General features: G+C 48.3%; 1 protein-coding gene across 4 annotated transcripts; it reads left to right on the forward strand.

Annotated features, from left to right (window-relative positions):
- Positions 1–2,663: 2,663 nt before the first annotated feature.
- On the forward strand, positions 2,664–113,699 carry ADCK1 (aarF domain containing kinase 1). 4 transcript variants are annotated; one of them, XM_081230023.1, is made up of 11 exons: positions 2,664–2,760; positions 12,708–12,853; positions 16,022–16,105; positions 45,458–45,661; positions 73,494–73,652; positions 83,943–84,101; positions 90,699–90,815; positions 104,798–104,947; positions 106,284–106,481; positions 110,371–110,564; positions 112,024–113,699. In XM_081230023.1, exons 1-11 carry the CDS (start codon positions 2,670–2,672, stop codon positions 112,193–112,195), a joined length of 1,674 nt encoding a protein of 557 aa, XP_081086149.1. In that variant the 5' UTR covers positions 2,664–2,669; the 3' UTR covers positions 112,196–113,699. The 4 variants fall into 4 exon arrangements, with proteins under 4 accessions (XP_081086149.1, XP_081086151.1, XP_081086152.1 ...); XM_081230024.1 differs by lacking the exon at positions 2,664–2,760 and adding an exon at positions 2,969–3,313; XM_081230025.1 differs by lacking the exon at positions 83,943–84,101.
- The last annotated feature ends 29,397 nt before the right edge of the window (positions 113,700–143,096 follow it).

A 143,096-nucleotide genomic window follows, 5' to 3' on the forward strand; every position in this document is an offset into this window, starting at 1 on the left:
CTGAGGTAAGTAGGACAGATGATAGTTCATATCTTTTATCAAGAAGGAAACCACCATTTTATTAAGACAAAAATGAAAGCTCTGCTGAGTGAGAAAACTTGCTTTAAGTCACACAGTTCAAACAAGATTCTGTGAATCAGTGGTGTTTAACCTTGGCTGTGCATGGAAATCCTCTGGGGAGCTCTGCAAAATCCTTCTATCTGGGTTCTGTCCCTGGAAAATGGATTTAAGAGCTCCAGGGTGTGTCCCAGGAGGATTGTTAAAGCTCTCCAGGTGATTCTGCGGGGGCTAGAACTCTACACTGCTCTCAGTCTACCCACTTTTCACTATATGAACTGCCTTCTTGACAGAGCCTTTCCACTAAACTGCCCATTAAAATCACCAAGGCAACTTTCTAAGAATTACAGAGGCCCAGACTCCAAAATCAGAATTTCTTGGGCTGGGGCTCAGGCACTAGCTTGTTTAAAAGCACCTCACTTGCCTATCTGCTTTGGAGCTTCCCACATATATTTTAAAATTTTTTCTATCTGCTGTTGTCTCCTTTCTTGTTCCTTTTGGGGTTTATGCCTTTTTTATTCCTTTCCTGTCATTTTCACGGGATTTTAGGCAGGCGTGGATTTAAATGGGTATACTAAACATACCATGTTGAACTGGAAACCTGCTAAATTAAAAAATTTTTAAACGATTAAATTTTAATTATAAACGTTATACATACATTCACTGTAAAAAATTCAAATATTACAAAAGGGTACAGTATAAACTGAAAGTACTCCAGCCCCACCTCCTCCATTCCCATTCCTCAGGGTTAGCTGCTAGCTGGCTGGTAACAATTTCATAGTTAAAGTTAACGTCCAATTAGAGTAACCATATTAAGTTTTTAAAATATACTCTCTCTCTGTGGTTTAAAATTTTCCATTTTAATTTAAATGTCTTTATGTCTTTTACTGTATTCTTCATCTTTATGCTTTTTATATGAACTTTCCTATGCCTGGTCTGCTCCCCAATACCCTTCTCCCGGGGAGCCCCTGTTCAACTTTGATTCTCAGCCTATAAGTCATGTCTGAGTTTACAAAGCATTTTGAAATCTCCTGGGCAAAATTAATGCTCCCTTCTTTATGTTCCTATACCACTTTGTTCATACCTCTATTCTAACACTAATCACACCATTTGGAAATTATTCCTTTTTAAAAAAATTAATTTAATTAATTAATTTATTTTGGGCTGCATTGGGTCTTCATTGCTGGGCATGGGCTTTCTCTAGTTGTGGAGAGCGGGGGCTACTCTTCCCTGCGGTGCTCGGGTTTCTCATTGCAGTGGCTTCTCTTGTTGTGGAGCATGGGCTCTAAGTGGATGGGCTTCAGTAGTTGTGGCACGTGGGCTCAGTAGTTGTGGCACATGGGCTTAGTTACTCCGTGGCACGTGGGATCTTCCTGGACCAGGGCTCGAACCTGTGTCCCCTGCATTGACAGGTGGATTCTTAACCGTTGCACCACCAGGGAAGCCTGGAAATTATTCCTTTTTAAAACCTTAACACTTATACATTGCAAACTCGAGGTGGTGGCAGCTGTATTATGCAACTCTATAATACTGCTAGCTCTGCACTGTAGCCCTGTACTGCAAGTGTCTTCTCCCAGTTAGTGGCTTGTCTTTTTCTTCATGCCTTTTGATGAGGAAGTTCTTAACTTTAACGTAATCCAAATTTATCAAAGTTTTCTATACCGTTTTGCTGATGTCATTTAATAAACCCTTCCCTGAGATAGCAGGAAATTTTTCTTCAAAAGTTCTGATTTTACTTTTTCCTTTTAAATTCTTTAATCTATTTGGAATTAATTTTTTGTGTTAGGGGCCCAACAGAGAACCAGTTGGTTCAGCTCATATGCCAGCTCTGTCATATATCAAGATTCCACATGTGCCTGGATTGTTTTTGGGCTCTCTAGGCTGTTTCATTTTCCCTCTCTGCCTATCCCTATACTAATATCCCATAGTCTTAATTTTTATAGCTTCATAATAAATGTTGATATATGTAAGGATAAGTCCTTGAAACATGTTACTCTTCTTCAAGAGTGTTTAGGCTATGCTTTGTTCTTTGTTTTTCCATGTAAATTTTAGCTTAGCTTGTAAACGTCCAGAGAAAATCCTGTTGGAAAATTTATTAGAATTGCATTGAATTGATAGATGAATCTTCCACCCCATCTCTGTTCCCCCACGAAGTAGCTCAAGAGATGTTTGTAGAAGGAATGAAGGTCTGATGATTGTCTCCAAAGTACATCTTATAAACAAACATTCAGTAAATAGAGGTCAATGAATGAATGGGGGACAAGATGACTAAGATCGATCAGCACTTTCTTACTATTCAGCAACTGTCAGTTAAATTCTTCTTTGCCTGTTGTAATACACAAACCCACGACTCCATCCTCCTACTGAACATAAATCTACGACCAATTTGGATAGCTTCTTGAAAATAAGTTTTCAGGAAGGCTCCTGGCCGCAGCGCAGGCAAAGAAACAGGCTCTCTGACAGGTCAAGTGTCTGTGACCCCTCTGCCTCCCTAGGTGGAGCGGTCCAGGGCGACCGCGGTTGTTCTTTGGCCCTTGTCCCCGCGGCTTAGGGAACCAAGAAGAACTACAACTCCCGGCAGGCCGCGCGGCGCCCCGGCTTCACTAAGTGCAATGCGGAGGTGGCGGCAAGCAAAGTTCCCCGCAAACTCCCGCCACCAGGCTGCTGCTGGAAGCCGGGCGCCGCGTCTCTGTTTCCCACGGGGTGAGTAGGGGCAGCTCCTCGGAGGCCCGCGCAAAGCCCGGGCTGCCAGGGCCGCGGGGCGCGGGTAAGCCAGTATGGACGCGCCCGGCGCCCGCCTCTGCTGGGGCCTCCAGCCGGGGGGAACCCTGGGCCGGTGACCTTATCATCCGGGGCCCGGCGCGCGGCCACGTGACTCGGGTGACTGGCAGTGCCCCATCACCTCTGCGGCGACTCTGCAGCCTGGCTCACCAGTGGGTGGAAGCGTGGCGCAGTCCTGCGTGTAGGTAGAGCTGGAGCTGGAGGGAGGCAGCAGGTGGCTCACCCAGACCTCCTCAGCCTAGGTGGTCTGTGGGCTCCGAGGCGCAGGCGTCCGGGGCTGGAGCGCAGGCTGGATCAGAGCAGGGGCGCGCAGATATCCTTTGCCCTCCGCAGGGCTTGCACGACCCCGGAGCGCGTCGTATCTGTAGCACTTGGTGGAGCCCTGAGCTTCCGGATCGCACAGTAAACGTGTGCTGATGACAGCGCTGTATGGAGAGCAGCCTTTAGAAGACGCCTAGCACAGCTCTCTCCCCAGGTTAAGTGGCATTTCCTTTCTACTAACTATGAAGTCATTCGATTCAACAAGTACCTACTGATCACCTCCATGATTCTTGGCACTTAGTGGCTGCTCAGGAAATATTTGCGGAGTTGAGAGTGAATTAGACTTTATCTGTGCCTTCACACGTTTTCTTTAAGCAGTAGCTCTCAAACTTTAGCGTGCATCAGAATCACCTGGAGGGCTTGTTACAACACAGAAACCTGGACCCTATCCCCCAAATTTCTGATTCAGTAGGTCTGGGGTGGGGAGCGAGCATTTGCATTTCTAACATGCTCCTAGGATATACGGATGCTGCTGGTCTGGGAACATACTTTGGAGTGTCACTGTTTTGTAGGAAAAATTCCTGTGAACTTAAAGCACCAACTCGTCACTCTTGGTCCTGGGCCTTTCTGTTCTGGCTTGCCAGTTTAACTTCGGTAGCAATAGTGTAAGCATGTACGTATTACTTTGTTCACTGTTTCTTCCCCCACATTATATACAGATTTTCATGTAGTCTACACTTGTGTCAATTTTTCTGGGTTGCATTATATTGTATCTTTGGCCATTTCTCAGCAGCCTTCAGGATGTAAACTTTGACCTCTGCTGGGAGAGTTTACATTTTTTCCCTTTCTGATATACACTTATTTTCTTGTCACACAAGGGACCTATAAGACAAGAATAGTGCTTGGTTCATGCATTTCCCCCCACCCCCCACCCAACTCACTGAATAAACCATCTCAGTTTAGCTGTCTACATCAGAGGCACTTCAGGGACCCACCTCAGGGCCCAGCAAGCCCTGTTCTCGTCCACCTTGTGCTCTCTTGGCTGGAGCAGATACACCTGTATTCAAGTTCTGGCTGCATCACTTAGTAGCTTCCCAGCCAAGTTTCTTACCTTTTCTAAAACTCAGCTTCCTGATCTGTAGAATGAGGCTCTAATAGGATGCACCCCAGGATGTAGTTGTGAGAGTTACATGAGATGTTTAAGCACTTGGCACTGTACATTTCCAGTTACGATCTCACTCACTCTTCTCCTCTTACCTGCTACTCACTCTCTGTGCTTGGTTTTCCACTGTTCTCCCTGAGTCCCCCTATCTCTGGATGAAGTAAGTGGAGAATTCTATTCCTTGCCTGGATGAGATTTATTTTTTCTGTCTACTCTGGGACTTCGACATCAGTTGGGGATTCCTTTAATCAATATTGATTGAATCACCTTCTGGGCATCAAACACTAGGAAAGAGAGTGATTACATTTGGATTACATTCCTATCTACAGGGCAGGGCAGGGCAGGCTATAAACCTGCTCAGGTCAACTAGATGGTCCCTCAGCATTGATATGAGACATGATGGTATCATCCACCTTGGTTGCTTTTTATCTACATCAATAACCAGTTTTCCCTGAAAACCAGATCACTCTCTCCAAATGTATTATTGGGTCTTTTCCAGTCTTGGGAGCAGACCAAAAGAAATACTGCTCATTTGTCTAACGGTCTCTCTAGGAAATGGGAGGAGGAGCTGCAGTCACTTTATGGGATTAATGGGATTGGCGCCCTAAATTCTTTCCTCTGTGGCCATTCTCACCTGTGCAACAAACAGGGAGCAGTGATTCTAGGCTTACTGTCCTGTAATGTGGCATGGGGGGGAGGCAGCAGACGGATGGTAGCTGAAAAGCCCTGGCCCTGTGAACAGTAAGTGCTTGCTTCCCTATTTAGTTCTGCACAGAGGGTGGAATTTCATTTGACCATCAACTTTTAATTTGTAGAACTTCCCAGACTCTCCTCTTGCCTTGTCTCAATGCTTGCTAGTATGTTTCCTGTGGTCCAGCGAGATGGATTCCATGCTCATCCTTGATTTGACAATAACACAGCTCTCCTAAATGTTTCATAGCCTGGAATTGGTGGTTTCCAGTGAGGTGCTTTGGTTGATCTGTGACATGCTGTTGATTTCCAGGGTGCCAAGCAGTGTCTTCCCTGTGCCTGGCACTGTTTGGGGGTGGTAGAGGGTCAGAAATCATAGTGACTGATGCAGTTACTTGAGAATGGGGTTAAGAATGTTGGGGATTGGAGGTCTGCGAGTCCCTGCCAGGAAGGTCATGTGCCATAAAGAGAAAGGGCTGAAGGTCTACTCTGCCATTTACCAGCTGAGCCACCTGGGGCAAATCACTCACCTTCTCTGCACCTTGGTTTCCTCATTTATACCTGGGGATGGTAGTAATATCTGTCTCACCTCACTGGGTTGTGTGTAATAACTAATGAGATAATGAGTGCAAAGGGCTGTGTAAAGGTAAGTCATTGCTAATATTATTATCTAATGGTTAGGTTTTAGGGTCCAGTGGCCCCAGGCACCTCCCCCTCCCACCCCCAACCAAAAAAAAGGATGTGCTGTTATGAGAAACAAATCAGGTGAAAGTCAAAAAAGGCAGGTAAACAGAACAGGGCAGGTGATTCATTAGCAAAAGATTTAATAATGAAAGGTGTTTTTCATCGACAGACATATTTCACGGCTGACAGGGTCTTTTAAAATTGCTACTCCAGGGAAGCAACTCATTTACATGTTAAAGACTCACTGGCACCTTATGGAAAACTCCAGCTCCAGTCTATTTAGACACAGTTTGACTCCTATATCATCTATTTTATGTTTTTCAATTTCCACCTCTTTTATTACTGAGGACATTTGCATGAAAACTGGGTCTTGGGAATTGTGTCTGCTTTGCTGCTGCTTCCCCACTCAGAGGTGGGCTTAAGGCTGGGGTGGCCTTATTGCCTAGAGGGACAGGCCTGGAGGATGGTGCAACCTGAGGAGGATGGGGTTTGGGGAGGGAAGTCTGGGAGGGATGTTGGGGGTGACTGAAGGAGGATGGCTGTCGAATTGTCAGCCCAAGTTTGTGATTCTCACCTGGGAACCTGTGTTGTTACTGACTCTGTACAGGTCTCATAGGGTATAGTTTACCCATTCATTAATTCATTCATTCAGTAAATACTTTTGGAGCACCTATTCCATGTGCTAAGCAAGGTTATGGCCAACTATAGCCTGCAAGCCAAATCTGACCACACCCATTACTTTACATACTGTCTATGGCTGTCTTTTGCTTTGCACTACAATGCCAGAGATGAGTAGTTATAACAGAGATGTTATAGCCTGCAAAGCCAAAAATATTTCTATATGGTCCTTTACAGAAAAAGTTTGCTGACCCCTATTTTAGGCAGAGAGAATAGCAAGTGCAAAAGCACTGAGGCTGGAATGTGCCTGGCGTGTTTGAGGAATAGCAAGGAGGCTGGTGCCTTTGGGGTGAAGTGAGCAAGGGGGGACAGTGGAATGCCCTGAAACCCTGGAGGGAACTGGGGAGTCAGATCATGAAGGGCCTCGCAGGTCATGCCAAGGCCTTGGCTCTTTTGAAACCACATACCTCAGATTGGGACTCGAACCCAATTGCACCTCAGATGGGATCTGAATCCAGCCAAAACTCCTACTGGGACTCGAACCCACTGTTTGTTTGTTTGTTTTTTTTTTTTGCAGTACGCGGGCCTCTCACTATTGTGGCCTCTCCCATTGCGGAGCACAGGCTCCTGACGCGCAGGCTCAGCGGCCATGGCTCACGGGCCCAGCCGATCCGCGGCATGTGGGATCCTCCCGGACCGGGGCACAAACCCGTGTCCCCAGCATTGGCAGGCGGACTCTCAACCACTGCGCCACCAGGGAAGCCTGAACCCACTGTCTTTTAATTAAAATCACTCACCTGGTGTCAGGACTTACTGAAGCTCAGGTTCTTTATGTCTCAGCGCAGAAGGAATTCAGTGAGAGGCAAAGTGATAGGCAAGAAGTAGATTCATTAATATAGGACACTTGTGAGGAATATAAGCAGGCAGGCAGGGGGGCTCTGCCCTGAGCACTAAGTGGGAAAGCAGGTTTATTTAGTGAGATACACACTCCATAGACAGATTGTGGGCTGTCTCAGAAGGCGAGAGACCCTGAAATATGGGGTGGTTAGTTTTTATGGGCTGAGCAATTTCATAGGCCAATAAGTGGGAGGATTATTCCAGTCATTTTGGGGAAGGGGTGGGGATTTTCAGGAATTAGATCATCACCCACTTTTTGGCCATTTATGATCAGTCTCTGAACTGTCATGGCGCCTTTGGGTGTATCATTTAGCTAATGTATCACAATGAGCATATAATGAAGCTCAAGGTCCACAGGAAGTCGAATCTTCTGCCATCTTGGGCCTATTTGGTTCTAACTAGTTTATGTCATATCCTCAATGGCTGTGTCATTCTTTTAAAGGTTGTGCCCTGTCCCATTCACTCCTGTCTCACTTTGAGTGAGGTGGGAGCCATTGGAGAGTTTAGAGCAGAAGAATGCAGAGTTTAACTGAAGTTTCCATGTTGAGAATAGACTGGGGAAATTTTCACTCTCTCATTCATTCATTCAGTTTTTTTTTTTTAGCAGACTTATTTACTCACTTATTATTTATTAGCGAATTCTCCCCTTTGCATTTAGTGGAAGAGGCAGATATAGGGCCAGATTATTAGCAGTAAAAGCAGTGTACAATGAGACCAGAGAGGAAGGAGCAAGGAACTCTGAGTGATTGGCTGACAAAACTTCATAGAGGGATAATGTGGGATTGAGTGTGGGGGGATATTTTGGGAGATGAAGCTGGAAAGGTGGGTTGGGATGAGAATGGGGTGGGCCTTGAATGCCTTGCTAGAGAATTTGGACTTTTTGGTAGAGAGTGGGTAGGTAAGAGTGATAAGAATGCACTTGTGGGTTAGGATGATGATGACTTGTGTGGCAGAGTGAAGGTTGGCTGGGATGTGGGGAAGTGTTTGGAATGGGGAATGGTTGAATGGTTCAGGCAAGATGGGATGGGTTTCTCCCACCTCCTTTATTAATTGTACAAGGTTGTGCTGAATTCTGGTCCCCGAGAGCTAGGAGTTCTTCTATATAAGCTCTTCAGCTTTTCAGAGAAGAAGAAATGAAGTTTAAAATAACAATAAGGAAAAGAAGTCTCATTTACTGAGCATGGTAGGCATTCTGTTAAAGCAGCATCTCATTTAATTCTCACAGTGACCCTGTGAGGTAGGTACTATCAAGAGCCTCTTTTGTAAATGGAGGCTCTAAGAGGTTGTGGTTTGCTCATGGTCACACAGCCGGTGAGCAGTAGAGCTGGGGCTCTTCCCAGCTCCAGAGGCTGAGTCCCTGACCCCTGGTTGCTCTGTACTGCCTTCTTAGTGTGGGCTTTTCTGCAGGCCCCACAAGGAAGGTCCCTGGATCACCCCTCATGGACCTTTTCGAACTGATGATCTTGAAGGAAGAAGGTATGTGAGGAGTTGAGGGCACTCAGCCTAATTTAAGGCCTGCGTCCGGGTCCAACTGGGAACCTGTGTCTTGGCAGAAACAAGGTGGAGGGGACATTGAGCGTGCTGCCCCTTTCGATAGAAAATACTACAGGCTGAGGGTGTAGAGAGCAAGATGAAAAGGTAGGGCTAGGTGGGGGACTGCCACGATGCTGGAAGTGGGGCATGCAGATGTTGATAGGGGAGTAATAAGATCCTTTACTAAGCCTGGCATTGGATGAAGACAGAATAACAACAACCACAAGGGCGGTGGTGTAGTAATAGTGTCACTGGAGGGGGGCCCCTTCTAGGGTCCGGGCGTGGGCTCTTGTCTAACTCGGAAATGAGTTGTCCAAGGAGACACACGTACTGACAAAACAAAGGGCTTTATTAAAAAGGGGCACTGCAGCGGAGAGCAGCAGGGTAAGGGAACCCGGGAGGACTGCTCTGCTACGTGGCTCGCAGTCTCAGGTTTTATGGGGGAGTGGGGTTTAGCTTTCTGGGTTGTCTCTGGCCAATCATCTTCTTTGTGCTCATATTTGGTCTGACTCAGGGTCCTTCCTGGTGGCACGTGCATCTCTCAGCCAAGATGGTTTCCAGCGTGAGGGTTTCTGGGAGGTTGGCAGGACATATTATGGGCGGGGGTCTCCTCCCTTCTTTTGGCCCCTCCCCAATTCTTCTTTGGTGGCAGCTTGTCTGTATCCTGCTCCTTATTGGGACCTCCTGCTGTGAGACAACTCATGCAAGTGGTTATTACTGTGCCTGGCCAGGGTGGGAGGTTTTGGTCCAAGGTTCCCTAACAGTAGTAATTGCTACTGTGTTCTTACTGTGTAGGTGGCACCTTGCTAAACATTTTGCATGATTTCCTCATTCCTCACCACCTCATCAAGTAGGCACTGCTATGATCATCCCCATGTTACAGACAAGGTCACGGGATTCAGAGAGAGTTAGCAGTCTGCCCCTGCTTACCCAATGTCTAAGGGATGGTGTCGGGACTCAAACTCAGGCCCACTGGATTCTGGAGTGCTTATTCTCAACCACCATGCTGTCTCTCATCTGAAAGGAACGAGGGATGGGGTAGGGAAGTTTTCATAAAACAAAGAAGATGTAAAGAAAGGGGACACTGCGAAGCAAGGTTTAATTTATTCTTTTTGTTTATAAACCCCTTTCTTGCAGAGTTAGGAACTGTTCCCAGGAGTTGGGCCAGAGCATTTGCTTTTAGCAAAAGAAATGAGTTTCTTAAATTATCCCTTTAAAAATAATTGCTTGCATGGGACTTCCTTGGTGGCACAGTGGTTAAAAATCCACCTACTGATGCAGGGGACATGGGTTCGAGCCCTGGGCTGGGAAGATCTCACATGTCGTGGAGCAGCTAAGCCCATGCACCACAACTACTGAGCCTGAGATCTAGAGCCCGCGAGCCACAACTGCTGAGCCCACATGCCACAACTACTGAAACCCGTGCGCCTAGAACCCGTGCTCTGCAACAAGAGAAGCCACTACAATGAGAAGCCCCCGCTCCCTGCAACTAGAGAAAGCCCGCATGCAGCAACGAAGATCCAATGCAGCCAAAAAAAAAAAAAAAAGCTTGCAGTCATCCTTGTGGGGTGAATGCAGTCATCTGGGGTTGCGAGTGGGTAGGATAAACTTGGAAGGGTGCCTGGTTTCACTGATGAATTTGAACATATGAAGCCTCTCTTTATTAAAAAATGAAATATTTAGAAAAGTGGTTCTCAAACTTTGCATAAAAATAACCCATTATATTTCCTATTAAAATGAAGATTCCTGAGTCCTACCCCCAGCTTTGATGATTCAGTGGGCCAAGGGGTGGACTTCAGAAATCTGCATTTTTTTATTTTTTACTTTGCTACATCATTATCATTATTATTATTTTTTTGGAGTATAGTTGATTTACAGTGTTTCAGGTGTATAGCAAAGTGATTCAGTTATACATATATATATTGTTTTTCAGATTCTTTTCCATTATAGGTTATTATAAGATATTGAATATAGTTCCCTATGCTTTACAGTAGGTCCTTGTTGTTTATCTATTTTATATATAGTAGCGTTATCTGTTAATCTCAAATTCCCAATTTATCCCTTCCCCCACTTTCCCCTTTGGTAATCATAAGCTTGCTTTCTATGTCTGTGAGTCTAGCAGAAATCTACATTTTTGAAATGGCACCCAGATTGATATTTATTTTTTTAAAGAGTCTCTCTGACCACACTTTAGAAATGCTGGCTAGGAAAAGAACACTGCAAAGGGAAAAACAATGGGATTATAAAAAGAACTGGGTCCAGAAAAGTCAAGAAAGGAGAGAAAAAGAAACAGAACAGGTAGGAATATAGAAAGCACAGAAGATGGTAAAATTAAATCCAAATACATACGTGATTATGTTAAATGCAAGCAAAATCAACTCTATGCTATTTAGAGAAACAGTATAAAGTGTAAGTTGAAAGTAAAAGAATGGAAAAATATGTCCCTGTGGATACTTTAAAAAAATCTGTGACTATATTATAAGGCATGAATCAAATTGAAAATGCAGACAAGGCTGTTTGGAGCAATTGTTTCCATACAAAGGGGAAACAGAGGCACAGAGCAGGGAGGGGATGGTCACAGACTGAATCCAGGACAGAAGCAAACAGGGTGATGACCTAAATTTTCCTGCTGCATTTGTGCCGGGTTTGCAGCTGCAGGTGGCTTGATGGTGGCACTTCTGGGTGGGACTTCTCCACTGGCAGCTGCAGCTGTGGTCAAGGACTTTAGTCTGATATAGAACTCCTAGGAATTGAAGGGGAATCTGCCCACTGGCTACCGTGGCCCCAAAGACTGTCTGTGCAGCCACCTGGCATGCTGAGCAGTACAAGTAGGGTGGGGAAAGGGAGCCGGGAGCCCACTTGGTCCCACTGAATGGGAGTGTGAGTTTGGTGAAACAGAGCAAATCAGCGGGTGGACCTTGAGCCCCTAACCAGAAAGCAGCCTGGAGGACTGTGAGTGGACAGAGTAGTAACAGCCATGGTGTTTGCCCTCAAGGAGCTTACAGTCTAGAAAGGGGGCTGTCTATTCTAATCAGAATAAATATTTTGAAAATCAGTCAGACGTGGAGGGCTTACCTGGCTGCTCTGACCAGCTGCCGTCTTGGCTGTGGTTACTTCTGACCTGGGCATAGGGGGCTAATGACGCCTGTGTGTGCTTAGTGGTACAATCATAGTTTCCGTAAGAGTCGTTAACATGCACTCGCTTCTCTTATCAAAACAGCATCCTTGGGCTTCCCTGGTGGCGCAGTGGTTGAGAGTCCGCCTGCCGATGCAGGGGACACGGGTTCGTGCCCCGGTCCGGGAAGATCCCACATGCTGCGGAGTGGCTGGGCCCGTGAGCCATGGCCGCTGAGCCTGCACGTCCAGAGCCTGTGCTCTGCAATGGGAGAGGCCACAACAGTGAGAGGCCCGCATACCGCAAAACAAAACAAAACAAAACAAAAAACCCCCTATCTTTCTGGCTTTTCTCAGGACCAGCAAGCTGAGAACTTGGCATGCTGTATGCAAGGATGCCTCTTTTGAGGGACTCTTTCAAAATGGCCTCATCACCACCTAAAGGGCACACCCAAGCAAAAAAAAAACAAAACCAGCATCCTTCATCACATATTCGTCCTCCTTCCTCTTACGCACTTTGGTTTTCTTCTCAGCACTGGATACCTGCTGCTATTCTAATATGTGTCTGTTTGCTTGTGATCTGTCGTCCCCTCTAGACTGTAAGGACTTTGTCTGTTTTCTTGGCTCTCTCCCTAGTGCCTAGAACAGTGCCTGGTCCTGTTGAAGGAAGAATGACTTTGACAGTTGACTTATGCTGGGTACTGTGCTAAGCATTTCATATACATGATCTCATTTTATCCCAACAGCTTTTGAGGTAGGTATCATCCTGTTTTACAAATGAGGAAACACAGGTGCAGTGAGATTGAGGAAATGACTGAAGATCATACAGTCTAAGCGGCAGAGCCTGGATTTGAATTTGACCACCTATGAAACTCTTAACCACTCCTCTTCCTCTGCTTTCCTTCTTCAGGGTCTGGGGACATGGCCCAGAGGGCTCTCAAGCTTGCTTCGTGGACCAGCATGGCTCTTGCCGCCTCTGGCTTCTACCTCTACAGCAGCAAGTACTTGGACCTCAACGACTTTGGCGCTGTCAGGGTGGGCAGAGCAGTTGCCACGGTAGGTTCTTCTCCTTTTGGGAGGGGCAGAGGAACTGCAGTATTACCTGCAGGTGTTCATACATGTAGCAGGTGTACCTGCCAGTCACACATATGTGGAGATTCACATGTACCCTTACCTGTGTGAAGCTCCCACTACACAGTTGCACAGGCATGGGTGTGCACCCCTGTGTACCTGTATCCCTGTTCACACAACCTCTGGCATCCTGAGGTTAAACAGAGTGGTATTGCATGGGGTCTCTGTTCTGAAACCTTTACCTTTCCAGAACCTCCTTATCTTATTTAGTGACAGACTCAGGAGGCGGTCTTCTCAGGAAACACATGGAAAGAGAGCTTTGCAGCTTTGATTAAATTCTACCAGAAAACTTGGTCTGCCTCCAGTGAGCTCGTGAATGGTTCGTGATGCAGGGCTCACGCTCTGAGTATCTATGCCTTGAAGAACTTTGCCGATCCCCTCCAAGCTCCAAACTAACAGAATCTGAATTGAATATTTGACTGTTAGAGGTTTTCTCCAGTGGTTCAGGAACATCGTTCTGGTGTGATCACATCCTCTTTAACTCTGCTGAAAGTGGCTGTTCCAGGCACCCCTACATAATTGCTCCATTGGTGGGTAGAGTGCCACATGCATCCTGCTTTCTTTCCTCCTTTGTCTGCTGCAGGATGAGCTCATGCTTCCTTCCCCTCGGTGTAGAGACGCTCTGATGCACAGTCTGTCTGGGCTGTTGTCTAATCATTTCCTTCATACTCAGTGTTGTTCCATCTTCTTCCTAGCCTGGCTCAGATGTGGTGCCTGCTCCTTAACGTAAACTGGGTCATAGACTCAAGATTAGCAAATAGATAAACAGGCCATGGCATATGTAGTGATTCCTAAGTGTTTGCTGAATGCCTTTTTTGGGCCCAGCGTTGTCTTATATGCCTTAAGGGTAGAAAGAAACTGTCCCACGCAGGTGCAGCTTTTTTTTTTAATATATATATATTTTTAAATTATTTATTTATTTATTTATTTATTTTGGCTGTGTTGGGTCTTCGTTTCTGTGCGAGGGCTTTCTCCAGTTGTGGCAAGCGGGGGCCACTCTTCATCACGGTGCGTGGGCCTCTCACTATCGTGGCCTCTTTTGTTGTGGAGCACAGGCTCCAGATGCGCAGGCTCAGTAGTTGTGGCTCATGGGGCTAGTTGCTCCACAGCATGTGGGATCTTCCCAGACCAGGGCTTGAACCCATGTCCCCTGCATTAGCAGACAGATTCCCACCCACTGCGCCACCAGGGAAGCCCCTACAGGTGCAGCTTCAAAGCTGAGGAGCTTCTGGCTGAGGAGTGTTCACATGAATAGGTCAAAAAAACAATCTAGGGCTTCCCTGGTGGCACAGTGGTTAAGAATCCACCTACCAATGCAGGGGGACATGGGTTCAAGCCCTGGTCTGGGAAGATCCCACATGCCGCGGAGCAACTAAGCCTGTGCGCCACAACTACTGAGCCTGCGCTCTAGAGCCTGCAAGCCACAACTACCAAGCCCGCGTGCCACAACTGCTGAAGCCCGTATGCCTAGAGCCCGTGCTCCACAACAAGAGAAGCCACCACGAGAAGCCTGCGCCCCGCAATGAAGAGTAGCCCCCATTCGCTGCAACTAGAGAAAGCCCGCGTGCAGCAACGAAGACCCAACGCAGCCAAAAATCAATCAATAAATTGAAAAACAAAACAATCTAAAGCCATGTATTGTGTCAAGTTGCGTGACTCGGGTGACAGCTGCTGTGGGACCTCAGACACAGGAGTGAGTCCTGTAGGCTGGGGTCGGGATGAGTGCCTTAGGGGAAGTAGGGTTGGATGGAACCTTAGGGATTTGAATAGTTGGAGAGGAGGGAGGAAGGTATAAATCAGTGCTTTATAAACTAGCCACTAGGCTGCGTATTCTTTAAAGGCCAGGGCTCTGGTCTATTTTTGGGGGGGTGACGTTTAAAAATTTTTCTTTATTGACGTATGGTTGCTGTACAATATTACGTAAGTTGCAGGTGTACAATATTGTGATTCGCGAGTTTTAAAGCTTATGCTCCATTTATAGTTCTTTTAAAATATTGGCTGTATTCCCCGTGTTGTACAATATATCCTTGTGGCTTATTTTATATATAATAGCTTGTATATACCTCTTACTCTCCTATCCCAATTCTGCCCCTTCCCGCTTCCCTCTCCCCACTGGTAATCACGAGTTTGTTCTCTATATCTGTGAGTCTGCTTCTTTTTTGTTATAGTCATTAATTTATTGTATTTTTTAGATTCCACATGTAAGTGATATCATTCAGTATTTGTCTTTCTCTGTCTGCCTTATCTCATTGACCATAATTCAGGGCTCTGGTGTTGATTAGCCTTGTGCACCACTCAGGCCAGGTCTTGCTAGTGGTTGGTATTCAGCAAGTATATGTGGAATGGAGTAAAGATTTGGGAGTATAGACAAAGGAATGGACTCCTCTCAATACCATCCTTGTAAGCCCCTTAATTTCTACGGGCCTCAGTTGCTCAGTTCTAAAAGGGAAGGTTTGGGTTCAGCAACCCTTAAGGCTCCTCTGTACCTGAAGATACCTGGGAGCCTGTAATTTCCTGATTCACCAAGCATAAGGGAACCTCTCCTGGAGTTTTTACAAAGGGACCCAGAATTAAAACTTATGCTATTAGAGCAAACATAAATATGAAATGGTGTTTATTTGTGACAAAGAAAGGTGGGATAAGTTTATCCAACAGCATTCATCCAACTAGTATTTATTGAGCATTTACCTGTGTGCCTGGCACTGTGAAAGGTGAAGGGGATACGATGATGAACAGGAAGGATATGCCCCTGAGCTTATAGAGCTTAATTTCTAGTGAAGTGGAAACCATCCATATACAAGGAAACAAATGAGCAAGGTAATTTTGGACGGTGGTTTGTTATAATAAATAATTGGGAGTTCCTGGTGGATGGGGGTAACTTTAGATTGAGGGTCTCTGCAGGGGTAGCATTTGTGCAGAGCCTTGAATGACAGGAAGACGCCAGCCAGATCGAAATCTGGGAGCCGGGCCTCTTAGAGGTTGGACTGCTTCTCTAGACATACCACCTGTGTCAGGGGGCTGCAGCTGCGGGCCTTGGACAGAGGAGTAATATTTGATGTCTGGTGCTAAGCCTTCCTCTTCCTTGGTTCACAGACAGCTGTCATCAGTTACGACTATCTTACCTCCTTGAGGAGTGTCCCCTATGGCTCAGAGGAATACTTGCAGCTTCGATCCAAGGTAAGGGACCTGTGGGACCCATCTGAGCTAGACCAGGCCTGGATAAGTCCTGAAGTGACTGCAAAGCCAGCAAGCTTCCTGAGGGCAGCTGGAGGTGGGCGGGGGCAGTGTAGGGATTGAGGCTGGGGGCTTGGGAGGAAGGCGTGGGGGTGTTTTAGTGCCCATGGGCTGGGCTGCCAAGCTACCATCAAGCTGGACCCCCCAGTACTGAGGTTATAAATCTATAAGGTGCTGCTGGGGAGGCTGGTGTGTGTGTGTGTCTGGGGAGGGCACGTATCTGGGATGACTCAGGAGGGATGAAGGCTCTGTCCCTGAGATAAGTCAGCTGGCTTCCAAACTGCCTTGTCAGGCAAAACCCAATTGAGAGAGGTTAATTGCTTTCCTGTCCTCTGAAGGCTACACCGGGTCCTATTGTAGGTCTCTGAGTGGAGCTGTCGACCACACACTCTGTTCTCATTTGGAACAGGATAGTTGATTTTGGTGCTGTGTCTACATGTCCCAGAGAGTTGGGGGATTACGCAAGAGGGCACTTGTGTGGGATGTAAGTTCAGTTTGAGGTCAAGTGTAGATAACTTTGGCTCTCCCAGAGAGAGGTTTGTGATAGATCTGTGTATCTTTACTCAGCCTGGAAGGCCCTTTGCCCCTTAGAAAATTCCTAGTCTTCCTTCAGGACTCAGCTCAAATACCTTTCCTCTGTGACACTTTCCTCCTCAGTAATCCTAGGTGTCTGGAATAATTAATTTTTAAATTTTTATTTAAACTTTTCATTATGGAAATTTCAACCATCCATAAGAGTAGAGTAGTATGAGCCCCTATGGAACTGTCATCCAGCTTCAGAAATTATCAACCTTTTGCCAGTCTTGTTTCATCTACTCTCCCCTTTATTTATTCATTCCTTCATTTACTTCTTTATTCATTTATTTATTTATTATTATTTTTTGCTGAAATATTGAAAAACAAATCTCTGGCATCATATTATTTCATTTGTAAATACTTCAGAATATATCTCTAGCAGATAAGGACCTTAAAAAAACCTTAACTACAGTACCATGATCATACCTAACAAAATTGATAATAATTCCTTAATAACGTCTAATAGCTAGTCCATATTCAAATCTTCCTTTTTGGGACTTCCCTGGTGGTGTAGTGGTTAAGAATCCACCTGCCAATGCAGGGGACATGGGTTTGATCCCTGGTCCAGGGAGATCCCACATGCTGCGGAGCAACTAAGCCCATGTGCCACAACTGCTGAGCCTGTGCTCTAGAGCCCGTGAGCCACAACTACTGAGCCTGTGCTCTAGAGCCCGTGAGCCACAACTACTGAGCCTGTGCTCTAGAGCCCGTGTGCCACAACTACTGAGCCTGTGCTCTAGAGCCTGTGAGCCACAACTACTGAGCCCGCATGCCACAACTGCTGAAGTCCGTGTGCCTAGAGATCGTGCTCCACAACAAGAGAAGCCACCGCAATGAGAAGCCCGTGCAAGGAAGAGTAGCCCCTGCTCGCCACAACTAGAGAAAGCCCGCGGGCAGCAACAAAGACCCAACACAGCCAAAAATAAATAAATAAATTTATTAATTTATTAAAAAACATCTTCCACGTTGTCCCCAAAATTTCTTTTTTAAGTTGATTCAAATCTAGATCCAAACAAGGTTCATATATTATGTTTGGCTGATGTTTCCTAAATCTTCTTAAGTCTATAATATTTCCCCTCCCTCCTTTTTTGGGAGCTATTTGCTTGTTGAAGAAACCAGATCATTTATCCTGTGGAATTTCCTACACTCAGCATTTGGCTGATTGCATCCTCACAGTGTCATTTAATGAGAAGTAAATTCAACGGTACACAATTCAAAATATATAATATTTGAACATAAAGAATGACTCTCCTATCCCTGTTTCTCAGCTACCCAATTTTTCTGCCTGGAGGTGATCATTATTTCCTGTATATCTTTCCAGAGAGATCTTCCTATTTGGATTTAACCACTCTATGTTCTTTATTCCTGTCATAGATGATAGTTGGTTATGTGTCTTTCTCTCTCTTTAGACCATAAATTCTTTTAGATCAGGGATGGGTCTTTCTTTTTTACATCTCCTATCTCTAGCAGTGATGCCTGGGACTGAGTTGAGTTAATGTCTGTCTCAATGCCAGGCTGTACCCTGCTAGCTCCCTGCCTTGGGAGAGGCCCCAGAAAGAGAGTAGGGTTTGTAGTCAGAAGACCTGAGTTTGTGCCTTGGCTTTGAGAAGGTCATTCAAACTTTTGGAGTCTGTGGACTACAGTTAGTTATACCACTTACTGAGGATTATATGGATAGTATCTGAGACAGTGTGTTGTGAATGTAAATGTAAAGCAGGTATCAAAGATAAGTCAGATGTCTACTAGAAGGTATGCTCCATGAAGAAAGAGACTTGGTCTATGTTGTATATCTTCACTTCTGCAGCACCTACTACAGTACCCAGGACACAGTAGCTCCTAAATAAAGGTTTGTTGAATGAATGAATGAATGAAATGTTAGTTTGTATTGGAAGATCTCAAAGTCCTTGTCTCTGAGACCTAATGCCCCCTGCTTTTCCCTACCCCCTTTTCTCCATCTAACCAATGCTATGGGCTTTGGAACCCACATTTTGCAGAGCGGTCCAGGCCAGGGCACAGGGGCAAGCCCTCTGCCTTGGGGAATCTGCAGAGCAGACAGGGGGATGGATGTCGTGAAGACAGTTGCCCTTCATGTGTAAGTCATCTGGAAAGCAGTGGCTCTGCAGGTCCTGGAGAAGCTTGGGGGAATGCAGTTAGGAAAGTACAGTCTGGCAGTTGACAAGAGAGCAGCAGCGTGTGGTGACTGGCACCAGATAACAGGGTGCAGGCTGGTCCCTGGGAGATGTGCCTGGGAAGGGAGAGCCAGCCGGCACTAAAGAGCACAAGTAAATACCGCAGAAGTGTTTTCTTGCATTGGAGCACTTATCTGTTCTGGTCTGTGAGACTGATAAAGAAGTGACTGAAGGGTAAAACATAATTATCTCACCTGTTAAGCCAGTGTCCCCAGGTCCCGGCGTGTGCCAGAGCCAGGAGCTTGGCAGGCAGTGACTTCGAGAAGCACTTTCAAGGTTGGTGCTCAGCTGGCTGGGATCGCAGTGACTCAGCTCTGCTTTGAGAGGGGGTGGGAGCCAGCGTGAGGGTGTGTTTTCTAGGGGCACAGTGGCACTTTGCCAGGCAGTGAGGGCGTGGGACGGGACCCAGGTGCTTTGGAGAACGAGACTCCTGGTGCCCAGGATGCTTATAAACAGAAAGGACGGGTGTGAACTTGCCTGTGCGTGAAGCAGAAAGAAGTCACTGCTGGTACAGATGTCCAGATGATGGGCTGGAGGAGGCAGGACTGAGTTGATTCTGACCAAGGAGTTGGGGTGTAGTGGACATATGTTAATTTTGCAGCACAGGAGCCATTCTTGTTTTAGGGAGCAGCATCTAAACTTTCCTTTGGGGAACCACTCCTATCTCATATACACGCCTTGAGGTTTGAGTGTAGCTCACCCCACCCTCAGGGTGGGCATGTGACTTTGGCTATCAGTGTAGTCCATTCCTCTGGCCTTAGTGATTGATTTAAGGATGATATCTAAGCCAGTGCTGGTCAGTGAACTTAAATCAGCTCCAGGACTTTTGGGGGTGTCTCCCCTGTGACACCGTCTTTTCTGCTGGATTAGCTGAGAGTATCAGATGTTGGCTTAGAGCTGCTGGCAGCCATCTTGCCACCACGAGGGGAGAGCCCATCTGTGAATGGAGCCAGTATTGTGGAGATATATATTTGAGTCCTAAGCTAGACTACCACTGGACTTTTCAGTTATTTATGCCAGGAAATTCTCTTTTTGTTTAAGATGTTTTGAGTTCAGTTTTCTGTTCCTTGCAGTCAAATGGGTTCTGATAAACTCTTGGGGAAGCATAATTAGTGTTTTGATAGGTCACAGAAGGACCAGTAACTCAAGGACAGAAAAGAAATTCAGAAATTCCAAGGCCCATGGAGGATGAGGAAATAGAATGATGGTGCTGGGTAGAATTTGAGCCATTTTGGACCCAGAGCTCCTGGTCTGTCACCAAACACCTCTACTTCCCTAACTGTAAAGTGGGTCTTTGCCGCAGCTAAGTTTGTAAGAACAGAGGTGAGAAGCTTTGCTTAATTAAATACTGTGGATTATTTAACCAGCCAGAGAGGAGATCTAGAAGCACAGTTTGCCTTGATGGCTCCTTATCGTTTTAATGAACAAGTTAATTATTTTCTATTTTTCTTATTTTTACATTTATTAATTGGAATTATTCTACAAGAAATAGAAGAAGATCCCACGTGCCGCGGAGCGGCTGGGCCCGTGAGCCATGGCCGCTGAGCCTGCGTGTCTGGAGCCTGTGCTCCGCAACAGGAGAGGCCACAGCAGTGAGAGGGCTGCGTACCGCAAAAAAAAAAAAAAAAAAAAGAAGTCAGCTTTATTACTGGTAAATGTTGGGCTGGATCACGTGTCTTGGGCCTGTGAACAAGTGGGCTTGTTGAACTTCACCCCTGAATTTGATAGACTTGCCTACCCAGGCACAGACGTGGCAGGACAAGCCTCTCAGATGGGGGCCTGCCTCTTAGGGCAGGGAGGGACTGAATACCAGTGTTCTGCACGTTTGCAGATCCCAAAAGGGAGGAGAGAGGAAGAGGTGAGCTGTTTCTTCTCCCAAACTCACCAATCTGGTTGACGATTCCTCCTCCCACAGGGAGGGAGGGAGAGGGAAGAGAGAGGTCAGGAGCCTTTCGCCTCTATTGGAGCTCCCTCCACCTGCTGGCCTGAAACTTAGTGACAGGAGGCTTACCTGCAGCACTTATCCTCGGAAGGGGAGGTAGCTTTAAATTTGCTGTAAGAACCTTTTGTGCCCATTAAATCCTGCTGACCTTTACACCTGACCTTGTATAGGGACACAGGCTGCTTCAGGCTTGAATATGGGCTGACAATTTCAGCATTACTGAAATCTGCATTTAGAGGGAGGAGTCATATGCTGTCTACCTTTAGGATTATGGCATGTGTTAAGGTATTTTGGGGGAAAATGGACTCCACTTCTGACCAGTGGGTATTGGTCAGAGGAGCAGAATGAGGAGCTCAGGGAAGGTGATGGCTATTTATAATCATTCCATTGAACTTGAGAAAGACATCTTTGGCATCAGCTAACTCAAACCTCTAATGTACAAATGTGGAACTGGAGGCCCAGAGCAGGGTGTGACTTCTTCAGGCACCCCCCAGCCCCCTGCAGGTTTTGGCAGATTGCAGACTTGGTCTTGGACATCCAGATCTTGCCCAATCTCATGTTCTTTGCACTTTGTACTTGGTTGTCTCCCTTTTTATCCACTTGCAACCTGGGGAAAAGCACCAAGTTGGATAGAAAGTAGAACCAAAGATGCCTGTGCAGCTTCTCCCCCTGGTCTGCGCCCTCTGGTGCAAGCCCTGAGGCTGTGATGCTGCCTGGGGTGGGCTTGGGAAACAGAGGAAGAGAGAGAAGGGCAATAGGGCCTTCTCCCTGGGATTCCTTTACTTATTTAACCCGTCAACCAAAGAGTTATTAATTCAACAAATATTTGGACTTTGCACTCCCCAGTGGAGGGGAGTGTAGACCCTCCAAAGGAATCAGTAGATTGCTTTGGGAGTTTCAACTCTTAAGCTGTTGAGCAACTGCTGGTTTTGAGGGTAACCGCACTCCCAGCTTAGTGAGGGTATGATAATTCAACAAGCGTTTTAAAGCTCTTCTTACTTTGCAAGGGGAACTGTAGCAGCGTCTGACTCTTAGGAATATTCTCTGAAACCTGGGACTATTCTGGCCAAAGCAGGACATGTGTTCACCATTCTTATATCCACCTGTTATTTTATTTTTTTTTGCGGTACGCGGGCCTCTCACTGTTGTGGCCTCTCCTGTTGCGGAGCACAGGCTCCGGACGCACAGGCTCAGCGGCCATGGCTCACGGGCCCAGCCACTCCGCGGCATGTGGGATCCTCCTGGACCGGGGCACGAACCCGTGTCCCCTGCATCGGCAGGCGGACTCTCAACCACTGCACCACCAGGGAAGCCCTCCACCTGTTATTTTAACTAACGTTAACTGAGCCTGCTGTGTGCCAGGTCCTGCGTCAGGCTCAGGCTCAGAGCATATAAAGGGAAATAAGACTCCATCTCTGCCCTCCAGTTGCTCACAGTCTAGGGTGGGGACCAGACGTGAAATCTCCAGTTGCAGAAGATCAATGTGTTTTCATTCTAGCTCTGGCCCCTGACAGCAGCTAACTCCTAGCCAGGAGGATCGGGGTGGGTGGGGCGTGCACGGTGGGCAGGAGCCCTTCGTGGGAGGGGCTGCTAACCCCGACTGGGGGGTGGGGGTACATGCCTAGAAGGCCTGGAGTTGCCTTTTCTAATTGTGTTGCTGTTCCTTTTGCACGTTGGGTGTCTGTCAACCTGGCGTGGACGCTTTTCAGTGAGTTTTAATGCACTCTGTCCCTCAGATCCCCTTTTGCTGCTTTTGTTTGTCATCATGGAATATTTGCCTGAGAGTATTCTGCACAGAGGAGGAGGGAAATTGAATCCTTGCTGTTTTGGTGACTGGCTTTCTCAGCGTTTGTGATAATTTCTGCAGGAGCATGAGCTGCATTTAATGTGCGCTGGTTGGGTCATCTAAGGACCAGGCCTGTGGAGTAGGGGGACCAGAGTCTGCTACTGAATCTAGCACCTCCTTTTCAGTTTTCTGCGTACCCAAATCTTTCTGAGTACTGCATTGCAAACCTACACAACTTGCTTCGGTGGCCCTGACCCTAAAGTCTTTCTGATTCAGAGGTAGTTACATAGCAGGAGGCTCTTGGGCCTTGGTGTGGGCTGGGGAAAGCCTTGGTGGGGTCCACTCCCATTAGTGGGGACCCTGGGTGAAAATGTGGGGTGCCTTGTGCTTCCGCAGGAGATTGGGCCCACTGTGCAGTGGCTTCTCTGTAGTTCCCAGGCAGACCACACAAATGCCAAGCTATCTTCCTGGTTGCTCTAGACTTCTCAGTGACCTATGGACCATGGCCAATAACAGTACCCACTTTGCCATGCCTGCATACATTTTATATTTTAAAAAACATGTGAAATATATAAGACCTAAAAAAAAGTATAAAAAAATAATTTAGTGATCACCCTTACACTCCCTGCTCAATTTCAGAAAAGATACCTTACCCATATAATTGTAGACCCCTAGGTGTTTCTTCCCTGATTCCAGCCTTCCTCCTGTGTAACCAGTTGTCATTCCCATGCACTTCTTTACACCCAACTATTTATGTATTGGTATGATATTTTTCTTTTTATTGACTCTTTTTCCTTTACTTGGTTTTGTTCTAAGCAAACATATCTGTGAAATTGCAGGTTTGATAGACTAGCTTGCTTTTTTGGGGTCTAATGCATATGCAAATAAGACGTGTTCTGGGTACCACCCAAAATTGCCTCTTGTACCACTTTTTTTTTTTTTTTCACACTGGTACCAGCTCACACTTAGAGAAACACAGGCTGCACCATTGGTAGCAGATGCTGGGCCAGACTCTGGCTTGCGCCCTCCATTGCCTCGGTCTTTCCCCTGCTGGGTTTGGCTACTCTCTTTCTAGCTTTTCTCTTCCCCTAGCTCACCCTGTTTATCTCCTGGGGCTGCTTCAGGCTTGAAGCTATGTGATGGGATGGTATTTGTTCCTGCTGCTCAGAAGTAGTGATCCCTTTCCAAAGGCCACAGCTGAAATAAAACAAAATCAGAAAAAAACACCCCCCCCCAAAACCCCAACAAAATCAGCCCCTGGGTTTCCGATGATGGGAGGCCATTGCCTGTGCTGGGCGTCTCTCATCCTGAACAGCACGATTATCACCATTAGCCAGTTCCTCATTTGCAGTGTCTGCGGCTCCCTTGCCTACATGGGCTGCCTTGACACTCAGAGCTGGCTTTCTGCTGCTGCAGATCTGCTCTCCAACTGCCCCTGCCACCTGGTTCTGTGGAGTGGCCAGAGGAAGGCAGAGGGCCCTGCTCCCCAGAGATGGTGCTGTGTTGAGGGTTTAGCCTGCACGTAATGGGGCAGGAGCTGGAGAAACCCCAACTGCAGTCTGTCTTTGCTCATCTCAGATCCCATCCCAGACTAACCATGGCTGGGCTTCTCACTGCTGGTTGCTTTTTCCACTGAAAACCTCCCTGCAGTTTCCTTTCTTGTCCTGGACTGGGTGCTTTCACCATGACCAAGGTCTTTCTACCTCTGCAGGGAAATGGAATGAAGCTGCGTGATGGGGGATTCGGAGTAGGCAAAAGCTAGGACTTCCTTACCGCTAAGGTTCTTTAGTACTGGACTGGGTTACCAAGGACAGATGTGAAATCTGTATCTGAAAGGGCAGCTTTCCAGAAACAGCAGAGACTCTGTTGTGGAGCTCACGGATGGTTTCTAACCTGTCAGATGGGGAGCCTTAAAAGTACAGATTCTTAGACTCTATGCTCTAAAATTTGTTTTCAGTGATTCTGGGGTGAGGCCTGGAGAACCCATTTTTTAAAATGGGCTCCCCAGGTGGGCTTCTTTTTTTTTTCCCCAGGTGGGCTTCTGTTGCTAAGAGCAAGTGTTTACATTGACTGAACACCACGGGACAGGCACTGTGCTGAGAGCTCTCTCCGTATCATCTCCTTTAACTTCACAGTGACCTGGAGGTAGATGCTATCATTGTCATCCCTATTTTACAGATGGACAAACTGAAGCACAAACAGATTAAGTGACTTGTCCAAGGGCGTACAGCTAGTAAGCAGGTATATTAGTTTCCTGTGATTGTTGTGACAAATGGCCACAAGTTAGGTGGCCAATGACAACAGAAGTTTATTCTCTTACAGTTCTAGAGACCAGAACAATGAAAACAAAGTGCTGACAGGCCACACTCCTTCTGGAGGTTCTAGGGAAGAATCCTTCCTTGCTGCTTCTGGTGGCTCCAGGCATTCCCTGTGGCTGCATCACTCCAATATCTGCCTCTGTCTTCTCTTTTCTTTTCTTCTGATGACACTTGTCACTGGATTTAGGGCCTATCTGGGCAATCCAGGGTGTTCCTATCTCAAGATTCTTAACTTAATTAAATCTATGAAGACCCTTTATTCCAATTAAGGTTTCATTCATAGGTTCTGGGGGTAATAAGACATGGGCGTATCTTTTGGGTGCCACCATTCAACCCACTATAGGGTCTTGGATTTAATCCCAGATAGGTGGCCCCTGAGCCTCTGCCTATAACCACTCAACTTCCTGGCTCTGTCTCCTGGACTGGATGAGCTTCTAGGCTTCCTATAGGCCAGCAGTCGAGGCATGGATTAACTTGCTGTATCAAGGAGTTGACAAACCAGTATTTTCTTCTACCTCTCTCCTATTGCCTCGACCCTCCACCATTTCTCCTGAAACCCTTTGGGCTGTTCATCTCAGACGCAGAAATTCTCGCACCTTGATGTGCTTGGGAGGTGAGGCTGTAGGGGCTATGAGGCCACACTCATACTGGCTCGGGCGAGATGCATTTTTCTTGCCTCAGTGGCCACGTCTCCAAAATGGGAATCGCTGGAATAGCAGGGGTAGATAGAAGGCCATAATACAACTAATAAAGTTGATGGAAGGAATCTGCAGCTATAAGGGTGATGGAGGCGGTTGTTAGCAACACTCATAATCTAATAGCCTATTCTGGATTTCCTGCTTCTCACCGTCTTGGCCCCAAGCAGCTATTTTCTACCAAATTAAATTCCACTCAGCTCCTTTCCTGTTCCTGAATAAAACTACCCTCAAAGCTCTTCCCTGTTACAGCAAGACTTTTTAATAGACTTTTCCTTGTAGAACCGTGAGACATATGTCCAATTAGCAGAATAACTTCACTTAAATATACAGATAAACTGTTGACAGATAATGGCAGGACATATGTGAAGCTAATTTAAGGCAGCATGGTTTGGGAGCTGGGGCACGGCCCCCTCCCACCCCAGTCTATGTCTCCAGGCCTCTCCTTCCCTCCAGTTTCTTGCCTTTGGGATGGCTCTTCATGCCCCACACTCTATAGGATGAAGAGGAATGTCTCCATGCTGTGCCCGGTCACAGCCCAGAACACCTGGGCCACTCACCATTCATACAGTCAATTGTGCAGCAAATATTTTTGAGCACTTACTATGAGCCAGGTACTATGCGAGGTGCGGGGTGTACAATGGTCTATTCTTGAGGGGATAGGAGATCATTAGCAATTGATGGCACTCACAAGAGTGTCTGGTCCAGGAGGGCAGAGACTCGATCTGTTTTTCTTGCTGCTGTATCCTTAGCACTTGGAACAGTGCTTGGCACACAACGGGCTCAGTGAATACTTTTTAGTGACTCACTGGGGTAAGTAAACAAGCTAATGTCAGCTCTTGCTGAGTTCCCTAAAAGAGATAAAACGTGGTCATGGGATAAAGAGTGTCGGAAGCTGGGCTTTGGAAAAGCCCTCTTACATGGGGTTTTTCAGTTGAAACTGAAAAGGGATGAAAGAACCAGCAAGTGAAGAGCTGGGAGAATATTGTTCGAGGAAGAGACAGGGCGGGCTGTGTAATTTACAGGGCCCAGTGCAAAATGACAATGCAGGGCTGTGGCTGCGTGGGAAGTCAGTCTCCCCTTCTTGTGGCTCTGCTGCCCCAACCCGCAGTGGGTGGGAAGCTCCCAAGGGATTGCAGCCTCTGTGCCGGGATGTGCTCAAGCCCTGGACTGGGCATGAGTGAGAAGTCCTGCTGAGTCACCTGCTGAACTTGTCGTGGTGAGGCTAGACCCCGATCCTTCCTATGCCTGTACCCAGGCCCCCAGTAGGGACGAAGGGCAATGGAAGAATGTAGACCTCTCCCACCACCATGACCTGTTTGCCGTGCTGGGTGGAGAGCAGCTGTAATTGTGGGGAGGAGGTGGGGAGGCTGGATGGAGCCAGGGTACTGGGCTTGGGTGAGGAATGGGCAGCTGAGAACCCACTGGGGAGGTGGGACTGTGTGTGCGCTGAGTCCCCCAGTGCATGCTCCATTGTCCCGTTCGGCTTCACTTCCAAAACACAAATTCAAAGGTAAAATTAAGAATTTCAAGACAGCTACTCTGTATTAGTTTCCTATTGCTGCTGTAACAAACTACTATAAACTTAGTGGCTGGACTTCCCTGGTGGTGCAGTGGTTAAGAATCCGCCTGCTAATGCAGGGGACAAGGGTTCGATCCCTGGCCTGGGAAGATCCCACATGCTGCAGAGCAACCAAGCCTGTACGCTACAACTACTGAGCTAACGCGCCACAACTACTGAAGCACGCGCGCCCTAGAGCCTGTGCTCCACAACAGGAGAAGCCACCGCAATGAGAAGCCCGTGCACCGCAACGAAGAGTAGCCCCTGCTCACCACAACTAGGGAAAGCCTGCTCACAGCAGGGAGGACCCAACGCAGCCAAAAAAAAAAACCCAACAAAACTTAGTGGCTTATAACAATATAAATTTATTCTTTTACAGCTCTGGAGGTCAGAAGTCTAAAGTGGTTCTCACTGGACTAAAATGAACATGTCAGCAGGGCTTTATTCCTTCTGGGGGCCCTAGGGGAGAATTCATTTCCTTGTCTTTTCTAGCTTTTATTGGCCACCTGCATTTCTTGGCTCAAAGCACCTTTTCTCCATCTTCAGAGCCAACAATGTCTGGCCAGGTCCTCATGCTGCTACCCCTCTGGTTCTCTTCTTGTGCCCCCCTATTCCACTTAAAAGAACCATTGTGATTACACCGGACTCACCTGGATAACCTGAGCTAATCTGTCTCAAGGTCAGCTCATCAGCAACCTCAATTTCTTCTGCAACCTTAATTCTCCTTTGCCATGTAAGGTAACATATTCACAGGTTCCAGGGATTAGGGTCATGGACATCTTTGTTAGGGGGGTATTATTCTGTGTTTCGTATTAAACCACAAGTGTGGAGCCTTTCTGAGTGCAGGGTGCAGTCTGACTGCACTGGTCACATGTCCGTGAAGCTGGCCCTGGGAAGAGGAGGCTACAAGCCTAAAAGTCCTGAGATGGGAACAAGCACAGCTTGTTCAAGGACCCGAAAGGAGGCTGGCGTGATGGACTAGGGTGGATGACAGGGCATGTGGTTCAAAATGAATCAAGAGAGGCTGGCGTGGGTCGAGCACACAGGGCCTCCTAGGCCACAGTGGAAGATTAGGAACAGCAGGTAGGGATCTGCCTTAAGTCTGAAAAAAACAAGCAAACAAACAAAAAACACCCCCCCCCCGAAAAACCCAACTCCATATAAAAAATTTCAAATATAATTAAAAAGTAGAGAGAATAATATGGTGAACCCTATACCTGGCACCTAGATCTAAAATATGTTGCCATAATTCTTTCATTTATTTATTTATATTTTTTGCTGAAGAATTTTGAGTTATAGAAATCATGACATTTCAACTGTAATTTCAACATGCATCTCTAACAACTGACATTTTAATAAGTATTGACGTCATTATCACAATGAATGAAATTAACAAGAATTCTTTAACTTCATCAAATTCCTGTGTATATTCAGTTGTCCCTCAAATACCCTGCCTGTTGATCTTCACGTTGTACCTGAGCTTTGCACCTTTTCTTCTTCTGAGGTTAGAATGAGTCTTCCTTCTCTGTACCTTTTAGGTTTTTGTTTTTTGTTCCTTCCCACTCCTGTCCCACACCCAGGCCTGTAGCCTGAACAGGGTTGACGGGGAAGGGAAGGGAAACAGGCTGGATGGATATGTTATTCTGCTTGTGGCCTAACATTTCTCTCTCTCTCTCTCTTTTTTTTTTTTTTGCTTGTAATTGCCATTCCAGAAATGCCCTCACTCTTCTAGCCACAGAGCAACTGTTGAGAACAAATTAATTATGCATCTTCTCAGTGTGTGTGATTAAGGGGCAGATGGAGGGAAGGGTTCTCTTCAGTTTTTCTGGCAACTAGGTTCCCAAATGGATGCCTTCCAGACCAAAGAATGCGTGTCCTGGGCTCCCGTGGGCATCTGGGTTTGTCTCTGTAGTGGCAGGCTTGCTCACTGGCAGGCAGAGTCAGAAGTTGTCAGTAATAATATTATTAATCCCTTAAATTTGCAGCATATTTGCTGTTTGCTGAGGGCTTGCACACTCACATCAGCTCATTTGATGGGATTTCAGGGATGCTGGAACAACTTTCTTTGCTTTATACCTCCCTAAATCATTGCTGATGCTCGTAATTCCACCATTAGAGATTAATTCTTTTGGCCCCAAACTGTTCCCTATTAAAATGCAAGGGAGCCTTGGCAGCTGCGTAGTATGTTTTATTCATAAAGCTTTCTCAGCCACTAGTGGCTGCCCTCCCCAAATGCCCCCTCCCGCAACTTTCTTTTTAGGATGGGCTTCTCTGAAACAGAACCTATGTTTGGAGTCTTTCTCATTCCAAAGAGAGAACTCTGCTCTCAGCTAGTTGCTGAAGCTGGGAAAACAGACAGAAACTCATGCCAAGGTGTCAATGACTGATAATAATTTCCTGTGTTACCATTTCTAGGGAGTATTTGTATTTTAAGTGGAAATTTCTGGGAACACAATGCTTAGTACAAAGGAACCTGTACCCCTTCATCCTATTATGTCAGTGGCTTTGGCCTTAGATCTCCCTTTTATGGGGCTCCCTTAAAGAGACAGAGGAGAGAGAGGGCCAGCACATCCAGTTCATGTAACTACGATTAAGCATTGGCTTGGAGTGTCGTCCACTGTGGGTCGGGGAGAAAGTGGAGCTGACCACGTGTAACATAATGTCCATTTTGCAGAAGGAAAATGGAAGCGTAAGGACAAAATCTAGTTGGAGTGGGGCTAGAATTAAAACTTTGCCTTCAGAACCCCAGTAACACAGTTTTAGATTTTTAGAGTCAGAAGACACCTTAGAAACAATCTAACTCTGGGAAAGCAAATGCATTTTATTTGTCAATACCAGTTGATACATAGTGGTTGAGGGGAGGGTGGAGAATGAGTGAGTCTTCACCTGGGCTCAGTGTGTTGTGGTTGATTAGTGATGTCTGATGGGTGCCATGGTAATAGAGGGGAGGCATGTATGCCACACTTGTATTCCTGATTCTCTGCAACCTCTCATTGTACACGTGGGCCAGCTGAGGTCCTGAAAGCTGGGATGATTTGTTCAGGATTATATAAGTAGGGGTGACAAATTAGGGGCAGAATTGGCCCAGAATCCAGGTCCCTTGAATCCTGGTTCAAAACCCTTTCTTTTGAAGTATCCAGGTATTCTAAGAAGCATTCCACTGTGGTTGAAGAGCATGTGGTCTTGGGGTCAGACTGCCTGGGTTCAGGTCTTAGTTAGCTGTGTGCCCTGGGCCAAGTTATTTAACTTTTCTGAGTCATTGCTTCTTTATCTGTAAAACAGGGGATAATAATTGTGCCTACCTTATAGGGTGGTTATGGAATTAAATGAGATAATATGTGTATAAAGTGTTTGGATTAGGGCCTATACATAGTAAGTACTTAATAAATGTTAGTAACTTAATTAAAATTTTTATTGCCTTGTCCTTCTAGATTATTGCTGGGTACGGACACAAAACCTCCCCATGGTCACCCCCTCTGCAGTGTCTTGCAGAGTTACCCCTCAGACACCTGCTTCTCTTCCTTCCCTATTGAATGCTCTGGGATTTTCTGTGTTTGATGTGTTCCTGGAATTTGTAATTTGGTGATGAAAAGTCCCACAGTACTAACAACCAAGTGTGAGATGGTGCTGGGCCTCTAAATGCCCACGTTTGGGGGGTCATACTTCACACTCCACAGGAGTTTGTTTTGGTTTGGGGCATCGACAAAGCCCTGGAGGCCTGGTGGGGTTCCCTGAGGACCAGCTGCCAAAGAGGCCTCGGTGGCCATTTTGCCTTGTCTCTCCTCTGAACGGAACATTGCTATAGCATCTCCCCAGACCATCCTTGCTCCCCTGAGCCAGTATGTGCTCCCATCCCCCAACCTAGTTTGCAGACTGGACATCAGTGCCAAGCTGGTGCCAGCCCCCTCCCCTCACACCCGCCTCTCCAGTGGGCTTAGAAAGCAGGGCCCAGGCAGAGCCTGGACCCATAACTGTGCTGGGGTCCTCTTCATGTCTTAGTCCAGCCACTCAGGCCCTTGTCAGTGGTCCCTTTGGGTGACCTTGAGGGGGACCCAGGGAGGCCTTGAGAGCCAGGAGGAGTCTGCGATAGTCCCAGATGTCTGGCCTGGGGTGATGGGGCTTGGGGCTGACTCCTGTAGGACCATGGTCTACCCCTGCATTATTCGACTTCGCCTCTTGGTGGCGTGCTCAGTTCCCCGTGGAAGCAGTGCCCAGTGGCTCCTCTTGGAGTGTATTGGGAAAGGGAGCTGCAGCGGTGGGGAGGGCTCCCTGGGTGCTGTGATGGGCGTGTGGCTTCCGTTAAGTGAATCATCTGTGATTCCAGCCCTGCCTGGCTGCGGGGGAAAAGCCTCTGCTCTGGATCCTCAAATAGAGGCCTTCTTAGGGTCTGCCCGTCTGTTCCTGGCAGACAAAGCGGGGAAAGGGGGCTGTGGGAAGGAGGCCATCCCCACTGAAGGACAGTCACATCATTGTCCCTAACATTTGGAGGCTCTGTTGCTTTGGGCCTTTCATCTTGGATCACAACCAAGTTTGGTGGCACCCTGGCCGTGTCTGCGGTGGCTTCCCTGCTTTTCGTTGTCTGGGCCCAGGGCAGAGCAGATGACTATAGCCCCAGAGCTGCGGCATGCTCAGGAGCCTAGTATTTTCTAACGGAGGTTCAGAAACAGGGAGGATTGAGAGGCACACGTTGGAGATGGAGCTCTGGCTCTGCTGTTAGTTCTGGGGTGGTGGGCAGTTACATCATCTGGGAGAAGGTAGACGGGGAGGAGAGGAGAACGGGCCAGGCTGGGACCAGGAAGAGGTGAGGGGAGTGAGGCCTGGGTCCAGGCTGAAGAGGATCCTGACAGGTGAGAAGGAGAAAGAGATGGTGAGGTTATGGAACTGCCTGTGCAGAGGCTGGGGGGCAGGGGATGGCGCAGGACTGGTCACTGTGGTTGGGGGATAGGGAGTGAGTGGGGAGGGTAAGCGATGAGTTCAGAGGGCACCTGGCTTGCATCGTGATGGGCCTGGTAGGAGTTTGGATTTCATACCAAGGGCAGTGGGGACTTCTGGAGGGTTATCATGGAAGGCTATTTCCCTCCTCCCACTGTGGCCAGTGTCCGGCCCCTTTGTGACCTGCCTGCCTGGGCTGTATAGTCTTGTGGTCTTATCCTGTGTCTGTAGTGAGACACATTATGCCTCCCGGGCCTCCCTCTTTTCCTTCTCCCAGTGGCTCCCTGATTGCAGTTTGTTTGTGTGACTGGTGTTTTCCAGGCCCCTGTGTGCTCATGAATTTGTCCTAATCTTGGTGTTAGCCAGCTTACTGGAATGGCTCCTGGGAGCCCAGACACAGCCAGGTGCCATGGCGGCCATGTGACCTAGTTGTGGGATATAGCTGGGGGTGGGAGTGGGGAGGGCAACACCGAGGGCCCATGGCAGGCACTGGCCACCTGGACTTTTTCCTTCTAATTCATGACGAATGTCTTAACAGTGTTTTTGGAGGAGCAGCGGAGTCTAGCAGAAAGAGATGGGTTTTGGAGTCAGAAGACAATGACTCAAACCTTGGATCTCCCACTTACTGACTGAGTAACCCTAGCAAGGCCCCTAGCTTTTCTGTTAGGGGCCTTGGAGAGAATGGTGATACCCACCCGAGGGGCTCTTACCTGGATCAGGTGAGATAATGTGTGTGAAAGGTTTAATGCACTTATAAAGAATTGTGCATTTACTGCTGAGGACCATTATTACAGAGGGCGTGATGAACAAGATTTTCTTTCCCAGCGGCTTTTATCATATGCTGGTATAGTGCATCAACAATTCAAATAGAAGCTAATGATTATGGAGAAGAGTATGTAAAAATGATAAATCAGGGACCTAATTGTACTTGCATTGTGCTGACAAGTCATTTGGCATCTTAGTTTGATCCTCATTTTAATATGAAATTATTAACAGCTTGAGTGTTAGTAAAACCTAAGATAATAGGAAACTCATACATACTGGGCATTCACAACCTTTATCATCTATTAATGAGTACTGATAAATTGAATGAAGACAGTCTTATTTCAAAGGCTCAGGATGGATGGTTATGTAAAGTGTGACTAAAATATCATAATTGATTTAAAAAAGTAAAACAATTTTTATGTCCTGGAATTAGATAGTGGTGATAGTTGCACAAGTTAGTGAATATAGTAAAAGCCACCAAATTGTATATTTTAAAATGGTGAATTTTCGGGACTTCCCTGGCGTCCAGTGGTTAAGACTCCGCGCTTCCACTGCAGGGAGCTCGGGTTCGATCCCTGGTCAGAGAACTAAGATCCTGCATGCCGTTTGGTGCAGCCAAAAAAAAAAATGGTGAACTTTATGGTGTGTGAATTATATCTCAATTAAAAAATAGAAAACTTAATTTAATTTATTAAAGCAGTAATTATAAAAAACTTAGAAGTTCAAGAAAAAGATCTATAATTTCACCAATTCAAACTTATTATGATTTTGATATGCTCTCTTCTAACCCTTTCCTATTATATCCATAGTTCTATCAATATAATTATCTGGTTTTCTGATTTACTATGTTATCTTTAGCATTTTCCATTTTGTTACAATAATCTTCATGGTCTTCACCTAAAATGGCTACTTAATACTGCACTGTGTGACTGTTCCATAATTTACTTAACCCTTTTTCTACTTTTAGGACGCATCTATCCATATGTTTTTCTTTTATAATTAGCACTGTGCTGAACCTCTCTGTACATAGGGTTTTTCCCAGGTCCTGGATTATTTACTTAGGAGGGATTTTTAAAGGGATATATATGAATCAAAACATTGCTGAGAGAAATTAAAGAAGACCTGATAAATGGAGAAATATATCATGTTCATGGGTTGGAAGATTCAATATTGTTAAGGTGTCTCTTTTCTCCAAATAAATCTATAGATTCATAACAGTCCCAATCAAAATCCCAGCAGGCTTTTTTGTAGAAATTGACAGTCCGATTCTAAAATTTATGTGAGAATGCAGAGGGTTTTAGAGTCAATTCTAGAAGATAACACTGAAAAAGAACAAAGTTGAGGACTAATACTATCTGATTTCAAGACTTACTATAAAACTGTAGTAATAAGATAGTGTGGTATTGGTGTAAAGATAGACAAACTGATCTATGAAACAGATTAGAGGGTCCAGAAATAGACCCACACATAATATGAACAATGAATTTTATACAGTGGTGAAAAGGCAATTCAGTGTAGAAAGGTTTGTGGTATATTTATGCAGTGGAATACTACTCAGTTAAAAAAAAAAGAATAAACTATTGATATATGCAACAACATGATGGGTCTCAGAAAAATTATGTTGAATGGATAAAGAGTATGGGCTATATGATTCCACTTATATAAAACTCTAGAAAATTCTAGTCTATACTGATAGAAAGCAGATCAGTGGTTTTCTGGAGATGGGAGGTATGTGGGGGGATGGGGCTGGAATTACCAAGGGACATCAAAGCTTTTGGGAGATGCTGGATATGTTTACAAGCTTGATTATGGTGATGGATTCATAGGTGTATACATATGTCAAAAAGTATCAGATTTTACATTTTAAATATGTGCAGTGTACTGTGTCAAAATGTCAATACCTCAGTGAGGCTGTTAAAACAAAAAATGATGTTAATGGATTATGATCCTTTGAAAAAATTAGAAATCCATGAGTCCATACTGATATAAATAAACAAATGAATAAATTGAAATTTTGGTAAAGAACTGGCTATTTATAAAATTTGGAAGGACTTTCCCATAACACACTTAATTATAAAAAGAAAACAAATAACAAACGAGGAAGTTAGGTGGATAACCATCTTAAGACATTATCAAAATTAACATTGTCTCTAGGGAGACAAATCAAAATTGTGCACCGCCAGGTTGTAATGAGAAGAACAGAGCCTGTTTATAAATTGTTGGATTCAATTAGCAAACACTTTTTAAAATAAAGAATTTTCGCATCTATGTTAGCTATGAATATTGGACTATAGCTTTTTTTCCCCCTTGTATTTTCTGTCTAGTTTTGATATTGGGGTTATGCTCGTCTCATAGAATGAGTTGGGAGGTATTCTGTCTTCAGTTTTCTGGAAGGGTTTATGTGGAATTGGCAATATTTCTTCCTTAAATGTTCGATAGAATTCAACTGTGACACCATCTCGGGTCAGAGTTTCTTTGTCTGATATACACCATTCCAGCTTTATTTTAATTGGTGTTGGCATGATTTATCCTTTTCCATCCTTTTACATTTAACCTATTTTTGTTTTAACATTTAAAGGGCAATTTCTTATAGGTAGCATATATTTGAGTCTTTCTTTTTTATCCAGTTTGGCAATCTCTGGCTTTTAATTTGGGTGATTAGACCATTTATATTTAAAGAGATTATTGATATGGTTAGATTTATGTCTTTCATCTTGTTATTTGTTTTCTACTTGTCCAATTTATGCTTTATTCCTTGTTTCCTCTCATGCCTTCTTTTGGATTGAATATTTTTTTCATGGTTCCATTTTGTCTCCTTTGTTGGCTTATGAGTTATAATTCTTTTTGTTATTTTAGTGATTGCATAAGTTCGTAGCATAAATCTTTAACTTGTCACAGTCTACATTCAAATGACATTATACTACTTCCTTCAGAGTATAAGAATCTTATAATCGTGTACTTTCATTTCTTTCTTTCCAGCCTTTATGCTATTGTAATACGTTTTGCTTTTTCATATGTTATAAACTCCACATTACATTGTTATTATTTTTATTTAAGCAGTCACTTATCTTTTAAAGAGATATAGAATATAAAAAAATTCTTATATGTTTTCCTGAAGTTTCTATTTCTGGTCTCTCTCTCTCTTTTTTTTTTTTTTTTTTTGCGGTACGCGGGCCTCTCACTGCTGTGGCCTCTCCCGTTGCGGAGCACAGGCTCCTGACGCGGAGGCTCAGCAGCCATGGCTCACGGGCCCAGCTGCTCCATGGCATGTGGGATCTTCCCGGACCGGGGCACGAACCCGTGTCCCCTGCATTGGCAGGCGGACTCTCAACCACTGCGCCACCAGGGAAGCCCCCTCTGGTCTCTTTTTCCTTTATGTAGATCCATGTTTCTCTCCAGTATCATTTTCCTTCTGCCTGAAAGATGTCCTTTAACATTTCTTGTAGTGTAGGGAGATGAATTCTATGAGCTTTTATATGTCTGAAAGAGCTTTTTTTTTTTTTTACCTTTAATGTTGAAAGATGTTCTTGCTGGGTACAGAATTCTGGGTTTTCTTTCAGTGCTTTCAGAGATGTTGCTCCACTAACTTCTGCTTGTATTGTTGCCAGTAGAGATCTGCTGTCATTCTTACCTTTGTTCCTTTCTCCATAATGTGTCTTTTTTCTCTGGATACTTTCAGGATTTTCTCTTTATCACTGATTTTGAACAACTTAATTATGTAGTTTTCTTCATGTTTTTATGTAGTTTTCTTCATGTTTTTTATGCTTGGGGCTTGTTGAGATTCTTAGACCTGTTAGTTTATAGATTTTGAAAATCAAATTAGAAAAAAATTCAGTTATTATTTCTTTAAATATTTTTTCTCCACCTCTCCCATTCCATCTCTTTTGGGGATTCCAACAACATGTTTACAAGGCTGCTTGAATTTGTCCCACAGATCGCTGATGCTCTTTTCATTAAAAAATTTTTTTTTCCTCTGTGTGTTTCATTTTGAATAGTTTCTATTGGTAGGTCTTGAGGTTCACTAATCCTTTCTTCTACAATGTCTAATCTGCCATTTATCCCATCCAGTGTATTTTTCATATCAAACATTACAGTGTTCACCTCTAGAAGTTTCATTTGGATCTTGCTCTCTTTTTTTATATTTCCCATGTTGCTGCTTAACTTTTTGGACATATGAAATGCAGTTATAACCACTGTCCTCCTTTACTAATATAGGTTTCAGTTTGGGGTTGGTTTGATTGATTGATTTTTTTTTCTCATTATGTCTTGTATTTTTATGTTTATTTGCATGCCTGGTAAATTTTTTATTAGGTGCCAGACATTGCAGTTTTATCTTTTTGGGTACTAGATATATTTGTATTCTTATAAATATTCTTGAGCTTTGTTCTGGGACACAGTTAAGTTACTTGGAAACGGTGATTTTTTTTTTGGAGAATAATCATTTTATTTTTACTCTGTTAAGACTGTTAACTATATTCAAAGTGTAATTCACAGAAGTTTTTGATTAAGCATAGATTTCTAGATTTTAAATTATATAATGAAGGAACAGGTATTATTTCTTTTTTTTTTTACAGCTTTATTGGAGTATAATTGCTTCACAATGGTGTATTAGTTTCTGCTTTATAACAAAGTGAATCAGTTATACATATACATCTGTTCCCATATCCCTTCCCTCTTGCGTCTCCCTCCCTCCCAGCCTCCCTATCCCACCCCTCCAGGCGGTCACAAAACACTGAGCTGATCTCCCTGTGCTATGCGGCTGCTTCCCACTAGCTATCTACCTTACGTTTGGTAGTGTATATATGTCCATGCCTCTCTCTCGCTTTGTCACAGCTTACCCTTCCCCCTCCCCATATCCTCAAGTCCATTCTCAAGTAGGTCTGTGTCTTTATTCCTGTTTTACCCCTAGGTTCTTCATGACATTTGTTTTTTTCTTAAATTCCATATATACGTGTTAGCATACATTGTCTTTCTCTTTCTGACTTACTTCACTCTGTATGACAGACTCTAGGTCTATCCACCTCATTACAAATAGCTCAATTTCATTTCTTTTTATGGCTGAGTAATATTCCATTGTATATATGTGCCACATCTTCTTTATCCATTCATCAGATGATGGACCCTTAGGTTGGGAAACTGATTTTTTTTTCAAGTCTTTCTTTTAATATTTATTAGTTGGGAATGGAACAGTGTTTAGTTTGGGATATTCCCCTTAACTGAGGCAAGCCCCTTCTGGGTATTATAACAAAAGCCTCAAGAATTATGAGATTTTCCGGTCTGGCTGGTGGAAATAGACCTTATATGAACACTGGGTACTGTTAACCCTAGTCTTTTGTGGTTGGTATTTTTCTGGCTGAGGTAGTTTTCTTGTGTGCATGTGCTGACTAGTACTTAGCTGAATATGCGAGATGGACCCTCGGCAGATCTTCAGAGTTCTTTCTTTGTACGTCTGTCCACTCTCCAGTACTCTGTCCTGCAAACTCTAGCTACTTCGGTCTTTCTGGCCTCTCAGCTCTGTCTCTTCAGTTCAGAGAATCTCCTGGTCACTGCCTGGGTTCCCCTTCCCTGCACTGTGGCCTGGAAACCCTCAATGCTGTAAATTGGGGCAACCGTAGTGTTCACCTTGTTGGCTTCCCATCTCTCAGGAACCACTCTCCTTCCTTTCCTGATGCCCAATGCCTTAGAAAACTTTTTTTTTTCTTTTTTTGGCAAATCTTGTCCAGTTTTTTGTTATTTCAGATGGGAAGGTAATTTTGGTCCCCATTTGGGAAGAGATGTTAAGGGTGACATCAATATTTATGGCTTCAACAACTCCAAGTTTAGAGTTGCAATTTCCTAAAATGTGGAAGACTGAGGGAGGGGTAGGTTTGGCGGTGGTAGAAGTGGTGGGAAAGTCACGCTGAGTTTGAGAAGCTCATTGGACATTGGGTGATGTCAGAGAAGAAGTTGGATATGTGAGTCTGGAGTCAGGGGAGAGGTCTGGGTAGGGGATACGCATTTGTGTATCATCAGTGTGTAGACGGTATTTACCACCATGATTCTGGGTGAGATTCCCCAAGGGAGTATAGCTAAAGTATTGTATTGATCATGTTTTTTATATTCTGATGTTTTGAAACTGGGGGTACTGCTGCTCTCAGGGTTAACTAGTTCCAAGAGATAGTAAACAACTCACCTGTGAGCATGCCTTTCACAGGCAAACCAACCAACCTGGAGCCCATACCTGCCAACCACCTCTGTTACTGAGCTGTTACACTCTGGGTCACGATCCACCTGCCTTATTCACCCCAGGGCCAGGTACCAAACAACTAGGAACATCCCCTATGCCCCAAAGCCAAATGAGATACTTAAAACTAGCCACTCTTAAGTCTCACCCATTCTTTTTTTTTTTCTTTTTGCGATACGCGGGCTTCTCACTGTTGTGGCCTCTCCCGTTGTGGAGCACAGGCTCAGGATGCGCAGACTCAGCGGCCATGGCTCACGGGCCTAGCCGCTCCGCGGCATGTGGGATCTTCCCAGACCGGGGCACGAACCCGTGTCCCCTGCATCAGCAGGTGGACTCTCAACCACTGCGCCACCAGGGAAGCCCCTCACCCATTCTTTTCCATGGAATCCACAATAAAAGCTTTGCCCACATTTCCCCTCATTCCCTCTCTCTCCTGGCCAACCCTGGTGCTTCCTGGTGTGGCTTTGTGTGGCATGCCAACTCTCCTACTTGTAAGGAATTGTGAGTAAAAACTTCTTTCTTCATGATAGTCATTTCCATGTCTGTGTGTCTTACCATACCTTAAAACAAATTCTAGGTACCCTTACAACAAGTATAGAAGTGCCAGCTCTGGCTAAGTGAAGTGCCTGCCTTACCTCACCTCATTTAATCTTCACAGCAGCCCTATGAGGTAGGTACTATTATTATCTTTCTTTTATAGATGAGCAGTCAGAAGTAAACAGAGGTTACATCACTTGCCCAAGGTCACCAAATTCTGAGTGGTGAAGTTGGGATATAGACTGTGGCAATCTGATGCTGGCCCTGTGCTCTTAACCAGGATCTATCTGATGGGTAGTCAGAGGAGAGACAGAGGACACTCCCAAGGAGTGGGATTAAATTTGTGGTCAACCTCCTTCAAAACTTTTATACACTGCCACTTGTTTGTTTTCCCCCAAGACATGATGAGTTAGTTTTACTTTTTTGCTTAAATGAGAGCTTAAAGCAAAGGGTGACATCCAGAAAAGCAACCTTGGAGACCATCCTGGCCTGATTTCTTGGGGATGAAGGAGTTGCAGTTCCATTTTTTTTTTTTTTTTTTTTTTGTGGTACACGGGCCTCTCACTGTTGTGGCCTCTCCCGTTGCGGAGCACAGGCTCCGGACACACAGGCTCAGTGGCCATGGCTCACGGGCCCAGCCGCTCCGCGGCATGTGGGATCCTCCCGGACCGGGGCACGAACCTGTGTCCCCTGCATCGGCAGGCGGACTCTCAACCACTGCGCCACCAGGGAAGCCCTGCAGTTCCATTTTCATGATGAAAAAAACACACGAGGATCATAGCACCCTGAAAAATTGGGGAAGAGATTCTGGATTCTGCACCAAGCTTGCCCAGTCTGCATGGGAGAATCTTGTCAGCTGGACTTTTCTATTTCCAGAAGAAGTTGAAGAAGGGATTATTTTTTTAAATTCTCCTCTATTATTGATATAATACATATTAGTTTAAAGATATTTGAAAAATACAGAAAAACCTATAAAGAAAAGTACTCTTTTAATCTCACCGCCCAGAGATAACACTGTTTACACGTCAGCGCATTTCCTTTGGGTCTTGAATCTTTGATTAGAAGAATCTGTCAAGGGGCTTGTCTGTTTTGGGGTCTGTCTGTGACCTTGTCTTTCACTGTCTCTTTCTTCCTGTGATGTGTGGGGTATGTATATGCGTCTGTCTCTGTCTCACAGTCACACCCCGAAATCCCATCGGAGACACTGCTCAGTTCTGATGGGAAGCCGCTTTGATTCGGTCTGGCTTTGGTACCTTTCTGCCAAGTTTGGGGCTCGAGATCCCTACTCTTGGGGATTTAGACACAAGTAAAGGATGGCTCTCCTTGGGCCTTTGCTCCATCCCTCCCAATCAGTAATTAATCAGTACTGAGTTGATCTTATTAGCTATTCACTGCCCGGCCTCCCAACCCCAACCCAAGCTGGCTAATGACAATGCTTTTAATTAATATGAGGCAGATTAAAACTCATTACAACAAGGTTATTGGTAATGAGATAATCATAAGGCAAGTTATTGAGCTGGGAGTGAAAACAAAGTTGGAGGAGGGGCAGAGAGACACTGCCAGCCGTTCCTGCCGTGTTTTGGCAGGAACGGAAGGGGGAGTGTGGGGACTCTGCAGTGAGGACACGCGGCAGTGACATACCCAGCTAGCTCGTGAAACCAGGTGCTGGGTAAGGGCAGGACTCGGGTCCAGTGAGCAAACGGGTGGGGAGTGTTAGGGCAGTAACATGGGTTGAGAAGCAAGAGCTGGTGTATTGAATTAGGAATAGGTAGTTTATGACCTGGTGAACGAGGAGCACAAGCCTCCTACACGGGGTTGGCTGGTAGCTCCCTCAGCCTCCAAGCTTCCACTGGGGAAGTGAAACGCAGTGGGTTGTTTCAATTGAAGGTACAGTTTAAATACACCTGCACAGAGGAAGTAGAGTCACAAGATTTATTATTACTTACAGATCCCAGAAGCAAGGGTGCTCAGTGAGCTGGGGGAAGGGCCGTCCTCCATCCCAGGTACCAGCAAGCAGGAGGTGAATGCTGAGAGAGGGAGTTTGCACTAAGCCAGTAATTTCTTGAAATTCTGAGTGGGACCTGCCTTCTGATCCCAAAGGATGGTGGAGCTGTAGGAGCTGGAGCTAGAAAGGGATGCTGGAGACCAGAGTGCCTGCTCTGTTGTTCAGCATGTGTGTCTTTTGGCTTTAAAAGAACATTTACACTTTTTGGTTAGTGGCAATGTCCCTCACCCCCATGTGACTCTGTGTGTGTGTGTGTGTGTGTGTGTGTGTGTGTGTGTGTATTTAATTAGAAGCTGGTTGAAGGTGACTTTGGGGCTTCTTTTGTTGAAATGTGGGTGCCATTTGCAGTAGATGCTGATTCAGCTTCATGGATGATTGTTTTGTGAGTGTATGACCCAAGGTTGTCATCAGTCTACATTTAGAGCTCATGCATGGCTTGCCCTGGGGTACACAGAGTCTACAGGGGACACACATGGTCTCTGTCCCCAATGGCTGATGTGCCAAGTAACCAGTGAGTCAGCAGTAGACAAGCCTTCCTGGGCTTGTGTGACCAGAGAGGGCTCTCTGCATTGCCCAGACAGTGTCCTGAAGGTGACCATCACTTTGTGCCAAGAGACACCCTACCCAGGACTGGCTCAGGCCACAGGTGAGGGGCGACAGAGCCCTGGCTCTGCTTCTTGGTAGGAGGGCTTGTTAGGGTGAGGCTAATGCTTTCTGAGGGCTGCCAGGAGCAGACATAAATGCAGATGTGAATCCAGTCTAAAGAAAATGGTGGAGCAGCTATTCAGCATCTCACACACACACACACGCGCGCACACACACACACACACACAGATGCATGTTGTTCTCTCGATCTGAAATGCCCTCCTTTTTTATTCTAATCTTTTCAGGTTCAATTTCAGGGGCTAATCCTATGTATCAGCCAGGGACTATAGTCATACCTGTAATTTAAATATAAAGACTTATTCACTAGGAAAAGGTAGTTAACTCCTAAAAGGAGTAAAAGAAGATTCTAAAGGTACAGAAGTAGTAAATGCATAAAGCACCTGCTCCCTCTAGGGCTGAGGGGGTGGTGAACAAGAATAGAGCTAAAGACTCAGCTGGGAGCCTCCCACCTGCAAGGCTGGGATGCTGGGCTGCCCTGGTGATGAGACGTGATGGTGGGCATGGTCCATGGGAACAGCCTGCCAGGTGGCAGAGAAATTTGCAGGAGGGTGCGACCTGGAGCTAGTGTGTAGGAGCCGCCTGCTAGGTGGTCAGAACACTTGCTGGAAGGTATGGGGCCTGAGTTGGTCCACAGGAGGGGCCCATCAGGTAGTGGAGAAATTTACAGAGGGTGGGCTGGTCCGTGAGGGCCACCAAAGTGGTCACCTCCAAGCCACTACCCACTGGCTGATGAGCTGAAAACAGTGCACAGGGACAATAAGGGAGCCTCCCTGTGCTGTGGCCTGCAGTGTCCCCCAGAGCCCCCTGTTGACAAAGCCTAATGGCGACCCATCTGACAAAGGAGAAATGACACAGGGTCTAGCACCAGTATCCCAGCGCACGGCAAACAAGCGTGGATTTGCGGCGGAGAGGCCCTGTGCTCCTGAGCTGCACACACCCCGCTTCTCCCCAGGAGCCAAGGCTCTCTAGTTCCAGCCCTCTTGTTTCTCCCATCTGTGAGCTCCGTGGTCCTCGGTGTGATCCTACTGCCACGTGCCATTCTCTGTGTGTGAGTGGCTCCGTCACATCTCCCCACGAGGTGGAGGGCGTGGGACTCAGTCAGCCCCCAGTGAATACACAGTGGTTGATGTCTTTCCTGGGACGGGCAGAGACAATGGGGTGTGTCCTCCCTCCGCCTTCCAGTCCTCTGCCTTGACCCTGCAGTGGCTTTGGCGTGAGGGCTGAGCATGCCTCCTTGGGGGAGTGGGCAGCTGGGTGCCAGGGCAGCCTCACCGGGAGCCTCTGGTGGGACCTGGGTTCCGGTCACCCTGTACCGTAGGACAAATGGATTGTGGCTGACTTGCTGGCTGCCTCTTATTCGGCAGGGTGGGAATTGGGGTTGATTATTTGAGCTGTAAAGAGTCATCGGTTCCTAACAGCCTGGACTCATGGAGGGTGGGGAAACGCCCAGTTCCATTTTTGACCATGTTTGCCTTCTTTCTCACTTCCTCAGGACTTGAGTGTGGCCTTGGACAGTAGTGACCTTCTACCATCTGACACCGGCCAGCTCAATTCCCAGTCCACCCCCCTGCTGCCCCCATGGGCCTTTTACTCATCTACGGAAATGCGTTCTCTCCCCACACCTGCCCCGCCTTAATTCTTAGAGTCAATTCCCTTCTCTGTGCACCCTCCTGTCAGGGAAAGAAGACTCTTCTTGGCCTAGTTTGCACCAGGTGCCCACACTGAGGCTGGAGCAGTCTGTTCAGGGGGATAGAGTCATGTGGACATAGGCTTCCCCAGTAGTGGGTTGGGGCGGGACGCAGAGGTGTCCAGCAGAGCCCTTGAGGGCCTAAGGACAGCTTGCGGGTGCCTGGAGTGTGGGGCATCCCTGTGCTATAGAAGGAGTGGATAGATGGCCCCCTGGCTGCTGGGACCAGGGTGTTCAGGGCTGCAGTGTTCTCTTCTTAATTCCTAAGGTAACGGTTTTCTGTATGGTTCACTCAGCAACTAATTATGTAGGATCTTTGAACGTTTCTTCCATCTTTGTTGCCAATGGTTATTTATCTCTTCATGTGGTTTATTGCCTCCAATACACACTTAATTGCGTCAGCATCCTTCATAGCACTTAAGAGAGTGTAAGCCCATCCTAGATAGTCACTCTCCCGGTTGACTTACGGGTGGAAGAGGGTACCAGGTTCCCACAGGGCACTGGGCTCCCTTGTCTTTTGTGTGTGCCCATGGCTTCATCCTGCTTCAGGAACTGTAGCTCCAGGAAGGAAGGACCCTCAAAATTCCAAGACCCCCAGCTGAGCTGGGGTGATGACTGGGGATGTGTAGCCTGGGGGTGGATGGAGGCCACCTCCCACTCTGGAAGGATAGGTGGGCATCAGGCTGCAAGTTAAGGCCGGCTTGTCCTGCACAGCCTGCCCTGCTGCCCACCCCGTGTGCCTGATGCTCCCTGTAAGGTTTCCTTCAGTTAACAGGAGACCCCTGCTAAAGTCTGCTGCGTTAAAGAGCTCTAGGTTTGAAGTGTTTTCTAGACCTTCCTTTGACATTTGTTAGCTATTTCTTGATAAGCAAAACATCTGAGTTTCTTATCCTTAAAGATACCAACACTTGCCTCCCTAAATTGTTGTACGGATTAAAAAAATAGTGAATATGACCATGTTTAAAAATTGTAGACCTGCAAACAAACAGTATTATTAGTGTGACTGAGGGGTGGGTGACAAATGCGTGAACTCAGTGTATCCTTGAATGAATCATAAGCAGATTAGAATTGGTGGAAAGCCTTGGACAAACGCTAGTTTCTGAGGGAGTGGGACTTGGACCAGGTAAGTTTTGAAGGAAAGGCAACCAGAAGCATCGGACCATGTCAGGAGGCTGGCTGCAGTTTGAGATTGGAATTGACTGCTCTGGGTACCAGGAGACTGAAGGTGAATGACGGGGGTGGGGGGTGGTGTGTGTGTGTGTGTGTGTGTGTGTGTGTGTATGTATGTGTGTGTACGTACACTGTGGGGGGGGCGTGAATCAGGGTTTCTGAGCAGAGGGGGCAGGAAAAGAGAAGAGCATCCAGTGGACAGTGAGCACTCACATCTCTCTGGCCCCGCCTGTCTTCCTGCAGGTGCACCTTCGCTCTGCCAGGCGCCTTTGCGAGCTCTGCTGTGCCAACCGGGGCACCTTCATCAAGGTGGGCCAGCACCTGGGGGCTCTAGACTACCTGCTGCCGGAGGAGTACACCAGCACGCTGAGGGTGCTACACAGCCAGGCCCCACAGAGCAGCATGCAGGAGGTCCGCCAGGTCATCCGAGAGGACCTGGGCAAAGAGGTACCCACCTCTGCCAGGGGGAATGGGCTTCCAAAAAGTCCCCCGCAGAGTTCTCGCTGCTTGGCCCCAGGCCCTGGGGCTCCACCGGTGGCGTGGAACTACACTTTGCAGAAACTTTCAGTGTGAAAGCAGAGAGGTTAGAAGGAGCCTGAGTGTCCCTCAGTATAAAATATTAGTTGGACCATACGAAATCGTTGATATTTAACTGTTTTTGACCTGTAACTTAATATGATTCATATGGTTGAATTTAATAATACCTATCAATTATTGAGGGTTTACTGTGCGCTCACAGCTGCGCTGTTTCCCCCATGTTATCTCACTTAGTCCTCAGGGCAAACCTATGAGGTAGGTACCATCATTAACCCCATTTTGCAGATGAGGGATGGAGACTTAGAGTGATCAGGTAGAGCATCCAGGGGGGACTGTTAGTAAGTGATTCCAGTGCACTGCTCTGTCAGTGAGCTGTCCTAATCATTCAGTGCTGTGACTTTTCCAGAACGTCTCTGGGCCACTGCTTGATTACCTCCAGTGATAGGAAGCTTATTCTCTTACCTGCTGCCTAAGGTGGTCCATTCTATTATCACTCATCTCTAATTGTTATACATGCTTCCTCCTAAGGGCTAGACCTGCCTCCTCAAACTTTCCTGAGCTTCATCCACCCCATGGAGCAAAAGAGAAAGGGGCTGAGGGCCCTTCCATACACAGCCCTGGTCACACTCCTTTGGACTCATGCCAGTGGCCTGCAGGATGTGTGGAACCCAGATTGCCACAGTGGTGTGGGTCCTTGCTAACCTGTTCTGCTCATCTTGATTCTGGGGATGGGGAGGGATTGGAGCAGCCGTCTGCAGGGTGCCGACTGGCCAATCAGGCCCAGCCTTACAAATTATGTGCTATAATTTCATGGTACCCCAGAGAACACTAATAAAAAAAAAACTTCTTTTCTCCCTTCACCTATTATTATTATTATTATTTTATTTTATTTTTTTGCGACAGGGGTCTCTGGTGGGGGGCGCCAAACCTCCCAGCCTGCCGCTCGCAACCTATTTCTGAATTGGGGTTTTGTTCTGAGGTTCGCGGGTAGAGGCGGGGGCCGCACGTCCCCCATGGCGGTCGGCGTCCAGGTCTCCCTTCACCTATTATTATATTTGAAATTCTCCTCTTAAAGAGAGAACCCTTTGGATCTAGAACTTTTCTGAGCAAAATAATCTTAAAGTCAAGCCTAGATCAGTTGATGCCTTTCCTGAGATTCTTTTATTACCTTTGGTGCCTCCCAATTTCCCCAAATAAAAGCTTGAGCAGGACTTTCAAGGTCTACCCCATCCACTTTCAAGTTGCCATGGTCTCTGTCTGCCTGGAATCTCTTTACCCCATTCTCTCCCTGTCAAGTGATTCCTTGTGTTTCTAGGCCATTCGTCCATCTGTCTACCAAATGCTGGGCACTGTGCGAGGTGCCGTGTGTCCTGGCCAAATCCCAGCTCTCCTGTGAAATCTTCTCTGACCCTCTGCACAGCTTTGCTTCTGCTTGTGCCTCTCGTAGCTTGGTTAGTTGTGTCTAGTTGGTTTCACGGTAAGTTGTAAAGTCTGGGGTTGAAGACCATGATGGTCCTTTTAATCCTATCTGCAGTTCCAGAATAGGATGTGGTATATCGTGGGCACCAGTGTTTGTTTAATGAACCAATGGCTGATAAGTGACAGTTTCCTTAGGCTACTGCGGACTCGGCGGAGAGTAGGGGCAGAGGTTCATTTAAAGACCATGTTCCATGTTCTCTGGTCTGCGTGGAGCTGACCCTGGCTGTCGGTGCCTTTCTGTAGAGCTGGTATCTTGTGCCCAGCATCCAGCCAAAGGTGAACCACTCCTCAGTGATAGCCTGGCCTGGGCTGGCCTCATTAAGTGACTCTGGGGGGCCTGGGTCACGCAGGAGGTGAGCATAGAAACCTCTGTGGATTCCCTTCCGACTGAGGAGGAACACCTCCTCCAAGGGGACGGGGGGAAGACTGAGTGAAGATTTAGGGCTGGTGTCAGGAGCAGACCACAGGCTGGGAAGAGCGGGGTTAGGATGCAGGGGCCGCAGGCAGAGGGGACGGGATTGGCATGGCACAGCCGTGTGTGCCTTTGCTTCTTGGCAAGACTGTTGGCCTCCTGCTTCCTACAGCATGAGGTGCACCCCCAAATTAAAACTAAATAAATCACTAAAACTAAATATAAAACTAAATAAATAATAACAGTGTGAAATGCATCATTGCTAGCACGTGGCAGCTCAGTGTGGGGGGTGGAGGCAAGGGAGGGAAGGCAGCAGATTAACCTCGGAGGCCGTCTCGTCTCTGGAGAGCCCGAGGGGGAGGCAAGAGCAGGGCAGTGGCTTCCTCTGAGCCACGGTGGAGCGAGATGGGAAGCTGGGGGTGTCAGCAGTCATGGTGTGCCCGCCCAGCTGGCATGTCTGGGGTTGGAGCATGCTGCCTGCATCTTCAGGGTCTCTTCTCTAGGCCCCCCGGCCAAGTCCTCCTGAGCATGGTGGCCTGTGGCTTCTGACCCGCAACTTGACTCGAGCCCTCTGAGAAAAGGAGGCTAACGTCAAGGTCATGGCTCAGAGGGGGCGTCCCTCACAGCTGGGAGGCTCAGAGACCTCTGGTTTCTTACCCGGCACTACAGGCGCACAAAGTCTTCCCTCACCCCTTCCTCCTCCTCCCTCCCGGGAAGATGGCATTTGTTCCCGGTGACACACTTTCTCAGCCTGTGGGTGGAGGGAGGGGAAAGGAGACGGGTGGGAAGCCGGGTAGGTGGGTGTGGGGCTGTGAGGGCGGGGAAAGTCACTCACTCTGTACTTCCCTCCTCCTCCTCCAGTGAAGTGTCCTGTGACACTTCTCGGGGAGCAGCCCTCCCCCCCAGGAAGATGTTTGAGCCGGCCCCACCGATCCTGGGCTCCACGCCTGCCCTGGGACCCTCCATTCCGTCCCTGGTTCCAGGAGCGTGGTGAAAGGAAGCCGAGTCTGCCGTGCATCACCATCTTCTTTCTAGGGGTGAGTCCTTGTGTGGGCTCTGAGGTTACCTGGAGCTCAAAGACTGCATAGCTGCCCCTAGATCTCAGACTGAAGAGTGAGGAGAGGTGGCCAGAGGACCTCGAGGCCGGTGCATCCCAGCTTGCACTGATTGGTTCCCTCTATGCTCTTAGGGGCCCCTCCCATCAGCAGAGGCCTTGTGGGGGTCACTGATATCCTCAGACTGATTGCTGTCCCAGGCAGATAGAGCGGGCCCTGAGCGGTATCCCCAGCATGGGGGATGAGGGTTAGGTGGCGGCTCTTCTGGATCCCATGATTTGCACTTGGTTCTGGATCAGTGCAAATCCCTGGACAGCAGCCAGTGCCGTCAGTGCAGAGGTGAGGGCAAGTGAAGGGGAACCATCCTGGCCTAGGGATTGGCCTGGGTAGGGAGTCGGGGGGACCGGGTAGCTAAGGGGATGGGACGAGACCTCAGAGCTCCTGATCTTCTGGCCAGTGCTTTGTCTCTTATTAACAGAGCTTCTGTTTGGCAGAAATCCTCCGTAAATCACTTTTCTATGTGTCCATGTATCTGTGCCTTGGAAGTTTCTACTATTATTACCACAAAGAAACTTACTTTTTTCTTTTTCTTTTGAATGTTAGGCTTAAGTCCTGAAGGACAGGTCCTGGGGATCAGTCAGAAGTCAGAACTCTAGGAGGTGGGGTCATTTCTGCTGCTCCCAAAGTGACTTGGATCTGGAGTGGGTTGGAGATGGTCTCAGCCTTGGTCTCCTGACTGCCCTTGGGGCTGTGGGTCCAGGTGCAGTGCTGATCTCGACCAGCAGATGGCGCCTGAGCTTGAGAGTCAGGGAGGGGTGTTGAAGACACGGTCCTTCCTTACAGAGGGGAGCCCCAGCAGCTGGCTGAGATTCAGATGATTGCTACTCCTGGGCATGGTCCGTGCTGTGGAGGGAGCCTGGGCTGACGCCTCTGACCCTGAATGGGGCAGACACAAGCCTAAGGTACAAGACTGTTGACCATCCTGGTCCCAAGGAGCTCTCGGCTGTGTGTTGGAGGACCTGGCAGGGTTCTTCACACTGACCACCAACCTATCCTTATGGCTTCCTCGTTTGGAGTAGGAGTCCTCTAAGGCCCCCTGCAGGCTCTAACGGCATGCAGTTCTATGGTTCAACACGCTTTCCTTCATTTTTCCGTATCTTCTTTCTCTTTGTTGTCTAAGCAGCTTGAATTTAGTGAGAGAGGCACAGAGCTGGAAGCTGTGGCTGCAGCCAAAATGGGTAAGACCTCATTCTGGCCCCTGTAGTCTGGGGTCATCAAGAGGTGCACTCACCACTGTAATACCTGGCCATGTAAGTGCCTGCGAGAGAGAGAGAGAGAGAGGCGAGGGGTGGGGAGGGAGGGAGATGGAGAGAGAGAGAGAGAGAGATTATATTTGGGTGGATAGAAGCTTTCTGAAGCAGGTGGCATCTGACCCAGGATCTCAAAGATGGGTGGGCTTGGAGGAGGTGGAGGTTGGAGGAGGGGATTACTGATTAATGAGATGTGCCAAAGATGCAAGCAGTGGAAAGCATAAAGTACAGAGAGTGCACGGTGAATAGTCTTGTTGACTAGTATATGGGGTTCAAGCTGGTGGCCAGTGGAGCTGAGGTTGCACAGTTGGGGCTGAGGTTACATTGAGAGGGGCCTTTGAATGTTCTTTTCATAATGGGAGCCTGGAGGAGAGGAGGACTTGGAGAGGGGCCTGAGCAAAGAAGGACAGAGTGGAGCCGAATTTTCTTAGTAACCTGGGAGATGAGGTCATCTCTTACAGGTGGGGAAGGTGGAGGCAGGAGGTTTGAGGTGGGCGGAGAGCTTGGGGGTAGGAGTTACAGTGGGACTTTGGAAGAGATGATAGGACCCTCAGCTGCAATGGGACAGTTATCTTTGGTCATAAACGCACACACTTATCTCTCCCCGCCTCCCCAGCACATACAGACAAGTCCAATCTCCTTACAGTATATTTCAGTGAATGATCCAGTTTTGTTTATTGTCCTGGAACATAGATGTATCAGACAATGTTCTTTCCAACCCTTAACTTCTATGAAAAACCAAAGGAAATGAAGTTAGGGGCTGGCTCAGAGCACAGAATACCTTGGTTAGGGGCAATGCTTGTGCTGGTATTGGGGTGCTGGGGGTTGGCTTCTGTGCTCTGAAAGATGTTTTATCCATCTTTCACCCCTGAGCTCCCACAGGGTGGGGATCTAGACTTCACCTTGTTTTGTAACTCCCCATAGCTCCCAGGGACAAGGGCTCAGTGTTTTGATGGGCCATCTGACCAGAGTGGCTATGAGAATGCAGAAGAGAACCACTGTGATTCAGCTGGGAAAATGCACCCGTCATTGGTTCATACAAACCTACAGGTACGGGTGGAGGACAATGTTTCAGTGTTAAGCAGAAGTTCAGAAAAAGAGATAAAGAAGCTCTGCTCCCAGGAACATCATTCATCTCTCAAGCTTGGTGGGGGTGGCAGAGAGAAGGCACTGTTGACCTGAGGACCAGCGGAGGCAAAAGCAGAAGGCGGGGAGGGGAGGCAGGAACTCCTGGCCTGTGCAAGGGGTTCCTGGTGTGGGACCACTGGGTGGGGGCCGTGCAGAGACTGGAACAGGGGCTTGGGTGGAGGCCTCGGGGCTGGGGGAGGGGACCGTAGGCTTGGAGAGTGAATGACCGGCTCTGGGCTGAGCCATATCATTTCTGCATGCCTGCACACAGGACTTCTGCTGGCACGCAGAGAACTTTGTGGGAACTAGGAAAAGGTGCCTGAGCTGGGCATCCCTTCCTCCAGGCGGTGACCACTCTACCAGGGCTGGATTTTTATTCTTCTCTTAGGCAGGATTGGCCAGAGAAACAGAGGCAGTAAGATACATGTGTGTTCTTTTATCTAATAAATAAATAGTGATTGATTGATTGATTTTAAGGAATTGGCTTATGCAGTTATGGAGGCTGGCAAGTCAGAAGTCTTCAGGGTGGGCCATTGGGCTGGGGACCCAAGAAGAGCTGATGTGCATCTGCTGGCAGAATTTTCTCTTGCTTGGGGAGGTCAGTCTTGTTCAATTCAGGCCTTCAACTGATTGGATGAGGCCCACCCATATTGAGGAGGGCAGTCTGCTTTACTCAGAGTCTACTAATTTAAATATATATCTTGTCCCAAAACACCCGTACAGAAACATCAGAATAATGCTTGACCAGATTTCTGGGCACTGTGGCCCAGCCAAGTTGACACGTAAAATTAACCCTCATAGTTCCCCACGTGGCCCTTGGCTCGGCTTGCACATTTGTACCCTGGGTCCTGCTTTCACACGGCCCTTGAGCTTCTTTTTGAGCCTTGGAGGTGGGCAGGAGCCAGACTGCCTGTTGGTTTACTGGCTTTGTGACCTTGGACATGTTACGTATCTTCTCTGTCCCTCAGTTTCCTCATCAGTAAAATAATTGGGGATAATAACAGTACCTGCCTCATAGGCTTGCTGCAGGGATTAAATGAATTAACGAATGTGGAGCATTTAGAGCAAGCCTGGCACAGAGCAGATGACCAGCAAAGGTTAGCTATTGTTTCTGTTTTGCGCTGGATGCTTCGCATGTGCGAGGAACCAAGGTTCTGGGAGACTTTAAATGGTGGAGTTGGGTCTTTAACCAGGTGTTCTGATACAGAGTATGGTCCCAGATACTATTTTGCTAGAAGAATCGGCCTTTCTCTTCCCCTTCCTGATTGGTACCCAGCATTCCATCTCGCGGCCAGCCCCTTCCCTCCCACTGTTAGAAACCTCGCACAGGCTGCCTTGGAGCCTGTCTCCTGGGCTTCTTGAGCACCACCCTCCCAGCAGACCCCCACCTTGGGGGTTGCTGGCAACTCAGCGGGCAGTTTCCTGAGGCCCATCAGCAGCACCTCCTGTGTACTGTTGGTCTGATTCTGCGGATGAGGTGGAGCCACGGGTGCCCAGGGCCATGAGTCGGCGGCTGTGCTGTGTCCAGGACCCACCGTGCCCTCCTCACTTGCAGGAAGGCAGCTGGACTCAACTTCCCTTGTCCTGGAGGAGGTGGGTATGGGATGTGCGCAGGGACGAACATGCCCTGGGTTGGACTAGGGCTAGAGAAGAGCTTAGGACAGGTAAGAGGTAAGAGGAGCCCCTCCTGCCCCCGGGGCTGGTTCCACCTGGCGGCCTGCGGCTGGCAGAATACTTTCCTCCCTGATGCCACATGCCTCTGTGCTCTCGTGTTCCTTGCTGCCTTCTTTCCAATGCCGACCCAACTTCTCCCTGTCCGTCTCTTATTTGTTCACACATATTTATGGAGCACTCCTCTGTGCCATGTACCATGCCACCCCCCGGGGGTCCCTGCCTGCCCCCGGGGGTCCCTGCCCTCTGGGGCTCCTGCCCTGTTCTCGCACACACTGGCAGGGGCCGGGCCAAGGTCAGCTCACCCTTTACCACCCCTGGGCTGCTCCACTGGCCTGCAGCTGAGGACCACCCTGAGGGCTTCAGCTGTCTGTAGAATTGCTTCTTTAGGTCTTCTTCTGGCATCTGGTTTCTTTGTCTCCCCAGACAGCACCCCCTCCTCCCCAAGGCTACTGCGTGAGCATTCTGGGAATGGAACAGAAGGAGCTGGAATGCAGGGTGGAGAGGGTGGAGGGGACGGGGGGAGCCGACCACCCTCCCTCCTGTCCTGGGCTCATCCAGCCTTCGCAGCAGCTCTCAATAAAAAATACATTTATATTAAAAACATAATGAAGAATAGAAAAACATTTTGCCCCCAGTAATACTGAACTTCAAAAGGAGATTTTTATCAATTATGAGAGAGAGATTTTGGCCATAAAATGGTAATTTAACGAGTGGGAGATGGATGGCAGGAAGCGATCCTGTCAGCCGGGACGGATGGCATGCCATTAGTCACTGGGCTAGAGACTGAGACAGCCACACTGGCCCTTCCTCCCCAGGCCTCCTGGCCCGGCTCCACCTCAGGCCCACACCCCTCCAGAGGCCTCCTCCTCTGGGGTGGGCAGGTGCCCATGCCGGTCTCTGGGGCGCCTACCGTCCGATTCTTCTGTAGCTCCTGGGTGAACCTTACCCAGCCTGGGCCATGTCCCTCTCACGCCTGTGGAATGGAGGCCCCCGGAGAGCAACTCAAGCGCTGCCCCCCGCCCCCTGCTTTCTTTCCAGCCCCCTTGGCCTCTCCACTCTTCACACAGCTGCACCCTGGCTGCACAGGGTTCTCCCATCAACCTGCATCTGTACTTCAGGCCTGTCCTCTCACGTCCCTCCTTTATTTCTCTTTATCACCCTTTGATAAAGGATGATGAACAACACCGTGCACGCGCACGCGTGCACGCGCGCGCGTGCGCGCGCGCACACACACACACACACACACAGTGAATGCCTGCCAGGTATCAGGCATTGCTTTAAAGCTTTCACATGGATCAACTCACTTCTCACTAGAACCCTCTGAGATGGATACTATTATTCCTTATTTTACAGATAGGAAACTGAGGTACAGTGTCTGGTGAAGTGGTCCCCCTGGACTCCCAGTCAGGATTAATGGCTCCTTTGCGCTTCCCCTATTGCAGTTCTTTGTCGTGTTAGGATCGGTTGCTTTTCCATCTTGAGTCCCCTATGAGGCCTCATGTGGGCTCTGTGCAGAGTAGGTGTTAGTAATGTGGTTGGGTTGACTTGTAGAACTACTTCAGATGCCCCTGTCCCCTTGAACAGGGCGGTCCTCTCACTTCAGCCTGGTCGTCTGGTCATCTCAGAGCTCGGTTTATGTTCTCAGGATGGCAGGTCTCTTCCCACCCATCTTGGGGTTTCCTCAGGGCTCTGTCCAGTGCTCGGCACACAAAAGATGCTTAATAATGGATTATAACACGCGCTGCGACAATCCATCCAGCGTAGGGCATCGTGGTGTGGGGTTGTAGGGCCTGGGGTCCTTGGGGTAGCCAACTCTGCGCCTGGCTCGGTACTGGCCCCCTTGTTCCCTGGGACGTTCCCATATGAGCCTGTGGAGGACTCTGCGAGGGTGCGTCTGGGGCTATCTAAACTACGGGCTGAGGGCCTTCCCTGGCGGTCCAGTGATTAAGACTTCGCCTTCCAATGCAGGGGGTGCAGGTTCCATCCCTAGTCAGAGAGCTAAGATCCCACATGCCTGGGGGCCAAAAAACCCAAACATAAAACAGAAGCAATATTGTAACAAGCTCAATAAAGACTTTAAGAACAGTCCACATTGGGGGCTTCCCTGGTGGCGCAGTGGTTGAGAGTTCACCTGCCGATGCAGGGGACACAGGTTTGTGCCCCAGTCCGGGAAGATCCCACATGCTGCGGAGCAGCTGGGCCCGTGAGCCATGGCCACTGAGCTTGCGCGTCCGGAGCCTGTGCTCTGCAACGGGAGAGGCCACAACAGTGAGAGGCCCGCGTACCGCAAAAAAAAAAAAAAAAAAAAAAAGGTCCACATCAAAAAGTCTTAAAAAAAATAAAATAAAAAAATAAACTACGGGCTGAGGCTCAGTCAGGGTCTGGCTTCTAGAAGGAGCAAAAGGATCATTTCTGAGGCAGCATGGCATGAAGGTTAATAAAATAGGCTCTGAATTCAGAGGGCCTTGCACAAATCCCAAATGCTACCATATTCTAATTGTATCATGAGTTCTTTCTGAGCCCCAGTTTCCTCATCTGTAAACAAGAGTGGTAATAAAACCTCTGTATTCATAGGGCTGTGATGAGGATTGAAAGCTGAACCCGTCTAAAATGCAGTGCGCAGCGCATGGTGAATCCCAGTAGCTGCTAGCTGTGGTTGTCGTGTATAAGTTGTGAGGAAGAACTGAAGCAATAAGACGGGACCCTCAGATTATATCCAGCACCTCACCTGGTACTTGGATCCTCCTGGGGTTTGACAGACACTGGATCTTCTCGTTCAGCCCTCATCTTCCAGCGGCAGCTGCTTTAGACACAAGTTATCCAAGAGCGTCACTAACTCACACGTTGTTAAGGGTTTAGAAATCATCTTGTTCAACCCCAGGTTTTCACAGGTGAGGAAACTGAGGCTCAGAGAGGAGAAGTAACGTGCCCAGGGTGGTACAGCTGCTTAGTGGTAGAAGCAGGCCTAGAACCTGGGTCTCATGACTCCTGATCCAGGGCTAGTGCTCCTGGACTGTACTGTTCAGGGCTGGAAGCTTAGCGCCCAGAAGGAGAGGCCCCGCACAGGAAATGAGGCCGGTCTTGCTCTCAACGAAACCCAGAGGGCCTCAGGTAGCTTCCACCCTACTTGGGACCTTGTAGTTTCTTGTGGACTTTCAGGAAGCTGTATTTTCCTAAGTTCATCCCTCAAAGGGATGGATTCTCTTCTTCATATCCTTCTATCCGTCCTTGTCTGTGCTTTGGGGAGATGATACCCATGCGCTTACCAGTTCACCTTTGGCCCACAGGCCATGCCTGGGGTGCTCCCCTTCTCTGGGATCTGTCCTGCAGGGTGGTGCCCAAACCCTCTGCTTAGCTGCTGTGTCTGGGCTGTTCCGTGGAGAACGAAAGGGCCTCAGCTCAGGGTGGCCCCACTCACTGACTCAGGAAGGTTGGGGTGACCACTTGCTGCTTTGCTCACTCAGAAAATACAGGTTTGTTGAGCAGCTGATAGGTTCTTACCTCTGTGCCCACGCTGTGGTGGATACAGAAAATGTCAAAGCCACGTCACTCCCTCCCGCCGTCCCCCTCCCACCCCAAAGCCAGGCAGACAAAACAATACACAGAGGGAGTAATTAGAGAACAATCAAGGCCTCACCTGTGGGGCTGATGAAGGAAAAGTTTGGGGGAAGTTCAGAAGGGGGTTCTTGGAGGAGGTGGGCCTTGAGCTGGGCCTTAGAGGATGAGTAAGATTTAAGGAGGGAAAATACGACAGCACATGAGGCCGGGCAGTGTGGTGGCGAGGGCTGACCACAGCTTGTTTTGTGCCAAGAGCAGACCAGTGGGGTTGGAATGACAGGGAACTTTGTTGGGGTGTATTAGTTTGCTGTTGTAACAAAGTACCACACATTGGGTGACTTATACAACAGAACTCTATTGTCTTGTAGTTCTGATGGCTGGAAGTCCAAGGTCCAGGTGTCGGCAGGGATGGTTCACCTGAGGGCTGTCGGGGAGAATCTGTTCTCTGCCTCTCCCCTCGCTTCTGGTGTTTGGAAGCCAATCTTTGGTGTTCCTTGGCTTGTAGAAGCATCACCCTGATCTCTGCCTTCGCTGTCACCTGGCGTTCTCCCTGTGTGTGTGTGCACGTGTGTGTGTGTGCATGCGCACGCATGTGTGTGTGTGTGTGTCTGTCTCTGTGTCTGAATTGCCCCTTTTCATAAATGCAGTCATGTTGGATTAGGGGTCCCACCCTATGCCAGCATGACCTCATCTTAACTAATTACACCTGCAAGGACACTGTTTCCAAGTAAGTTCATGTTCTAAGTACTGGGGGTTAGGACTTTAACACCTGCGTATTCAGAGGACACAAATCAAAACCCATAACAGATGGGTGCATTGGGTCTTTTGTGGTTGTGAGGATCAGAACCCCAACTTGATCTAGCTGAAGCAAAAAGGCAGATGTCTTGTCTAATGTAACCACATCTTAGGAAGGCTTGGGGTGGAGCTGAGCCTTTGGGGAGCTCTTCCCGGACTCTTCTCTGTGTCTCTCCACTTCTTCCTGCAGGTCAGCTTCATTCATGTTCCCTCCATGACCACCTGGCACCGGCAGCTCTCAGCCTCACCTCTTTCCATCTGTGGCCCAGGAGGAATTCCCCCCACTGCTCGAGTTTCATTTTATAAAATAAAGTGTCCCCCTTCTTCCCCCCAATTCATCTCTATCTGGAACCCGAGACTGAAATAAGGTTTTTGCAGATGTAATTAGGCAACTTAAGATGAGTTTACACTGGATTAGGGTGGTCCCCAATGGCTGGTGTCCTTATAAGAAGACCATGTGACAATGGAAGCAGAGATCTGAGTGATGTAACTATAAACTGAGGAACTCTGAAGATTGCTGGCAGCCAGCAGAAACTAAGAAGATGCAAGGAAGCATTCTCCCTTAGAACCTTCAGAGGGAACGCAGGCCTGCCAACACCTTGACTGCAGATGAGCTGAGCTTTTAGAACTGTGAGACAATAAATTTCTGTTGTTTTAAGCCCCCCCATTAGTGGTAATTTGGTGTGGTGGCCCTAATTAGCAAATACAGTTGTCTGTTCCATACGGACCAATCACTGTGGTCGGAGGAGGTAGGGTCTGTAAGATAATTACCCCCCTCATTTAAACCCCAAGGTTTAGAATTGGGGTCGGGTGGGAAGCAGCAACACAGGAGAAGGCATAAAGATGCGTAAGGCCAACAGAACTGGAGATGTTCATGTCAGCGGATGGTAATGTTAGTTTCTTTTTATTTGGTACTTGCTATGTAGTACACATTGGCAGGATGTTTTACAGATATTGTTTCTAACCCTTAACAATAATTCTGCAAGTGTGACAGATTTTGCCGTTCCAATTTTCTATATGAGGAAGCAGAGACCCTGAGAGGTTAAGTAACAGCCACAGTCACATAGCTAAAGGAAACAGAGCCAGGCTTCGAACTCTGTTGCCTAAGGCCTTGCCCTCCTGCATTCCAGCTGCTAGCCCTGAGGAGGGACTGGTTCCCAGAGGACATTAGAGTGGACATAAGTGTTGGGCCTTGATGTGTAGGCTTTAGGGGGTGGCCACAGGCCCCAGGAAGTAATGTTAAGTCAAATCAGCTAATAGTGTGTGTGTGTGTGCGTGCGTGCGTACGTGTGTGCAAGCTCCCGTGACTGATGGAAAAAGACATTTCAGGCAGAGTTAGCCAACACTGCAGGATGGATGGAGGGGCCCCAGGCAGGAGCTGTGGGAAGGGGCTCTTTCCATCATCCACATCTGGCAGAGGTGAACTCTCCCTACAGAGCCTTTTTTAGCTGTCTCCTGGGGCTTGGGCAGGGCCAGTTTCTTCTCTCGCCATCCCCTTGGAGCTCCGAGCAAGTGTCCCGAGCTGGGCAGTGAGTCAGGAGGCTACAAGCCAGAGGATGAATGCCACGGTCACTGCTCTTGAGGGAGCTGAAAGGGCAGCTGACCCCATGCCCTCTGGGACTGCTGGAGGGACAGCAGGGTCCTCATCTTCTCCTTGAACGAAATTGTGGCCTTTCCTCCCCTTCCCAGGGAGAAGGGGTGGGTCTCCACTTGCAGCCCTCAGGGCTGGGGTTGGTGGTGTGGGCCGGCTGGATGCACTCGCAGTGGCTTCTCTCTCCATGTGAGCCAAGCAGTTGTCTTTACCGGTGATGGCTGGTGGAGAAGCGAGGATCTGGAGGAGTCCCAGGTTCTGCCCCATCCTACAGTGCACATAATTGCCAGCCTTGGCCCAGTGCTCATGGCGTGAGAGGTGCTCATCCTAGTTGGGGGTTCCCAGAAGATGACTCCAAGAAAAGGGTTCCAGGGCTTCCTGGTGGCACAGTGGTTGAGAGTCCGCCTGCTGATGCAGGGGACGTGGGTTCGTGCCCCGGTCCGGGAAGATCCCACTCCACTGCCGTGGAGTGTCTGGGCCCGTGAGCCATGGCCGCTGAGCCTGCGCGTCCGGAGCCTGTGCTCCGCAACTGGAGAGGCCACAACAGTGAGAGGCCTGCGTACCGCAAAAAAAAAAAAGAAAAAAAAAAAAAAAGAAAAGGGTTCCAGTGCAAGTGGTTTTGTGGGAAGCTCAGGGTCTTCCAGTAGGAAGTGGGAACGTGGTCCGGGGAAGAGAAGTCAGCCGGTGGCTGTGTGCTCTTAAACCAGCTGCCCCAGTGGGTGAATGAAGGTTCATGCTGTGGGGAGACTGGGAAACGGTGCTAAACATTCACCTTAGAATCATCCCACTCAACAGCCAAGGGAGAAGGTAGGGTGTTTATACACCAGCTTTCTAACTTCCTGAGTGATGGCTGCTCCAGAGGGCTGTTAATTCCTGCAACTTTGGAGGAGGAGTCCTCAGGCACAGATGAGAATTGCAAATCAGGCCAGAGAAGGAGGAAAGATCTGAGGGAATGGGGGGACACTGGCAAACTTTGCAGGCATCATCTGTAATCCTCACAGCTGCCCTATGAGGGGAAGTACTATTATTATTCCCATTTTATAGAGGAGCAAACCAAGACCAGAGAGGTTGAGTCACATGCTTGAGGTCACACAGAGAGTACCAGGCAGAGTCAGGAGCAGAAGCCAGGGCTGACTGCAGAATCCAAGCTCCTAACCACTGCGTTCCCTTGTTCTCTGTAAGGACCCCTGTGCTTTTCACAAGGTTTCATACTTCTGGCATTTGATGGATTCTCCCAGCATTCCTGAGTGGGAGGCGGGACAGGCAGATGGGGAACCTGTCAGGTCAAGGAACTGAATGTTTCTTAAGTGTTTTTTCCTTCCCTAGCACGTGTTAGGTGTTTTCAAACACAGGGTCTCATTTAGTCCTCACAGCAGCTCAGCGAGGTAGGTATCCCTTTCCCCATTTTTTCCAGATGTAGAAACTGAGATTCAGAGACGCTAAGTAACTTACTCAGTATCACACAGCAGGACAGTGGCTCAACTGGGAACTGAACCTTAGTGTTGTCTGACTCCAGAGACCCACACCCTTCATGGAGGCGAGGGCCTGGTTCAAGGCCGCGCTGATGGGCCTGTGGGACCCAGTCTGCCTCTGAGGGCCATGCTCTTTCCTCTGACCTCACCGCAGTCTTCCCTCTTGCCTTCAGCCCTGAGCTGGCCCTGGGCCTATGTTGCCTCGAGAGCCAATCAGATGGTAGCTGAGGAGGTGCTCTAAGGAGCTTGCAGGGAGGTCATCAGTCTCTCCTCCCCATCTCACCTCTGGACACACCCTGTGTGTGTGCAGGCAGGGGCTGGTGATGGGGGAGTGGGCTGCTCCCCCATGGACTTCTCCAGGGAGGGGCCCCCCTCTCCTCCCACTGCCCCCCTCGCCGTCTACCTGATGCTGCTCCTTGGCAGCAGAGGGAGGCAAGCCCTCCATGTCCGCCTGATATATGTTCATCGTTGAAACAATAATGTTTAATCTGGAAAGGGCTAATCAATTTTTTATGCTGATTATGAATAGGCCAGCTGTGCCTGCTTCTTTATTCATGGAGCTTTAGGAACAAGCCCATGTCCCAGGCCAGGCTCCCTTGGTGATTTCTGCTGTAGGGGGCCCAGCTTCAAGGAGTGGTGCCTTGGGTGCCTGGCCTGTGCCACTTTGGAGGTGACTCCGTGTGTGTGTGTGTGTGTGTGTGACCAGAGAGGGTAAGCTGACTCCAGGTGGAGAACCGGATGTAGTGTGCATGGGTGCCTGTGTAGAGGGTGGGATGGGCTGGGGAACAATTAGGGGAGCATTGGATGGAAGGTCAGTGTCACAGGGTCATAGCAGTGGGAGGGCGATCAAGGATCAAGTACCCTGACACCTCCTTTTACAGGTGAGGAATTAAGACCCAGAAAAGGTGAAGCAACTTCCCTAAGGTCACGCTGCTGGTTGGTGGCAGGGGTGGGGTTAGACCCCCCTACTCAGAAGACAGAACACTTTCCACAGCAGTACGAGCAGGGCAGAGTCAGAGGAAGGTACTGTGTGGGCTGCTCTCCTCGAGTTATTGACATCATACAACTCTGACATCTCGGAGGAGCTTGTATTTTAGGTACAGAATGAGCTGTAGATGTAACTTAATGAGAGGTTAAGACAGGCTGAGAGAAAGTTCTCTGAAGTTTGGGCTACAGTTTTCAGGTGTTCTTGGAATCAGTGAATAGGATCTTAGGGAGGGGTGAATTAGGACACTCTCTGAAGGAGGAGAAACCGGAGTGGGACTTCAGTGCTGTCAAAGGAGAACGAGCAGAAAGGCCTGGAGAGGGCCTTGGGGCAGGTGGAGTGGCATGAGCTGACGGGCAGAGACAGGGCTGAGGATCTGAATCTGAGCCAGACCAGGGAGCCTGTACCTCTGGGCCTGGGTGGTGTGGCTGCCCCACAGGCTGGGGTCCCGTGTGTGGACCCGCCACCTCCCTTCCAGGACGTCACCAATCTTTTGCTGATTCATTTATTGGCTCAGCAGATGTTTACTGAGCTCTGCTGTGCGGGCGCCGGGGGTTCTGTGCATGAACAAGCTGCCGTCATGGTGCTTGTGATCCAGCTGTGGGGATGGCAGATGCTAAACAAGCGATCAGGAAAGTGAAAATCTAATGACACTTGTGATAAATGCCACGTGAGAGGAGGAGTGCTCTGAGTGTGGGGCTGGGTGGCCTTTCTGAGGACGTGAGGATTAAGCTGAGGCCTGAGGGTAATTAGGGGAAGGGGAGGCAGCACAGAGAACAGAATGCAGAGGCCTCAGGGTGGGGAAGACAGTGGATCTGTCTGGGGGCAGAAAAGGGGTGGTAGTGGCTGGACAGAGAGACACCCTGGAAGGTGAGGCTGGAGAGGTGCTGGGCCCGTTCGGGAGAGCCGAGGTTGGCACTGACTGGCTCCCTGCAGAGGACGGCGCAGTCCAGCCTGCAGGCTTGCAGGGGATCGGGGTGGAACTGGGTGACCAGTTACAAGGCTCCTGTGGTCGTCCAGGCAAGAGGTGATGGTGACTTGGATGAGGCGTGGACAGACGTGCTTTGGAGGCTGAATCAACAGGACTCAAGGATGAATCACATGGGGAGGGGCCAGGGAGAGGGAGGTGCCACAGTGGCCTCCTGGGGTTCTGACCACAGCACCGGAGGGGACGGTGAGGAGAGTGTGTTAGCAGGTCAGCCTGCAAGCAGTTTGGGGAAGGGTCTTTCTACAGGGCTGGGGTTTGCACAGTGGCCCCCTCTCTCCTCAGTGGTCAGAGAAGGCTGGAGAGTCCACGTGGGTCTGAGTAATTTGGGGTTCACCATTGAGAGGCTGGGATCCGGCATTGGGTTCCTGGTTTCCAGATATTAAAAAAATACCCTGATCTGACGTGAGCTCTAGGGCCGTGTGTGTGTGTGTGTGTGTGTGTGTGTGTGTGTGTGTGTGTGTGTGTGTAACGGATTTTGTAGAAGGAGAAGCTGTTACTTCAACAGCTGGAACAGCTTCTGCAAATTAACTGTGTCATCAGCATTGTGATGAGGGGTCTCTCATGGGCCCCCACTGCTCCTCCCATCTTTGGTGTGTGAGCCGATGACAGGTAGTTCTGCGTGAGGACTGAAGCTCCTTGGGAAGAGGGGAAGATGCTGTTTCAGCCAAGCAGGTTTTAGGGTTTGGCCTGGGGGCTGGGAAGGAATGACATGTAGGAGGAAGCTGGGGGAGCAGGTGAGGACAGGACTGGCTCTAGGTGTGCCACCTGGCACAGCAGAGCTGGAAGCAGTTATGTGCCCTTCCTGTTTCCACATCTCAGGGTTTGCACTTGACCTGTGTTCCCCCACTGCCAGTGCAGCCCCTGTCACATTCCCCAGCTTTCTAGCCCTGCCTCTGTCCTGGGAAATGCAGCAAAACAATAAAAACCGACTTGTACTGAGAGTGTTACACTAATGCTCTATTTCAGGGCCTGTTTTAGGTTCCTATTGCTGCTGCAACGACTTACCACAAATTTAGTGGCTTAAAACAATACACGTGCATTATCTTATTGTCCTGCGGGTCAGAAGCCCTGAAATTCAGGGGCTTGGCTGCTGCGTTCCTTCTGGAGGCTCTGTGGGAGAATCTCTTTGCCTTTGCCAGCTTCTAGAGGCTGCCTGCATTCCTTTGCTTGTGGCCCCTTCCTCCATCTTCAAAGCCATCAGCATAGCTTCTCAAAATTTTTCTCTCTCTCTTGTCCTTTCACCTCTGTTTCCGTTGTCATATCTCTGCTCTGACGCTGACCCTCCTGCCTCCCTTTTATAAGGACCCTTGTGGTTCCATTGGGCCTACCTGGGAATTCAGGATACTCTCCTCATCTCAAGAGTCTTACCTTCATCACACCTTTGGGGATCGGGATATAGACATCTTTAGGGGGCCATTTTTCTGCCCACCACAGGGCCAGATGGTAAATATGTTAGGTTTTGCAGGCCACACACTCTTGTTGCAGCTACTTAATTCTGCCATTGCAGGGTGAGAGTGGCCACAGACAATAAGTAATGAATGGGCATGCTGTGTCCCAATAAGACTTTATTCATGGTCATGGAAATGGAATTTCACATAATTTTCACGTCGCAAAATATTATTATTTTGATTTTTCTCTCTTAAAAATGTAAAAAAGTATTCTTGGCTTGTGGGCTACAGAAAAGCAGGCAGTGGCCTGGATTGGCCCATGGGCTATAGTTTCCTGGCCCCCTGCTGTAGATGCATAATATCCTTTAACCTTTAGAACTCCCCTACCAATGGGTATTATTATCACTCCCATTTGCAGAAGGTTAGTGCAGCTAAGCGGTTTGCCCAAGGCCACTTGGCTATATGTTGGCAGATGGGGTTAGCCAGGAGTGTGCGTGGTTTCCCCCAAATGTGAGCTTTATCTTCCCCGTCGATCCAGCAAGTCTGCGTTTACCTCCGTCTAAAACTCCTGGGCACTGCTGCTGTCATATGAGAAGTAAATCCGGGAAACTTCTTATTGGATGGAACACGCTCAGGTGTTATAGAAAGATCGCAAGGGCTTTGGTACGCGAACCCTCTTGTTTGGGGCTCTGAGGCATAGGAACATAGCTTGGGCTCATTTGCTGTGTGTCATTGTGCCACCTCCCAAAGGCTAAGGAAGTCTGTCCTGACAGCAAATGGTGCCGCTCTAAGCAAAGCATGCTTAGGCTTTAGTTTTTCCCTTCCTATATTTTTGGGTGTAGGAACATCTGAAGGTTGTTGGGAGAAGGCCTTTGGGGTTTTGTGAGGGTGAGCCCATCTGGTTTTAGAAGTATGAATGCGAGTCACTATGGCCAGGCTTTCTCCGCCGTGGGCATGAGCGGTGGATGAGGACCCTCCTCCTCAACCAGGGGGAGACCCGGGGACCCCAAGTGGGCCTGGATTCCAGGTTGGGAGTTGGTGGTCATCTTCTCTCTGGCTCTCTGCTGTCTCCGTAACTTATTCCCCTTATTCATGGTTCACACAGGCTGTCCCCTCTGCCTGGAAGGCTCCTCTTTCCTTTCTTCAGCTAGTTAACTAGTTAACTGGCCCCTTATCCTTCAGAGCTCAGTTCTTTGTCTCCTCCTCCAAGAAGTTCTCCCAGCCTGGGTTTGATCCTCTGAACACAGGCTCTTATGGTACCAGCTACCTCTCTCTTCATGCACTTATCAGAGCTGGCCATTTATCTTTCTTTGCGATTTCGTGATTAATTCCTGTCTCGCTATTGGACTTCATGTTCCTGTAGTAACTCCAGAGGCTGGTGACCGTACCCAATTTGGACTCACTCCCCATTGAGTCCCCACTGACCAGCACAGGGCCCTGCACATAGTAGTCACTCAATAAGCATTTGTTGGATGAATAAACGAATGACCTTTAGGGAATATATTCGACTCTGTACAATGGGGGTGATTGTATCTCCTCTACCTTAACCTCAAGAGAGGGTTGAGAATTACATAAGAGCAAGATATTATGCAAATACAAGGAATTACCCATGGTTGAGCGTTCAGTGCCTGCAGAGCAAAGATATCCTGACATCCCTTATTCCAACCAAGCTCAAGTTCAAGGAAGAAGTGGTGAGTCCTCACATGGGCAGCATGCAGTGGAGGGTGTAGAGCTCAACCTGCCCGGTTCTTGGGTCTGAGCTCCCGGCACCACCCGTCTCTGGACCCTGGGATGGGGTGTGAGCACTTGACTCCCCGGGCGCTCTGCAGCTCCACGGACAGCTCATCACCTCTGTACTCTGATCACCCAGGGGATGCCTGCCCTGGTGGGGCCCTGGCTGTGGGAGTCCTCAACTTCATACAGCACTGCCTAGGATCTCTGGTCTCTTTACCCCAGAGATCTCTGTCACAGGCAGAGACATAGACCTGTCACCCTGTGCAGCTGGACAAGTTATTAAGATGGGAAATGTTGAAAGATTAGATTTATGACAGCCAATGGTGGGTTATGAACAATAATTTATCAAATGTCAGTGCCTGCAGCCTACAATTTACAGAAGGTTTGCTTAAACTGAGAAGATCTGATTGGACTGTGCCCTCCCCCACCTCTAATGAATGACAGATCTAATGGATGGCTTCCCGGGCTGGCCGGCCACACTGGGTGTTTATCTGCTTTTTATTAATCATTCTTATCACAACATTTCCATAGAGTCCCTCTACCCACAGCTCTCGAAGTGCCCAGCCACCTTGAGGGAACTGTAGCCACTTCCAGGAGGTGTTTTAGCTCTCCTGGATCAGCTGGAAGGCCTGGAGTCCCCTCACCAGGAAGAGGATGGGGAAATCAAACCTCACATCCATTCATTCACTAGGAAATACATACTGGGCACCAGTCGTGTGCCAGGTGCCTTGGATGCAATGCGGAGCAAAAACAGAAGTCTATCATCTAGAAGGAAAGAGGGAGGTGAAGCAAATATAAATTGAGGCAAAAGTGCAGTTGTGTAATTGCTCCTGAGGAAGGCAATGAACTCTGAGAATGTACACAGGGAGGCTCCCCTGAGGAGGTGACAGTTGAGCGGTGATTTGAAGGATGGGTAGGAATTCCCTCAATGAGGAATTCCTATTCATTCCTTCTAGGCAGAGGGGATGGCACGTGCAAAGGCCCTGGGCAGTGAGGGAGTATGCTGGTGGTCAAAAGAGGCCATCTCTTCAGGGCAGATGGAGCTTGGGGAGGGCAGAGGGAGGAGAAGGGGCAGGACATGTAGGCAGGGTCAGACCCTGTGGGTCGTGCTAAGGATTTTGGCCCTGGGAAGCTGGTGAAGTAGTTGAAGCAAGAAGTGACATGATCAGCTTATGTTTGGAAAACTCACCTTAGCTGTATGGGGAAGATGGCTTGGCACACAAAGGAACATGAGTGGGCAGACCAGTTAGGAGTCTTTGGGCGAAAGAGGATGGTGGCTTTTACTCACTGACAGAACAGACCTGAGAGCCTCCTTGTCCAGTGCTCTTTTCATTAGACCACCCTGTCCTCTTCATGGAGGCATCAGATGGGGCACCCACTACTCCTGCTACAGTTATTGGGGGTCTTCTGTAGGCTCTATGCTAGACCCTTTATGTATGTTGTTTCATACAACTCTATGAGGTAGGTACCCAAATTCCCATTTTACAGATGAGGAAGCTGAGGTACAGAGGGATTATGTCACTGCCGAAGCTGATGCACCTTGGAGCCAGAATTTGAGTCGGGGCAGTTTGACCCAGAGCTTGCATTGGAATCACTATGCCTTGCTGCCTCTCAGATCCGGCTGTCCTGGCCAGCAGGTGGGCATTCCCAGGGAGCATGTCCATGGCCATCCTAGGGTGGGCTGCTCCTGGCTTCTTGCTTTTCTTTCTGTCAGCTACTTGTCACCATCCTGCAGGAGAAGAGAAGCTTGGTCTGACCTGTGATGCCCTTGGCAGAGCCAGGTAGATGAGTATCCTGTACCTGGAGGCTCTTCAGCAAATTGGTAAGAGTTTAGCATCATGCCAGCCTCCTTGCAAGAACTTAGACAGGAATGCTGTTTTGTAATTTCTGGGGAGGACCCTTGTTGAGAAGGGCCTCAAGTTCTGCTGTTGGCCCAGCTTGGCAGTAGCAATAGCTAGTGGCTCTGCAGAACCAACACTTTGATCTTCTAGAACCCCAGAAATAACACAGATTCCATGGAAAACAGGTTCTAGGTGTCCCTGAGCTATTATTGTCATTTCGATCTTTATTATAATAAATTGTTCTGAGTGGGAAGCTGGAGATGGGGCTGCGCCCACCTTGAGGCAGGGCAGCTGTTGAGTGCGGAGACGGAGAGACACCTGGATGCCTTGTCCGCTCCCCTGACCCCCCAGGGTCTACATGGCGATATTGGGGGTCCCCTCTTCTTACCTTGCCTGAAGGTCCTTTCAGGGTTAGGTTAAGCAGCACTGGGCAGGGGGCACTCTCTCCAGCAGGTGCTGCTAAAATGCAGGTGTGTTTTTCAGAGGCTGTTGCCTTTTTCTAGTAGGACATTCTGCTGGACCAAGGTCCCCTCATGGCTAGGGACTGCCTGTTCTGTGGGCCCATGTTCCTAGCATGGTGTCTGTCATTTGATGGGCCTGCAGTAAATATTCATTGGCTTAGGCTAGGAAATGGCAAATTGGTTTCATTTCATATGTTAACTTTTGTCAGCTGGTAGTGGCTGCGTGGAACACTGGGTTGAGAGAGATTTTGAGGCATCATCTGGGCCCAGCAGGAATGAAGGCTGTGATTGATTAGTGATGTCTGGCAGGGTGTGCTTGGGGTACATTAATTAGCTATCGCTGCATAACAAATTACCCCAAAACTTAGTGCCTTAAAACAACAGACATTTGATATCTTACAGTTTCTGCGGGTCAGGAATTTGGGAGTGGCTTACTGGATAGCTTTGGCTCAGTCTCTTCATGAGGTTCTAGTCAAGATGTTCGCTGGGGTCGAGTCATCTGAAGGCCTGAGTGGGGAGGGAGGAGCTGCTTCCAAGATGGCCCACTGTTGGCAGGAGGCCTCGGTCCCTTACCATGTGGACCTCTCCACAGGTTGCTTGAGTGTCCTCGTGACATGGCAGCTTGCTTCCTCCTGAGCAAGCATTCCCAGAGAGAAAGCAAGGAGGACATCCTGGTGACAGTCTTGGAAGTTGGACAGTGTCACTTCCTCCACGTGCTGTTTGTTAGGAGTGGGTCATTAAGTCCAGCCCCTACTTGAGGGGCAGGAATTGCAGCAGAATGGGGTATCAGCAAAATGGGGTGACTGTGAGATGTAGGGGTTCCTGGTGCTGAGAGGGGGGATGGATTTTCTGCCCAAGGCAGACATCAGACATCAGTGTTTTTGCAGAGTCCTAGCCAGCTAGAGCTCTATTGTCTGCCTCAGGCTGGGGTGGGTATGGTTCACTCCAGCCACTTCATTAGCATGGGGACTTGTCCTTCTCCCCATCAGGCAGCAGTGGATGGCTGCTGGCACCCAGCCAGGTGGGGGGTAGGCCGTCTCAAGACCTTGAGAGCCAGATGTTGTTTGCTGCTGGTGCCATGGTAACCTGCTCAGGTGCCCTGGGCAGTCTTCCTGGCTCCTAAGTGGGAACTGCCTGGCCTTGGCATCGAGGCCTGGATTTGCTTCTGTCTGCATCCGGAGCTGGCCAGTTCAGGGTTTGCTGGCTTTGTTGGCATTATCTTTTGGTGATGTAGTTTCTGAATCCAGAATATGTCTGACGTGAATGAGTACGGGGACAACAGGATAGAGTATTTGAAATTGGGCCATCTTGGAAAATCTGGGACATCCCCCATCTTGTGACTGATGGGCCAGTCCCCATGAGGCTGGGGCTGCCTGGGCTGCAGGCTCTGGTGGCACTGGCTAAGAGACCCCAGTGAAACTCCCCCCAGGGGTCATATTGAGGCTTCTCTAGAAGATCCTGACTTCCTGCCTCCTTATTTTGGGCTGAATGAGGACCTGGCCAGTGCTTGGCTGCTTAATGTGGCACTTTGGAAACATTGCCCGGTAACCCGGGTTTATGGGAATCCTCCTGGTTGATTTTCTGGAGGCTCTCTTACTTTGCCCAGGACTAGGGCATCATGTCACGTGGTCTCTTGATTCTTGGACCCCAGCTGAAGGCAGTCTGCTGACATTTTTTTTCTTCCTGTTTTATTGAGATATAATTGACATCCATCACTGTATTAGTTTAAGGTGTACAGCGTGATGATTTGACTTACATATATTGTGAAATGATTACTGCAGTAAATTTAGTTAGCATCCACCATGTAATATAGACGTGCTGAAGTCTTAACCTGAGCCCCTGGTCAGCTAAGCCCTTAGGAGGTGACACATTTCTTCTTGCCCTTCTGATGTTCATAAACTCCCCACCCCTTACACACACACACACACACACACACACACACACACACACACAGCTGAGAAACTTTTTCCCTGATTATTTTTCCTTTTCCAGACAGAGACATTGATATATTTGAATCATGGGCTGACAGTAATTAAAAAGCACATAACGTCATTTTAAAATGTAGTTGTTTTAGTTAATTGATTTTGCCGCCAGACCCAGAGGGAGAAAAAAAAGAACAGGGGAAAGAAAGCCATAGAAGGGGAGAGAGGTTTCTGCGCGTGACTGGAGGCAGCTGAGGGCCCTGCTTGAATCTAAGTGCTGCAAATGCTGCAGGTTGTTTCTGCTAATGGTTTTCTGCTAAAGGTCTGGGGAATGAGGCCTGCTTGGAGGGGGGTGACGTTTGTTTCAGCTGCACGAGGGGTAAAATTCTGCTTTCGGGACAGGGTCTATTTTTCCTTACTCTCTATCAGCATAAAGTACTTCCAGCGAACACTTTGAATCAAGGTTCCATTTAGAGATACTTTATTCATATTTAATTACAGCCTGTAGCCCCAATCTTTAATTACGGTTTTTTATAAGCCGGCTAGGAACATTCACTAGCAATCAATAATTACGTGTGTGTGTTGTGTGTGAGTGTGTGTAAGCACAGGAGGGTGTGGGTGTCTGACGTGCTTACTGATAAAGGGGAAGAGGATGGCTGCAGGGTCACCCCGGAGGCGGTGGGAGTGCATGGATGGGGTGGGGTGGGCGGGGTATCTGCCCCACAGGTTCCCTGGGCCGAGTGAGTAGTGCATCCTCACTTGCCATGCCTCTTTGCTTCCACTGGTCAAATTGAGGATTTGGGCAAGTCCTCACAGCTGGGCCTCGTGCAGGGTGCTGAATGGGCACCTGGGCTTTGGTGGTATCTTGGGACCCCCCACCCCCACCCCTGGTGGGAGCAGGGAACTGTGGGAGGCCCCCCTCCCCATTCCCTGGGGATATGGGGGACCAGTCTTCCTCTTACCCTGAAGATTGGGATATGCTTGCCTTGGCGCGTTCCTCCCCCCACCCCCCCACCCCCGCCCCCTGCAGCGCTCCTGGCAGCTGTTCCTGCCACACAGCCCTAGTGATGCCATGTCACTCTTCAGTTGCAGTGACTCTGCAGCGTCCCTGCAATGACTCTGATTTGAAGACTCGTTGTCCTTCTGAGAGAACGAGCAAGTGTTCCCAGGGAGCCAGGCGGAGGCTTGGGGTGGGAGTGGGGTCAGATAACCCCCAGGTCCTCTTGCCCATCCTAGCTGCCGGAGGTGAGGGTCTGAGTTCACAGCTTTTCTCCAGAAAACATTCTCCTTGGTGCTCCTTCAGGAATTACCAGAGGCTTTCCCAGGAAGTGGTGTTGATCTCATTATGTAACGGACAGGAATGTTGCTGAAGTTCCATCTCCCTTCAGTTCCTGGATCCCAGTCCCAGCAAGAGGGTGGGAAGGAAATGGAACTCTCACGTACTGGCCTCTTGGGGGTACCGGCCACCATGCCCAGGTTTCTTTCATCTATCCCTGCTGGGGCCTGAGAACACGCTGTGTCAGTCAGAGCCCCTTCAGTTGTGTGTGACAGAAAACAACTCAAACTACCTTCAGCAAAAAAAGATATTATAGGGCTTCCCTGGTGGCGCAGTGGTTGAGAGTCTGCCTGCCGATGCAGGGGACATGGGTTCGTGCCCCAGTCCGGGAAGATCCCACATGCCATGGAGCAGCTGGGCCCGTGAGCCGTGGCCGCTGAGCCTGCGCGTCCGGAGCCTGTGCTCCACAACGGGAGAGGCCACAGCAGTGAGAGGCCCGCGTACCGCAAAAAAAAAAAAAAAAAAAAAAAAAAAAGATATTATAGGGTGGGCATCCAGGCATGGCTAGACCCAGGGGCTCAGCCACTGTGACCAGGATTCACTCTCTCTTGGCTCTGCTTTCTCCTCTTTGTTGCTACTGTGGGACCCCTGGTAGCTCCAGGCTTCAAGTTCAATTTTTAGCTTCAAGTTGAGCAGAAAGAAAGAAAAGCGCTTCTACAGTTCAAGCAAAAGGAAAACAGTTGAGTCTGATTGGACCCGTTGGGTCAATCTCTGATGTAATCAGTGTGGCCTGAGGTACCCGGGGTTCTGACTGATCAGGCCAGGGTCTCACCCCACTCTGGAGTAACAGGTGGAGCCCACCTAGGTAAATCCCACTCGTGACATGTGCTTTTATGTGTGAGGCCTTTGGAATAGTAGCAGTGTGGGAGTAGGATGGTCCAGCCATTTCAAAAGGAGGAAGGAGTTGATACAATCCCTCTCCAATAGAAAGAATAGTGGATTCAGTCTTTCAACAATATTTGTTTAGTACTGACTAGTTCCAGTCCTGTTCTAACTGTAGGGAAGTCAGCAGCAAACAAAACAGAAAAAAATTGCTGCGTATTTGGAGCTGATGTTCTAACGCGCTATAGGGCTGGTGGCCCTTTCGTTCTTAGTCTAAGCCCAGGTGCAGGATAAAGCGTTCCTGTGTGGAGAGACCCAGGGTGATTCAGGGGGATGATGTGGGAAGCATCTGGTCCTTAGGGAGCCCAGAACTCACGAGGGAGGGAAAAAGGCAAGTTGGGGAAGGGGGCAATAGGAGGGTACAAATAAATACCCAATAAGGAAGAAGGGGGGTGGGAAGCCAATCTGTACCCATCTCCCGTGACAGAAAAGGGTAGGCCCCTCCCGTGTTGCCTGGACCTTTGGCCCCCGCAGGATGTTGATAAATGGCATGGAGTTAGTGAAAGCTACCAAAATGATGACAGGACTGGAGGGAGTGATTTATGAGATGAGATTAGCAAAGTGATGGTGCAGCCTAGCAGACAAAGGGATGGGGTGGTGGCCGTGGGTCGTGTGACCTCTGAAGTCCAAGGAGAGGAGAGGGGCTGAGGGGTAGGATGGAGTGGCTGCTGCCGAAGGGGGACAAAGAGAGGCAGGGGACACGGACTGAGTGGACCTCAGCACGAGAGCCTGGGCGGTGTGAGAAGGAGCGGAGGCATGTGGCATACATATACACATTTGCGTGCGTGCGTGCGTGTGTGTGTGTGTGTGTGTGTGTGTGTGAATGAATGTCTGGCCTTTCCAGAATTGTGAGGCTATACAGGGAATTCAAGAAATGGAGGGGATGAGAATTTCAGACCTGGACAATTTTGCAAAAGGCTTTTGGGGCCCTGCTTCCCATCTCGTAGAATATTCATATCTGGACCATCTATCTGACCACTCAAGTCAGACAGACTTTTCCTTCAGGAGAACTGGAATGGCATTTCTAAGAGGGAAGAGGGAAGGAAGAAGAGAAGAGAAGATGGAAGAGTAAGGGGTATGTGTTCCATTTCATAGAGAAAGTGAGGCACAGAAGGGGCAGGGATCTGCCCAAGGTACTTGGGGTGGCATCACACATGAAGACCAAAAGCAGGGCTCTGGTGTGCAGAGATCTCTGCCAGGTGGCTGGGTCAGGAGTGGACCTGGGGACCCATGTTGAGGCTCAGGCAGCAGCAAGTGGTAGCTGTTGGGTTTGGAGCCTCTAACCTGGGCTTCCTTGAGTTTTCCAGATTGACAGGGTTGGAACATCTTCCGTCTGATCCCTGGGCTTGGGCTGCCCTGGGCCCAGGTTCTGTTAACTTTTGATCATATCCATACGTGAGAGCCTCGGAGACACAATGGTGGGGAATTAAATGGATGGATGATGCAGAGTTCTGAACACTCGAGATGGCACTTTTTTGGCTTTAATTGGAGGTGCTCAGGGTACCCATGCACAGGTATGAGACCCACCCTCCACGTGTGCTTTCTGTCTCACTCCCTGCACTGGTGGCTGGTGTGAATTCCCATGGCACTAAAGGGCCCAGGCAAAACAACTGATAGAGGAGAAAATCTGTCTTGGGGGCACTGGGCAGTGCTGGCCCTGGCCCATCCTCCGGGCCCCTCTCACTGAACCGAGTCATCTTAATTGCTGTGTCCTCTCTCCACTCTTGACAGATTCATGATTTGTTCATGAGCTTTGACGACACCCCTCTGGGAGCTGCCTCCCTGGCCCAGGTCCACAAGGCGGTGCTGCATGATGGGCGGACGGTGGCCGTGAAGGTCCAGCACCCAAAGGTGCAGGCTCAGAGCTCAAAGGACATTCTTCTGATGGAGGTGAGAGCCTTCCACCTTCCCCTTCCTTCAGACTCATTCTACATTTCCCTGGGATCCAGGCAGCCCCAGTGAAACTGGTTCAAGGCCTGTAGTTTGGAGTGTGGCCCTTTGAGCAGCAGAGTGAAAGAGGAGAGCCTGAGACCACAAAGGAGGTGTCATGACAGCGCTGTGACCAGGGGACCCATGGCAGGGTTGCTTGACTTTTGATTCATTCCTGGGAACTGTCTGTGGGTGGTCTCAGAACACGGTGGGCAGCTGCTGGGGCCAAGGAGACCTCAGGGGGATATTGTAGAAGTGAGACGACCCACAGGTGATTTCCTTGGGGGTAGAAAAAGTTACTTCCTAATTTGTTAAATTATAACAAAAGGGAGCATGTGGTCAATCAAGGGATATGGAAATGACAGGCAGATCACATAGAAATATTTATGCAGATTGCACCTTTGCTTCCCTGATATTTTGTTTTGAATGAACAAAACGTGTATGCCCTAAAATGGCCCTGGGACCGCTGTAGTGGGGACTGTGCCTCTGGACTTTTCTAGCTCCATGCCTGGAGCAAGGAAAAAGGGTGAGCGACCAGTGCTTGGGCGGTAGCCAGCACCCCCAGTGGAGGTCAGCAGTCTGCCTACCCTGCCAGCTTGTCCCTCTCCTTCCTTTTCTCTTTCCCCTTCCTTGGTTCCCTTTCCTCACTTGGGACACTTAGTTTATTCTCTCAGCTCACTTTGACTAAACGTAACACGTACATAGGAATCAAGAGTGAGTGACCTGCATCTTCATCTTCAGGGGAGCTCGCCATTTAATGGAGCAGACAGGCTTGTACACAGAACAGCCCTTGACTATGAGCTCCGTCAAAGGGGTGTTTGCAAAGTGCCTTGGAGCCCTGTGCCTGGACTGTTGGGGGCATCAGGGGGCCTTCACCAAGGCACCCACGAGACAGCCAGGCAGGGGAAGGATGACCCAGCCTGTGCGAAGGCCCTGAGTCTTAGGGGAGCAGGCTGTGCTTGGAGAGCTTCAGCGGGTTCAGATGGAACGAGCTGGGCGTGGGTGCAGATGAGGCTGGGAAGGTAGGCAGGAAAGAACATGAAGGGCCTCGTATTCCAGGCTCAGGCGCAGAATGGTATACATAGTAAGTACGTATTTACTGTGGAACCGAGCAGATCTGATTTTCTTCTGTAGTCAGTGGGGAACCATTTAAGAATTTTAATCAGGGGAATGTCGTGATCAGATGTGCCTTAGAAATAAAAGTCTGTTGACAGTCTGGAGGATGTATTGGAAGGCAGAAAGACTGTAGCCAGGGAGACTAATTGAGGGGCTGCAGCCTTGGTCTGAGAGAGAAGAGATGATGTGAACCCAGGCAGTGTAATGGGGGTGGAGGAGAGGCATGGACTCACGGGGTGGAATCATCAGGACTTTGTGACCAGCTTTACATGGGATGGGGGAAAATACTGGTATGAATGAAAATGAAAACAAATTGTAAGTTTCTGGCTTAAATGATTAAATTTAGGTGCCTTTAACGATGTGTATCAGTCGGGATTCAGTTGGGGGAAAAAAGAACTTGCTCTAGGTATTTCAGAGGGAATTTAAAACAGAACATGGGGTTCACAGGGGATGGAATTGCTGAGAAGCCAAGTGGAATGGTGAGATAGTCACCAATAGCAGGAAGCCACTGCCACCCTCCAGGTGGAGGGACAAGGAGAAGAGGTGGTTCCCTGGAGCCCAGGTGCTGGGGCCACCTGAGGGGAGTGGATCACAGACCTCGGGACTGTCTCCTGGGGTTGGAGCCACAGATGCTGTTTGAGGCAGTGGGTGTTTCACCTCCTCCTCTTCCCCCCCCCCCCACCCACCCCCCATATTCCACCAAACCTAGCTGGAAGCCGGTTGGCAAGGGAGCCTGGGGAATGTAGTTTCTTATGAGATTAAGGGGGTGGGATGGATGTCAGAGCAAGTGGAGTGGGTGACGGAGCAACTATGTTCTGTAAGACATTGCCGTCAGTAGTGTTAGATCAGGATCTCTCTGTCGGTCTGCAATTCAGGCTGGAAATACAGCGTCTGGATTTATCAGCAAGGAGACTCATGGGAGCTGAATCTGGGGCAGTAGCTGAGATGACTTAGGAAAGCTATATAGAGTAAAAATAAAAGGAGGGGGCAGAGAAAGAGCTGTGGGGAGCATCATCTGGGGAGTGTGCCCAGGAGGATGAGTTCCGGAGGGGACTAAGAAGGCATGGTCAGAGGGATTAGAGGAGAACCAGGACTGAGCAGCTACATCCAATGAGAACAATGTAGAGAAGAGAGCACTTCAGTTATCTAGCACCCCAACTGATACAACCACTAGTCTGTGTGATGAACCACCTGAAAACACAGTGGCTTAAAACACCAGTCGTGTATTTTGCTCATGACTCTGCAACCTGGGCAGGGTGTGGTAGAGAGGCTCATCTCTGTTTTATGTGGTGCCAGCTGGGGTGGCTTAACTGCAACAGGAGGACCCACTCACACGGCTGGCAAGTTGGTTCTGGCTGTTGGCTGGGAGCTCAGCTGGGGGTCCTGTGGGTCAGGGCCTTAGACCCTCACCAAGGCCTCTCCAAGGCTGGTTGGGCTTCCTCACAGCATGGTGGCTGGGTTCTAAGAGGGAGTGTCCCAAGAGAATAAGGCTGAAAGCACATCACAGTCTTATGACCTAGCTGTGGCAGTCACGCAGGTTACTTCTTCCTTACTTTATTGGTAAGAGCAAGAGTCACAAAGTCCCCCTTGGTTTAAGAGGCAGGGAAATAGACTCTACCTCTTGATGGGGGAGTGGCATGGTTCCAGAAGAGCATTAGAGTGGGAGGTATTGTTGCAGCCATTTTGGAAAATATAATCTGTCAGAATTACTGCATGTTATCAAATGCAATATAAATTCGTAAAGCTCTGAAAAGAGTATTTTTGGATTTGGCGACTTAGAGTTCTTGGGAAGAGCAGGGAGAGTGGGGTGAGTGGGGTGGAAGAGAATTGAGGCCTCAGGGAGCAGAAGCGGTTAATGTAGACTACTTTTTTCATGTTTAACCATGGATGGTGGGGGAGGGTGAGCATAGTGGTTAGAGCAGAGCACAGGATTAGCGGCGGGGACCTGGGGCAGGCTGTAGCTGATGGGGAAGGGGCAGTGGAGCTGGGGACTTGGAGATTTAGGAGAGAGAAGTAACTGATAGATCTGGTTTAGGAGGAGCCTGGAGGGATTGGGCTCCAAGGACACAGGTGGAAACAGTAGGCTTTGGCAGCCCTTGTTTGAGGCTAGAGGAAGGTAGTAAGGCTGGGTACAGATGAGTGAGTGGGGCAGAGGAGGGAGGTGGGGAAAGTGGACAGCTGAGTTGTACCAGCCTGATAGCCTCTATTTTTTCTCTGAAGTAGGAGGTAAGACCATCTGCTGAGAAAGAGGGGGTAGGAGGTGGCATGGAGGCTTGAGCGGGGAAGTGAAGGTTTGGAATATTGCTGGGTGCAGTGGAAAAGGGAGCTGACCGGGACTCGGGAGCGGGGTTGCCGAGGTGCATTGGGCAGCCACCTGGAAACCTTAGTTTTCGGAAGCATCAGTCAGTACCTACAGAACAGCCATAGATGCAAGTGCACTGTGAGTCTCGGAGGATCCCTGGGTGTCCTGGGACCCAGCAGCTATGCCTGCATTAGCTGGGAACCTGTCTCTGCCTGGTGGGGCCAGCAGACCCACTGGGGCTGGGAGGACAGCTGACATCTTTTCTCTGCTCAGAGCCTCACTGCTCCCTAAGTAATGGTGGCCGTAAGGTCAATATCAATAATAGTAGTAATAAAAATTTGGCATCTTCCTGCCTGAGATAAGCATCAGATGCTTTTCTTGGAAATCACCAGCCCTGTGACTATGTGCAGAGCACAAAGTGGCTCCTTCGCAGTGGCTGGGGCTGGGATTGCGAGGCAGATCAGAGACCCGCACTCACAGCCTACAGGAGAGAAGCTGGAAATGAGGCCTGAGGTCACCACCTCCGTGGACCGTCAGCATTAGCAGCAGCACAGAGTGGTACTGCCTCGTCACTGGGCTCGGCCTCTGGTGGAAAAAAGTCCTATCTGGTCACCCTTTCTGCTTTACAACTAAGAGGTGCCAACTGGAAAGCTCATTTTGTTTTATATTTGAAATGAGTATTACTATTTTTTTCTAAGTCCAGACCTAAACGGTGCCTTGATTTTAGGAATGACACATGCTCCGGTGTGCTTGGTAGGAAAAAAATGATTTCTAGGAGGCATTAGGGCTATCGTACCCACCAGAAACTTAGAGACAGAGGGGAGGCAAAGCTACTTTTCTGCAGAGCCTTCTGGTGTTTCTTTTCATGCCAGTTCCAGGTATTGTGTGACCTCATGCTTCTCTCCCACTGCCCACTATTGTCTCTCTCTCATCTCCAACCCTGTGATTGATCACAGCCTGGTCTTGAGAGGAAGAAAACCTGATTAAAGTAGTTCATACTAAGGAGAGAGTGGCCAATAGGCTTAACCTCTGGATATTTGCAGTTTAAGAAGTGGGCTTGTAAATCCAAACACATAGCTGCTGTAAGGATAGAGGTTTGCAGAAATGAGACTTTTGAGAATAAGGAGGTGGGGGCTACTAGCTATATCAGTTAGTATGCTTTTAACTGCATGTATCAGGACATCCAACTAAAAGTGGTATAAATAATAGTAACCTATATTATCTTACATTACAAGACATCTGGAAGTAGGGTCAGCTGTTTCAAGGTTGACTAATCCATCACTTCTTTGTGGTTTTTAAGGACCCAGGTTCTTTATGTCTTCCACTCTGCCAGCTCAGCTTCCTGGCTTGTCCTTCTAAGGTAGTGCCCCTCATAGCTGCAAAACAGCTGCGGGGTTCCTGCTACTACAAGTAGATGACGTCTAGATGCCAGAGAGGGCTTGTTTCTTCCCTCATATTAAAAAGTAGCCCCTTAATAGAATTCCTTTCAGTTTTCATTGGCTAGAAGCAGGCCCACATCCCCAAGCCTGAATCAGTCTTGGCAAGAGGATTGGGACCACTTTGATTGGCTTAGATCAATCATGATTTGTCTTCTCAGGCTAAGGCCTGCCTTCCTTGAAGGACAAGAAAGATGCAGAAAATTGAGGTTCTGTTAGCCAGGAAGTTGGCACCCAATAGCATGTGCCACCCTGGTGTTTTGTGTCTCCTCCTCTTGGGGAAGGGGATGGTCTCGGTGATAGCTGTTGACCAGTGCTAGAGAAACAGAGACTGACTCTCAGTAAATGGTGATGAACTTGATGGTGTCGGTGACTTTGCACAAAAGAGAAAGGCACAGCCAAGGGTGTTTTCAGCTTTGTCATTATCACCTGATATTGTCCCTTTAATAATTGGGGCAACTCTACTTCTAGATGCACGGCCAGTGACTCTTATTGATTTGAGTGGCTGTCCAGAGCCAGACTAATTGGGCCCAGAGATTGGAACAGTGATTCAGCAGCAAGGGGAGAACTGACAAGGCAGAGTCTGTCTGCTGGCGGGCTGGCTTTGCAGCAGTTCTTGCCTGCCCACAGTAGCAGGGAGCTTAGCAGGCCGGGTCTCACTGCCACGCTCACCATTTGAGAACAGGGTAGGACTCAGTTGACCTATGAAGCAGTAGCAAGACCATCATTCCCAGGTCCCAATAGCACTGTCCTGTATCACTCCCTGTTATCTCTTAAGCTTCTGAAATTGATGATGAACACCCCCGTGCTCTATCACCCCCTAAAGCATCTAACTCACGGCCGGGCTCCCTGCCCTTCATGTACCACCTGTCCCCACGGTGCTCTGCAGCATTAGGGTCGAACTCTCTGATCTGAGCACCAGAATCCCATCCACCATTTGATGTCATCCAGCCCATACCAAGGGACTCTAAAAGTAAAGACCTGTGACAGTTGATGTGTTCGATTTTTCTTGAACAACATTTTCAATGCATGCTGTCTGTCATCTTGTTTCTTTTCTGAATGTGTTGATTGAGCAGTGGGTGGCTAGGTAGTGTTTGTGTTGGCACAGAATCCAACAGCTGATTTTATTTTTTTTAATACATTTTTAAAAGCCTCAGAGATGTAGACCATCCCATGGAAACTTCTCTTCACCCTGTAATTCTGCTTTCTAAAAAGTATGCACTTTAATAACTTATCAGAACAAAGATAAACCCCGTGAATGGTAAGCTATTTGCATCACTCTGAACTGATTTTCGATCCTTGTCCAACATCCAGTTTTACCAGTTCAGATCCGTGTAGGCATTCTATTTAGGGTCCTGTTTTTCCATAGAACATTATTTCTTTTATAATATATAATAACTTGATAGCAGTAACTCGAATTTCAGTTGCATTTTACAGTTTACAAAGCTCTTTTTACGCCTTATCTCAAGTTTCCTGTTGTATTGTCCTGTATTGTATTGCCTGAGACAGGGCTGCATAAAGAAAGAAGTGGAAAAAAACAAACAAACCCAACACGTGGGTCCAAGTCCCGCATTTGAAATTAAAAGCTACGTGACCTTGAGAAATGCTTTAACCTCTTGGATCTGATTCCCTTCTCTGTGAAATGGGCAAGAAGAAGCAGAAATGAGAGCATGTATATAAAGTGCCTCATAGCGCAGTGCCTATGCCTGGATAATGATAATTCCCTTTTTTTTTTTTGCTATTATAAACAGCAGTCACTAGTTTTCAAACTTTTATGTGACTCTCAAGTTTCCCCTTACATTTCTGTGTGGCTCATAATTTATTTTTCCTACTGTGAGCCAATAGCCCTATAGGAGAATGATTTCATTATTCTACCTTGAAGGAAGTATTAATTGTTGAATATACCTTGATTGATTAAGAAGACTCCAAATCAAGTAGAATATTCTCAGGCATCTTAAAATTGTGGTTCCCCCAAATTCAGAGGTAGTCCTTTCTCCACCAAAATCTTAGAGGCATAAAAACCTAGTGCATTTGGGTAATGCACATGTGAACATATAATTATTTCTGGGGAGAGGGCAAACCTTTTGGAATGTTCATTTATTCATTCACTCATTCATTCATGTGAATATTCAGTAAACATCTGCTGGTTATTGAGTACGTGCTAGGCACTGGTGGAAAATTGGCTGCTGGAAGAATTTTACAGAGAAGATAAATTTGGGAGAAAAATAAAAAAGTCAAACTGATAACAACACCTGTTTTATTTTCGTTGATTGCATCTGTTGTCAAAAAAGAAAAACTTGAATCTACTTAGGGCCGGCTCTTAAGAATGGAATTGAATGAAAACAGAAGGTGAAACTGAGGAGTTTTATTTTATTTTCCCAAGCCAAGAAAAGTCTAAAATGATAGCAGCCCAAACCATTTTAGACTTGGACCAGACACCTGACCCCTCTCCCCACCCACTGTGAAGTTCAAGGGGTTGATAACCCCCCTGAATTATGTACAAAATTATGGGAGTATTTACATTTTCTGGGCTTCATAGCTGGCATCAAAATTTCAAATTGGTGACTTCCTAGAAAGGGGATGGTGTCCTATAAAGCTAAGAACCCCTGACTTCCATTCAAACAGACCCTCTCATTTTTAAGTAACCAAGGAAGTGACATGCCACCCACCACAGAATGCTTTTGAGACCAGTTTTATGAGTAATGCAAATTTTTTGGGGTTATGAATATTAGTTTACTAATTAGTTACTAGCAATTAATATCAATCAATAAAATCTTTGGCTGCTTTTATGATTCATGACATTAAGTATTAATAATAATCAATAGGACTAGTCATGACTAGTCACATAATTGATTAGTAACAGAAGAGTCTTTAAAGTGCCTTTCAGTGCTGTTTGGATATTAATGATAATTAAAAATTTCACAAATAGCAGTGACCATACAAATGATGAGGAGTTATTGTGTGGCCAGAAGCCTCATCTCCTGGTATAGACTCCACTGGGCTACATGTGGGTCTCTGTGTATACCTACGTCTGGTCCAAAGTCATTACCAAGAAGGTAATCAGTACATTTTGATTGAACAAATGAGTGAGACTCATTGTGGCTCCTTCCTTGTCCCTCCTGGGTGAGAAGCTCTGGAATCTAGGCTGGAGCAAAACACCCAAGAGGGTTCTTGCTTGAACTCAGAGCCCAGAGATTGGAATTCAGGTGCCTCGGATGACAGGTGTGCCCTTGGCCTGGGCCGGGCAGGTGCTTCTGTTTCCTGTGCACCAGCTCTGCCTCCCCTCTGGTGACAGCTGAGGGCCATCTGAGGGCACGGTGACGAGACAGGATGCCCGGCTCTGACACATGCGGCCTGGGCCTCACTGTTGCCACCTCTTCCTTCTTGTTTCGTGTGATGGAAACAGAAACAAAACATAAACTAAATCGATTATCATAAGGTCACAGGTCTAGCCCCTGAAAGACTAGACAAGACTTAAAGGAAATTAGACTGCAGCCAAATGTAATTAAAAAGGGTTTGAGAGAAATGGAGTATAATAACCCTGTGTGATGATTCTTTTAGAGTGGCGTCTGGTACATTGCCTCGGACATAGGATTTAAAAACAAAGCTGTAAAATGCCTTGTAGTTAATGGCCTTACTTTAGATTTATTTCTTTGTGCTGCATGTGCCTAATACAGTGTTGGACATCATGTCATAGACCAGGGCAAACAGAAGCATGAGACAAGGCTCATAGCTGGGGCTCAGTAAGGCCTTCTGGGTAGACTGGGTGGTGTCTTGGTCAGCTCAGGCTGCCATAACAAAATACCATAGACTGGGAGGCTTAAATGGCAGACACTTATTTCTCACAGTTCTAGAGGCTGGGAAGTCTAAGATCAAGGTGCCAGCTGATTCGGTTCCTGGTTGGAGCCTCTTCCTGGCTTGTAGACAGATGGCTGCCTTCTCCCTGTGTCCTCACCTGGCAAAGAAGCGGAGAGCTCTGGTCTCTCTTTCTCTTCTTATAAGGACACTACTCTTGTCACAGGGGCCCTACTTTCATGAGCTCATCTAGACCCAATTACTTCCCAAAGGCCCCACCTCCAAACACCATCACCCTGAGGTTAGGGCTTAACATATGAATTTGGGGACTACATAAGCATTAAGTCCATAACAGATGGTACCAATAGGCCCATGGTTCTTTAGTTCTCGTTTCTTGTCCTTCTGCTCTAGCCAGGGCTAGAGGTGGGGATTCTCAGAGAACTTGAACCATAATCTATGCCAAGAATTACTGGGAGGATCTGTCAGTGCTTCTCCCCAGGCCTGACTTTGAACACCAACAGGAGGGCTTATAGAAGAACAGGAGAGGTGCCTTCTGTGTCCCTCCCTCTCCCCCCACCCCATGCTGGAACATCCTCCATGTCCCTGGCATCACCCTTGCTTACCCACTACAGTGCTATAGTCTGTGAACTTGTGAGACCATCTCAAATCCAGAGCTCCAGTGGTGGGGTAGCCTCAGAACTGAGTCCCTGCCCACGGAGGGGCTGTGGTGTGCTCTGCAGATGTCTCTGGGCTCTTGTTCTCTGCCAGTGATGTTTGTTTCACATAATTAAACTGACAACTGAAATGCCAGATAAGTCTTCTGAAACTCACTCTTTCATCATGTCCTGACTCAAGAGTCCACAGTGGGCCCAGATCTCCGAAAATCCAAGCTTTTTACCCAAGTAGTCAAATCCCTTATCTCTTACTCCTCTTGTCTTATCCAACCTTGGTTTCTTATTCCAATTTGATTTTTTTATCATGAAATATTTTAGATGTATTCAATACAAAAAGCATAGAAAATAATATAAATGCCCAGGTACCAACCACTCAGCCTAAGAAATAAACAAATGTAGCTGCTGCCCCCTCCCAGCCTTTTATAAACAGGACCATGAAGCACAAATCTGGGAGAAGCAAAGGCAGCAATTCAGCAACGTGCTTAAGAACAAGGGTTTTGGGGCCGGGTAGACCCAAGGGGAATTCTGGCTCTGCTTCCTTGCTGGGCAAATTCAGGAAAATCACATAACCTCTCAGAGCCTCAACTTTCTTAATCTGTAAAATGCAGATGATAAGGGTGTGTACCTCCCAGAAACACTGTGAAGAATAAATGGAGGAATAAGGCAGGTAATAGTGCTTACCCAGTGCTGGGCAAGTGGGGAACGCTCAGTAAATGGTGGTGGCCGTTTCTGTTCGCGGCTGTTGGGCTTTCATAATCTTGGATTTGGACTACAGAGATGGGCCCCAGGGGAACTGTTTCTCCACCCACCCTTACTCCAGGGGCGGCCTGGGTACTTGTCAACTCCCAGGCCCAGGCAGGAGGACAGAGAATGTACCTCCCTTGGTGGGGGCTGTGGACAGACTGATGGGGTGCTTGATGGGTTTTAGGTGCTCGTCCTGGCTGTGAAGCAGCTATTTCCAGAGTTTGAGTTCATGTGGTTGGTGGATGAAGCCAAGAAGAACCTGCCTTTGGAGCTGGATTTCCTCAACGAGGGGAGGAACGCCGAGAAAGTGGCCCAAATGCTCAAGCACTTTGACTTCTTAAAGGTAGGAGGTCAGGGCCATGGGGCCCTGGTGGTTGGGCGGAAGAGGGCAGGGGAAAACTGGTCCCAGCCCTGAGCATCCCCCCTTGCAAGACATGAGCGGGGACATCTCCTTCCTGAGTCTTCCTTCTGAGGGTGACTGATTTGTCCCTGGTGATGCACATTAAAGCCCTTGAAGGCAAAGTTATTGATACAAATTAGCAAAGGGGATTGTTGACTTTTTGAACAAATATTTTTTTTATTGAATGACCTACAGTTGCAAGACCTTGAGCACTCCTGAAGGCCTGTAAGCCATGGTTTCCACCTTCATGAATCATGGGATGATGACATTGATGATGGTGACGGTGATAGCTAACGCTAGTATACTCTGGCACTGTTCCTAAAACTTTACTTATATTACATCAGCTCATTGAATACGCAGGTCTGTATCACACAACACATGTGTCCTAGAAATCTCCACAGTATGCAAAATCGCACAAGAGAAACCACAAGGTGTATGGGCAAAATAGGGTTAGGCTTACCACATTCAAAAATGTCACCAGTGACCCAGAAAATAAAAGCGGATAGGAACCTAATGAAATGGTAGCATAGTTTTACACATGGTAAGTGGCTAAGAAATACATAAGACCACAGTACACACACCACTTTACTTGACACGGGCTTGCGGAAGTGGGCATCAGAAGAGTGGCTGCTTAGGAGTTACTGTAAAGAGGTGGAGGGAGGGTCATCTGAAATTGGACAGCTGTTGTGACACCAGTTATGGGTGAGTGTAACCCATAACATACGTGGTGATGTTTGAGGTGTGTCTGCTTTGTGTATTCCTGTGCGGATCAGCTGGATGCAGTTTTCTGCATTTCCAAGTATTTCTCGCAGATGATACTGCACATAAGTGAATGTAAAATTTGTGTTATGATCAAATTGTCCCCTAATTTATCATTCACATTGGAACAGATTTGTGTTTTCAAGTATTTACTAGAACTGCTGGTGTGATAGGAGACACTTACTGTGGGAAACAACATCAAATGACACAAAGTCCCAGCTCAGTGAGAGGTCCTGCTCTAAGGATTCAGAAGAAGGTGCTCCTGTGGGGAGCAGGGCAGGGAAGGCTCTAATGAGGAGTTGGCCTTGGAGCTGGTCTTTGAGGACGGTCCTGATGTTCCCCACAGGGCCCGTGGAGGTCGGAGTGAGAGAGATGCATGCCCACACCACTGCTCTTCCAACACATTTTGTCCATGGTGGGGCTTGGATTCATTTTCCGGGGGGACCGCTTCGTCACAGCAGTGCAGGGGTTGGGTCCCTCTGGCAGTCTACATGGAGAGATTGACTTTCAACTCTTGGAAGAGATCAACCCTTTGCTTTTCACTGGGGAGGCCTGGAGAATGTGGGAGGGGGAGGCACAGGGCTCCAGGTACTAGTTCTGGAGCAAACAGTCCAGTGGGGCTCTTCCTGGGGAGGGTGTCTCAGCATGTGGACTGGAGGGTCTCTTGCTCTGGACTAAAGTATCCACGTGGCTTCTGAAGACATCCTGAGAAACAGAGACCGGGTTTGTACTGTACTTCTGCTATCCGGATTGATTAATAGAGATGGGGAGACTGAGGGTGCATCTACCCTAGCTGCCTGAGAGTCCTAAAGCTTGGTTCACGGGAGGAAGACCTACAACTGTGATGAGCAGTGTGGCGTCTTGATACGCTGATTTGGTGGAAGGTGTGGCCACTGGCAAAATCCAGCTTTTTGAGTGAGTTGGGGGTCAGGTCTGTCAAGATGCCCCCAGTGTGCTTGACTGGATTTTCCTTAAACAGCCCTACAAGGCAAATGCCATTATTTGTACAGACCCTCTTGCTTGGGCAAATCCAGATGATGTGGTAACATTGCCCCAGCCTTGAGCTTCAAACCACCAATTCAATGAAAACTTGGCTTTCTAATGCAAGTAATAATATTAACTAATTGAAATAATGCTGTGGGGTCTGAATTATGCTTCCACTTACATATTCCTTTTCTTTCATTCCATTATTCCACATTTATTGAGCATTTCCTGGGCCTGTTGCTGTGCTAGGATCTGGAAGGTACCTAGATGAGTAAGAGATGGTTGGCTCCTGCCTGGGAAGACTTCCCATCTAGTGGGGGACAAACACACAGCATGTTGTTATAGTACAGGTTGGTTAGCACTATGCCAGAGACTGATCTATGTTTCTGTGGATGCCCAAGAGGAAGTACTTAATTCCACCCAGATAAGGTGCTCAGAGGGGGCTTCCAAGACGTGTTGATTATACAAAGTGATAGGCAATGTTTACTGAATGTTTCTTCTGTGGCACTGAACACTATGCTGATACTAGGACACTGAATCCTTCCAACAACCATCATCCCATTTTACAGATGGTAGTCTTAGAGGAGAGGAGTTAGGGTACAAACAGGACTTTCTGACTTCAACTCTGAGGCTCGTCTAAGGACACTTTGTTGCCTCTTAGCCGGCAGGGGTGGGCCTCCGTGCCCAACAGAACCGTCTCCTCCACTGTTCCCATGGAAACAGCAAAATCGTCCCCTGGCTAGGGCCAACTAGCATCTGTCAGACCAAGACATGTAATAATAATAATAATAATAACACAAATTTTTGAAACGAGGCTGCCAAATGGGTAAATAATTAGTGTAATGATTTGACCTGCTGCTTCTAAAACCCGCACACCATTCCTAAGACAATGGTAGAATTAAGGCTCCTGAGTAATTAATTTTCTCTAAACACATAACAAGTGGGAAGCAAATTTTGCGTTGCGAACCCCGTTCAGCTCTTAAAACAGGAGATAGATTGCTTTTGCACACTGGCACCCCATCACAACATCTGTGCATAATTAAGCCTCAGCCAAGAGTTTACCTCTCAGTGTGTGAGGCCTCTTCCAGTGGGGTTTAATAACCTCAGCCCTATGCTATAAATCTCCGAGCCTCAGACAAGCACTGAATGCAAATGTGGTGTCGGGGAGACGGGGAGAAGGTGATGGGGCAGCCAGGCCGAACGGTCAGACCAGGGCATTTGTAGATCTGGCATTGGAGTGTGTGTATGCTGTGGGGAGGGGACAGGACAAGCAGTGAGGTTTGTGACTGACCTTGGGGACAACTGGGACAAGATAGAGGGAGAAGCCTTATAACCACAGGGTTTCGGACTGGAAGGGATGAGAGTGTGTCTCTATGTGGAGGTGGGGCTTGGTGGGGGGCTATCTCTGGAGCAGGGGCCACTGCAGGGTTTTTTAGTGCTAGGTAAGGGGCCTGGGACACTCCAGAAACTGGGGGCAAACCCTGAGGGGATGAGCATGCTTTTGGTGAAACACCATAACTTCCTAAGACTCTCAAAGATGAAGAAGCACTGATGTGTCATAATTAGTGTTTGTTAATATTTTTTACATGCCTATGCTGTGTTAGACACTTTTAAAGTGCTTTATGTATATTTACTCTTTAATCGTTATACAGCCCCACAAGGGAAATGCCATTATGAGCTCCATGTCAGCAGCAGGGAAGCTGAGGCCCAGAGAGATGAAGCCACTTGCCCAAGGTTACACAGTTTCCTGGTAAGGGACAGAGGCAGCCTGGCTCCAAGCCTGCATGTTAAACCTTGAGCTCTTCTCCCTCTGTAATAACTTATGGGCAGATCTGAGTTATGCTGAACTGTCTGTTGCATTCGCTCTCAGCCCTGGTTGTGTTTCAGAACCAGTGAAATTCTACGTGGCTGTCATATGGCGGCTGCCGTGTTGAGCACCGGGACCTCACACATGCATAGTAGGAAGTAAGGAGCGTTGCTTTCCTTGTAACTGTCGTCACCCTTTTACAGTGAGGGAACTGGCACTCAGAGAGGTTATAAAACTTACCCAAGTCACACAGCTTGGAGGTAGCAGAGCAGGGGCTCCAGCCTGACAGTCTGACTTCAGGTCTCTGCTGTGCTCCACTGGGCTCGGCTAATGGGACGACTGTGACCCTGGATGACGGGGGGGCTGGCCCGGACAAGCCAGGTGTGCTGACCAAGCAAAGAGGAAGCACAGGGTCAAGGCCAGTTAATGAGGCTGAGGCCAGGGTTTGGGGCTGGAACTTTCCATCCTCTGTGCCCTCCTTCCAGGGGTCAGGATTGGCTCTGGTATGGGGCAGGCAGAGCCTACAGGAGCGGGGCCTCTGCTCTGTGGTGAGAAGTTTAGACGCCAGACCCAGAGGTCCTGATGACCTGTGTGGGGTGAGCAGGCACCCTGGCCAGGAGCCTCTCGGGGTTTATTTTTGTTTGGGCAGGGGACAGGGTGGTTCTTATTGCCTCTTTAAAAATTTTCTCTTTCATTTTCCATTCCTTGATGGAAGAAGCTGAGGAAGGGATGGTGGTGAAACATCGCTGTTGGGGTGAAATAAATTTCACCTTACAGCCCCAGAGCCTCCTGCTCACATGATGATTTAGGGACGAGTCACTTGACCTTGTGTCACCTGTCAAGCCAAGTTTCTCCTAATTGAGCAGGAGGCACATTTGCATTTTGCAGTCATTTCCATGTTACATCCATCGAGGGGCAACTGCAGCCCTCCCTGAGCTCCCAGGACAAACCCTTCTGCCTCCCATTTTTTTTGTTGTCTCTGCTGTTTCAGAGCTAAGCAGCTGAGGCAGGCGCATATTCCATTGGGAGACTGGGGGGAAAGGTGGAAGAGGGGAACCCAGTACACCGGTGACCCTGACTAACAAGCCCAGGGAGTCTCCAGCTTTTGGGTTTTCTCTCTGGTCTGTGGCTCTTTCTTGGCTGTTTTCCCTGTTGCCCCAGGCAGGCACGGAGGGGAGGGGTCTGACCTCCAGTTTCCAGAGCCCCAGGCACCCACGGCCAAGCTTGGGTCCCAGACAAACAGGGGAAGGACTTAACCCCCAAATATGTCCCTTTCATTTGGAAGCCACCACCAACAGCAGCAAACTTGCACTCATATTTTTAAAGAGATTTTTTGAAAAATGCCAAGCGAGACTGAATTTTAAGTTCAAAGTAACATAGGGTCACAGATTTCTCTAATGGCCTAGATTTTCAAATGGCAAAAACTGCAGGAAAGGAGCAAACCAAAATGACTCCTTGATTTCAGTAGGAGCTTTTGTTCCAGGGAGCCCAGGGTGTTCACTTGTATGTATGGCACCTTTTGTCCCCAGAGCTCCTTATTGAGATGGAGCAGGAACAATCTCCTTTCTAATGAGGGAAACTGAGGCATGGAGGAGTTAAGTGTCTGGACTCAGACACAACAGTTGTTAGCAGAACCAGGAACAAGAAAGGTTTCTTGGCTTGAGGGCTGCTATCTTACTGCTAGGTGAGCTTTGAGGGTTGGGATGAGGGAAGTCCTTATTCCCCAAAACACTTGAATTAGGTGCCCTTGCTTCTTCATTCGTAAGTGGAATAAACCCATTAAGTTGTTGGGGAATCATGGCATGCTGAAGTCCTGGTCATTCCTCCCTCCTGGCCATGGTGGGACTCATAGGTGTCACTCACTCACAGGGCAGCCCAGCAGTCCTTGGTGCAGCCCAATCTCTTGGCTACTCCTGGGGAAATTTGTTCTCTTTTTGGCTTTGGGTGCCCTTAGAGTCAGAGGGGGTTGGAGAGCATATCAATTAGGAATGCATTTGTCTGCAGGTAACTGACAGCTCCATTCAGAGTGTCTTAAACAAAAAGGGTGTATTTTCCTCACATAGTAAGAAGGCTTGTAGCAGTTGCCTGTTGATATTGTCTCAGTGGTTTGACAGTATCAGAGCTGGCCTCTCTGATTTTCTTAGACTTTTCCTCATGGTTATAAGATAGCTGCTGCAGCTCCAGGTATCACATTCACTCTCAAGGTGGGAAGAGAAGGGTAAGAAGAGTTGCAATATTTACAAACATCCCTTTTTATTAAGAAAATAAAAACCTTCCTACACCCCCTAACAGACCTCCACTTATGTCTCATAAGCCAGAACTGTGTCACATGGCCATAATTATTGCAGGGCAGACAGGGAAAGAATTTAGTTTCCCCTGTCTCAAGGGAAGAGGAGGATTGGGACTAGGTGTTGGGTTAGGCTTCAGCCCTGCCTGCCAGAGGAGGCTTTAGGAAATGGGCATGAGAAAACTCATGACTTCGTGACTGAAAAATTCATCACTCAGCAAAAATTCATTCAATCATTCATACATATAATAACACCCATTGCACAGGTGAAGAAACTGAGGCAGAGGGTTTATATTCACATGAGGAGCCTGAAACAAGCCTGGTGTGAGAGAGAAATTGCTTCTAACACCAACTCTGGCTCAGATATTAGAGGTTCCATGCATTTTCCCCTAAGTCCCCGTTTTGGTGTGGGCTCTTCATTGTGTCTGGAAGGCACTGAGGAGGGTGGGAAGCCCTTCTCTGGTCCCCAAGCAGGAGGGGTCACTAAAGGAGGCCTTGCGCCTCGCTGGTGGAGGCGGAACAGCCTACCCTTCTCTCTTGGCCTGCCTCCCGCTTTCCCCACCGATCCCTGCTGCGGGGGGGCCTTCCCTTCCGTTCCTGGGAGGAGCGTGTGCTGATGTCTGGCTCACGTGCCTGTCTGCAGCCCCCTTGCCCACAGCTTCCAGACTCCTGCCTCCTTCTGACCTGCCCTTTCCTATTCCAGGTCCCCCAAATCTACTGGGAGCTGTCCACCAAGCGGGTCCTTTTGATGGAGTTTGTGGACGGCGGGCAGGTCAACGACAGAGACTACATGGAGAGGAACAAGATTGACGTCAATGAGGTAAGGTCAAGGGCGCTTGGCTGCTGGCGCGGGACGGGGCTTGGGCGGGGCTGCCTAGCAAGGGCAGGTGTGTCTGGGTGAGGTCTCACGGCCTTGAAGTGGGGCCTGTTGTCTGAAGAATTATAACATCTCTGAGCACAAAGCAGCCTTCCAGGTCCTCTATGGCAGCTCTCTGCCCATCTCCTAGAGCTGGGGTTGGCAGCAGGCAACGGGGTGGGGCACGTGCTGAGCCCCACCTGCTGCAGGGCAGCAGCTCCTGCCCGGACAGGGGATTACCATGTCTTCTTGTGCCATCTGAGCCCTGCAGTGCAGAGAAACTGAAGAACAATGGTGCAAGTCCATGGGACTTAATCCTCTGCCCTTTGGGCCCTGGACGCACCTCCTCCCTCTTCCTGCCCTCCCCAATCTCCAGGTATCAGGCCAAAAGGGCGCAGCAGTAGCCAGCTAGTGACCTGGAGTGAAAAAAAGAGGGGCTTCTGTCTCTCGCCTGCCACCTGTTTGGCCTCAGGGAAAGCTGACAGGTGGGCTGGAGCCTGTACCCCATTTTCTTCTTCTTGGTCACCATGGGGTCCCACAGGTAGGGATGAGGTTGTCCTTTTTCCAGCAGCATTCATCATTTTTTAGTCCCTACTCTGTGCTAGGGTTCAGAGTGGAACTAGACACAATTCCCTTTGTCAGGGAGTTCCCAGCCTAGCTTTGGAGTCAGACACACAACTCTATCCTTATAGCCATCTCTTAGGCAACGCAACGAGGGGTGAGCCAGTCCCCAGGGAGCCACAAGGAAGAAGTGCTCACCTCTGCCCCAGGCCGGCTTCCCCAGCAGGATGAGCGGGAATATGCCCGGGATGTGTGTGTGTGTGTGTGTGTGTGTGTGTGTGTGTGTCGGGGTGGAGGTGTTGGGGGTGCAGAGCTGGTACTGCAAGGAAGGGTAAAGGAGTGGTGAATTTTTTTTTTTTATACATTTATTTAATTTATTTATTTGGCTGCGTTGGGTCTTCGTTTCTGTGCGAGGGCTTTCTCTAGTTGCGGCGAGCGGGGGCCACTCTTCATCGCACTGCGCGGGCCTCTCACTGTCGCGGCCTCTCCTGTTGCGGAGCACAGGCTCCAGACGCGCAGGCTCAGTAGTTGTGGCTCACGGGCCCAGTCGCTGTGCGGCATGTGGGATCTTCCCAGACCAGGGCTCGAACCCGTGTCCCCTGCATTGGCAGGCAGATTCTCAACCACTGCGCCACCAGGGAAGCCCAGTGGTGAGGTTTTGCAGGGCTGCAGGCAGATGGCGAAGGCCTTAGGCATGATCCTGAGGTACTGGGGAGTCATTGAAGGGTGAGTAGTGCAGTGATATGACCCCTCTGGCTGGTGGGAGGAGGGAAGGAAAGGGACCAGACCCAGCAGAAGTGAACGCTCTTGGCTACTCCCTCTCGGGCAGCACACGAAGATGAGCCTGTGGTCCCAGTGGTGGCCCAGAGGAAAAGGCCGTACTTTGGCTCAGCAGATGAGCCAGTGGGAACGGCAGGAGAGCGTGCAGATTGTAAGCCCAGGCCTCGGGTGCCTGTGTGGCCTCTGCAATGAGGACGATGATAGCCTCACTTCTAAAAACATTGGGAGGACCTCAAGAGTTAGTGCACAGCAGTGCCTAGAACAGTGCCTGGTGCATGCTGAGCGCTCCAAAATGGCAGCAAGACTGTTGTTTTCACTCTTTTCTTTGGGCTCCGGCCTTTCCTTCCTCCTCCTTTATCGCCTTTTACCGTGAATGTTTGCTGAATGCCTGACTCCCTGTGCCAGGCCCTTTTCTCCATCATAAACTCAGGAGGGAGGTCTTATTGTCTCCATTTTGCAGATGAGGAATCAGAGATTCAGAGAAGGAAGGTAACTTGCCCGAGGTCACACAGCTAACAGAGCTAGGATTGAAACCCAACTCTCTCTGACTCCAGTACTCCTCTTAGTTCATTAAAGGAGGGCCTGCATCAGAGGGTATGGAGCTGCTGCCAGGAGCATGTTTAGCCACAGCTGGCCTTGGATCCTGGGGACAGCTGTTGCCCCCTGACTTAGGGAACAGTGCTCCCAGAACCCTTCAGGGGCCTCTGGATGGGTGGGGAGGCTGGATGGGCCTCTCTACTCCCTACCCTGCTTCACCCAGGGCACCTCTGCCATCGCCTGAGTTGCCTTTTGGGCTTTTTTGGAAGAGATCTGCTGCTCGGGGGCTGGGGGCAGGGGGAGGATGAGAAAACTACTGTTCCAATTCAGGGGAAGCTCAGAGAGTTAGCAAATGTCTTTCCCGAGGTCACCTGGTAGTAGCACAACGTGGGCTTCAGACTCTGCTTCCCTCACCGTTGGCTAGAGGGTGTCTGGGCAGAGCTTCCTGCAGAGGAGGGAGTGGTAAGACCAGCTTGCCCATCTCTTCCTCTGTTGGTGGGGGTGGGGGTATGTCCCCGCATCTAGCCAGGGATCCTTTGTCCTTTGTCCACCAGGACTCTTGAGTACAAAGTCTCTGGTGCCAGTGAGGAGGAGAAGGGAGGGGAGGGGGGTCACCTCTTGTTTCTCCTGAGCAGTCTTAAAGGGGAGCAGGGTCTCTCTGCCTGCTGATCAGGAAAGACTCCAGGGGCCTCAGGTTACTGGCGTTTCGTTACTGCCAGCAGCACCCCTAAATTCATTCATCTCTTTTGATCCAGTGAACCCAGGGCCGTAATGGCGTTTCATCAGGCAGCTTTGATTTTCAAAGACAAATGCAGACAAAGTTGTGCTCTGGGGTAGTTGCTTGCTCTTGGCTGAGTGAGGAACCTGGGAGGAGGTTGGAGGTGGCTGGTGGGAGCTGGGGCTGGGTGATGCCCTCTGAGGGTCTGGGCCCGTCTGCTCCTGCTTGCAGCCCTCTTGAATCAGCTTTGCAGATAAGGCCAGTGTTCTGTGCAGAGCAGACCCTTGGTAGACGTCCTATGAATTAGCGAACAGATTAAGCCAGTCTCGTGCCCTGGATTGGCCTCTATGAGGCAGGGCTGAGGTAGAGGGTTGGTTTTTGTTTCCGTGGACATAGAGTCGGGCAGGCTGATATCAGAGTAGTTTGGGGAAAACAATAGCAAAAATTAGTATAAGCAGCTTAGATGTACCAAGCATGGGACAAATATAATCTCTACTCCTTACACATGTCCTCCAAGGATATATTGTTAACCCCATTTATAGATGAGAAAGGTGAAGCTCGGAGAGGTTCAACCATTTGCCCAACATCACACCGCTAGCAGGGCCAGAGTCAGGTCTGCATGACTGCAAAGTCCTTGCACCTCCACCTTCTCTGTCTCCCTCCCGGGGATATGCCTGGGGCTGCAGTGGATCCCAGGGCCACCTGGGTGACAGCCACGCCAGTAACTCCTCGAAGAAGGAGTTGGAATACGGACAGAAGTTTTGCCCAGCTCCCAGGGCACCATCTACATGCAGCCCTTCACTCTCTAGCTTACATCACGTTCATATTACAAACGTTCCATTTTCTGGAGATGTTGTGAGGGCTAGATGTGTCCTCCTAGCACAGCTCCTGGCGTGTGGCTAGAACTCGGAACTGGTAGCTAGTTGATGGTTGTTGCTGTTTTCATTATTATTATCATCACTGGGCCCTGCCCTTTCCTCCATTACCTCCTTTGACCATTAACGTTTACTGACTGCCTGACTCTGGGTGCCAGGCCCGATCTGCATTATAGACTTAGGAGGGAGGTCTTTTTTTTTTTTTTTTTTTGCAGTACGTGGGCCTTTCACTGTTGCGGCCTCTCCCGTTGCGGAGCACAGGCTCCGGACGCGCAGGCTTAGCAGCCATGGCTCACGGGCCCAGCCGCTCCACAGCACGTGGGATCTTCCCGGGCTGGGGCACGAACCCGTGTCCCCTGCATCGGCAGGTGGACTCCCAAGCACTGCGCCACCAGAGAAGCCCAGGAGGGAGGTCTTGTCTCCATTTTGCAGATGAAGGATCAGAGACTCAGAGAGGGAAGGTAACTTACTTGAGGTCCCAGATCTTCATGGTACACCTCAGTGAGTTTTCATATGGATATACTGTGTACTCACCAGCCAGATAAAGGGACAAACCATTTCTAGCCCCCTGGCAGGCCCCCTCCTGCCCCCTCCCAGTTGATACCCTCACCCCCACCAGAGCTCCCGCTATTCTGACTTCTGTTGCCATAGATCACCTTCTCCCTTACTGAATTTCATGTCAATGGCATCATACCATATAGTAATTTAGGCCTGGCATCTTTGTCCTCAATTGGCTGTGGGTCTTCTCTGGAAGCTCTGTTCTCTTCCATTGGTCTGTTGGTCTGTCCTTGCAATAATAACCAAACTGTCTTAATTCCTTATTTCCTTAATCCCCTGCCCCTGGCTTCTAGGGTTTGCATGACCTGGGAGCCTCCTTGGTAGTATTCTGAGATGATGTCTTTAAATACTTCCACAGGAACCTCAGGCTGGGTAGTGGGCACTGGGACACGTGCTCTACTGTGCCGTTGCTGACCATTGGTGATGTTGGAAGACTAGGGACAGGCCCTACTGTGCAGAAATTAACCTATTATGGTTCTTACCAACCAACCTAAAAACCACAGGCCTCATGGAAGACTAGTGGGGTGTGTGTGTGTGTGTGTGTGTGTGTGTAGCATGAAAGACTCCACGTGACTGAAAGTTTCTTAAAAAATTCTGAGGTTCTAAAACCTGTCTAGGACTGTGGGACTGAGTGGGCCTGTCCCTGGAGTGATTCTCCCTCCTGAGGACAGCCTGGCTGTGAGTGTTGCTTGGGGAGGGAAATACAGGGGACAGATAGGAGTGACAAGAGGCAAAGATCTCACCCCAAATCCTGGAGGAAAGGATAGTTAGTGGCATCTTGTCTGCTACAAGCTGTTGACTCAGCTGGAAGATGGGGCTCAGGAGGAAGTGGCTCTAGAAGGATTTGTCCTCGACGGTGGGGAGGGCTCTAGACCCCTCCAAACACTTGTTAGTCATGCCCACGCCACTTTGAAGAGGTCTCCTCACCCTGCAGGGTCCCAGCCCAGTTGGGCTAGTATGTGAGGACCTGAAGACCAGTCCAAGTGGCCAGTTCCCCATAGACTCAGGTAGGGAAACACCAGTTTAGGAGACAAGAGACCTGGGTTCAAGCTCCACCTCTGCCAGTGGCCCGCTGTGTGACCTTGGACACATCACTCCCCTCCTCTGGGCCTCAATTTTCTTACTGAAGGCGTTGGGTTAGCAGGACTCTAAGGGTCTGTTCTGCTTGGATACTTTACAGAACAGCGACTCTTGGCTTGCTTGGAGATAAGACTTGAGTGCAGATTCCTGGGCCCCACCCCAAACTTACTTATCAGAATCTGGGGAGGGGAAGGGTTGCAAGATCTGCATTTTAACAAACTCTCCAGGTGGTTCAGGTACTCACTGGAGTTCAGGAACCACCTGCCACAAGACCAGGGGGTCCCTGGCTGCCTCAGGTGAGCCCACAAGCCTCACCTCCACTGTTTTGCACGTCCAGGCCCTGCCTAGGTGTGTTGTCTGGCCAGGGAGCATGGAGCCTGGGGAGCCAGCAGCCTGCAGGGGCCCTCGTTTGTCTGTGCTCTGAGCCCAGAAGCAGCATATTATTGAGGGCCTGACCTGGTGATCATATTTGCCAGTTACTTTAAGAGCTGGTGACAGTGACTGTCATTGATTTCATTAAGAATAAAGGTCGTGCAGGAGCACGCTTTCCTGGGCTGAATGGAGCCTCCTTAAGCCACAGGACAACTATTGATTGCAGGACCTTTATCGAAGGTTAATTGGATTTCAGTGAGTGTGTGTTTAAGACCCCACATGGGCTGAGGCCCAATTGAATTTGTGTGAAATTAGCTGGGAGAGAGGTGACAAAGTCAGGAGCTGGGGTTGGGTGAGACAGGGACTGGAGGCCTGGTGGGCAACATCCGCAGTCTGTGAAGGACAGGTTGGGTGCAGGGATGGCGGGCTTGCAAGAGACGCCAGCCTGTCCATCCCGGGGGCCCGGGAGCCTGCTGGGGGAAGAAGGCCAGGCGCTCCGCAGTGGTCATGATGTCGACTTTGACCGGGTTCTCTGTCCCCATGTTGGCCCTCTGGTCTGTGCTGTGGCTTGTAGAGCCTGTCTTTTGACCACTCCAGAGAGTAAGTCTTGTCTTCCATAAGGATCTGAAGGGGATCTGGAGGTTTAGCTCTTACTTTGGACTCCCAACCCATGTATCAGAGGTGCCAGGGCCCGAGTTGCTGGCCTCTCTAGGCTCCGAGACAGCCGACTTCAAGGGCCCCCACTGTCAGCTTAGGGTGCCCTGTCGTCTAGCCTGCTGAGCCATTTTTCAGCAGCTGTCTGCTCCCCTCTGGCAAACACAGCCTGGCTAATCTCTTGGTGTGCTGTTTTTGGCCATTCTACTCTCTGTTGCAGTGGGGTCTCGGCCTTATTTGTTGCTTTTAGAGTCATTTTAGCGGGGCGGGTGAGGGAATGCAGTCAGTGCCTGGGTTCCATCTGCTGTGTGCAGCCAGCCGCCCTTGCCATGTTTCTTCTTTCCAGTCGTTTTTCTATTCCGTGTCACTGGAGAAGCAGTGAAAGCATCTCAAACGCGTCTTTCAGCAGATGTTTCTTGAGCACCTACTAGGTGCAGGCCCCTCACGTCAGTGCCATAGGAGCAGTGTGGACAGAGCCTGGGACACGTGGGCCGGTCAGGCGTCACCGAGGCTGCGTGCATGATGGGAGGGGCAGAGGGTTCAGAGTTGGGCCACCTGGGGTTGTGTGTAGCTCTGCCATTTATTGGCCAGGTACCCTTGGGCAAGTTACTTAAACTCCGAGTCTGAGTTTCCTCATCTGTACAGTTGGAGTGATAACAATACTTCCTTCACAGGGTCGTTGTGTGGCTTTGCAGGCTGTGAAGTTCTGTTAAAAAAAAAAAAGTCATTTATAGTTCATGAGGTTATTAGTCACAGAGGCATGTCTTGCTCCACAGAATCTCCAAGAATCTTCTTGCTCCTCTCCTGTCCACCTACCTCTGTTGTCCATGAGTATGTAGACTCAGGGGTGATCAGTGGTCACTGACTGAGCAAATGGGGACCCCCTTTCCTATCTTTAAAAGCCATGCTGCCCAAGTGTTTCCTCTTGTCTCCCGACACCAGCTCGGATTGTGTAGGACATTTGCTTTGTGCTCAGCATCATCCACCATTTGGCAGGTCACTCTGGTTCAGTGGTGGAAGGTGCTCAGAAGACTAGGGAAGAGAAGCCAGAGAGGCACAAAGACCCTCGGTTACTGAAATCACTGGAATGAAAACACCTCCTCCCATCGTCCACCCTCCGTAACTTCTCACACCAAATCTTGAGAAGCTTGGGGATGTTGGAGGGGTCCAGGTGCACAGATGGCTTCCTGGAGACTTATTTCCCCAACAGCAGGTGTGTCAGGAGTGGGGAACAGCGTCACTTTGGAGTTGGCCTTCCTGGCTTCTGTTGCTGGCTCTGCTGCTTGTGAGCTGTGCCGCCTGGGTGGAGCTCATCACCCTTAGGAAGGCCCAGGTTCCTGCTGTAAAGTGGATACAAGAGAGTATCAGGGGGCTTCCCTGGTGGTGCAGTGGTTGAGAGTCCGCCTGCCGATGCAGGGGATACGGGTTCGTGCCCCGGTCCGGGAAGTTCCCACGTGCCGCGGAGCGGCTGGGCCCGTGAGCCATGGCCGCTGAGCCTGCGAGTCCGGAGCCTGTGCTCCGCAACGGGAGAGGCCACAACAGTGAGAGGCCCACGTACCGCAAAAAAAACCAAAAAACAAACAAACAAACAAAAAAAGAGAGTATCAGGGACTTCCCTGGACGTCCAGCGGTTAAGATTCCACGCTTGCACTGCAGGGGGCACGGGTTTGATCCCTGGTTGGGAAACTGAGATCCCGCATGCTGTGTGGTGTGGCACCCCCCTCCCCCAAAAAAGTATTGGATTGTTTGATGATTGAAACATGAAGCAGCTGGTGCAGTGCCCACAGTCCATGCTCTCAACACAGGCTATTTTGCTGGAATTCTAACCCCCAACCCCCCTCTGTGGTGCTGGCAGTAAAATATTAGCCAGAAGAAGGGGGAAATGTAGGGAAGAAACCCTTTGCTCATTTTCTTTATCCTGACCCAGGTAAGGTGGACGGATGTGGAGGTATTTCTTTGGAGCGAGTTGCTGCCCGAGGCAGGGATGTCAGAGGTCATCATGTGTGTCTTCCAGTAGTCGTGGCCCTTTGAGCCTCACTGGCCAGGAGACCTGTGGTTACCCCAGGCCCTGGCTCTCAGGTGCTGTCCCGGTTCAAGCCGAATCTAGAGAAGCTTTCACCAAGCTCCTAGAGGCTCCGAGATTAGAGAAACTCCCCCAGGTTCCTGTAATAACCCGGCTCCTCGTCTTCCTTCTTCATTACCGCTCCCAACACCACATGTGGCTGAAGAAGTTCCCCCTGCCTTCACACTCAGACACTCATCTCACTGTTTGCTGGTCCAAGATTGACCCGCTCCATGAATGGGCAGCAGCGAGGGACCTGACGCTTATACATCCCAGGGGTGGTTCTTGGGGGTGGAGTGGGCTGGAGAGTAAAACGCTCTAGGCAGTGGTCTGGTCTGGTCTTTGGGGCTATGGTTCTGCCTCTAGAAGCCTGGGCGGACACCAGGGGAGGGGCAAAGAGAGCTTGAATTATTAACCTCCCTATACTCAATATTGGGCTACTTGTGTGATTATTAATATCCTGCAACACCATCCTCCTGCTTCTTTCAGAGATCTTGACCTTGCTTCCTTGACACCCCCCAAGAACATAAATAGACTTTCCCTTGGGGGTGGGAATAAATTCATCCATGCAATTATAGAATAATTTAAGTACTTTCAGCCAATTCAAGTTTTGAGAAACATCCAAAAATAACTCTTTGATTTAAATATTATTTACTAAATTAATTCATTACTCAGACTTTTTATAGATTCCTGGGTTTTCCCCTGCCTACTGTTAGAACATAAAGGCATTGCGTAATTACGGAAATCACTTATGTGAGCGGCACATTCTTTTTACATGGAACAATTAAAGACTTGTCACTGTTTTTTTTTTTTTTTTTTTCTGAAAAGAGCTGTAGTGTGGCTTTAGTTAACAGTGTATTTTTGGTTAGACAAACAGCTCTGGATTTCCCACTGCGACTCTTTTCTCCAAATGGAATGCTTTCTTGGTTGCCGTGGGGACCTGCAGAGGTTTGGTGCAGTTCCTGCCACCAGGAAGGAGCTTCCCAGTGAGTGGAGAGGCAGGAGGGGCTGGTGATTGAGACCTTGCTCCCTGGAGCCAGGCCACCTGGGTTTGGATCCCGGTTTCACTAACTGCTGGCCAGGTGACCAAGCTTCCTCCTCTTTTTGTATCTCGCTTCCCTCACCTATCTACCGCAGAGGTGGCTGTGAGTCCACGTAACGTACCTGGAATGGTTCATGGCACAGAGCGTTAGCTGCTACCATTCTAAAAAGGTGGGATTCCTTTCTTTATGCAGATGCTGCCGTTAACAGGGCAAGGGGCAGCCTTAGAGGAACTGAACCGACATTTCTCCAAAGAAGGTATACAGATGGCCAAGGGGCAGATGAAAAGGTGCTCAACATCACTCATTGTCAGGGAAATACAAATAAAAACCACAATGAGAGATCACCTCACACCTGTTAGAATGGCTGTCATCAAGAGGACAAGAGATAACAGTGTTGGTGAGGGTGTGGAGAAAAGGGAGCCCTTGTGCACTGTTGGTGCGAATGTAAATTGATACAGCCATTATGGAGAACAGTATGGAGGTTCCTTAAAACACTGAAAATAGACCTACCATATGATCCGGCATTTCCACTTCTGGGTATACATCCGAAGGAAATGAAATCAATATTAAAAGGATACCTGAACTCCCATATTCATTGCAGCCTTATTTACAATTGTCTGTTCTTGAGGAGGAGACATAGCTAAGTATATGGAAGGGGTGGAGAGAGGGTTTTGTGCCCAGTGGTGGCCGTAGGTTTCTCCTGGGACTTTCGGTGCCTCTGTGAGTAGGAGGGGGCTGGCTGCCTTTCTCTGGGCAGATTGGTTCTCAGAGACTATTTACTGCAACTCTGATAGATGTTAAGAAAAATTACCTAAAATTCAGAAAAAGGCGTGTGCGGTTTGTCCTTTCAAAGTCACTCTTGGGCATTGTTCAAGCAGCCTACTTGAGGATTTTTTCATATCTAAGGGAATGTACTTTTGTTTGACTTTGCTATTGACAATTAATTAAGGGCTCAGACTGAAGTCATATGTCAACCTGTGGATCTTATCCAGTAGAGATGCAAATAATTTCTCCCTGCTAGAAAAGATAACCCGGAAGGTTATGATTTCCTTATTGCCCAGTAGGCCAGTAACCAGTTTTGTATCTAATCCTGGAATCTTAGTCTCTTATTCCTGTTTAAATACCCATAAATACCCAGTCCCTCAAAATTCTCTTTGAACCAGATCTACTTTCTTACTTGCTCCTTTACTGATGAGTTACACAATGTTGGACATGTGTTCATTCTATATTTGTGTGAAAGTCAAGTTTTTAACTTTTTGAAAATTACTCTTTGATGGTGACAGTGGATATATTTTTTTCCAGGTTTAAAGTAAGCTACCACATGACAGAAAACAGACAAGCACGTTTGTGTCGTAGAGTGTAGCAGATAAAGTGCCTTCCCACAAGCAATCACATTTTGACCTTGAATCTCGAGGTAGCTCTGTGAGGAAATAGAGTAGATGGGGCTAGGCTCACTGAACAGCTCAGGGAACTTAGACCCAGATTGAGAAGGGAGGTGACTTGTCCCCCAGGTCACCCATGCCCACAGTGGCAGTGCCAACAGGGCCCCAGAGTGAAGCCAGTGACATAGGCTGGTCCTCCCTCCTGTTTCTGCCTTCCACACCTGCCTATCCCCGTGAGATCTGGTTAAAATGAACATCAGGAACAGCCCATAAAAGGAAAGACACCCAGGTAGGGGCCGCTGGAAGGGGAGGGCTGCTCTGGTGGCTTTGCCTGTGTGTATATGGGCTGCACTTGGCAGCCTCTCCTCCTCCTATAGCAGCCGCTCACTCCTTATGAGCCAAGGCTCCCCCAGCCTGAGTCCCTGGAGCCCTAGGGGCCACCTTTCAATGTAGTAACAGGGGGCCCGCAGCGACTAGCAATATTTCAGAAAGCTTAAGGGAGGTCATACATCTCCCCATGACAGGTCTGCCCAGACTAAATGAAATGTCATTTCTCTGCTTTTGGCTGGAATTCTGTCAACTCTGTCTGGCTGCCCTGCTTATCTTGGGCTGATCAGGAGCCCTGATCGGACCTTATAGGCATCCTTGACAAATAAAAATGAATTATTACTTAATAAATGCAATTGGTTTGGCACATATGGCCTTTCAGAGCTCGTCTCCGTAGAGCTCCAAAGAGCCTAGCAGAAGGGGTTCTCAGTGGTCCCGAGGTGGGCACCTGCGGGCTCATCCAGGACCAGCTCTGGCTGGGCCCCCTCTCCCAGGAAACAGAAAATGGTGGCCCTGGGACACCCAGCATTTCAGCCTGAGTCTGGGAACTTGACACGGGGTAACGTTCTGTTCCTGATGCCCACAGACACTGAGTACTGGGCATTCCTGTCCCCCAAGAAGAATGTCAGGAGCGTGTGGTGGCAGGGCACAGGCGACAGTCGAAGTGTCAGGACTTTAGATACAGCCTCTTTAATCCTGAGGTCATCATTTCTTAAAAAGGTACAATGGGGCTTTCCTGGTGGCGGAGTGGTTGAGAGTCAGCCTGCCGATGCAGGGTACACGGGTTCGTGACCCGGTCTGGGAGGATCCCACATGCCGCGGAGCGGCTGGGCCCGTGAGCCATGGCCACTGGGCCTGCGCGTCCGGAGCCTGTGCTCCGCAACGGGAGAGGCCGCAACGGTGAGAGGCCCGCGTACCGAAAAAAAAAAAAAAAAAGTACAATGAAACCTAGTCTGCCACCCTCCCAGGAGTGCTATGAGGAATCAGGGGCACCTAGGAGAGGTTACTAGGTCCCGAGCACCATGATACTCTCATTTACCTGACAGTAGCCAGTGAGAGTGGCACTATTATTATTTCCATTTTGCTGAAGTTGAGAGTATGACTAACTTCTTTAAGGTCACAAAGTTCAGTTGAGAAGTGCAGAAGTCGGCGTGAGCCAGTATAGAATAGTGGTTACTGGAAGGCTGTGGGTCACACCTGGTTTGAATTCTGTCTCCACCTCCTTCCAGCCGGGTAGCTCTGGGTACATTAAACCTCGACGAGTCTCAGTTCCTAATCTGCAAAATGGGGATTATGATTGTACTTACTTTTAGGGCTTTTAATAAGGATGACAACTACTGCTACTAAAGTAGACTTATTCTTGATGATTTAATTGGAGGCCAATTATCATTGATTGGGATTCAGAGGAGACTAATGGGGTTAGGATAAGCATCAGAGGCCGGAACCTCAGCATCCTGGAAAAACGTGGAGAGGCAAGGGTCTCACACATGTTGAAGGCAGAGTCCTATACTCACATGTTTGGCCTGTTACAGGCAAGGGGATGAATAATAGAACCAGTCTGTGATATGTAACTTAGACCTCAATGAAGCTGTTTAACAAAATAGAGCCAGTTCCTGCCATCATATAGGAGCTTATGATAGTGGGCTAGATGGTTGTTAATCAAATAATAATACAAAGAGTGTGCTAGTGATAGAAAAGTGTGAGGGTGTATGGCAGGAGAACATCATTTAGTCTAGGAGGTCAGGGAAGGCTTCCCCAGGGAGGTGATGCTCAGTTGGGGTGGGAAGGAAGAGAGGAGTGAACCAGGTGAAGGGGAGATGAAGCAATGTTCCTGGAATATCATGTGTAAAGGCCCTGAGGTAGGAAGGCACAGAGATTACTAGAGAAGAGGAAGAGAGCAAATATGGCTGGCATGTCAGTGTGGTACAAGATGAGACCAGGGAGGGAGGCTGGGCCTGGTTGTACAGGACTTTGTAAACCAAGGAAAGGAGTCTTTATCTTAAGACCCTAATCCTATGTTCCCCATCCCACAGGCCCCAGCTCCTCTCCTCTAGCTGGGATATGTTTGTTAGTGACCATGGGGTCCAGCCGAGGCTGAGGGATGCCAAGGGCAGTGTGTGTCCTAGGGCGTCAGCTTCCTGGGTTAAGCATCTCTTTGTCCTGTGGAAACCCATCAGCAGACCATCTGTGAGTCCGGGTCTGGCTCTGTTCAGCAGCTGTTCCCAAGCTGGGAAGAGGCTTTTAGCTTTAATAAAAAGGGAGTAGAGATAAGGAGGCTGCCTCGGCAGGGAGAGCAGCAGTGACAGGATGATTTAAATGGCCTCTCCAGTGTCATTTCTTCTGTGCAGACATCATAAATCAGATTAGCATTGGGCTCTGGCAGCGAGGGGAGTAGGGAGAGGGGCCTGAAGGGAGAGGGGAGAAGGGCTTGTGATTCTGGGTACTCCTGGGACTGGCCTGGAGCTGCTGAGGCAGCCCCAGAGGGTGATGGGGGTCATCTATTCCTGGTCCTCAGCCCCCTGGCCTTGTTCTTTGGAGAAGGGGCAGGTAGAGTGATCCCTACCCCCACCCAGCTTTCCAACCCCTATTCAGCTTTGGGGGAAAAAAGGAAGAGGGACTGATAGAAGAGAAAAACCAGGGAAGATTGGAGGGGCCTGTGTGGGAGGTGGGGGTTACAGCCTTCAGAAAACCTGGAAGCAGTGGTTCTCCTACCTTGCCATCCATTAAAATCACCTTGGGCACTTAAAAATAATACTGATGCCTGGGTACCACCCCTAACATTTCTGAGTTCCAGCTGAATCTAATGTGCAGCTGAAGTTAGGAAAAGCTGGATGAGCATTCAGCTTCTATGAAGAACGATGCAGTCTCAAGCCATCCCTTCCACCGTGACTGCTCAGGCCTTCCTCTTGAGAGTGGCCAGATTGAGGGGCCAGAGGAGAAGTCTCTGAGGCATGTGGTAATGAGGTGCAACTCCCACCCACCTCCCTTCTCTTTCAGATCTCGCGCCACCTGGGCAAGATGTACAGTGAGATGATCTTTGTCAACGGCTTCGTGCACTGTGACCCTCACCCAGGCAATGTGCTGGTGCGGAAGTGCCCGGGCACAGGAAAGGTGGAGATCGTCCTGTTGGACCATGGGCTTTACCAGGTAGGAGAGCCCTTTCCCCCCAGGGTCTGGTCCTGCCTGGGCTCAGAGCCCACTGAACTCCCCTGTTGGCCACAGAAATGGGAAGCAGATAGCACGGTAGCTGAAGAGGGCCCAGCCCTACCCCTAGAGCTGTTATTTTGTGGAAGTCAAGGTCGTATGAGCTTTGTTATTTTGTGGAAGTCAAGGTCATATGAGCTTTGTTATTTTGTGGAAGTCAAGGTCATACGAGCTTTGTTATTTTGTGGAAGTCAAGGTCATATGAGGCCTCCAAGCTCTGGGAGCCTCAGCTTCCTCCTAATAGAGTGAGTGATAACACCTCCTTTAGAGGCAGCTGTGAGGGGTAGATGAGATTGTGCCTGGATATGTGAATGGACTTCCTCAGCTGCAAAAAAAAACCTTTTTCCCAGGGAAGCCCAGGCCAGCCAGACCCTGGGAGTTGAGCTGCCCTTACATGAGCTGGACTTCAGGGGGAAGGGTAACTGAGCCCCAGTGAGGAGGTCATATGTAATGGGAAAGGGCACCGGGAACTGATAGGGGTTGGATGGTCCTGACTATCCTCTGGAACTTGGGACACAGAGCCGGTTCCAGCGAGCCACGTGTTCCTGCCTGGAAGTTGACAAGTTCAGTGTCAATCCCAGGACCCAGGTCCTGGCTTGATTCCAGGAGGCAGGTGGTCCTGGGGAGGTTTCCCCGGTGGTCTCCTGCTTCTCCCCTCAGAGCCCTGATCCCACATCCCCAAATCTGGGCTTCCTTTGAAAGGCTCAGGGGTGTTGGGCATGTTAGTTTAAGGTAGACACAGCCCCCAAGTGAATGATGACCCAAACACAACAGATGTCTAATCGCCCACTCACACACCAGTCTGGGGTGTGTGGAGGGGCCTGAAAGCAGGGGCTGCCCGAGGCTGTTGCTCCCAGGTCTCCTTGGGGGTCTCGCCCTCCACCAGCAGCAGGGGTGAGGGCCCAGAGGAGCATGCATGGGAAAGTTTTCATGGACCAGGCCTGCAAGTGGAGCTTCTGCCACATTGCATTGGTCAGAGCTCAGGCAGAGGGCTACATCTAACTAGGAGGAAGGCAGGGATCTTAGACTGTAGTTGGGAAGAAGAGGGGAATATCGATTTTGGTGGGCTGTTGGTAGCCTCTGCCCCTCAGGACCAAGGCTGGCCAAATAGTGGCTTTGTACTTGGACCTTCGAGGATGGCTGACTGTGGGAGAGGAGCAGACGTCGTGCAGGAACCACGGTTTCCCTCCCCTCCCCTTTGCAGTGGTCACACCAGCCAGGGACTGGGTCTTTCATGGGGAGAGGGGGCTCAGGTCCTGCCATGCTGCCCCCGCTGTAGGTGCTCACGGAAGAGTTCCGCCTGGATTACTGCCACCTCTGGCAGTCGCTGATCTGGACCGACATGAAGAGCGTGAAGAAGTACAGCCAGCGCCTGGGAGCCGGGGACCTCTACCCCTTGTTCACCTGCATGCTGACAGCCCGGTCGTGGGACTCAGTCAACAGGGGCATTGGCCAAACTCCAGTCACCGCCACTGAGGTGGGTGCCCCCCGCCACCCCGGTCCTGCCCTGTCCCGGATGCAAGGGGCAGGGCCAGGTGTGGCCTTTAGAGCCCTGCCAACCCAGGGTCTGGGGTCCTATACTGGTGGGCTGTGGGGATGGAGTAGGGGGCAGAATTAGAGAGGTACTGGTGGAGGAGGGAGGGAGGGAGAAAGAGTGTGCCAGGATGGATGGGGGGAAAGGGGACGCTGTCCCACTGTGTCCCTCCTGGCCTCATCAACCTGGAATATAAGTAGGTCACGTTAACTGTATAATCCAGGCTCTGTGACTTTCACTACAACCTGCTCTCATAAGGTTTCAGGCTTCCACCAAGTTCTCCCCCAGGACTTCTGGGAATCCCCAGGGACTGTCTGGTAAATAAGTCTGGCACCACCCACTGTCTCCTGCTGGGTACCATCTTCCATCGTGGGGTTGCTCTAGGGCACCCTCCTGGGCAGGGGGCTTCACTCCTCATGCCGTACTCAGGGGCTGCTTGTCCCTTCATTCCTATGGAGTTTTTAGTGAAACAGCTCTTTTGGTCTTTGTTTGTAGCTCATTCCTCCATTGGATCTGGAGTCTGGGCTGAGACCGATCCTAGGAACACCTTCTCCCTGTACTTGTACTCACCTCTGCCCCTCCAGTAGGGACTTACCGGGTAGCTCAATCTTCCTGGCTCAGGGTGAGCTCCCTCCCAGGCTTCTTAATCCCTCGTGGACTTGCCTTCTGTCTTCCCAGTCTGTCAGTTTGCAGACCTTTGCAGACTTGCCCGTGTCCATGTGGGGAGGGGCTTATGCTCACCACAAGGGACAGGGTCCTGCTTGTGCAGTAGAAAGACCTGGGCTCTGGTTCCAGCGCCTGCTTCTGGTGGCATGACCTTGGATGGTTCTAGTCACCTCTCTGAGCCTCACAGTCCTCCCTTGCGAGCTGCCTTGTGGTGGGGGCTTTAGGAAAGGCTGGGTCCAGAGTCTCCAGCGATGCCACCAAACCACCAACCGCCTCTCGCCATCTCTTGGCTCTGCTTTCCTCCAAGTTGACATCATTCCCCAGCCAACTTGGTGGCAAAGATGACCACCAGTTACCCCAGGCTTACACAGCTTTCAGCTCATCATCTCAGAAGAAGAAAAACAATCTCCGTCGTTTGTTGAATAGGGATGATAGTTTCTGCTTTATTGATAATGCATGTAAAATGCCTCCTCCTAGTTTCTGAAATTTGTTCACTGAATAAACATTTGTTTTTGCTGGACCCTGGACTGGGTGCCCGTGGATCCAGTGATGAACAGACAGACAGGACTTCCATGTAATTTGCCCTTGTAGAGGAAGACAGACAGTAAACAAGTGAATAAACAGGTAAATGGAATAATTGCAGGTTAGAGGTGCTGGGGGGGGCGGGAAATAAGCAGGGTGCCGTGATGATGGGTGATGGGGGGATGCTGTAGAGGAGATCTCGCTGGGGAGTTGACATGTAAGCTGAGGCCCGAAGGACAAGTAAGGCACCAGCCACTGGAAGAGCTTGGAGAAAGCACTCCGGGCAGAGGGCACGCGATGCATTAAGGGGGCAGAGTTGGGTGGTCTGGAGTGTGTGAGGAGGATGGTGGACTGAGAAGCGTGTGGAGGGCTGAGCTGGGAGAGCATCGCACAGGGAGAATTTCAGATTCATTCTCAGGACAAAGCAGAGCCTTTGACAGGTTTTGAACAGGAGAAGCATGTGCTCAGACTCGCTATGTTAAGTATTCTCTGGAGCAGGGCAAGATGTGCAGCGGGGCAGGACTTCAGGTGGAAAGATGGTGGGGCTCAGACTACGCTACTGGAGGTGGAGAGAAGCAGATGGGGTCAAGGTGTATTCTGGACATAAGAGTGAGAGGCCTTTCTGTCGGCTTGGACGTGAGGGGAGGAAAAGGGGAGAGTCAGAGTTGCATCATAGCTTTTTGAGGTGAGTTAGGGGGTGGAGGGGGCACCACTTCCTGACATAGGAAGACTTGGGGAAGGACATGTTTGGGTGGGAGGGTCAGTAGTTCTCGTGAGCGTTCAGATAGAGGTGTCGTGGGCAGTTAAGCCTGGTGCTCAGAGATCCAGCCTCGAGACATATAAGTTTGGGAGTCCTCAGCGTATAGATGGTATTAAAGCCACAGGGACGGAGAAGATTGCGTGGCACACAGTAGGTTCTCAGTGGATGATATCTGGTTTTATTAACTAAGTTAGAGTTTTATTTTTGCAAGCGGGTAAACATCCAGCAGGTTCCAAGCTTGAAGGCTGTGCTGCTCTGAGAAAGAGCCCCTCCGGGTAGCCTGGGTGGACACAGGGGCTTCCGTTTGGGCTGAGAGGGGGTCTGGTGAGCGGGGCCTTGATCTGGCCTTAGCCCCTGCAAGCAGGGTGACCTGCAGCTGTGCGGGGAGGTGGCGGGGAGGCAGACAGCCTCTTGGTGTCTGGCTCATGTTGAGATGTTCCAGTCTGATAGCTCCTGCCTGGGGGCCATTTCAGGTTTCACAGCGGCTCAGTTGTCAGCGGTGCACGCGTGTTGCTGAAAGAGCCGAGGGTTCTGCTTCTGCTGCAGAAAGCGGCTGGGTGGGGTGAAGCGCTTGGCAGCATTGCTGGGCCCCTTGGGGTGACTTTGACGGGCCCCACGCGCCTCCCTGTACCTTATCCCTGATGACCCTCTGGGTTCTGCTGGGAGGTGGGCACAGACGGTGTTAACATGCCCAGTTTTTTGGGGAGGACATTGGGTCACACAGTCCTCTGTGAGATGACAGGCAGTGTAGTGGTGAGGGTGCGGGCTTGGGAGCTGCACGGCCTGGGTTTGACTTCTGACTCACCTCTTACTAGCTGTGGACCTTGGGGAGGTTACTTAACTTCTCAGTGCCTCAGTTTCCTCCTCTCACATGGGGTATACGCTTGCCTACCAGGGTTGCCGTGCGATTAGATGAGTTAACACATGCAAGCGTTGTCAGAGCGCCCGGCTTACTTAGTGATGCTCCATACGTGTGGGCTGTTGTCATCGTTGTCACCATCCCTGTTTCTCTGGAGACTGAGAAGGGATCAGAGCCTCACTCTATACTCAGGACTCTGGCTAGAGGCAGTTATCTGCCCAGAACCATGCAGAGCTGAGGGACGGGGGAGGCTGGGAAGCCAGACCCCAAACTTACCCACCAGGGTAGGGCAAGGACTAACCCTGAATCCTGCTCTGAGGACAGGAGGACCTCGGGCAATGGGCGGGCTGACGCTGGCTCCAGCATGGAGGACAGTGATAAGCGGTGGCCAGGTGGGCAGGTCTGGTGGGGTGCGGGGCCAGGCAGGGTATGGGGCAGGACTTTGGATTTGGGTTTGGGGTCAGCAGCTCAGACCTCTCAACTGCACCAGCCTGGGCTTGGCTGGAGAGATGAGGGACACGACTCAGAAGCACCAGCTTCCAAGGCTCCTTCCAGGCCTGGCTGAAATTGGTGGCCAGTGAAGAAGCCTTAGAAAATAACACAAGGGTGGCCCCCAGGCTGAGAGGCTGGACTCATCAAATGGTTGGTGGGGAGGTAGACTTCCTGCCCCAGTCAGTATGGGCTTGGGGGCTGGGTATGGGTGACCTGGGCTGCCGAGAGCTAGGATGGCAGAGGCAGCACAAATGCGGCCTGGCTCCTGCTGACGTGCTTCTGATCCTGTACTGCGTTCGGTGCTTGGCTAGAAGTTGGGTGAGACGGCCCATCCAGGTTTGTCCGGCTACAAAGCCCCTTGGGCTAGGCTTCCCTCTGGGGAGGATTCCCAGTGCTGCTGAGGCAGCTGTGCTAGACGCTCCCTCCCGGAGCTTCCTTGCAGCCCCTCAGGTCACAGGCTGCCCGGACAACCCGCCACCCGTGGCCCCACTTCCCATGCCAACCGTCTGTTTGTCCTCCTGTTTCTGCTTCAGGACTCAGAGATCCGCAACAATGCGGCCAACTACCTCCCCCAGATCAGCCACCTTCTCAACCTCGTGCCGCGTCAGATGCTGCTCATATTCAAGACCAACGACCTGCTGCGGGGCATCGAGGCCGCCCTGGGCACCCGCGCCAGCGCCACCTCCTTCCTCAACATGTCACGTTGCTGCATCAAGGCATTGGCTGCGTGAGTGTGGGCTCTGGCCTCTCCTCCCCTCTAGCTCCCCGACCAGCCCCAGGGGTCTGCACACCTCCAGTTTTTCCCACCAGTCCCCAGGGCCGTGCCTGAGCTCCCCAATCTCCAGCTCTCCCTGCAGGAAGTTAGGGGCAGAAAAGAGCCCCAGTGACCTGGCTGATGCCTCGGGGTTGTGTTTTAAGGTGGTCCAGAGAGCCACCTCTACTTGTTAAAATTGTGGATTCTAGGACCACACCCTCCCGGGCAAGCTTTCCAGGTGATTCTTACCCTTAGTAAAGTTTACAGTGTTTTCGGAAAGTCTCAGTCCCATTCAAGCGTCCCCTGGACTTGGGATCGGGATGCCTGCGTTCACATCCCATCTCTAGCTGGTCCTGGGACTGTGTCCCCAGCATTGGCCAGTCAGTGAGGCCAGTGTTCTTTTCCCTGCAGGTGTGGCTGTGACTCAGGAGAGTGTCACCAGCAGGCCATCTCGGAATCTCAGGTCTTTTTAGATGTCTCAGCACCCTTGAGGTGTTGATGAGGAAGGGAAGGGTGCTTCCTCAGGGGGATAGTGACAGAGGAAAGAGGGTTCTAGGCTCTCCTAGCTGACAGTAGCAAATACACAGGAAGGTCTATGCTCTGACTGAAAGTTCTCACCTGAGAGGGCAGGCCTGGACTGTGGTCAGCTCCAAGCCCATCCATTCTAGGCAGCGAGCGAATGGGTCATTCTGGTAAATGGGTGAAGGGAGTGTTGACCACATACATCATGCACCCACTATCAAATACTGAGTTAGATTACAGGAAAATAGACTGTATACAGAAAGGGCTGAACATGATTTATTCTTCCTCTGAGGTTCAGGAAACAAAGTCTCGGGAGTTCCCGGAGCAGTCCAGTGGTTAGGACTGGGTGCTTTCACTGCCGGGGCCCAGGTTCAGTCCCTTGTCAGGGAACTAAGATCCCGCAAGCCACATGGCACAGCCAAAAAAAAAAAAAAAGGAAACAAGTAAACACTAATTTTCATCATGTCCTTTTGTTGGTGCAGAAGAGATTGAGCTGGGCTGAATCCACAGTGGCCCCAGCCTCCCAGAACGACCTTGATTAGGTTTCCAAGTGATTCTTACCCTCAGAAAGTTTGGGAAAGCCTTTACATTTGGGTTTGGGGGATTCTGATTTGATAAATATTAACTATACTTTTGGAAAAGGGAAACATTGGAACGTGCTACCCACTGGGTTCACTAGACCATTGATACGCTGTGAAACAACTGCTTTTGCTGACCCCACTGACCTGGAAAATGCCTTTGGACTAGCTGAGTTCCACTGGGCCGTGGTCTGATCCGTAACCAGGAGTTGTCCACTGGGGCAGGGGGCTGGTGAGTTGGCAAAGCCACCATCTTCCATTTTTCTAATGATACTGAGTATTTCTTACCTCTTTATCTCCTGTTCTCTCCTTCCTTCCTGCCCCTCCTGCAGGCACAAGAAGAAGAGTACCCATTCATTCTTCAGAAGGACCCAGATCTCTTTCAGTGAGGCCTTCAACTTATGGCAGATCAACCTTCACGAACTCGTTCTGCGTGTGAAGGGGCTGAGGCTGGCCAGCTGGGTCTTGGCCCTGCTCTGCTGGCTGTTGCCTGCTCCACACTGAGTGGACTTACTGTTCCCTTCCCGGTGTGACCTTGTGGTGGCCAAAGGGGTCTTTTCACTCCTCACTCTTCCATCATGTCTCTACCCACTTGCCCCGTTTCTGCCAGCTGGTGGCCTGACAGCCTCATGGACAGCCCCACGGTCACTGTCCATGGCACCGTTATGCTCCACCTCTGAAATTCCTCTCCTTTGGAGCCCTTGTCTTGGGACCCCCAAGCTGTGCCGTGTGATAGCTTTCTTTCTCTCTGTATCCAGGGAGAAGGCACGGCAGCCTGCTTTCCCGCCCCCCATGTGGGCCATTGGGTTGGATGCCCCCCACTTCCGTTAACCCTTCCTGTTATCAGGATGGACCATGAATCCCACCGAGGGCACATTTAACTTGTAGGAAGTTTGATTTTGCTGGAGGGGAACGTGGTCTCTGAACTGGAGAACAGTTTCCTCTCCTTGCGCTGTCACTACCCAGAGGTGCCGACCTTAGCAAGGTGGCTTGGCACCCAAGCCAGGCTCTGTTGCAGCTGTGAGTTCACTGCTGTCGTGGTGACCCCTTTGGTGTTTTATGTACTGTGATTCAATAAAAACCCCTTCAGGGTTGCAGAGCAGAGCTGGGTCAGTGGGATTTTTATTCCAGGTTGGGAGTGAATCCACTTTGGCCACTAGGTAGGAGTGGATCTGAATGCCGTGTGCCATTGTGATCTGCTTGGCTTCTTGTCCCTGAAATCCTTCCACCCTTCCACTGTGTGGCAGCTTTCTGATTCTTGTATGTTCCTCTCACTTTCGAAGACTGAGACCTTGGTTGGAGTTGTTAGGAAGCCCAAGGTCAGGAACTCAGAGGCTCAGCTGAAACCTCTGACTTGGGTTCCCCCGGTTTCTCACCTCGTTCCCTGTGACCTGGCACCTGCCTTGTTCTACCAATTGGCTTCTGACTTAGCCCTTGGAGTCATCATTTGATACCCCCAGTCCTGGAGACTGTAGTCTAAAGTTCAGTCTCCGTGGCTGGGCTTCCACTCTGAAACCTCTTTGTCACCTGTCTGGACTCCCCTTCTACCTATTGCCTGTTGCCAGCCTGCCCTCCCCCCCACTTGATCATCTGGTCCTGTTTTGGGGACACCCGCAAACTCCTGCTCTAACTCCTGTGTTTGTGTGGTCTCCAGATCCCTAAGACCCCAGATATGGCAGGTCCTAGCTCTCACTGAGCACCCAGGCTCACAGAGAGTAATTGTGTTTAAATCTCTCTGATCTTACTTCACTGCATTCATGAGGGCAGAAAAAAACCTAAATTTAAGTCTCATTTTCTGTTCTCTTTATTCATAATACAACAAGCAGATTTTTCACTGACCAGAGATGATTCGCCATCCCTTTATTTCCTGAAAGAATTAATTGTTCTTAGTGACCAGTTGGATGCACCCAGAGACCTGAGAGAATAATTTGCAAGATCTGTTATGAGTCATGAAGATGCACGCTGCATATTACATTTTATGGTGTCTTTTATAGCCACTGAAGTAAATATAAATGTCCTTTTTGTTCAAGGTAATGGTTACTTGCTTTTCACTTTTGGTTTAATGGTTGGCTTCCTGCTGCCTTGGGATCTAAAACATCAGCATGTTGCCAGAACAGTTATCCAGAGAGAGCTGAGAGGCTGGGAGAGTTTGGGGTACAGAGCAGTTTGAAAATAGGAGGGGTCAGTGTTTACTGAGTGCCTTCCATGTGTGAGAGAACATGCTAGGTTCTTTGTAAATAAGTTCCATCATTGATTTGTCTCATCAGCTCTATGAGGGTGAGGGGTCATTAGCCTCATCTCACAGAGATGGGAACTGAGGCTCAGAAAAGTTTACTAATTTGCTTGAAGTCACACAGCTGCTGAATGAGGGTCCATGCTTTGCTTTTTATTCCACAGTGCTGGAGATATGGATTACGCCTGCTCCGTGGGCTGTCGTATGTGCCTGAATTGTGACTCTAACACCCTGACTTCAGAGAAAGTTGGGTTTTCAGTGGAAGTGGGGGAGTGGATGGGGAAAGGAGACAGAAAGTTCTGGAAGTGCAGACTGAGTCCTGCATGTTCCTCGGGCCTAAGACAGGATGGACCTGGACCACTGTGATAACGGCAGTGCAGCAGTGCAATTCTGATGCTGATCACCTAGAGCTAGTACAGACTCTGTTCCCTTAAGCACATAGTTCCCATAAGACTGCCCTCACTTCAGACACAAGTTGCAGGTTTGGGGGTCCCTAGGCCATCTACACTTTTGACCAACTGGCTACAAATTTGGGGGTTCCCACAGCCCCCTCAGATTTGATAGTTTGCTGAATGACTCACAGAACTCAGGAAAGTACTACACTTGTGACCAGGCAAATGAAGAGACACATAGGGTGAGGTCTGGGACGATCCCGAATGCAGAGCTTCTGGGTTCTTGCTGTGAAAGGAACCTCTTGGCACAGAAATGTGTTTGTTGAGCTTCAGTGTCCAGAGTTTTTTATCAGGGTTTCATTATATAAGCACAATTGATTGAATCATTGACCACATGACTGAACACAATCTCCAGCCCCGCTTCCCTCCCCGGAGAAGGTGGGGCTGCTATCAACCCCATCCTGAGTCATTTAGCATAAGCTCAGGTGTGATTCAGGGGGCACACCATGAATAACAAAGATACTCCCATCACTGAGGAAGTCCAAGGATTGAGAGGTCGTCTCCCAGGAGCAGACAAAGCAACAAAGACCAGGCAGATTCTTCACTATATAACAATCACTCTGGTGTCTCCTCGTCCTGTATACTTGGCCTGAGGTGCGTCTTTATCAACTGACCACTGGTCTATGCCTTCTGCTCTGCCAGGTGGAGCCATCTCTGGTGGATCCATCCCAAGATCTCTGTTCTGCAGTTCAGAGAGTGTGCACGTGAGTTTATACGTGGGGCCTTTGCCCTGCTCCTATGGAGCTTCCATACATTGATTTGGGTTTGGTGCTTCCAGTAAAATCCTGCGGCTTTCTTCTCCCAGCAGTTACGACGTGTCAGGAAGTCAGCACCAGCTTACTTTGAAGAGCACCTTCTCTTTTAACCCTTGGATCCTTACTCAATTTAGGTGTTGGCTTCTTTGATTTGGGCAACATGGCGATAGTTCCCCTTCCCTCTTCTCATCCACCTGAGGAGGATTCCAACTCGATGGCCCATTTGGCTTCTCAAGTATGTACCCAGCTCATAGGAAGGGCGGATGTCCTGGTTTGTAGTAAGTGCTCAATAAACACGCAAATATTTAGACTCTCAGAATGCTCCACTATTTTCAAGGGAGTTGAAACCTGTGTATTTAAAAAGAAGCTGCACACGCCAGTCTCCCTCTGCTAGGAACACTGCCTTGTTTGACTGTCAGGTTAATTTCCGCCCTGTTCTGAGCCCACTCCCGGGATCAGGGGTGGTCACTCTCAGCATGATGGGCTGCTAGGTGCCCCCGTCCTCCACCACCTCACGGCTGTAGGGACTTCTAATGACATCTCAGAAAGTGAGTGTGGCTCCAAGCAGCACAAATCCTCAGGGGCAGTGCTTTGGAGATTTGGAATTACCCTCAGTGTGAGCAAATGTGAGAAGGGTGGGATGGAGCCTTGCCAAGGGACACTTGGGGCTTCAGCAGTCTCAGGGTGTGGCCAGGCGGAGCTAGGGTCTGAGCTGGGAACTGGTGACTGGGCAATATCTGAATAGACAGGATGAACAGGGTCTCAGAGAGTTCCTGGCAGCCTGGCCTGCTGCGGGTGATGTTTGCTGGGCTGGATCGGGGGTGAGAGGCCTTGAATGCCCGGCGACCTGGTGCCGCTGCTGTTTGTAACTGGCCAAGGGGGACTGGGGAGGCTCCTAAGCCTTAAGTCCGCAAATATTTTGGTAAAAACCCATTTGTTCAGAAAGGCTCTGCTCTCACCTTCCTTCCTTCCTCCCTCCCTCCTTCCCTCCCGTGGAGTAAAGCTTAGTACAAAGCTGCTCTCTCCTTTTCTAAAGGAAGGATGAGGGACCCTCAGCAGAGTAAATATTAAACCTTGGGCTGTGATGTCCATGTTCCTACAGCCAGTGCCTCCTGGCCCGGTTTACTTCTCTGGAGGCTGCCTCAGCCCCCGTCATCGGCTAGCTCCTCTTCTAGCCAGGTCACCGTGCCCCTGGCCAGCACTGCAAGGGACAGAAAGCACTCTTTCTGCCCAGTTCTGCCTTTGGCTTAACAATAGCAAAGGGCCTCCGGTGTTTCTTCCTGTTTTTCTCTTTCCCGTGTGTAAAGGGAAGTCCAGGCTGGTGAAGTGGTGAAGTGATGGGTATCAACAGCCCCCTGACCCCTGACATTTCAGCTCCCATTTCCTCATCTCTCCTTCCTGAGCAGTGCTTTCCAAACTTCCCTGTATACATAAGTAACCTAGGCTAATGTTAAAACACAGGTTCTGCCTCAGTGGGTCTGCGTGGGGCCTGAGATTCAGCATTTCTCACCAGCTCCCAGGGGATGCTGATGCCGCTCGTCTGAGGATGATGCTTTGAGCTGCAAGGTTCTGATCAGTGGCTCTCAAGGTGTGGTCCCGGGACGGGCAGCATCAGCATAACCCAGGAGCTGGTTAGAAATGCAGATCTCAGACCCCACTCCAGATCTGCTGAAGCAGAAACTCTGGGGGTGGGACCCACCAGTCTGTTTTAATAAGCCCTCCAGGGAGTTCTGATGTACACACTCACGGTTGAAGTCTCTGGTCTATAGGCTCAACTCTACCTGCACATCGGGATCACCGGGAGAGCTCTGAATGCCCAAGATTCTGATTAACTTGGTTTGAATGAGGGCCAGGCATTTAAAACAATTTTTTAAAACTTTTTATTTTGAAATAACTTTAGATTTACAGTAGGTTGTAAAGATAGTACCCAGAGGGTACCCACATAGCGTTCACCTCGCTTTCCCTAATGTTCACACCTTACATAACCAGGGTAACCTTTATTAACAGTAAGAATGAACATTAGTACAATACCAGCAACTAAACTATTCCAGTTTCATCAATTTCCCCACGAATGTCCTCACCACGTCCCAGGATCCAGTCTAGGGCGTACTTTACATTCATTTGTCACGTCTCCTTAGTCCCTGCTCTAGGACAGCTCCTCAGACGTCCCTTGTTTTTCATGACCTTGACGCTTTGGAAGGGCACTGGTCGGGTATTTGTAGATTGTCTTTCAAGTTTGGTTTGTCTGATGTTTTCTTGTGATGAGAATGGGATTACGGGTTTGAGGAAGAATACCACAAAGGAGGAACACCCCCTCATCATGCCACACCCCGGGAAACATCATATGGACAGGGGGGATGTACTGATTTTGTTCTTTCAAGCTCCCCAGCCAGGGTTGGGACCCAGGGTTAGGCTCATGCACCTTCCAGGTATCTTCTGGAGAAGGAAGGAATGCAGCTTATGAACTTCTCCACAGGTAGGCGTTAGGCAGAGCCTCTTTGAGATTAAGGGAGGCCTGGCTATTTCCAAATTAAAAGGCTCCCAGGAAACTAAAAAATGCAGCTGTACCAACACAAGGTAATACAAATGGCTGTGTAATTTTAATGTTTACATTTGCCACATGTTAACTCTTTAAGCAAACACACAAATGTAGTGACAGATGGATGTAACATCAGAAGCGTGAGCACCAAACCCCTCCCACCAAAAGATAGGCCTGGCACTAGCAATTTTGTTTTCCAGGTGTATTTGCAGTCCTAGACATGGAAATCACTCGTGGGAGGTTGGCAGGGAGCCCTCTGGTCAGTCACCCCTGAGTGGTGGGCCTGGTGTCCTCTGCATCAGCCTGGCCTGGCAGCCACCGCCCAGTGCCCAGAGGGGAAGTCAGAGTCTCAGCTGGGCTGGTGGCCGACTGTTTCTAGCCCACGACTGACTGCCCAAGCCATGAATGACAGAAGTGCTGGGTGATCCTTCCCCTAGGTGAGTAATAGCAGAGAGGGAAGGCTGGAGGATGGAGTGCCAGCAGCAGGACTTTTTCCTCCCTCCAAGGTGACTCTGGGTGGGACATGAAGTCCTTCCAGGTTGATGCATTGGGGACAGAGGTCAGGAGCTCTGGGTATTCCTTGCCCTCTTGGAGTTTCCACGGCTGTGTGTAGGTGGGGGTCTTCCTCCCTGGCCCCTGGGTGCTCGCTCCTTTTTCTGCCAAATGTAAGCATGTGCACATCAGAGTATCTATAAACTTCTGTTGACGGCGGCTGCTACCATCATGGAGGTGATGCCCTCCAGCCCAAGGGCCTGGGCTCTACAGTTGGCCTGAGTTCAAATCCTGTTGCCCTCAGTGTTCTGTGTGATCTTGGGCAAGCAACACAACTTCTCTGGGCTTCAATTCCTAGATTTGAATAGTGGGAATAATAGTACCTACCTCACAGGGTCATTGGGAGGATGAAGTTAGATAACATATGCAATGTACTTGCAGAAATGCTTAGAGAAGAGAAACCATAGCAAGTGCTCAATAAATGTCACTTATTTTTATGATTAGCCCCCGTGGCAGATCGTATGCCCAAGGCCTTTTCTTAACCTTGCCCTCTACTCGAGAGGCTGAAAAAGTGAGGTCTTGGTTTCCCAGCTTCCCTTGCAGCTGGTGGTGTCACATGACATGGCAGGTGAAGAGGAATCTTTTGGAGCGATTCTGGGAAGTGTTTTTTTTTTAGATATTGATATAGGTATAGTTTGTTAGTATTGCCCCTTCTTCTTTATTCCAGCAGGGGAGACCGGTGTGTGGTTTTGGATGTCTGGAACTTTGGCAGACATTTTGTGATCTTGAGGTGGTAGGTGCAACTTGATGTTTTATTTGGGCACGTAGCAACCTCTGCTGGATGCTGGGCATCACTCCTCCCAGGCACGTGACAACCCTATGAAGTCTAGGGACCACTATTATCCTCTGTGTACAGGTGAGTAAACTGAGGCACAGAGGCTTAGGTTGCTTGCTAGAGGCACACAAGCAGTGAATGGTGGAGCCAGGCTTTGAGCCAAGGTAGTCTGCAGCCAGAGCTTCGGCTCTCAACCACTGACTTTCCATTTTCCTCTGCTGGAGTGGACTGCTTCCACTGAGCCTGCTAGAGGTAGGACCCGTCCTGCCTTCCTACAGCCTCCTCAGTCTGGAGCTAGTGGGTTCCTGCAGTGGTGGGCTTCTGTGCTTCCTGCAGTGAGTGCAGCTGGGCAGTGGCACCCTAGGAGTAGTCATTTCTCTGCAGAGGGTGGACCTGTATGGCCCAGGGCTCACCCAGCCAGCGAGGCCTCACGTCAAGCCTCTTGGGCAGCTCTGGATGCTGGAATGCATCCCCTTCTAGGGAAATCCTTATAAGGGAAGTTGACATTGGCAGAGATTCAATTTTGCCCCATGGTAAGTAGGAATATAGAGGAGGTTCTGCCTTTTTCACTTCTTCCTCTCCCTCCTGCCTCCCCTCAGGTATGCAGGGAAAAGTGATGGCTGACATGGGATTTAGGAAAGAAACCAGGAACATTCAGGATGTTATAATGAGCTGATTAGAAGTGAGTTCCGACTTGTAACAGCTTATGTCCATAATAATCAGATGGCACAATGTGTCCAGAGTAGGCTCTGATCTTTTTCCTACCTTTGTCCTGGACCATACTCTCTGGACAGGGGCCAGTGTCACCTACACTGAGCCGGGCAGCTGGAGGTCAGGCCCATCAACCTAATTCTGCTATCGCCGGGCAGGTTGTTTTGGTTTCTGAGCCTCTGCTTCCCCTGCTATGAAATGGAGTGGTTATCCATAGGTTGCCTTTCTTGGAGGACTGTGATGAAGGTGAATAGATAGTGCCAGTGAAAGCGACAGGGAAAAGCAACACTAAGAAACTAACAGATACATGGCGTGCAAGTGAACAGTTTATCTACCCAGCATCCCTTGCAGCTTTAACAGAACTCCCTTCTCCTGTAGCGACACCCATTCCTGCGAGTATGCTGATCCAGTGTCTCCCACATGCCATGGGGGTAGACAGATGGCCATGTCTCTGGCCACAGACATTGGTTCCAGTATGGGCTCATGACTCCAAGGACATTCCTGTGACTTTCAGCGAAGACTATGGAGGGTGACTATCTTTCCACTGGTTCCTAAGTTCCAGTGGCTCTCTTGTCTGCCTCTCTTTTGAACTCCTAGATCCAGCCATTCCTGCAGGCCAGATCCACCTTGGTTTTTCAATTACACGAGCCAATAAATCTGCCTCTCCCTTTTTTGTGTGTTACTTTAAATTGGGTATTTGCGTTTTAACCCAAAGTGCCCTTATCATTGCAGCTATTATCTTTAAGGGCCCTGGACCCACATTTGGAAGATGTGGAGAGCCCAGAGGAAGTCTAGAGGAGAATAATAGACATGTCTACAGGGATAGAAAATAAAGAGACGATTATAGACTGGACACTCTCCAGAGAGCTGAGCAAGAGAAAACAGAGTTAAATTACAGTAAGGTCTTATTGTTACTGCTGTTGTTGAGACAGTGAGAGTGAGGGCTGCTGATTGGTTACCTTATATGTTATTTTCTGGTCAAAACCAACACAAAGGCCATGCCATTCTGGCTGGATACCAGTTGTATGGACATGCTTTCTATAATAGTCATGGCTATTTTCTGATGATACGTAGGGTATTTAGAAACTGGCTTTTTGGCTGAAAGAGGCTTAATTTCTTATTGATTCTGCTAGTTGCTGTCCACCCAGGTTACCACCAGAGAGCTGGCAGGAGCTCTTTCTTTAATCACAGTGTTAGTTTGAAAGAGACATCCTGGGAGCATTTAAGGTAAAGACAGCCTCACGTAGGTGCTCCCTATTGGCCTGAGAGCTGAGCCGGCCAGTTCACAGAGCCCATGTTTAACCAAGGATGAGTTTGGGAACTGGACTGTGTGTGTGGAAGCTTCTCTTTCTTCCGCTTTTCCTACTTCACACGTCCGGTTGAGTGAGATGAGACCTCATGTGAGGATTGTCACCTCTCTCTGCCTGTCTGGGTTGTGAGATTCCTAAACAGGCTGATCTTGATGTTTTATAGACATCAGGCTCACCCCATCTCCATGGTCTTGCTCTGGGTGTTCACTCTGCCTCTCTCTGCTTTTCCTTATATCCAAGCCCTCTGCTTTCTATATTCATGACAGCTCTCAAGTCCTGCCTTCTGTAGGGAACTTCCCAAGATCACTGCCCTTGTGGAGCTCCTCTCTTCCTCCTCTCAGTTCTCCTGATACGTCTCTCTACCCCCACCATCCACACTCAACTGTTTGCCTGCCCTGTGCAGTCCTTGGAGGGCAAGGGCCACCTCTTTGTCTCTTGCATGCTCTTTGACCCCAGGACAGTGGAGGCCATCGTAAGCCTTTCATTGGTCATCACGTGGCCACTTACACATGCCTCGATTCATGTATGTCACATGCATTCCTTCAATGCCCTTTTATTGTGGAGGGGAGTGGAGAGACAAGATGAATCAGACATGACACCTGCCTTTAAGGAACTGGGGTATATTTCACAAGAGCAGCTGGCTTTGGGTAAGGAGAGCCTCCTGCCGGTGGGGGCAGTGGTGAGCCAGGAGGTCTGTGGTCTGGGAGGAGAGAAAAGGATTTAAACAACTCTTGGGGACCAGTGATGCCAGTCAGCAGCTCTACCTGGAAACAAGATTTGATGAGACCGTCTCTATCTGTCTTCGGGGCCAGTATTTCCCCAAATTTCATTTTTACCAAGGGACCTGCATTCACTGTCTTAGTGGTTGGTGCCACCAGCAGTCACCCAGGTGCAGAAGCCAGGAGTCAGCCTTTGAAGTGAGGGTCTTGACCTTCATAGAAATGCCCCATAAACGATATCACCTTGTATGTCCTGTATCCTCTGCTCTCCCACTCTTCCACCAGCATCCGGGTTCAGATCTGATCCCCTCATTGGCCTCCTTGCCTCCCAACATGTCCCACCAAACTGGCTCTTGTTCAATTCACCTAAAGCCAACTTGCCTGCAGTCATATGGCCCAAAACCTCTTTGCCCAAGGATCAATTCTCCCAAAGACCAGTTTACCTCAAATTAAGTATTCTTGAATGTTTTCAAGATCCATTTAACCTTCCTATTATTTCTTGTTTTTTTTCTTTTCACTTTAAATATTTTAAAAACCAATTCATGCAAGAGTATTTGACTTAATTTTGTATTTCTAATAAGTATTTATTAAAGAGACAGCTCTCTGAACGATTATTTTGTATTCCTATGGATGTCTTTTTCTAGATTACCTATTTTCATAAACTTTAAAGATAGCCAATATTTAGCCATTTTTTCTAAATTTTTTCCCTTAAAATATGGCTATCCTAGCAAAAAAAAATTCAAGGCATTAATTATAATCAATTGCTATGTGCTGTGTCATCTTTTTTTTTTTAACATCTCTATTGGAGTATAACTGCCTTACAATGTTGTGTTAGTTTCTGCTGTATAACAACATGAATCAGCTATATGTATACATATATCCCCATATCCCCTCCCTCTTGAGTCTCCCTCCCACCCTCCCTATCCCAACCCTCTAGGTGGTCACAAAGCACCGAGCTGATCTCCCTGTGCCATGAAGCTGCTTCCCACTAGCTATCTGTTTTACATTTGGTAGTGTATATATGTCAATGTTACTCTCTTACTTTGTCCCAGCTTACCCTTCCCCCTCCCTGTGTCCTCATGTCCATTCTCTATGTCTGTGTCTTTATTCCTGTCCTGCCCCTAGGTTCATGAGAACCTGTTTTTGGTTTTGTGTTTTTTTAGATTCCATATGTATGTGTTAGCATACGGTATTTGTTTTTCTCTTTCTGACTTACTTCACTCTCTGTATGACAGACTCTAGGTCCATCCACCTCACTACAAATAACTCAGTTTCGTTTCCTTTTATGGCTGTGTAGTATTCCACTGTATATATGTGCCACATCTTCTTTATCCATTCATCTGTCGATGGACACTTAGGTTGCTTCCATGTCCTGGCTATTGTAAATAGTGCTGCAGTGAACATTGTGGTACATGTCTCTTTTTGAATTATGGTTTTCTCAGGGTATATTGCACTGTGTCATCTTGATCCCTTAACTAAGGGTACATCAATTTCAGATGGAAAATGGTGGGTATTAATGCTGAGTTTTGTGTGGCACATACTATTTTATGAATTAGAGACCTTGCAAAAGGATGATTCTTACATGCAATATGACAGGTTTGCTACATCTCCCCACTACCAATGACTGATGCATAGTGTATGCTCAACTCACAGGTCCTGAGTGAATGAGTGAGATTCTGAGATGAGAGTCTAGTACTGCCATTTGTAGCAAAGCAATTTATCTCATGATTGAACTGTGTCAACCATCAGGAAGGAGACATTTGCCTCAAGTTTTAAAGAGAGAAGCCAGTGGTATAAAATAGACTGTTACTGGCAAAGCTTTTGACCTAGGAAAATAGATTGGATTTGTCTAGGGTTCTAAGACCGACATAACAAACACCTGGCCCCTACCGTGGCCCATGCAAACTCCACAAGTTGGTCATTGTATCCTCTCAAGTTGAACTGGGATATGGCTCCAGAATCCTTCTTAACACAACACACACGCCAACTGCTCCTGATTGAGCAGTGTTGGCATGTAATGCCTAAGTGCTGTTTTGGGCCTCAAAGTAGGATCCTTTCTTTACCTGGGAGAGTTTCAGAGCTCTCATAAATGAAGACAGGAGGACGATCAAGTTAGCTTTCTGGTGGTGGGGAGGTGACATCTTGGGCTCATTTGGGCAGATTAATTGAAAGGCGTTGAGATGTCATTCCCTAGCTTAGAGGACTTTATTCGACACTGTACGGCTGTGTTTTCCTTTGTAGGCACTCTGGTCTTCTGGGGGTGTGGGGAGCAATAATGAATCTGTGCATGGGAACCAAAGGAGTTCCAGCCAAAAGCCTGATCTCCTCCCGCAGTGTTCAGCTTGGAAGCTGCAGTGTGGAGCTAGGAGGGATCCTGGGATGGGAGTCCGGAGACTGGTGGGTGCTGACCAGCTGGTCACTTAGGGCAAGTCTTCTCCTCCCTAATCCTCTGATTTCTTACCTGCAAATTAAGGAGACTGGGCTAAATGAGTGGTACTCCATGGGGGTGCTACTACCCCCAGGCACTTTCTGGAAATGTGTGAGGACATTTTTGGTTGTCATAATGACTAGGGGATTGCTACTGGCTCCGATCGGGTGGGGTCAGGGACGCTAGACATCTTCCTATGGGCAAGGCAGCTTTACCCAATGAAGCATTGTCCTGTGGCCAGTGTGGTGTCCAGGATATTCATGTGGTAAAAATCCCGACTGTACTGAATCTACAGCCTAACTCTGTTTTACATATAAAGGCAAACCTTCTTCTTTTTTTTCATGGTATTAATACCTGTTGAATTTTACAGAAATGCAATTACCATGAGAGTTGAGGGGTGATTTGTTTCTTTAGGAATTATTGGTCACTCTTCTGGGAAAGCACATAACCAATGACAATGCAGAGCCTGCATTTGAATGGCCAGTGTACCTGCATCAGTCTGACTTTCAAAAATTATGCAAGTAGATTAATTTTATGTATACATAGATTATAGTTTCTATGGATTTTGTTTCAGGATGGTCGGGAGCATTGCAAAATATCTGTTGTAAAAAGGGTGCATTAGGTCTGATTGGGCTAAAAAGCACTGGTCTAAAGATCCCCAAAGAGCCTTTTTAGCTCTGACGTCCTCTGAGTGTGAGCAGAGAGGAGACTCACTTGGCATTAATAATGGAAAACATGCAGCAGTAGAAATGGATCAAGGCAAGGATTAACGTCCCCACGTTGAGCAGAGTCTGCTGCTGAGGGTGCCCACTGCCGCGTAACCCTGGTACTGAGGTGAAGTCCTTGATTCTGGACTCTGTGTCCAACTGGGATTCAGGATCAGAATGTCCTAGTTACATACACAGCCACGTGCATCTTTTACTGTCGGCAGGGGGTCTGACTCCATGGGCAACTATTGTACGTGGAAGCTTACCTCCCCTTCCTCATGCCCCATTCTCATGATGTAATTTTAGTAGAAGTAAACTTGAACAGCCCCAAATTATATAATTAATTACATTCAGCTTCAATTACAATCACTAATTGATCCAAGCCTGCTAACACAACACTTTCATTGTTTGGCACAATTATTGAGTGCCTACTTTGTGCTGGGAATAAAGTAGGAAATGGTCAATTTTTCCTGAGGAGAGGAGTTAGAGGGGGGTTAGGGTTGTCAAGACAGGCCTGCTACGGACAAGGGGTGGTGGCCAAGGCTTTGCTGGGGAAGTGGCAGGTGGGTACATCCCACTGGCCTTCTAGTTCAGTTGTGAATATTCACAGGCTAAGAATCTCACAACGGCCATGCTGGGATCAGGCAGGCTGGTTTGGGCATAGGATGTCACACGTTGTGCTCTAGGTCTCTTTGGTTTTCTTTTGGCTGTTGAATAATAATTAGTTGCATCACCTCACTGGTCTCCCCACTCCTAACCCTTTCTCTGTAATCAAAGGCCTTGCTACTCCAACCTGAATCCGTATTCTTGTTAAATGCAAACCCTGATTCAGCAGGTCTGGGTGGGGCCTGAGGTCCTGCATTTCCAACAAGCCCCCAAGTGATGCTGATGCTGCCAGTCTAGGGACCACACTTTGAGTTGCAAGGTGCCAGGATCACCAGATTACCCTCCTTTCAGGTGCTGACATTCCTTGAGGGAGAAGCCAAAGCAAAGTTATGACACCTAACTGCAGTCAGGGGTCTCCCAGAGCGGGACAATTACTCTCCAATTGCACTGGGGTTAGTTCCTCCTTGGCCGCTGTGTTTCTTTATGGGGCATGTGTTCTTATTTCTCCTGGTAGTGGCTGTATTAAGTAGCTCACCAGGTGAGTTCAGAGGTGGTAACAAAGGTGACATGTCCCAGAGGTTGTTAGGCATTTGTGCAGTGATTTATTCACCGAATACTTCCTGTCCACCTTGGAGGAGCTGGGTCCTATAGAAAAAGGAGAGACAGGGGTAAAAAGAAAGATATCCCTTGGGGTGGGAAAGGCAGGCAGGCAAACAAACACATGGTCTTACAATGTGATCAGTACCTCGTGTGGAGCAACCTGTGTGGTGCTCTATTCCAGGGGATGCTAAGGACCAGCTGTGCCCTGGCGTCAGGGCGATGGTACATCCCCTTTACCAGGGATGCGAGCAGCCTGGCCCACTTGGGAAACTGAGTCGGAGGGTCCTCTGGGAACCAGCTGGCCAAATGGAAAGCCTCCACTCCCAGAGTTTTTTTTTTTTTTTGCGGTACACGGGCCTCTCACTGTTGTGGCCTCTCCCGTTGCGGAGCACAGGCTCCAGACGCGCAGGCTCAGCGGCCGTGGCTCACGGGCCCAGCCGCCCCGCGGCATGTGGGATATTCCCAGACCGGGGCACGAACCCGCGTCCCCTGCACCGGCAGGCGGACTCTCAACCACTGCGCCACCGGGGAAGCCCCTCCCAGAGTTCTTTACCTCAGTCTCCTTCCACTCGCCTCTGCATTTCTCTGTGTCCTCCACCCTCCTCCTCAGTTTCCAGTAACACCCCATTGCTGGGCAATCAAAAAGGGAAAGGGGTGTTGGCCACTGGCTGTTTCTCAAAGAGGAAGAGCTGTGATCATGTCTGTTGTCGTTGCAGCAGGTCTGATGATGTCTCATCAGCCTGAGAACTCCCGAGCTGTGGGACCGCCTTCTCCACCTGCCTCAGCTCCCCAAACAGTGCTCCACGGCCACGTTCTACCTCTCTCACGAAGGAGGCGGGGGTCAGGAAGGCCACTGGGTCTCTGCAGTTCAGCCTGAAGCCCATTCATCCAGGAGGGAGAGGTTTCATCACGGTCAATTCTCCCCCGTTTCTGAGTTCTGAGGGTTTCCATGGGGCCAAAGCATCCACAGGGGCCAGCGTGCCCCTGATGCTGTCTGGCCGTGCAGGCCTTCGCTGGGCTGGACCAGTCCTCGGCTACTGCTTACCTTACCTGGAGACATTTACCTTGTGAGCCTCTAACACCGTGTTTGCCAGAATGACCCTCATTCCTCTCTTCTCCACCCTCTCGGGGCAACTTTGTCGTGACTTCTGGGCACAGCAATCACCAGACGGACCACTGTCCTGAGCCACACTGGGGCACAGGGAAGCGCTGAGGCCATAAAAGTAGAGACAGTAGGTGACCATTCTCCAGTCCAGAGGCAGCTCTACCTAGGAAATGCTCACAGGTGTGCTCTGACCACACACCCCTCTGGACTCCTGAGACCTAAAATAGGAGCAAGGCAGAGGATGTAGGGCTCCTTCTCTGGGACCAGTGATGCCTCAGCTTTCATCAAGTTCCTCTATCTCCCCTCTTACCACCTCTGGGGAAAAAATTTTTTTGTAGTTGGGGTCGGGTTGGGGGAAGTGTTGGAGGGGGTGCAGGGGGGGGCAGAGAATCTTGCTCTTTACTCCTAATGTTTTCTCCCAAATGCTTTGCTTAAATTTTGAGCCTATTCCATCCCCTAAAGAAAAATCCAAATAGCTAGGTTTTTTTTTTTTTTTTTTTTTTGCGGTACACGGGCCTCTCACTGCTGTGGCCTCTCCCGTTGCGGAGCACAGGCTCCAGACGCGCAGGCTCAGTGGCCATGGCTCACGGGCCCAGCCGCTCCGCGGCATGTGGGATCTTCCCGGACCGGGGCACGAACCCGTGTCCCCTGCATCGGCAGGCAGACTCCCAACCACTGCGCCACCAAGGAAGCCCCAAGGAGCCAGCTTTTTGAATCAAAAGCTAGTAAACGCCCCCCCCCCACTGCCATTTTGCAGTCTTATCTCTTCCTAGCCAATAAAAGGGAGAAGCCTGGTTGCTGCTTGACGGTGGGATGGGGAAAAGGGCAGTGAACAGGAAATGGGGAGGGGAGGATCCCAGCACTGAAGAGTGCAAAAATCTTAACCTGTCACAATATACCGAGTCTTCCATTTGGTAAAGGATGTATAATGAGATACTTCTGATCTTTTAGTTCTCTTTTGGCTTGCAGGACCAGCCCACTGCCAAAGGACGCCTCTCCCTTCCTTTGGCCCTGTTTCTCCCCCAGAATACATGCCTGCAGGTTTCCCTGAGCTCACTGGAGCTCTGGTGGTGAAGCAGGAATGTGAAAGTTCACTCAGTGGGAATTGTTCTTTTTTCTATTTTTAAAAATTTATTCTTGGCTGTGTTGGGTCTTCGTTGCTGCATGCGGGCTTTCTTTAGTTGCAGTGAGCAGGGGCTACTCTTCATTGCGGTGTGCGGACTTCTCATTGCGGTAGCTTCTCTTGTTGTGGAGCATGGGCTCTAGGCGGACAGGCTTCAGTAGTTGCAGCGAGTGGGCTCAGTAGTTGTGGCTCGCGGGCTCTAGAGCGCAGGCTCAGTAGTTGTGGTGCATGGGCTTAGCTGCTCTGCGGCATGTGGGATTTTCCTGGACCACGGCGTGAACCCGTGTCCCCTGCATTGGCAGGTGGATTCTTAACCACTGCGCCACTAGGGAAGTCCCTTCTATTTTGACTTGCAGTGATTTTGAAGTTTAGGCATTCTCTGTCTTCCAGCCATGCTGAGGGTGTGGTTTTTGTGTAGCTTTAATTTTTCTTCTTGTTCTCTACAGTTTCTGGAGGAAATCAGGGGTGACAGACATAGGTAGCCACCATTGTCTCAGTAAAATGGAAGGGAGAGGCATCCTCTGGAAGGTGGGTGGCAAAGGGGATAAGAAGCAAAAAGAACCATTTAAGATCCCACAAGATAGTAGGTGATCAACAAAAGTTTGTTTGCATGGAATTTGCCAGACAGAGCTGGGTTAATTCTGGCTTTGCTTTCTACCAGCTGTGTGAGTCCTTGGACAAATCATTTATCTTTCTATTCTTCCGTATCTTCCTCTATAATACAAAAATAATAAAGATACCAACTTCCTACCTCTTAGTGTTATGAGGATTGAATGGGAAGAGGCTTGGGGCATACTAGGCACTTAATAACATTAGCTATTATTATCATTACTACTACTACTATTATTATTATTATTCATTCACTGTCTCAAAGAAACTCATCCTTGATAAGCATAAGCTCTGACAACACTGGTTTAAGAAGACATGTTTCAACATTAAACATTTTCCCTTTAATTCTCGTGGAAGCAGCAGTAACAAGTTTCCAGTTTTGGTTTCTGATCCTGATTAAGTTCCTAGTCCATTGCCTTGCATATAGTAAGTATGTACTCGGTAAATACTTGTTGAATGAATGATACTCCATATTTTCAACTATAACAAAAATAATGGGGCCATGTTTTTTTGTTTTTGTTTGTTTGTTTTTTATTTTATTTATTTATCATTTTTGGCTGTGTTGGGTCTTCGTTGCTGTGCGCAGGCTTTCTCTAGTTGCGGTGAGCAGGGGCTACTCTTCGTTGCGGTGCACAGGCTTCTCACTGCAGTGGCTCCTCTTGTTGCGGAGCATGGGTTCTAGGCACACAGGCTTCAGTAGTTATGGCACGTGGGCTCAGTAGTTGTGGCACGCAGGTTCAGTAGTTGTGGCTCGCGGGCTCTAGGGCGCAGGCTCAGTAGTTGTGGCGCACGGGCCGCGGCATGTGGGATCTTCCCGGACCAGGGCCCGAACCCGTGTTCCCTGAATTAGCAGGCGGATTCTTAACCACTGTGCCACCAGGGAAGTCCCTGGGGCCATGTTTTAAATCATTTCTCTCTCTCTTCCTCTCACACGCGCACACCCACACTCAGGCACACCTTGTTTTAAAACAGAGTTCAACAAGGCTTTAAACAGACCTAGAATGTATATTAGTTTTCTGTTGCTGTGTAACAATATCACAGACTTAGTCACTTCCAACAGCACACATTTCTCTCACACTTTGTGTAGGTCAGGAGTCCCACATCTTACCTGGGTCCTCTGCCCAGGGTCTCACAAGGTTGTGATCAAGGCTGAACACAGAGTCAGCTTGGTTGTCTTCTTTTCTGAGGCTTGAGACCCTCTTTCAAGTTCAGTGAGGTTGTTGGCAGAATTCAGGTCCTTGTGGTTGTAGCATGGAGGCCCTCAGCTCTCAAAGGCTGCCCCTTCCCACAGGCCGTTCACAACATGGCTTTGCTTCTTCAAGGCCAGCAGGAGAGTGTGTCTCTAACCTCAGGAAGGACCTAGTCCCTCTTTTAAGGGCTCACCTGTTTAAGCCAGGCCCACCCAGGATAAGCTCCATTTTGGTTATCTCCAACTCAAGGATGCTGCAAAATCCTTCCACCTTTGCCAAGTAACATGACCAAATCACGGAGTGGCATCCCATCATATTCAGTCTCACCCACATTTAAAGGGAGGGGATTATACAAGATGTATAGGGTTGTGTGGGGGAGTTGAGGGGGTGGGAGTCTCGGGGGCCCTCTTAGAATTCAGTCTATCATAGAACATCTCTTTCAGCTCAGTAGATATCATTACAAGTAGGAACTCCAAACTGGGTTTCTACGTTCGAGTTGATATAAACTCAGAGAAGGTGGGGACCTTATTGAGGGCAGTCCCTGACTAAAGCACCATAAGGTCAATGACCATAGTAGGTTCTGTATGCCAGGTGCTCTTCAGTACTTTAACATCCTTTATTCTAATTCTCACAACGACTGCATTTTACAGAGGGGGCTGGGATATGAACCGGTGTGTTTAGACTCTGCTCTAGGCCTGCTCTAACTCCTGTCCTAAATTGAATTTAGAAAAATATGCAGTGACAAACAAATGCATGATAAGTGATTTAAAATGACGGTAGTGATGGCAAGTTTTATGCATGTGCTGCATGTTCTCTCCCTTCTGCTCTCTGACATTAAAGGCTTGGTTACTCAAGGCCACAGTTACAGGATGTTTAAGTAAACATTCCCCACTCTTTTTTTTTCAAGACAAGAAAATGGAACAGAACATTAGGGAAGGAGGCTTCATGGCGTCTCAGAGCAGCTGACGGACCTGTGCAGAGGCTGTGCGGCCACCTGGGCCGGTCCCCTCCCGCTGTCGTGGCCGGAGGACCCTCTGCGCTGCTGTAACCACAAGTGGCTCCTCCCTGGGCGCCAGGACGTCCCTGCCCTGTGCGTGTCTGGAATAGGCACTTAGGTCAACGCTGACTCTGGAGCTTGTCCCTGGGTCCTGCAGAAGGGGCCAGGAGGTCAGCCAGATGGGACTTGTCACTGTCTCCCTCCCCTTCTTAAGCCACCATCTCCCCACAAACCAAAGCTTAGCTTTTGGTCTCCCACAGCCTCTCGTGACCCCACCCGAATTGGCTTTCCTGCCTTCTGCTTTGCGGAGTATAACTGTAGTGCTTGTACCTGCTCACCAGGGGTCGCAAAGTCCTGGTTCGCTTACCCCAGCTGGGTGGGTACCATTTCTGAGTCCAGGGGCCAAGGGAATTTACACACATACACCTGGTGTTTGTACATTTATCTAATAGGAATCTTTTTTTTTTTTTTTTGCTTCTGTCAAGAAATAACTAGCTCTCCTATTTTTTTTTTCTTTCTAGGCACATTCAGCTGTGTCTTATGTATTTCTTCCGAGTATATAGAAGAAATGGGCAACACTTTTCCACTCAGAAAGTCATTCCACAAGGTTTGGATAGGGCTAAACACCCTCCACCCCCTCCCCGCTCCCATGAGCTCAGGAGTGGGAACAACTCAGGCATAGCCAATCAGATCATTTCATTATTCTGGCCCCAGCCATTGGATAAGGGATGGTTTCATGGGTGGTGCTGGACCAATCAGAGTGCTCCCTGAGACTTTCTTATTCCTAATTTCTGGGAGGAGAGCTCTTCTTTCTGAGGCTAAGCTGGACTCTGGGTGCTGGCAGCTGTTCTTACCCTAGAAAAGCTCTAGAGAAAGTTTGTATGAGAAATGGAAATACAGGCAGAACCCTAGTGATATTGATTGAGCTCCTGGATCCCCCTATGCCAGAAGCCTTCATACTGCTTCACTTTGGGTTTATATATACACACCAACCACACACACACCTTTTTTTTTTTTTTTTTTTTGCGGTACGCGGGCCTCTCACTGTTGTGGCCTCTCCCATTGCGGAGCACAGGCTCTGGACGCGCAGGCTCAGCGGCCATGGTTCACGGGCCCAGCTGCTCCGCAGCATGTGGGATCCTCCCGGACCGGGGCACGAACCCGTGTCCCCTGCATCGGCAGGCGGACTCTCAACCACTGAGCCACCAGGTAAGCCCACACACCTTTTTTTTAAGTTGGGATCATCTGGGATTCTGTCACATTTGACTGGAGAGTCCTTATACAAGAACCAACATTCCGGAAATTTCTACCATGTGCCAGGCGCTGTGCTATGCATTTTAAATACATTATCTGTTTTAATCTTCTGTTTAAGGGCCTTGCATGGTAGGCATGATGACCTCAGTCTTACCAACTGGAAAAGGGAGTCTCAAAATAGGTAAGTAAATTTCTCATGAGCGTACAGCAAGTGGCAGAGCAGAAATCTGTGCTTTCTGTCCTGAACTTCTAAACTACTTACCATCTTGGCTGTTCATTGGCATTTGGGCTCATATCACTTAGAGCATTATTTCATTTCTCCATGACCTTACGTCTGACTAAACCATTTCGATTGTAAGATCCTTGATGGCAGGGATTGTGATATGTTTGCTGGCTCCACTGTCATCACCACTACACAGGCCCATAGCACCCAGCATCGGGTGAAGCATATCATAAATCTTGAACAAACCCTTGCTGAACTCATGACATGCCCATGGCACTTCACAAAAGGCTTGTCATAACCCGAATCATGGGAGACGAGACATGGGGCAGAGTGCGCAGTCACGTCTGCTGAGCTAAACATGCTTTTTGCAATCACTACAACCAGTTCTCCCCAGGAGCTGACCCTGATGAGTCTCCATCTTTCATTCATTCAATATCCATCCATTCTTACATTCGACAAACATTTTCGGAACATTTATCATATACCAAACATGTTGTAAGACTCAGGATACTAACTGAATAAGACATGGCTCCTGCCCTCAAGGATCTTATTTGTAATTGCCTTTTAATTACCCTGCAGCAAATTTGCCAAACCATTAGCAAGTTGCTGTTAGAATTGTTGACCAGCTCTCTGGATTGTTCATCACTGGGGCTCAAGCATTGTCCAGGAGGGGAACATCAGCCCCCATATTGGTCTTTGTCAACCAACTTAGCCCCACTTCCACCAACAAGGCTGCCACAGGTACAACTCCAGGGGGCACCATTCACATAAACTAATGACATTCTCAGAAGTTGAGCAATGTACAGCCTGTACAGCTATACACGGCAGCCTTGATAACTCAAACAGGACCCATTAAGGATAGCCCTTCCCATTCACAGTCACATTTGTGAAGCACTTTACAGTTTATAAGGAATTTCACCTCCATTCTGTCAGTTGAACTGAGAAATTCTGTTTTGGTTCCCATAATGCATTCTCTCTCCTCTGACCTTCACCCATGGGATTCTCTGTTTGTTCCATGAGCTCCCCATAGCCACGGCCTCTCAGATGGTGACAGTCCAACTGAACTGGTGACAATTACCAAGCACCAAGTCACATTACCAGCCCCAGGCTTTCTTCCACCCGACAGCACCTACCTGGAATTAGCAGTGGCCACAGCTCGGCAGAGGTGACTGTGCTGGTGATTACGAACGCATTTCTTATTTGTCTTTTCAGCACTGAGATTCTGTCAGTGAGGAGAAGCGATAATAACATGTTATTAAGTTCTTTCTGAGTAATGTAATTCAGGAGTCAGGAGGCATTTTGGTCATTTATGTCTTTGAAAAGCTTAGAATAATTTTCAGTGTCATTATCCCCCATTTTAAGCCAGGCTCTAATATATAAATATAGATCTGGCCACTCCTCTGGGTATATATAGATACACATGTACTCTTAGATGTGCACATGTGATGTGTATATACGCATGTACACAAAACACAGGATGTGGGCAGGTATGTGTAGAGTCAACACAAACTTCCAGTTATTTATAGATCTATGTATATGCATAATAACTCCTCCTTTTAGGGTCATGGCTGCTATAAGGTTCTATCCAGGTTTTCAGGAATTAAATTTTATTCCTAGCTTCTCCCTTGACATGTTGCAGAGTTTCCATTTTTGCTCATCATTATAATAATGAAAGGAAGAACTCCGTTTACAAATACACCTCCAAGTTGTGCAGTGCCAATGTATAGGGACATTTCAGTTGCCCAGTCCTCTCCATCACACCGCCTTTCCAAGTTATGGATCCCAGTAAGCTTCTTAGAGCTTTTTTTTTTTAGATGTTGGGGGTAGGAGTTTATTAATTAATTTATTTATTTTTGCTGTGTTGGGTCTTCGTTTCTGTGTGAGGGCTTTCTCTAGTTGTGGCAAGCGGGGGCCACTCTTCATCGCAGTGCGCGGGCCTCTCACTATCGCGGCCTCTCTTGTTGCGGAGCACAGGCTCCAGATGCGCAGGCTCAGTAGTTGTGGCTCACGGGCCTAGTTGCTCCGCGGCATGTGAGATCCTCCCAGCCCAGGGCTCGAACCCGTGTCCCCTGCATTAGCAGGCAGATTCTCAACCACTGCGCCACCAGGGAAGCCCCTTCTTAGAGCTTTTGATTCCGTCAGAAAATGTCTTTCTACTAACTGCCAATTATTTGTTGATTTTCCCCTAACGCCTCGTACCTGGTGTTACAGGAAAGGTGCGTCTATGGTATGTGCTAATCGTACTTGCTAATGGAGTTGGTGCTTGTTTATAGACTGGAATTTCCAAACTGGAAGGAATGTGAGATTGTATGAGTTAGCTCCCTCTTTGCACAATGAGGAAGGGGATGGTCAGAGCGGGCAGTAACTAGTCCCCGGTTCCTGAGAGTCAGTGGCAAAGCCAGGATGAGAACGCATGTCTCCTGGTCCTCCAGCCAAAGCTCTTTCTGATAATGTGTTTCAGCCCTCATGGACCACTTAGTCCCACTCTAAGTGTGCTCTTCCTACATTTCTTGTTGAGCACAGTGATGGGGACTGGAGATGGGGTCCTCCACAATCTTGGTGCAGTCTTGATAAGCTCTTATCAAGGCAGTCACAGTGCAGTGGGAAAAACATGAAGACTAAAAAGCTCAGTTTCTAACTGCAGCTTTGCCAAATGGCCCTGGCCAAGTCTCAAATGCTCTGTGCTCGTTTAGTTACCAGTAAATTGGAAATAGTAATAGTATTGAACCCTTACAGTTGTTGTAAATTAATACATATAAAGTGCCTGACATGTGTTGGCTCTTACTATTGACCCTCACCTGCCCACAGCATTTTCATCTTGTTCTCACTAAACTCTTCATCTCCAGTTTAGACACTTAACTTTTTTCAGTTGAAATATAGTTGACTAAACACTTAACTCTTAACAAGACTTGTGACCTAGTATTTCCCATCTACAGCTTTGCCTCCTTTAAGGTAGTTTCATCCACTCCCATTGCTCCCCAAATGTACGTCTTCTGGTCCCGTTTACATGAAAGTCCCACAGGTCTTATATTAGCTTCATTCATTGATTTAGTCATATAGATATTTACTGAGTGTCTGTTATGTGCCAATAACTTTCTAGGTGCTAGGGATTTAGCAATAAACAAAATAACTTCAAATCCTTGTCCTCACAGAGCTTATAATCCTAGTTGGGGGGCGGTGGACAGTATCTCAAGTCATGATACATGCTGTGACAAGAAAGCAGGAAAAGGGGACAGGGAGTTCTGGAGAAAGGGTAGACGTTACTATTTAAATAAGAAAGGCCTCCTTGATGAGATGGCATTTGAACACCAAGGAGATAAGGGGCCAGCAGCTTGGCTATCTAGGAGATTATTCCAGGCTGAGGGACCAGCAAGTACCAAAATTCCTAAGGCTGGAATGTGCTTGGTCTGTTTGAGGTACAGGAAGCCTGTATGGCTGGAGTAGAGTATATGAAAGGGAAGTAGGAGAGATAAGATTGGAGAAGTACTTCCATCTAAAACAAAGCATGGTTACATAAAATAATGCAAATGAGAAGATAGCCACCCCCTCCCCCAAGAGGAAAGACCCAAAGTCTCATCAGTCATTGTGTCCATCTCTGACTGATGTTTTTCTCCCTTCTGCTTCTCTCATCATCTCATTTGATATTCTAAAGACTAAATTAGAAGATTAGCTGCCACTAACACTCCTTGTATAAAATAATAGGGGAAAGAAAGAGGAAGAAAAGACCTAATAAAGCAAGGAAGAATATATGCATATTTACTACATTTTTGCAACCAGCCTCTGTTGATTATTATAACTTCCTTCTTCTGCCATCTATCCCTTGTTCCTTTTGTTCTCAGCCAGCATTCAGCTGTTCAGGGTTCTCTATCTGGTAGAATGACCCAAGCCTTCCTTCCTGAAGGGTGTGCTCTCTTGGTGGTTCTTCTTGTATTGCTGTAGTTTTCCATTAACTTTTACTAAAGGACATAGATATACAGAAACCTATAGAACCCAATGTTCAAAATTAGTACCATTAATTGTGGGACAACTAGACATCATTTGCCTGCAGATGTGATAACTAAGTTCAACAGGAAATTCAAAGCATCCTTTTAAAGTATTTTGACTTTATGTGTTAAATCTGAATCAAACCAAGCTTTCAGATTACGACTATTTGCATTTGTCAAAACACATAGAACTGTAAAGTAAAAAAGATGATGTTTTACAGATATAAATTATACCTCAATAAATATGGCCTTAAGAAACCCAAGCCTTGGACTTGAGAAGAAGCAAAGATGGCGGAGTGAGGTGCGTCGTGGCTATCTGGACTTTGGGCCAAGGGGAGGGCCGGCGCCCTGGCGCTTGAGTGCTTCTGCTGGCCTGTACGAGGAAGAACATTTTCCTTGACTTGTAGGTGCTTTTATATTCATCTCGGAAAGAAAACAAAATTCTAAACTCAGGATTTGGCAAGTTTTGAATCAGAACTGTCTCGTCTTCAAGCAGAAGAGGTCATTCAAGCTCAGTTTGGAGTTGAGATATAATAAAAAATAAAAAATTATCCAGATAAAATGTAAAAGAAAGAAAATAAATTGTATTATCTTAGCAAGCTATTTTATTTTCCTTTATCCTTTGAAAGATTACTGGATGAGGAATCAGAAAACGTGGATTTTAGTTCTAGTTACACCACGTGGGAATTAATTATATCAGACAGACCACAGTACCTATAGACAAATGTCTGTAGAAACTAATAAATGACACAGAGCTGGGACTTCCCTGGTGGTGCAGTGGTTAAGAATCCGCCTGCAAATGCAGGGGACACGAGTTCGAGCCCTGGTCTGGGACGATCCCATATGCTGTGGAGCAACTAAGCCCGTGTGCCACAACTACTGAGCCTGAGCTCTAGAGCCTGCGAGCCACAACTACTGAGCCTGTGTGCCACAACTACTGAAGCCTGTGCGCCTAGAGTCCATGCTCCACAACAAAGAGCAGCCACCACAATGAGAAGCCCATGTACTGCAACAAAGAGTAGCCCCTGCTCGCCACAACTAGAGAAAGCCCGCGCGCAGCAGCGAAGACCCAATGCAGACAATAAATAAATAATTATTTTTTTTAAAGTGTCTTTAAAAAAATAAATAAATGTCACAGAGCAAAATGTAAAGAGATCCCAAAATTATGCATAGCATGTAATATATAACAAATATTTCATTGAATATTAGTCTGCTAATGGCCCAGGAATGAAGGTTTGCATCACAACAGGTAAAGAACTATGATCATCTGAGTGCTTGCCGAAGGCAAAAGGAATACAGAATGGGTAGTGGAAGAGGGTAGTTATAAATACCAGCTATGACCATGTGACCAGTTACAGGAAACTAATTGTCATGAATATCTCCTCCTTATTTTGTTATGCATATGTTTACGTGTATATGCATGTTTATGTTTTCTTCCCTTTCTTTTCCCATATCATGTAACATAAGATGTACTGACTTTTTATTATAGTATTTAAGGATTAATTTTACATCATAGTATTTAAGCTATGAGATATCAAGGAGAAAAGTATCACTTAAGGACTTTACCTCCTTTTCTGGAGGAGGGTTTAGTGCGTTTTTAGTTGTATGCAAGATAGCTATAACATGTTAGGAAGAATTACAACCTTGTTATTGTCTTTATTTGGAGATTAAGTGTGGGTTTAGGAGATGCATGTGGATGCCAAGTTAACACGTAATGATTAAATTTATGTGTCAGCTTGACTGAGCCAAAAAAAAAAAAAAAAAAAAGAAACCCAAGCCTTTAGATCTACCTCATTTTGTGGGAAATTCTAGGGATTAAATGACAGCATAAGGAGATAGACATATTTAGAATTTGGGACATTCTATATGACAGCTGGCCTGACCTCTTCAAAGGGTCAATGTCATGAGGGGGAATTGTCCTAGATGAGACAAGACTTAAGAGCCATAATAAATTTATTGTGTGAAACTTACTGGATCCTGGTTTCAAAGAAACAGGTATAAATTTTTTTTAGGACAGTTATAGAAATTTGAATATGAAGTGAGTTTTAGGTGGTATTAAGGAATTACTGCTATTTTTGTTACATATAATATTGGTATTGTTAATTGGAGAAGTATCCCTACTCTTTGGAGATACATGTTAAATATTTAGAAATTAAGTGTCATGATGTTTTTAATTTACTAAGAGATGATCCAGTTATGAGGCAAAAAAAAGGCAAAATATTAATAATGGTTAAAACTAGGTGGATGGTATATGGGCGCTTATTGTATTCTTTTCTTTCCTGCGTGTATGAAATTAGAATTAAAATTGCATTGAAACAGACGAACAAAAAACAGGAGAAAGCTGCTGCCGGATCCATATAGCTGTCCTACACAGCCTGTAGACCCAAAGTGGGTGATAGACCATAGAATATAGAGCCTAATGGCCACAGCAGAAACTCATACCTGCTGAAACTGGTGCTTCAGCAACTGCCACTGGCAAAGGAAGAAGGGCTTCTGCCTCCCTTCCACGAATCATGGGTATGTGATTGACCAGATGAATCTAGAACCCTGCTGGCCAGGGGCATCCTACCATGCAGGTAATAGAGCTTAAGCCTCAGAGCCCCTCAGTTGCACAGGCATCTTCCAAGACCCCAGAAGGGCCTTAACGATGTGTTCATGGGGTCATATGCTTTTGCAACCATCTTTGCAGAAGTAAGATATGTCAACTGAAAATAGTTAAGATTGCTATTTCGACTCTGATTTTCCTTGTGTCATGGTATTGAATGACCATGTGTTGTGTTGGATGGTATTGGAATGGCCATGGGAATTTTTTTTTTTTTTTTTTTTTGCGGTACGTGGGCCTCTCACTGTTGTGGCCTCTCCCGTTGCGGAGCACAAGCTCCAGATGCACAGGCTCAGCAGCTATGGCTCACGGGCCCAGCCACTCCGCGGCATGTGGGATCTTCCCGGACCGGGTCACGAACCCGTGTCCCCTGCATTGGCAGGCAGACTCTCAACCACTGCGCCACCAGGGAAGCCCTGGCCATGGGAATTTTGGGGATCCAGCTAAGAGGAAGTTGAACTGTAGGTACATGTAGTTGGTGTTTGACTGTATCTGCTTCTGTGGTTTGTGGTCAATTCCAAGTTGTCCTGTTGTAGGAATGGCTTCCATGAAGACACTTACTGCTCACTGTGCCAACTCCCTGGGCTTTATGATATCAAGGTGCAGGGCCAGAGGTCATATCATGATGTGAATGTGTCCTATGCCCATCAGCAGAAGTACTTAGCAGTGGTGGAGGAGAAAAAAAGGCTGAAATGTACAAAGCCAGAAGCTAGTCTGTGTAATATTCTTCCACTTACCAGATGTATAAAATTGTAAGTGGAGAATTTGGTACTTACTGGTGCCTAGTAAAATGGAAGATTTCTCCTATCAGGAACATGCCCAGTAACTTAGTTACACGTTTACAAACACCAAATAGTTTTTGATGGGCATGATGAATCATAGAGTTTAGCAGAATTCCTATATTTGTAGGGCAAAACCTACAGTAGTACTACAAATAGTATGTTTCATATGTTTTATGCATATCAATTATCAACAATAAAAATAAATTTTAATGAACCATGCTGAAAGAAAAATTCAATTATCTTTTTGTTTATTTTCCATTAGATATTACAAAATCTTATCTTATGGAAAAGTGATCAAAGATCATGTAGCACAAAAAAGTAGAAAAAAAACCTGTTATAAAGATATGTTGGGAAGGTGAATAATTATTTTTCTTGGGTGTAGTGATGTTTGTGTTATCTCAGCTTTTAAAAATTTATAATGCATTATGATTTTTTCCCTCATTCTAAATAATTATTTGTAATTTTGTGTTCTTTTACTTAAATAAGGCCTGCACAATTGTATAAGCTTTAGACAGGAGATATCAGAGCAAAAAGATAGAATTCTGGTCTCTATGACACTTAGAAGCCCATGGCAGCTCTGGATGGCCCATCTCCAGACTCCTTTTATTTAAGGGAGAAATAAATATCTTTCTTGTTTAAGTGACTGGTTTTTTTGGCTTTTCTGTTATGAGCAACCAAACAGAATCTTAACTGATATGCCCTTTGACTCAGCAGTTCCACTTCTAGGAATTTGTCCTACAGATACACTGGCATATTTGCAAAATGATGTATGATCAAGGTCATTCATTGCAGCAAAAGATGAGAAACAATCTTTATGCTCATCATTGGAGACTGGTTGAATAAATTATATACATCCATACAGTGAAATAGTAAGCACTGTATATTAGGAGGAAGCTTGTCATATTGACATGGAATTATCTCTAAGGTATATTGTTAAGAGAAAAAAGTAAGTGCAGAAGAGTGTGAATACCATGCTATTATTTGTGTTAAAGAAGAAAAATATGCCATTGGTTGCCTCTGGTGACTGAATGGCTGAGGACAGAATGAGGGGGAGACTTTTTACTGTGTTCCTTCTGAATAATTGTGAACTTTTAATCTATTAAAAATAAAATTAAAATAAAAGCTAGAAAACATTCTTATAATTAATACTTGTATAACAAAACATATTGTTTGCTAAAAAAAAACCTCTTTTCAGATTAAAAAAAAATCCCCTAAGTCACCCATAAATAGAGATGCCATATGCCTGGCTTGCCCAGACAGTCCCAATTTATGCCTCTTTCTCTGGAATAATTGTCAATATCACCTCACTTCACTCTCAGCGGTGTCCTGGTTTGGATGATAAATTGTCTGGTCAACCCACCCACAAATTACATCAGACCCCTTAAGAAGTCCAGCCCAGCCAGTGATGAAAGTGATCCCACCTCTTTGACTGATGACCGGATGAAGTAGTTGGCTTTAGTTTAGGGACCTTGAGTGAAGAAGAACGTGTTTTTAATGATAAATGGATGTCAGTGAGGTGGGCAATGATCACACCAAGAAAGGCAATAGGGAGTGGAACAAACCGAAGGTCTGATAGCTTCTCTTTATCATCTTGTGCTGAGGCTGGGGCGTTGCTTAGTGGCAGGAATGGTGGATGAACCACTGTGTTATTTCTCTGATTATTTTCTCTCTCTCTTTTTGCTGTATAATTACATGAACAAATGTTACATGCACATATGTCATGACTCAACTCTGTAGAACTTACCATGTTGTATTTGCAATCTGCCTATACCTCCTGGATTGTGAGCCTTGTGAGGGCAGTGACTGTGATTTCTCCCTGTGTCCTGGCACACAGTCAAACTCACCAAATGTTTGTTGAATGAATGACTGAACTCTGCAGAGACCTGCGCTGACATCTGGTGCTCTCTTCCCCACAACCTCTGGTTGTCATATCTTGAAGACTGTAATATTCATGAAGGCAGGAGCTAAATTTACTTGAATCAACACTGGAATCTCAACGCAGAGTACTGGTACATAGTAAGTGCTAATAAATATCAGTACATGCCTGGTATATAGTAAGTACTAATAAATGTCAATTTAATGGATGAACGAATAATGCAGTTTTTAAAAAATTTTATTGATGTATAGTTGATTTACAATGTTATGTTAATTTCTGCTATACAGCAAAGTGATTCAGTTATACATATATATATTCTTTTCCATGTTCTTTTCCATTATGGTTTATCACAGGATATTGAATATAGTTCCCTGTTCTATACAGTAGGACCTTGTTGTTTAGCCATTCTATACATAATAGTCTGCATCTGCTGACCCCAAACTCCCAGTCCTCCCCTCCCCCATCCCTCCCCCTTGGCAACCACAAGTCTGTTCTCTTATGTCTGTGAGTCTGTTTGTTTTGTAGATATGTTCATTTGTGTCATATTTTAGATTCCACATATAAGTGATATCATATGGTATTTGTCTCTCTTTTTGACTTACTTCACTTAGTCTGATAATCTCTAGGTCCACCTATGTTGCTGAAAATGGCTGGGTAATATTCCATTGTATATATTGTATATGCCACATTTTCTTTATCTGTTCATTTGTTGATAGACATCTATTGTAGGTTGTTTCCATGTCTGTAAATGGTGCTGCTATGAGCATAGGGGTACATGTATCTTTTCAAATTTTGTTTTGTCCAGATATATGCCCAAGAGTGGGATTGCTGGATCATATGGCAACTCTATGTTTAGTTTTTTGAGGAACCTCCATACTGTTTTCCACTGTTTTCCACAGTGGCTGCATCAATTCACATTCCCACCAACAGTGTAGGAGGGTTCCCTTTTCTCCACACTCCCTCCAGCATTTGTCATTTGTAGACCTTTTTTAAAAATTGGAGTATAGTTGATTAACAATGCTGTGTTAGTTTCATGTGTACAGCAAAGTGATTCAGTTATACATATACATGTATCTATTCTTTTTCAAATTCTTTTCCCATTTAGGTTATCACAAGATATTGAGTAGAGTTCCCTGTGCTATGCAGTAGGTCTTTGTTGGTTGTCTATTTTAAATATAGTAGTGTGTACATGTCAATCCCAAACTCCCAGTCTATCCCTACCCCCTACCCTTCCCCCCTGGTAACCGTAAGTTCCTTCTGTAAGTCTATGAGTC

The sequence above is a fragment of the Mesoplodon bidens genome (genome assembly GCF_964165515.1).
Source record: "Mesoplodon bidens genome assembly, chromosome: 3".
In the NCBI taxonomy this organism is placed as follows: domain Eukaryota; kingdom Metazoa; phylum Chordata; class Mammalia; order Artiodactyla; family Ziphiidae; genus Mesoplodon; species Mesoplodon bidens.

Coding starts and splice junctions, on each gene's coding strand:
- ADCK1 (XM_081230023.1), top strand. CDS start 2,670: ATGCGGAGGTGGCGGCAAGCAAAGTTCCCCGCAAACTCCCGCCACCAG. Junction 45,662..73,493: donor GAGAGGACCTGGGCAAAGAG/GTACCCACCTCT, acceptor CACTCTTGACAG/ATTCATGATTTGTTCATGAG. Junction 106,482..110,370: donor CTCCAGTCACCGCCACTGAG/GTGGGTGCCCCC, acceptor TTTCTGCTTCAG/GACTCAGAGATCCGCAACAA.